Source organism: Antennarius striatus, chromosome 11 (genome assembly GCF_040054535.1).
Source record: "Antennarius striatus isolate MH-2024 chromosome 11, ASM4005453v1, whole genome shotgun sequence".
Classification (NCBI taxonomy): domain Eukaryota; kingdom Metazoa; phylum Chordata; class Actinopteri; order Lophiiformes; family Antennariidae; genus Antennarius; species Antennarius striatus.
In genome coordinates this window covers 5,116,228-5,257,287 of record NC_090786.1, presented here as the reverse complement: position 1 = coordinate 5,257,287, position 141,060 = coordinate 5,116,228, and the positions used below count along the sequence as shown (strand labels likewise).

The window sequence follows — 141,060 nt, the reverse complement described above, 5'->3', positions numbered from 1 at the left end:
CTCAGTCATTCTCCTGAAGAAAAAGATCCAAAACAGTGGTTGTTAGGTAACACACTGATGTCTGAGGTGGAAGCATCAGAGACGAGGAATCGTGCTCCAACTGCTGATGGAGAGTAAGATGGATAACATACCAGAGGAGCTGCAGAGCACGGACGCGCGTGAACTTGTGCATCAAACTTTACTTTGTTTGCAGAAAGACTGAAGATGGAGACAAACACGCAGACGGATTTGAACAGAAATTCAAAAGCATGAATCATTTTAATCCCTTATGTAGAGTTCTTCTTATCAGCGTAATAAAACCAGCAGATGCTGAGTGACACTACAGGACATCACATCTGTAAAGAGACAATCACTCACTGCAGGACACACACGTCCGCCAAAGACAAACAGCCCTCTGCAGGGGGGTCGATGTGCCGTTCAGCTCCTGTGGTTTTATTGAAGCGCCGCCATCAACACGTCTGTTGTCTTTGCGATGCCGTCTCTTTAGTGACGTTTTCTCGCGCAGGAAGAATGAAGCCGGTCGTCTCCGTCTGCATTTCACGGGAAGCGGAACGAAAACATCTGGGAGCAGAGTTTCTGTTTAAACGCGGCCGGGGGTGCAGGGGCAGGATGGAGATCCAAGATCTCGTTGTTCTCCTTCATTTTGCCGTCATTATCTTTTCTCTGGGGATTGAATTTGACCCATTTTCCTGCAAGTGGCGCAACACGTTTTAAAACTTTCAACTGTGAGGAATGTCACCACCGCGACCCACCCCCCCAATGAAGGATGGATTGTTCGCGGCAGCTGTTTTGAGTTTGTGTTTGTAACCCCTGGCCTCCCCCACCCTGTCAGGTATTGGGGGTGAGGAATCACCCTAATGGGGGGAAGGGCTGCCCTGTTGCCCTCTACCAGCAGGAAAGGTCAAAGGAGGACCCGCGGCCTCTTCATGTCCTACGACACGCTCATTACACACATGATCACCGAGGATTTTTCTTTTTTTTTTCGTAAATGCAGGCTAACAGCAAAAAGCTGTCCAACATCTGGTGGGGATTTGCTGCCTTGATTGTTGTAAAGTCGGCAAAACATTCCTGGAGTCGTTCAAGCAGAAAGAAAGTCAGGAGGAGGAACAGCAGCAGGATAGCAGCGTGTTTTCGTCGAGAACTGTTACTACCGTGAATAAAAATAAAATGCAAATAATTAAATAAAATAGAAAAACATTTTAAAATGATGTGGGAGGAGAAACCTGGCAAAATTAGAACAGGGTCCGGATTGGACGTTTAAATTGTCTTGAGTTCAAATCAGGTGAGAGAGACGGGTCCATCAGCAGCCGGTGAGCAACGGTAAACGTTTTAGTCTTCAATGCAAATGTTGTGGAGAGGACGGCTGAAACCGACCGCTGAAAGAGGCTCCACCCGTGTTGACCTCGTCTTCCTCACCATTTCCTCTGCACTTCTCCCTGAGAAGCAGGCCGACCGCTCCGCCAACATCATCAGATATTTAGTTCCCTTTTATCGGAAGATCGCGGATCCATCGCAACATCCGACGCCAGGATCTTTTAATGAAATCCTGTCGCGTGTGTGTGACGCCACGTTACTTTCGAATCTTGTACTGTTCGCGATCAGAGACGAGATTCTGGTTATGTGTGATAAAACCAGATTTCATAATCGTCATAATTTCATAATAATCATAATAAACTTCTTTTTTTTTAATCTCCTCCGTCTCCTCCTCTCCTCCAGATCCAGCCCTACGACAGGATCGCCGCTCGGGGTCTCCCAGACAACGTGGCCGACAGCCTGAACAAGCTGGTGGTGGTGAAGCTGAACGGGGGTCTGGGCACCAGCATGGGGTGCAAGGGCCCCAAGAGTCTGATCAGCGTCCGGAACGAGAACACCTTCCTGGACCTGACCGTGCAGCAGATCGAGGTGGAGACAGGAAGTCACAAAGAACCGTTACTGAGTCGCGAATTCTGCTCCGGAGTTTGACCTCAGCGGTTCCTTTAGCTGCAGGATTTATACAGGACCAACAGGTTCAGATGCTGCCTGACTCAGAGGTGCAGTGTACACAGAGGAGTGGGACTGACGTCCACCCGACCCCACCCACCCTAACGTAGGTGACGTTAAGATGGGTGGGGTGATCGATGCGGTGCAAACACCTGCTTGGTGCAGCGTGACGTCTAAAGTCTGACGAGATGTTTGCTTTTAATACAGATTCTTGAGTTAGTTGAAGTGTTGCTGGTGGTGGTGGTGTATGGGTGGGGGGGTGACAAGCTAACTCCCCATAGAAAAGTCATGAGGATCATTTTAAGGCCCGTAGCTTTCAGAGGTTAACTTTTTCATTTAACGGTCTTTTGAAAGGAATTCAGTGTGATACCTGAAGGGGAGGGAGGGGGGGTGGATAGGGGGTTGTGGGGGAGGGGGGGCAGTGAAAGAGGATTTGTGTGCAGGAGGGTGGGTCTGAAGGGTGGGAAAGGGAACTGAGGAGCTGTGTGTTTTAGGAGTTTATGAATGTTGTGTTTTGTATGGAAAAGAAAAAAATCATTTGAGTTATTTATGTTTGGGTTAAACTTGATTTACGTTCCACCAGCGACACAAGCAGCGCTGTGTGAGTGTGTGTGTGTGTGTGTGTGTGTGTGTGTGTTTGCAACGTCTTCTAAATGAGTTTACGTGTGTTTGTCTAATATTTGCATTTCAAGCTTCTTTCCCTCCAGCAGACCGCTCTCCATTTCCTCCTAAGGTGTAATCAGATTACCCTAACCCTAAACACACACACACACAATTACACACATTCACACACACACACTAAAGAAGGAGCTGCTTCTATTTTACTCATGCATTGTCTTTAAATATCCCGCAGCATTTAAACAAGACCTACAACACGGACGTGCCACTCGTCCTCATGAACTCCTTCAACACGGACGAAGACACCAAGAAGATCCTGCAGAAGTACACACACCATCGCGTCAAGATACACACCTTCAACCAGAGCAGGTGAGACGAGCACACACACACAAACTGTCAGCCATTGTTGCATACGTGTGTGTGTGTGTGTGTGTGTGTGTGTGTGTGTGTGTGTGTGTGTGCTACAATCCACAGTGGCCAACTGAACTCCGCTCCGTCTCGTAATGAATGGGTCGTTATTTGGTGCCCCAGCAGCCGGCTGACGGTCCCACGCTACCGTATTTAAACGCATCAAACAGGAAATGTCCCATAATGTCTGGAAGGAAGTTCATTAATATTTAAGACTCTGGCGTCTCTCACTTGTCCGTGGAAGTGGAACCTGGTTTTTACCATCATCCTTGAATTATTTAGAGCACTTGTGTTTTCTGTGTGCTAAAAACAGCGGCAGCGGCGGTGATGATGGGAGTCCTGTGTTTGTGTGTGTGTGTGTGTGTGTGTGTATGAGGGATTAATAGAGTAGATTTACTCTTTAATACTCAAGGATTTTATTTACTTTTTATCTCTGTAGAGAAAGTTGTTGCAATGTCAGGCAGCAGCAGCACAAAGACGAATCTGCGGTCGAGGACGAAACAACTTCATTAGGATATTGAATTCACCACTCGTCACACTACCTGTTCATCCAACCGCTTCAGACAAACAAAACTGACTTCCTGCCAAAGTAATGACCAGATTAAATTAAATTTTCAGCCCAGTTAAAAGGAAAAATTGCCCCGTTTATTTCAAATTTATCTTACAAATCCTAACAGGCTAAAAAAAAAAAAAAGTTAATCCATCTGAATAAGGTAATAAAATGAGCCGTTTCAACACAGAAACTGATTTTTCAAAGGTATTTTTGTCAGGAGGATTTACAGTCACAGTAAAAGGCGGTTAATAAATTAGAATATGAGGAAAAATGTGTCTGTGAACATAACAAAATGTCCTCAGGAAGCTGAAACGACATGAAACATTTGAATCTGGGAGCTCTTACCACTCATCCTTGAAGCGTCAGCTGGACCCCCCCCCCGTAAATGACCTCCAGCTCCTCCGCTTTGAAGCTCCTCTCACCTGACCTCCTCAGCGGCGTTAAACACATCCTAAACCCGAGGAACGGTGCTGCTGGCTTCCCATCAGCGCTGTTCCCGCTTACATTGGGGGGGGGGGGGGTTATTAACTCAACCTGACGCAGATCCTTCCCAGAAGCCCTTTGATGGGTCGATGTGGTTCCGACCTTTTCTACTTTGGAAAAATCCAACGACGTTTGTTTGAAGTCCTGCAGTGATGTGAACGTAGCAAACCTTCAAAACCTTCAGCATTCAGCAGCTACCAACCCCACGCGCACACACACACACACACACACACACACACACACACACACACACACACACACACACACACACCGTCTTGAGATAAGAAAGCCGAACAGGAACTGGAGTGAATGAGGACAGAACACTTTCAAAAAGAAACTCGTGGTTTGTTCCGTGCTTTCAGTGCTTCACAAAGCTGCAGGTAAAACCGGGTTGGGGGGGGGAGCCAACATGTCAAATGACAAACAACGACATGGAGTTCTCTTCAGTCTGGAAATATCGGTAACTTAGAACGAACATGAAGCCTGATGGAGGGTTTTGCTTCCCTGTGCAGGTACCCTCGCATCAACAAAGAATCCCTCCTTCCTGTTTCCACAAACTTGACCATGAACGGTCAGAACACGGAGGGCTGGTACCCCCCGGGCCACGGAGACATTTACGCCAGCTTCTACAACTCGGGCCTCTTGGATCAGCTCATCGCTCAAGGCAAGGAGTACATCTTCGTGTCCAACATTGACAACCTGGGGGCCACAGTGGACCTCCACATCCTGCAGCACCTGGTCCAGCAGCCCAATGGGAAGCGCTGCGAGTTCATCATGGAGGTGACGGACAAGACGCGCGCCGACGTCAAGGTACGAGGAAGGGGAGGAGTCTTCTCCATGTGTTTCACCGTGAAAATGTGTTTTATTTTGGTACATCTAAACCGAATGTGTCAAACTCAAGGCCCGGGGGCCAAACGTGACCCACCACATCATTTTATGAGGTCAGAGTGTCTAAAAATAAATAGTTCAAAAGGGTTCTTTGACCAAAACTACATTTCCCACAATGCATAAAGCCCATTTTAACTGATAAAAACTTTAATGTCCGGACTTTAATGTCCGGACTTTGGTCCTTGATTGATGGAGTCATTTGGGTTTCATAACCCGATAAATTAAAAAAGGTTTATGTTATAACAGAATCAAACATATTTTTCTGTGTAACTAATGTTTGTAACTTGAATAAGTCATAAATTTAGAGTTATTTAACATTAAGGAGTAGTTACATTTTATTTTACTTCACATTTAGTTACACTGATTTAGACCATCGGTCATCAAATTATTTGACTCCTGTCTTCTCAGGGCGGGACGCTCATCCAGTACGACGGGAAACTCCGTCTCCTGGAGATCGCCCAGGTCCCCAAAGCCCACGTGGACGAGTTCAAATCGGTTTCCAAGTTCAAGATCTTCAACACCAACAACCTGTGGATCTCTCTGGCCGCCATCAAGAGGCTGCAGGAGCAGAAAGCCATGGACATGGAGATCATCGTCAATCCTAAGGTGAGCGAAGAGACTGGAAGAGTCAGGGGAGGGGTGTTAACTATAAAACGACCTGTCGATGTTAAAACGGATTACACGTAGGCAGGTATTTGAGCTCTTTATTTTTTGTGCGTCAGTCGTGAAAAATGAGAATCTCACGTTACGACGCTGAAGCTTTGTGCAGCTCTATTCGGGTCACGCATTTATGAGCCTGAAGCACAAAGGAGAGCGATTCCAGGAAGAACCAGGACCAGGATGTGAGCAGAGAGGCGCTCAGGTGATCCGGTTTACCCCCCCCCTAGAACGGTATCGTCTGTCAGTTCAGTTCCCATTAGAACACACACTGGATCTGCAGCACCACCATCCACACAGACCACTGAATTAATCATAGCTGGCCCAGAATCCTTCACTCGTGCAGAGCAGACCCGCATTTTAAACCTCTGCAGGACGTGAGGGTGGAGAAAGCTTCTTTCTCTTCTGTCACGGGAGGTTTTTACGTACAAAGGATGAGAAGGGGATGCAGATGCAGCGTTTTTTGTCCCGCGCTCACCCCCTGAAAGAAGCAGAGTCATCGTCGAGATTAAAAAGAGTAGCGAGAAGGCTGCATCTGAGCATTCTTCATTCCACAGTCAGTCGTGTTTTGTTCTTTTGGGTTGATTTGTTGAAGCGTGAATTCCAGCCTCCACATGTGTTCTTTTGTGGCTCTCCGGAGCTCCTATTAAAAGCGCGGTGGCAAACAAATGTAACTTAATGTTTGTAGTCGTGCTCATTCGCACGCTGCGCCCGTGAAGAAGCGTCGCCTCGGGGTATTCAAATCAGCAACCAGTACGACCGACCGGCTGCCAGAACCCAGCCTCATTCCTGAGTTCTGTGTCGGCAGGTGTGTATTTATTTCTTACAGTTACACTACGTGTCATAAGATGTGTTATAACGTGTGTTAAAAAAGACCCTGCCGCCTTAATAGAACAGCTAGAACATCCTCCACCCCCAAAAGCGGCTGGGCTGACCCCCACAAGTCGGAGCTATTTCAGAGCTCTGATGTCATCATCATTCAGGTGCATCGTGTGTCAGATGACATACGGGGCTATTATGGGCTTTAGGTCCCCCTCACCCCCCCAACCCCAGCATGCCAACTGCACAATCCAGGTCAGGTTGCCCGGGTCGTGCCACTCCTGCAGAGTTCTGCACAATGCGGACTCCATTTCCCGAGCAGTGGGTGGGTGGGGGTAACAGAGTGTTCGTTTGGCATCTCGAAAAACCAGCCAACCCCCCCCCCCCCACACACACACACACACACACGCGATCAGCTTCCAGTCGACTGTGATGGACGCTTCAATGATTTATCTTTTTTTTTTTTGCAATATTAAATTTGTAAAATGAAGCTTAGTTGGCACAGTTGCCATGGAAACCCCACCCCCTGTAGCTCCTATAAATGCATCAAGGCTGAGTCCTCGCCTCAGACGCTCAGGTTGGATTCCAGCAGGAGGCCAAAAAACATCGTTAAAAATAAATTTGTTGTGTTTTGTTGTGGATTATTTTGGTTCCTTGCGTTTGATTCAAGCCGACAGACGAACAGAAAAAACGAATCCTCTGACATCAGAGCTTTAATCGTGGAAACTTCTTGCGTATGCGGTGCCAAGAAAGGAATCAAAGTTAATTTTCTCGCCTGCTCTCGTCTTCTGATCGATGTCAGACGCTCGACGGCGGGCAGAACGTCATCCAGCTGGAGACGGCGGTCGGCGCCGCCATCAAATGCTTCGAGAACGCCCTGGGCATCAACGTGCCCCGCAGCCGCTTCCTGCCCGTCAAAACTACGTCCGACCTGCTGCTGGTGATGTCCAACCTGTACAGCCTGGAGGCCGGCTGCCTCACCATGAGTCCAAAGAGGGAGTTCCCCACCACGCCACACGTCAAACTGGGCAGCTCCTTCACCAAGGTGATGAGCACACGCGTCTTCATGTTCGTTTGAAGTTCTTTGGGATCGCCAAAATAACAGATCTTACATTTTGTCCAGGTTCAGGAGTACCTGACCCGCTTCGAGAGCATTCCAGACATCCTGGAGCTCGACCACCTGACGGTGTCCGGAGACGTCACCTTTGGGAAAAACGTTTCACTCAAGGTAAATGCGAAAAAAAGGTTTGAAATGGTCACAAAGTTGATGGCACAAATGAAGACAGAGAGACGTCCGACACGCAGCTCGTCTTTGTTTCCTCATTCATTCATGTGTTTTGAGACGTTTGAGCTTCATATTTTCTTGACCTTCCTGCTTTAACCATTGTTGGAAAGAATGCCAGTAATTTGCACTCGGCGCTGATAAGCGGGGCGTGAACGTTGTTCCGTTACCATCCGTCCTCCCGATCGACTTCACATTCAGCCTCTGAGCTTAAAATAACCGCTCTGCTCAGCATCTCTGTTCCAACAAGGACCTAATAGAATATTACAGCGGCTCTCAGCCTCCCAGTCTGGTCCCCGCTGACAGGTGGCGCGGGCTGATTTATGGCTTCCTGTTATTTCGATGACAGTCTGAACCCTGCGTCTCCTGCTTCCAGGGCACAGTCATCATCATCGCCAACCACGGAGATCGGATCGATATTCCCGCCGGTTCCATGTTGGAAAACAAAATCGTATCCGGCAACCTGCGTATCATGGACCACTAACGTCTCTGCCGCATCCCATCGCGGGTCCTGGTGCGCTTCATCCCAGTCATGTGACCAGTTTGTCATCTTTATCTATTTTGTGAAAATGAAGTGTCTTTTCCTTGAAGGGTGTGTGTGTGTTTGACGACACGTGCACTGATGCGCTGCGGTTGATGTTTGGGAGTGCCTGTAGCTGGCGTCATACTGCCCCCTACAGGCCATTTATAGTAGGAAAAAATAGGCATTATTGGTATTGACCAAACAGTAATCTATATCCACGATAGACGGCAAATCAGATTTTATTTTTTATTCTTTTTTTTCAACTCATGTGATTTTTGACTGCTTCTTGGCGGCACAATAAAACCTGCCAAAATAGATAAGGGTACTGTGATAATAATAATAATAATAAATATATCGCTACTAATGAGGCGACACATCAAAGAACTTGTGGGATGATTTCATCATCATCGTCTTCATCCTAATCCGCTAATGCAATCACACAATGCGTAGAGAGGTAGACTCACGGATCCTTTTCTTTTAAGCACAAACGCTACGCTTCACATGGTTCCACCGTTCAGCCGTGATGGGATGTGTTCAACCGATATGAGAAAAGTAGTTTCCGAATCATCCAACCATCTTTTTGAGTGAATAAGATAAAAACAAATTTACCAAGCTGCTAATGCTACGTCAATCTCTATATGTCTATCCTTTGTTGTTTTTTTATTAACAATAGATGTGTCCACATGCTGGAAAGAACCGCTGTACTGTATGGATGCACACACACACGCATTTCATTGTTATGAAGCCTTCGCATAGTTAAAGGAATTAAATTTTTAAAATTACTTCTCAAACCTACCAGTGTTAGAACCAAAAGCTGAGGCCTTCTTCTAAAAGTTGAGACTGTAAGTCAAATAAAAATGTTTAAATGACTTTTTGGACCTCAAACATCGCAGATTAATTGTGGATGAGGAATTGTTGACTGTCTTGTACGCTAACTGGCTAGTTGCTAACTTAAGTTCCAGCGTCATGCATCCGTTCATGTATACTGTATTCATTAATGTAAAAGAAAACATTTCAAGAAGATTTTGCACTCCACGTTTGTTGAAGTCGATGAAAGTAAAATGCAATTAAACGAGATTTAGTGGATAAACGATTTTGACCATTCAAATGTCCAGCAAATAGACAGAGCCATCAGTGATCCTGGCTCCTCTGGAGTCATGTATTAACATCTCCTACATGTGGGTTGGAAAGCGATTGGTGATGGAACTGCAAACATGCTGTTAGGTTTTAGCCTTGAAAACCAAAACAAATCGCTGAAAGACGCTAAAAAGGTTTTTGTACAGGCAAGGGGAACAAGCGACTTCCACAGTCCTGGTCTTGAGGTATGAATGTGTGGAATCATGCAGAAATGAAGCTTTAAGTTATCTTTGTGCTACGAAATCACCTGGTAGCTTTTTAAAAGAGATGCTAACATGCTAACGTCATCTTGTCCGTGCCATAGACCTAACATGTCATCTACTTACACCCGAACCACCTGATCCAACCGCATTGCCATGCAATTATGTGTAACAGTCGATACACGTCGTTTATGAAGTAGCCTGCAGGTCGTGCATTATCTGTATTTTTAGTCTTTGTTCTCACGTTTGACCTTAACGTGGATCGAAACTTCACGCCTCCGTGACGGGTTGGGTCAGTCTTTCTTGTCGTTGCTGCCCATCCCATCACACGAGCTTCGGACGGGAGGTGCAGCACACGTTTTAAAACATGTACGCAAAAGTTTTGAGCGTGAAGAAAACTTGACGTGTGTCAGAAAGTGCGTGTGTGTGTGCGTGTGTGTGTGGAGCGGAAACCTGAAAGCAATAAGAATTGATCTGTGACGAGGTCTGAGCCCAGCCCGGCTCTGCTTCCTCAGAGCTGAATAAAGTGCAATATGGAATAAACAGCAGGTGTGTGTGTGTTCATTATTATGCTATACAATAATAAAAGTGAATGATGAAGCTAAGAATCGACAGGAAGATGAAGGTTCCAAGGAGGAGGATGAAGAGCAAGAGTCAAGGTTTAAAAATCGCTTTTAAAAAATGTTTATTTGGTTTTGTCAGAATTTGTTGCAGGAGGATTTACTTTAAATCAAAGCTTGACTTTTTGTTGCATCGTGTTCAACAAATCAAACGCGGCACACAGCGAAACGTCACTTTTACACTTTATTGTTTAAAGTTGTTATAAAATAAGTGTTTGCTGGAAACATTCTTTTGCTTTCGCCTCTGGAAGCACAAGAAGACTCCAGAGGATGGATGAAGATGAGGATGGGTGGAGGAAGGAGCGCAAGAAAGCGTGGGTTGAGGTGATGACACAGAGGGAAGCCCTTACTCACATACTTAATACACACACACACACACATACACACAGAGAAAGAGAAAGGTAGAGCCTGAGAAAGAAAAGAAACCAAGGAGAAGGATATAAAATGTGACATAGAATTAAACCGGTTTTCTTTTGAGGTAACCTCAGAAGACCTTGGAAGTGTGTGTGTCTGTGTGTGTGTGCCATTGGTTTTCTCCCTGAGGTGAGGTGTGTGGTGAAATACGACTGCATGGACAGGTGAGAACACACAACCTCTCACGCAGCCACCTAACACTGAGGGGTAGCGCTGACTGGAGAGTTTCTACAGTTCAGTTTGTGAGTCTCGGGGTTCCACAGTGATGCGTTCGAATGCGCAGCAGGATTGTGGGACAACTTACACTATCGCTATTTCTCACAAAATATCAGGACCTCAGGTGAACCTTGCGCTCGTTGTTTAATCTGTTATTTCAGAGGTAGTGAGAAGGATCGCAGCTACTGTAATAAAACATAACAGTCTAACCCGTCGGGTTTATTTACTGTTGATCTGTTCGCTCTGCGGCTACTGAAAAGTTCCTATTTGAGGAATTAGAAGCATTTAAATTATGGAAGAATTCATAAATAATCAACCGAGAGAGGAAATGAAGCTGTTCAGAGTTTCTTTTTGAGGTTTTAACATTATTAATGTTATTAATGTTATAGAAAAATGTGGATACCGGTCGGTCCCGGTAGCTTCAGAGGAGTTTTTATTTAAAAAAAACATCTGATTGGTTTAAACAGTCTGGAGCCCGTGTGACGGATAGAAGAGAAAGAGTTGTCCTCATTGTTTGTCATCAAGACAGAATGAGGTGCACTAATATTTTGCATGCACACAGACACGCACACACACACACACACACGCACGCACGCACACACACACCGGCTGGGTTTAAAGCTTCCGTTAGTCAGGATGTGAGCTGAAGATGAAGGTTTCTAATACTGACAGGAACCGTTTACCTGGTGAAAGAACGAAGGGCATCTAGACTAGTGTGTGTGTCTGCGTGGTGTGTGTGTGTCAGCTACATCTCTGCATGTCATGGCTGAAACTCTTGAAGGTTTCTTTAAAGGGAGGGAGTGGGTTTTTTCCCCACAATGCTTCTGTTCCAAATCTATTGCTTTGCATATGAGAAGGCCGTGGTGAGAGGAAAACCGAGGGGTTAACGCACAAACGGATCAGACGGCGGCGTATAAATAGGACAAACAGATCGGAGGTGAACATGAGGATAAGACAGAATGGAATTAGAAGTTTATATCTGATGGACAATACACGGTGGTTTCAAATTAATACGCTACATATTCTTGTCGTTATCTGACAGATAAAGGATGAAGCGATGTTCCTGGGCCATAAATAAACATCTTTGTTTAAATTAGCTCTAAGAGATGTACACAGATCCGTATCGCAACAAGAAACGTGGATCAGAACCGTTATGTTTGCGTTGCTTAATGTTATTCGTTCTGAAAAAAATACTGCTGTCGACAGTTCATCTGGGGAGAAATAAACAAAAGGTTTACCCAGCAGTGTTCTTTTGTTTTTGTGTCTCTGGTTTCACTTGAAAATATAGAAATCTTTGTTGTCATTCATGAAAAAAGCAATACAAAGGTCACTTAAATACGAGAAAGAGACAAAAAAGTTCTGAAAAAGGTTCGATGCTTTAACCACAGAGGAGAGAAAACAAACCTGGGAAGTTCCCCCCCCGTTTTCAATCCGGGGACAAAAGGATTTCCCGCTTCTTGTCCAGAGGATTCTGGGAAATCGCCCCCCGGCTAATCGAGGGGTCCCTGGAAGATGAGTCTGACGAAGCCCTGCTCACCAGTCAGCTGTTGGGCACAGAAGGGGCAGGCAGCGTGGAAGGTGTGTGTGCCGTGAGGCAGCGGGATCTGACTCCAGAAGGCCGCTGTCTTCTCCGAACAAACGTGGCCGCAGGGGTTGAAGGCGTGAGTGGGCGGGGCGGCGTCCACGTAAAACCCCGCTTCGCTGCCCAGCCACAGCGGCACGTAGGGCCCTTTAGCCCGGCACATGGGACACTCCCTGTGGCGGCCCTCGTGGCCCTCCCGCTCCTCGCGGTGGTTGCCCCAGTCGTGGTAGCCGTGGACGTGGCCACACTGGAGGTAGACCCAGGGCTGCTTCTCGTCCGGCGTGTCCTTACGACGCATCGAGGGGAAGGCCAGCGTGTTGAAGCCCACGGGACACTGGGGGCGCGCTGCGTTGATCTCCTGCCGCAGCGCCTCCAGGTGTTTGAGGGTGGGAGTGCGCGACAGGCCCTCGGCGGTGCGCCACAGCAGCGTCGCGCCACACAGGTCGATGAGGGAGCCGTCGACCAGCTCCTGGTTCTCGGTCTCCACCTGTGACGGAGGTCAGAGGTCGACTGGTCAAAGGAAGATCTAATCTCATCAAACACACATAAAAAGTTTTTTTAAAAATCGGACTCTTCTGTACCGATTCCGACCTGATAGGATAAAGAGTGGACGCTAAATAAATAAATAAAATGTGGCGTTCAGGTGTTTGTGGTGCTCCTCTGAAGACAGGAGGTGGCGCTGTTACACTTGAATGTCTCCTTCAGAAAGACAAGAGTTTCTGGGAGGCAGTGGAGGAGGAGGAGGAGGAGGAAGATGGGAGGAGGCCAGAGTTCAGCGTCTGACTCTCAGGGAAAAAACTGTTTAGCCCCTCCCTGCCAATTCCAAACCATTTTGGTGTTCTTCTTCCTCCTCAAATCATTAACCTACTGCCGCATCAATAACAATCAAGCTCCGTATTAATGATCTGGGTCTGGGTCAATCGGATCTGTGTAAACATCCACCACCACCACCCCACACACACACACCCCACACATTTCTGATTTAATTACACTGAAGTGAGTCATTCATCACGCATTGCTCCACTCATTAATTACACTTCACAAGAGCCCTCACAGCAGCCACTCTGTGTGTGTGTGTGTGTGTGTGTGTGTGTGTGTGTGTGTGTGTGTGTGTGTGTGTATGTGTGCGTGTGTGTGTGTGTGACCGTAAAATATTCTTTCTTAATGCAGCTTCAACCTTACAACCACCTTACAACCCCTTCCGTCACCATGACAACTAAATACTGTCTGCATTTCCTGCTGCAGTTAAAACAGAAATATTATTTGTCCTTAACTTTTTTTCCCTGGTCTATTCCATCAGAAGGTCGTCAGTCTGGTAACCTCCACAGGGGGGCAGCCTTACACCAGCGAATCAGAACTCACCCAAACGTTACATTGGTTTGGTCCAGAGCTCACTATGTACTGTACTGTAATTCTTAAAGGTGTGTTTGACACCCAGGAGGTGGTCTCTGCTCCCGTGTGCTTCACCATGACAACTAACCCCATCACCCCCCCCGCCCCCATCACCACCATGCATAATGAAAATAGGTGCTTTCCCATAGCTGACTAACGGAGCAGTCAATTCGCTGTGAAGTGACGGCTGCTTCCTGGAGCGGTGGATAATTCACACGTGCTTAACCCTCTGGACGGTGAAGTGCAGCCCAGATAAGGAGGCTGTTAATCGGTGCCGCGCTGGGGAGTCTGGGAACAGGTGGGACGCCAGATAATCACACGCGCTAACGGTGGAACCACGGACGGGCCGGCTGCGAGCGTTTGAAGGAAAGATGTGGGAGGAAAGATGCAGAGCGAGAGGAAGGAAGAGAAAAATTAAAGTGAGGCCTACTCAAGCACTCCGCTAACGATCGAAATCCAATCGCACGAATGTGTAAGGAGCGTCATGATTGGCCAAAAGCCTCCGTCGTCACTGGACGAGCCCCGAACTATATTCTGTTGCCATGGGGACGGCATCCGGATAGACTCCTAGTAACGCCGAGGTCTGGATGACCTCCTGCTGCCTGAGCTACAGAGTCGGTGTGTTTGTGTGAGACAGCGAGGGAATGGATTTTAAAGGAAAAGGGAAGCAAATTAAATCTTCCTGTTGTTTGGTTCTGATTTCGCAAGTGATCCAGCAAAAAGTAGACGTTAGCATCACTGTTAGCTACCAGCGAAGAAATTAAAGCTGAATGAGCGAGAGCACTTTGCATGCTAATAAGGTTAAAACGACAGCTGAACGCCCTCTGCTGCCCCATGTGGACAAAATCATTATTGCAGATAGAAGCCCGTAGGTCAAAATCGCGCCTTTTCTTTTTCATACGAAACAAGGTCATTGTCATCATGTCATCCGTCTGTTTGGAAAGTTTAGAGCGCATCAAGTGTGTGATGAAACGGGAATATGTTGCTACGGTAACTGCCGAGACTTCATTTGTGGCAAAAGTCCCCGATCGGCAGTCCATCCTCACCATTTTTCCTCGTTGCTGCGCCGATCGGGTCTCCCGCAGGGTGAAGACATTGCCGCAAACGGAGATCTCCCTCCAGACGCCCGGTTTGGAGTCCTGGGTGAAACCGTTTCGGGGGTGCATCACCAACACGCCGTTGGTGGTCAGCCCGTCCATTTGACCATCAGCCGTCTTCCACTTAGCAGCCTTCTCCTGACACAGAAAAAAGGCAGGAAGGTGCGCTCAAGGTGGAGTCCTCCTAAGCCCGCCGCCACATGCGCCCAGGAAAACCCCTCCCCCCAGGCTCACCCCTAGGAAGATGTTCTTGGAGGAGTCGAAGCCGGCGGCGTAGATGCGTGCGGTGTAAGGCGGCGTGCGCTGGCACTTGATGCGACAGGCGAAGCGGGAGATGGTGCTCTGGACCGACTGGGTGTCCGAGTTACTCTGGCTGCCCACCACTGTGTCCGTCACCACAAAGTCGATGGGGCTCTCTGTGGATCGGCCGATCTGGAGACCAGAAACACAAAGTTATGTGCATTTATTTTTCTTCATCAAGGCCTTCACGCTTTCTTTCTTTTCGTTCTACGCGTAGATAAACTGAGATAAACCCCCCCCCCCCTTTGAGGACATTCTGTCCTGTGATGGTGAGTATCATCATTACTCTGCAGGATGGCCTCCCAGAGAGTTAATGACAGAACGGAGTGGAGAACAGGATGACCTCGGATCTGAACAGACGCTTCTGAAATAACCGTCCTCAACGTTTTGTAGAATAATGTCACGAAGAAGAGAATCAGAAATCAGGAACACGACAGAGTGGAGCGTCCCATCCCCGCTGATACTGGAGCCAGTAAAAGTTTGCTAAATTATTCATCAACAGCAGCTCTTTGTGCTTCATCTGTGGATGTCTTGATGAAGAACTGGCTGTAAAACTTCCCTGCTGGAGGTAAGAGCGTGAGCGTTACCTGGAACATGTCTGTATTGCTTTCGTGGGTGTACTCCACCACCACCGTCTGGACTCGAGACAGAGTGTAAGAGATGCTGTGCTGGTCTTTGTTGCTTATGGCCTGGAGGAACACAGAGTAGAATGAGTGGAGTCAGCGACAACAAAGTGGCATCAATTCTCATACGTCAAGAAATTCTCCAATAAAACCTTCCACCAATGATTGACCGGAGAGTGATTTACAGAAATAAAATCGCTGCTGACATGTGCACACAGCCTCAGAGAGAACAATAGACAAACAAAGAAAGGGTGGAGTGGGTGAAAAGTTCCCTTATGTAATCTCTGGCAGCACAAAATGCCCAACATCTTTCCAGTCAGAGGACAATCAATCACAATCAGACTCTCAGATCTTGACAGACACAAACCTGGTATTTATCCTGCCAAGAGATAAAAAGAAGGTGAGTCCAATTTTTTTGTGCACATGTGCAATCAGAATAAAGGCCATCGCCCCCAAAACTCACATCTGACAACCCTACTGTCCTAGAAGCAATGACGAAAAAGTGGCGGTGTGTGTTTCGCAGGGTTTTTAAAAGAAAATGTTTGATCCCTCTCCGCTGAACCAAATATTTGGTTCTCATGAAGCACCACTGTTAAAAATAAAAAACCTTTGTACCTGCTTGTTTTTCCCTTTTCTGCTAACTCAGGAAAGCTTTGCTGAACTCTGTCCTTTTCCTGTGTGTGTTGGTGTGTGTGTGTGTCGTTCTAATACCACAGAACAAAAAGCAAACAGAACATCACAAAAGGCTCTTGGTGGAGCAGCTCAGGTCAAATCCACTGAACTGGGTGTGTTTTGTTTGATGCTGACAGACAAAATAAAATCCCACAAATACAAGGAGAAAAGTTCTTTTTCCTGCCGATGCATTTGAATTTCTTTAAATATGCACCCGTGTACCGCTGTGTAAAGAAGTCAGGGCTGCTTGTGTATGGAGTTTGTGTGCTGTCTGTGTTGACCACATGATTGCTGTATTGTGTGTTTTTGCGCGTCTCACCTTGGCTGCCTGTGGAGAGCAGGCGACGTGAACTGTGCTGGGTTTCACCCCGTTCGCCTTTGGCCTCTTGAAAAGCGCAAAACGGCTTTTGCGCCGGCCTCGGTCTCCGTTGGGCAGAGAGCCATTGTACCTGCATACGCACCCACACACAAGAAATACACACACACACAAACACAGATGCACACAGATGCAAATGTGAAAAACACACACAAACACACACAAGAAGAAACAAAGGGGCATTATAGTCTGAGCAGCCGTATAATACACTGGAAAAAGGCAGTCATTGTGGAAAATGCTTGAGGCATTTTAGTGGACTTTCTCCATGCCCCTAGAACTACCACACACACACACACACACACACACACACACACACACACACACACACACACACACACACACACACACAAACAACAAAGCCCTCCAAACATATCCCCACAAAGGCAGAGAAAACAAACTGGTTTATCCTGATGTATGGCTGAGGAGAGGAGAATAAACAGAGGCGTCGGCGGCACCAGGACCAGCATCTCTCACCCAACATTCCAGAAGGGAGAAAACATTCTAGATTCTCATATGTCAACAGGAAATATATGTACATTTGTTTCTGGGAAATGACCATAAATGGCCCATCTGAGAAGTGCTGGGATGCCAGGATAACCTGAAAGATAAGGGCTCCGTTCCTCCCAAGGGAAGTAATATTTCTAAGCGCCGACCTGCCCCATTCAGCAAATTAGAGGGGAGTACGACAATAACATGAGACGACTCACAAAAGCTGATATTTGCTATAGCAGCCGGTTATTTTAAGAGCGTAGCTGTCAAGCAGTGAGCAAACACAGGTCAACGTCCTGCAGTTTTAGTCTTTATGCGCTCGTGATTTATAAGTTAAAACGAGTGAGAAGTGATTCCTCTGCAAGCAGAACATGGCTCTCTGAACACTAAGACATGCACAAACACCGCGCACTGCTTTAACATTGTTATGACATTCAGAAGCCGCATAAATCACAGGACTCCTCTGGCTTCCTCGGTATTTTGCAACTGCCATTGCAACAAATGCTACATGACAACTGAGGAAAACAGTGTGCACACACAAGATTAAAGGTTAAAATCATTGTTTAGATGTGAATCGTGCCATTTTTGGCTCATTTAGCACAAATAATTTTCTATTTTTTAAACAAGAAGTCATTAAATGTGCTAAGCATCTGAGTTTTTAGTCTGTCTTATAAATGTGTTGAGATATGAACTAATATTAACTTCTTTGGCAAAGAACAAATCAACAAACAAAATTCCAAAATAAGGTCTTCGAATTTACAGAAGCACAGAAGTCCAATAAACAATAATAACATCTAAATAGAGATCACCAAGAATTTGATGTTTCAATCGGGGACCGCAGAAGCTTGTGTAATGATTGAGAAATAAGAGAACACGCTGTGACCGTAACGGCACAGCCGAGCGAGTCGTGATGAACGGGACCCTCGGCTCAGTGGGATCATGTCTTGGACCAGTCGCGCTATCGAAAAGAAACCACCCGTTGTAAGAAGTCCAGCAAAAAGCCGGCACAGGCAGGTTGTAAGAACGCCCAGCCTGCAGCAAAACGTTTTTTCAGAGACAGCCGATCTGCCGGGATCAAACAACGCTGGGAGGGTTTGTGAGTAACCATGGTGAGGGAACAGATCCACAGCAACGTTTGGGAAGAGTAACCATGGCAAGAGCATAACTATGGTGAAGTTAGGGCCGTATCCACACAGGGAGCGGGGCGGTCTGCAGGCAGATCAAACCCAGGTTCCCACGAGCAGCAACGTGCGATGTGTGTCCAAATATCCTCACAACAATTGCGGGACGGCCAAGTTAGCGTGTACTCATGTTTGTGGGCATAAACAGGTGGTTCATAAGAAGAAGAAAAGGGTGTGCAGGTTTGTGTGTGTTCTCTCAAAAGAGGCGTAAAGTAGAACTCAGTGTGCAGCAACAGGCAATCATTTATACAGTAAACCTATAAAAACATAAAGACAGGCTGTGTGGATAATTACTACCTTTGGCTGAGCCACTGTGTCTCTGTTTACACGCATTAACGTCACAAAGTTATTAGGCTAAAGACTCAGAAACATACGATACCAGAGGACAAAACTAATGTTTGAACACGGCTAACTAAATATATATACGACTGGCAGGGGGAGAACCTTCATTTCAGGACGCTCCCTCCTGAATGTGAATATTATACCGACTTTGAATGAATAACATTTGTGCGGCGCATCGCGGCTTCGCTGCAGTGAAGCGCGGGGCGCTGGGGTTTACTGAGGTTCATGGAATAAGTGAAGATTAAACCCACACATCTGCCTGACCGCACATGTGGATGCAATTATTATGCCAACGCCGATTACACACATATACGTGTAATCTATATAGACAGAGGCAGAGGTGGTTTAGGATGGGATGTGATTCATCCAGTGACATCATAGCTGAGGGGTAAGAAAGCCACATGAAAGTCCAGTATGTCTGTAAACACATCGTCCCCGGAGACGCCACACCATTCCTCCCGGATTAGGCCATTAGCATCGGCGGGCATCGAACATGATGTTGGACCGGGGTCAGCAGAGGAGGTCAGACACAACACAAACCATGTGTTGATGGGCTTCTTCATTAGCGTTTGCTGTTCTTAGCCACACAGGATTCTCAGTTGAATCGTATGAGTCTGCTGGGAGGGGTGGCGTTCACGTCAGCTGACTCACTCATTCAGTAATAACACAATTAGGATAACAGTTGTTTTGTCCTCTGCTGCGCTGAATAACAAAGAAGCCGGTCCTGTTCTCCGGGGGTTAACCTCTTTTGAGACGTCTGAATCGGTTTACGTATCTATGTATCAGCTGAGGTCATTGTTTAGAAATGAAATGATTGCATCAGGTTGTTAGAGGCCCCGCAAAAGCCACCACATTTTTTTCCTTTTTATGTTTAAGCATTTCATTTTTTTTGTAAGGATGTTAGCATATTTTCCAAATGCATTAAAAAATGATTCTGAGACGATTAATCAAGCCGACTATTAACTTTAAGGGCCAACCTCATTCACAACAGGCTCATGAAGCATTAAAGGGAACAAACAGGAACATTTTCACCCTTTTTTATCAGCTTTCAACATCAGTAGCTTTACTAAAGCTGTGATTTACTGGTGAAGAAGCACCCTGTGTTCATCCTATGGATTAACTCCAGTGAACTATAGGTAAGAGGATAGAGGATGACATACATGAAAGGTACTGCAATGCCAAAAAAAGGCAGTTCGAGCAGCCTTACTTGTGGTAGAATTAGTGTGTACTTATGTCATCCGACAAACCGTGCCCCTGTTGACCTTCCCAATTTGCTGGTTTGACCTAGAAACCAAAACTAAGCGTGGAAAAAAAGCAGCAAACGGAAAACTCGGGTTCTCCCTCGTAGAGGCGTGGAGCTACGTTTATCCCGTTAGGGAACATTTCCATCCCCGTTTCCCACCAGCACAACACAGACCAACAAACTTTCAAGTCAGCTGTGAAGCCTAATGAATATGTCTGAGAGAGACATGAGAAATATGTGTGTGTGTACGTGTATGTGTGTTTCTGTGTTTGTGCATGTAAGGACTCTTTCCGACATCTGCATTCCTCTGAGGGCTGGGAAGTGGAGTGGAATGGAGTAGCTCTTTGGGGAATAAACAGGAGACGGTTAGATAAAGGAAGTCCTTCACTGTCAGTTGTTATGAGTGTGTGTGTGTGTGTGTGTGTGTGTGTGTGTGTGTGTGTGTGTGTGTGTGTGTGTGTGTGTGTGTGTGTGTGCGTGCATGCATGCGTGTGTCACATGTCTTGTATGCTGAAGATGCGGGGTGGGGTGGAGGGTTTTTCCTACAGCTGAGCATGTGGACATGACCCACAACGAATCCCCGAGGAGTGGGAGACTGCTGAGGTGTTTCTGAGGAGTATCAGGTGCTCCTCCTTCACCGAAACTGATCTCATCTCAAAAAATATCAAGTAACATTGTTCCAAAATAAAAGACTAATCCCATCTTTGGCTGAACAATCCAGTTTGTGATGTCTGACCCCGTGCAGCCAGACAAAAATATCACCTTTGTGGAATGATGTACCTGTAGGTTAATATCGACGTTCAGCGACTTTAACGGAGCCCTGCGGTGTTTTCCTGTGAACAGTTTATGAATTCATTTAACGTTTCCTAAAAAATGCATCATGTGCATCCTTGAAGGTAAAAATAAAAATTTCACGCCTCATAAATACTCCAAATCATAAATTGCTTACATCCCTGTTTGCTCGCTGGCAATTTCTTCTCCTGCCCTTGAGACATTGCTGCATCTCTTTGAGCTCCTAATCCCTTAAAGCAGAATGTGTTTTTGGGTTTTGAGGTGATTTATCCAAGTAGATTAAGACATCCGTCATTGTCAGATTGTTCAAGGTCCAAATTAAGGTGAGCTTCAGCAGCGGTTTTGAGTTAATACGCCGTAAGAACTCACTTAATTCAGTTTTTATGTAAAGGAGGCTTCTGGATGGATCGCTGTGTATTTATTCAACCTAGAAGTGGAGTAACTGGGTCATAGCAATAGCTGTTATGGATGACCACAATGTACCCGTGATGTAATGTCTGCTCCACGCTCAATCATGCAGATAAATTGGAGAACTGTTATGGACTGATTCAAGACGTCCTGTTGGTAAACTTCCATCAGATTTGGACGTGGAGCAGAAGAAGTACCAGCATGTGGAAAGGTGAACATCTCACACCTTGTGTTCAGATGTTCATGTCTTCAATTTGAAAGAGTTAACATCTTGGATTTTATAATAACAATAATCAGGATACTCTCTCAGAGGCGTATTGTGGATGTAATGTCAAGCACCTGCAACGGGTTCCTTACCCCAACACAATGAGCTCTCCGTACTTCACTGGCACTTTGGTGGAGGCGGTGGTGGAGATATTTTCCTGCTCTGGGGAGAACATTGGGCTCGGTTGATTTGAGGCTCAGGCGAGAAGGAGGGGAGGTGAGATAGGAAGGGGGAACGGAAGAGGGGAGGGAGGAGGTGCTGATCAAACGGAGCACTGAGGGGGAAAGGTGGTGAAGCAAAGGGTCAGCTGAGCCTCAGCTCCGCCTTCGCATGCTTCATGTCTCCGTCGTTTGTCGTGACGCTTGTCCTGCCCTGCGGGTCAACAAGGAGAGCGCAAAGAAGGTTCAGTCAAGCAAAAATCAGATCAAACTTTACATCTCATAATTACAAAGGTCGATTACAAAATATTTTCAGTGATGCAAAGGAGCATCGTCTACGATGGTGGATTAAATACGCCTGAGAACATAGTCCTCGTAGATTACTCTGTGGCGTGGGTGTTGTATCTATTATATGCCTCACAACTGTTGTCTACATGAGGAGCAACATCACACAATTGTTACCAAAGAAATTCAGAAAGACATCCATGAGATGTTGATCAGAAATGTCAGTGACTGTATGTGACTTAATCTTCTCGCTGGGTGAGGTGGACGTCTGCAAATGCTGATTTCAGAGAAGAACAAACACACACGACTTTTTACTACAGATGAAATTAAAGTGAGGGGAGGCGATCAAAACCATGTGTGAGAAAAGAGGGCACGAGAAAAAAGCAGGAGGACGAGATAAGGAGATTTTTGGTCCGTTTCACAAAGCAGGTTTAGTGGAAACCCTGGGTATGTTAACCTTGAAATGAGGGAAAACCAGGGTTCAACTCAGAGTCAGAGCAGTCACCCTGACCTGTTTCACAAAGCGATGTAACTGAACCCCTGCTTTCGTTACCATAGTAACAGACTCTCTGTCACTAACCTGGTCAGGAAAACGTTTTATTCCAGAAACCAAGGATTTCCTCTGACTCCCTCTTTCACAGCCGCTCACAATTCATTTCCCGGTTCTGTCGAACGGACGGTTTTGCATTAGTTTGGTTTTTAAATAAAATCCGTATTATAGATGCAAACATGGTATGTCCGTTTGACAAGGATCCCATTGCTGAAGAACTAGCATTAATTCACAGGGAATTTAATGTTATTGCACCAGGTTATCTTTATGATTGGTACCGGTTCATGCCCCAATCCATCACACACATCCACAACCTAATTCATCCTCACATCTGCAGCAGAACATATCCGTCATGCTCTCACATCTTATCAGGTATTGTGTGTAGTGCTGTGTTTAATTTTTTCTTTGCAAACGGTGGTTTTCTATAAAATGTTGGAGATGCTCATTGCGCCTTGCTTTGAAATGGTTTTTACCCGTCTTTCAATTTCCCTGGAAATAAATCTGTCAGAATCATCAAGGAGGAGTTTAACAGGATTGCAGGTGAATGACATAGAAATCTGGAAAATTAATTTGAAATTATATTCTCTTAATGACATTGTGCTGCAACCTCAGAATTTGGTTAGTAACTTTAATTTCTTATAGGATTTCTCATTGTTAATGGCATAGATGGTACCTACATTCCCATCAACGCTTCCTCACATAATGAGACTGATGATCTGAATAAGAAGTTCATTCACAGCATAAAAGTGCAAGTACATGGAGATTGACTACTGTTTCAACATGTTAAAGACTGCATCATAGATAAACTAACATCTGTCCAGATCACATGTGATGCTGCAGACTACATTTCTGATGTGGAGGCAAAGTGTTCTGGGTCATTTTCTGTATTACCTGAGCAGCAGACTGTAATGTGGTAGGCAGCGTAAAGGTTGGCAATAACTCACTTGTCTCCATTCTTTGATCCACTTTAATATACACTAAACATCACAGTAGACTTTGTTGGCTTTCTGTCAAAGGTTACCCACGGCAACCGAGGCTGCTGCCCCCTGACACTGACTCAGGCCCCACATAGAACTGCAACTGGGCTCACTGCAGGACAAGAGCCCAGGTGGAGATGACCACAGGCCTGCTGTAAGCCCGTTTCCTGAGCCTACATCACCTCAGGATTATTCCTGAGAGTGCCTGTAATGTGTGTTGTTCTTCATACTATTACCTTTATTAGAGGACAACACATGTGTCGTGACTAAAACAGACAGAAAACTAACACCAAGGCAGTCACAGACTGCAACATCCTGCAACACCCCTGAGTTCAAAATTTTACCCTGACCTACTTGCACAGGTCAAAGATCAAAGCTGGTGCTCTGACTTACTTTCATAGATCAGAGTACTAGCTTTGAATTTACCCTGGGTTGATAAAACTAACCCAGAGAAGCCTTTGTGAAACTGGAAACCCTGGGTTTACAGGCTCAGGGTAAGTCAACCCAGAGCCACAGGTTTTACTGTTTTACTTGAGGGTTTGTTAACCCTGATTCATGAAACGAACCCTACGTGAGGAGTAACATCACAAAACAGTTACCTAAAAAAAATTAAGAAAGACATCCATTACTAATTCTCCAAATATTTCCTCAGAACATTAAAATTAAAAGACGATCAGAAATGTCGGTGACTGTATATGACTTAATCTTCTTGCTGGGTGAGGTGGATGTCTGCAAATGCTGATTTCAGAGAAGAACAAACACACACTCGGCTTTTTAATACACAGGAAATTAAAGCGAGGGGCAGCGAACAAAAGCGTGTGTGAGAATAGAGGGCATGAGAAAAAAGTAGGAGGACGAGCTTAAGGAGATCTTGTGTACTCTTGACATTATAAAATTACATTCAACTTATGACCTTTCTTTGCTGAGCGTTCTCTCCCTCCTATATAAACATGCACACCCATTTTTCGAAAGAAGAGCTGAATATAAACTTTGGCATCGGCGCTTCGCTTCCAGGCAGTCCAGAATATTTCTCCTACAATTCCCAGAGTGCTTTTCTGCTAAGAGAATGCAAAACCGCACATGAATAAAGCATAGGAAGTAAAGTGTTTTGATGAGTGCTGAAGAGCAGGAAGGCTCATTGGTCCCATCAGACAGAGCGGGAGAAGTTCATACGAAGGCCTTCCAACTAAATATTTCAGACATCATGTGGGAGTAAAGGTGTTGCTCTACATGGATAATGGGATTTTCTGAGTATGGAAAAGTATGCCCTATAATTCAAGACATGCTGACTGATCTCAGTCAGGAACATATGGAAAGAGACAAATGTTCTTTGTTGTGTTGTGTTTTTGTGTTCATCGATGCCAGATCTCCCACTGGAACACTACCTAACCTCTATTGTGAAGCATTTTGTCCATTCAGCGGTTTTAAAACCTCACCAGATGTAGTCTGAGTTGTCAATCAGCAACTCCACCCAATGGACACCAAAGATTTAGCGTGAACATCCCAGTCGAACGCTTACGTAATCTGAGGGGTCACTCTTTCATGGGCAAAGCAAAGCAAAACAAAATTTTTCTTTTATGTATTAACTCTTCGCCTATAGTAAAGTACATATAGTCAAATCTCGGTTTTCGAACGCTTCTTTTCTCGACCAAATCGGTTTTCAACCAGAAAATCCAAAAATTTTACGTCTCTGAACTCGACCAAAATTCGGCTCTTGACCAAACCGAAAGCAGCCGGGGGGGCCTGAAGGCGACTCACTCGGGAGCCGAGCGAACTCAAATGCCCAGGATGCTTCCTCCGTAGCGTATTCGTGTTCAAAGTTCGATAGGATATCGATATCGATAAATCGATATCGATAAAATAAAACACAGTGTCTATTTCTACCCTTTTTTATTTATGGTAAACAGTATACAGTGAAGTTTATGGTGTAAATTGAAAGAAGCCGAGCGTACCTGAGCGCGACTCACTTGGGAGCCGAGCGAACTGCCCAGGATGCTTCCTCCGTAGCGCATTCGTGTTCAAAGTTCGATAGGATATCTTTTATTAAAATAAAACACAGTGTCTATTTCTACCCCTTTTTATTTATGGTAAACAGTATACAGTGCAGTTTATTGTGTAAAATAGTTTAAAAAAAAAAAACTTGGAAAAAGTTGTTTTTTAGACTTGGAACGGATTAAAATTATTTACATTAATTATAATGGGAAAAATAGTTTCGGATTTGGAACAACTCGCTTTTCGAACAGCCTTCTGGAACAGATTATGTTGACTGTACTGACTTCATACAATCACTTGAATCGTTGGGATAATGGGTAGAATACCCGATTGCTAAAACAATAGAGGGCGGTGGCCTTGAAGCTAAGCTAACAAGCCGTTACCTTATAACAGTGAGCCAGAGACTTGATGCAATTTTTAAAAAAAAACTTTTTCAACTGTAATCGTTGCTGTCTACAAAGTTTTCCCATAATTATAGACGTGTCTGAGCTAGCTTCTTTTTTCAGACGTGACGTTTATCCCATGAAAGTCCAAGGTTTATGGGAAACAGACCTTATTAAAGGCTGGCAATAGACAGAAAAATTTAAGTAACAACCATATTAGATTGTTGTTTTTTAAAGCTACTTCCATTACGTTAACATAGCATAATGCTCAGAAAGATTAAGTTCCAAGGCTGGCTTTCCTATTATTTACATGATTAGAAAAGGCAGAGGGGATTTTAGATGAGGTCTTTGTGGCGCTCTGGTTTCACGAGGGGCACTCACCATTGCTTTAGAACAATAAATATAACACAACATCTCCTCTGAAACTAAGGGTCTGAGGTCTCAAGAGATACAGAAAACAATCCTGTCAGATTTTGACTACTGTCTTTCACACTTCCAGCTCAGAGGAGTCCTCTTTAAAACACCCTGTCAGTGAAAATACACAAAGGTCCCACTCAGAAACAGGAAGTTGCAGGGCGCTTACCTCAGTTTAACTCATAGGTTGGCCAGTTTTCAACGTCTGCAGTTGTTGACCTTCATCTTCTACAGCAAGAAACTACCTTATGAGACCAAAATGTACAAAAGCACAGAATTCAACCGTTCATTTAGGTTTGCCTAGCTTCTTCTGAAGTACCCAACCATATAAAAGAACACCCACGCACTGTTCTAACAATCATACAAGCCGTTTCACAGCATCACACTTCAAAGAAGCAAGAAGTGGTGTTAACACTGTACTAACAACGAAGCTAAATTCAGTATATCGCGCCACGCCATCACTACAGCTGTGACCTACAAACAGCTTCATCTCGCACTCAGTGGGGGGGAGGAAAGAAGGTGGAGGTGGCACAGACAAAATTAACATCAGGGTTCAATTTGTTTGAGTTGAAAGGTTGTGAATCTCTGCAGGTTGTTCTGAAAGCAGAGGAGTTAGTAACTTTGGCTCATAGAAACGATTTCTATTCTGCACCGAAGAAAAAATGGCAAAATGGAAATTCTTTGACGAGTGAGCGAGAAGACGGGGCAGGTGAAACAGGGCATGGTTCAATCTCAAAAGTGGATCCGAGCCTGAGCTGCTAGCTTCTTTATTCCCGCACGCGTGAATTCTCCTGGAAGGGGGCCAGCATTTAAAGCAAGTGTTTAACTGTGACCGTATGAGCTCCTGATTGAGCTCTGACAAAACTAAAGCTATCCTGCTTCACCCTTCCATGACCCAAAATATGACCTGGAAAAGGCTGCATGAGACTGACCTGTGTGCTGCTAACCTGAGGAGGTCTTTGCACCTCGTCTCTGGGATGGAGGGAATGGAGGGTGGATCTAAATCCCTTAATGCACTCCAGTTTCGCTTGTATTTTGAATTACCCATCACTCAAAAATGGCTGGAGACCCTATAACCTTACATCTCTTCAACATGTGCTGCATGCATGGGTGTGTCTCATTGAGTTCTCTACCTCTGCAGCGCTGCGTGACACACAGCTCACTGTGGCTGTATGCCAACTGCTGCTAAGCTACTGGGATACACAACCTTACAACAATTCAACCCAGAGCTCAGTGAGGCCGACTCTGCCGATCAGGTCGGAGACGGTAACAGCATGTTGCTGACTCCGGGGACAGCAAATCTCACACTTTACAAAAGCCCTCCTAAAACCTGAGCGTGAGGAGGGAGAGGACGACACCTGCTATTCCAACCAGCTGCCAACACAGCACAACACACATGAATAAACGCACAAACAGAAGCAAACGCACACATGTGCATGTTAACGGGGAAAGGAAGGGTAACAGCTGCACTCCACTTTTTGCATCCCTTGCTAAGCCGCGGTGCTTTGTGTCACTCTGTCCTAGTTAGCGCACATGTGTGCCAAAAGGCTAACACCTAGTCATGCACCAGGATACGGAACAGACATCCACCAACGATGTCACACCCAGGATTCCAGTCCTGTGCATCGCAGGCAGAAAGCCTGTAATGTTTGAAAAGGCAGACACGTGGTGATGTGGAAAGTTCAAACAGTGACACACTTTCAAGATCAAAAAGTGAAGCTCTATGGAAACAAAAAACTTGTTTCTTGGCTGGTAGGTCAGGAACCAAAAATGGGTCAGAAAAACACTCCAACAGGGTTGATAGAAGAGCTCAAACGGAATGCCGCTAAGCCGTCATGACAGCAGAGATAAAGCGCAGCTTCTTCATAATCAGCAGAGAACCATAGACATTAAAATCCAACCGTTCCCATGCTTTACACCTGCATAGCCAAGACACCTAATGTTCCCAGACACAACGTATGATGTTCCAGAGACAGCTTCAATAGCAAACAGTTAAAGTGTTAATGTCACAGAACATTCAACTGCCATTTAAGCAAAGCACAAAAAGAGCTTTGTCTTATTATAACAAGGCTGCAAAGCAATTTATACAACTTTTAAAGGTACAAACAAGTGAAATAATTGCCTGATCTGCTTGCACTTCTATTACTCATTTTGTTAAACAAAAAAGTTCCAAAGACAAGCTAACTCTAGCCCTAACCCAGTTTTAAATATTTAAAAATCTTAAAACGTACACCAGAAACAAGATATATTTGCAAAAAAACTTCCATATAAACTGGATTGACACTAATTTAACCAAACTTACTTGGATGTAAGGAAATAAATAGAGCTTAAAACAACAGCAACAACAACAGCAGGAGATTGAAGAACGTCGCCTCAAAAACTGGAGCAAACAAGGAAAAGCTGTGCTTAACATGAGGCATTTGTTTCGGGTTTGATTAGACAGAAAAGAACAGCGGGACCTCCTACACAGTGTTCTTCCATTACCGGATAGTGGTGATGATATCATCCTTATAATGCAAGTCATCAGATAAAAAAATAATAACAGATGTCTGCACGGGCTCACGGAGAATGACATGTTGCTGGTTTTCTGGACATGTGGAGCCATTTATTACCAAGTGCACCTGTAGCTGCGATGCGTAAACACAATGAACTGGATTTGATTTTCAAAGCAAACTGGTATAAATAATTCTTAAATAGTTTAAGTTACAATCAAGCTTGTGTTTTATCGTATTTCTTTTCCTGGAAGGGATTTGTTTTTTCTTAGCTCTTGTTTCTGCAGATGCAACAGCTTCCTCTAGGATGTGTTCAGAAATGTGCCGACTCTGTCCTGTTCTCGTTTGGGACACCCAAAACAGCGACTGACATTCCGCTTACCTGAGTGAAACTAGTCAGACAGTTGATGTGACGGATGTGCGGGTGTCAAGAGAAGTCAAAAATTAGATCATCACGCTTTGCGGCCACTGTGATCTTCATCAAAATGCTTCATCAAGAAGGTCATCAGTTACTTAATCTTCCAAGTTTCACTGACTCACACCACATCCTCCAACACTCAGGCTTTTACACCTTTTATGTTCCCTATGAGTGAACTGCGAGGGAGAGGCTTTGAGCTCTCCAGATGTTCCATGATGAGGAACAGAAACACAATTTTCTTCAAAAGATTACAGCAACAATTTTCCAAAAACTGTCTTTCCCTCCCATTCCCTCCTCACCGGTCTTTTTATCTTTGCATCCCTTGTGACGAATGATGGACGGTAGATGGGATGAGGTGACTTGCAAGGGTTAGAACTTCGTGTGTGTGTGTGTGTGTGTGTGTGTGTGTGTGTGTGTGTGTGTGTGTGTGTGTGAGTGTGTGTGTGTGTGAGTTTGAATGTGTGTGCGCACAACACCAACACATTCATATAGTGTTTGCATACCTTTCTTCCACCTCACACTCCGTTTATAGATGCAGAAATCCAGTCACAATCTTTGCATAGATTTTTCCCCCCATGAATTACATTTAATTGGCTGTTTGCTCATGCAGCCCCGGACTCAGGCGTATTATAAAGTTTAGCTACGGCTGACCTTTTGTCTGATCAGGGCCTGTTTGTTGAGAGCTGGGGATGACGTGCTAGAAAGATTAATTTGTGATGAGAAAGGAACAAGTGCACACCAGGAAGTTAGTTATTGGCTAAGTCAAGGACATGGTTTACAGTTGTGGAAACTCACAGAGGCAATAAAGGTACAGAGCGTTCGAGGAATCACACGCGATTAACGAATTCCGCGACAGAGCGACAAATACTTATCTTATTATTTAGTGTCTCTTGAAATAATCACTTTAAATAAATAGAAATATTGTCCACATTTTCAATAATAGATATTGATTCTTCAGTTGTTTATGAAGTGAATATGGGAAAGCAAACTGATTCCAGCTTCTTAAATGCGGACAGTTTTTGATTGCTGATAGTGAAAAAGACGTATTTTCTGATACTTCACAGATTAATTGACCAGTCAAATCATAACAAACAGTATTAGTCATTGACACCCTCTGACTTCCATGAAAGTGCATCTCTAGAGAGACCGGGGGTGTGAAGATGCTTTAATGGTAAAAGTAGTGGTTTATGGTAATATCAACTCCTACACCTTGACTTCCTATGATCGGATTGGGTTTCTAATTCTATCTTAGTTTAAAACATTAATAAAAACAATGGTCATTTAAAAAAAAAAAGATTTTCTTGTCGATGAAACGATGTTCCCAAAAAAAGCAAGTTAAACGAGGACCTTGTATCCTCCATCTTATTCTTGTCACAAACAATCTCTGTTTTTTTTTTGACAGTCTCCAGTGCAGATGTCTTATCTTTTCTTGCCTGCAGATGTGTATTTTTGTAAATTCGGTTTTAAATAACCAGCACCAGAAATGTTCTTCCACAGAAATACATAAACAGAACACTTATTAGAACCATGCCTCTGCAAAATGACGATAAATAAATGAATTGAATGGTTGCTTCCATTAGGGGTGATATCGCTCTTCTCCACGGGTCCCCCTCCAGAGACCGGGCCCCTAAAAGCTTTCTTCTTTTATATGTGCTCAGCTATTCTGCCTCCAAAACTGTCTTTGTCAAATTCCCACCTTGAGAGGAACTCTAACCCACTTAACCCACGTCTTGTTTGGAAAGCAGCCGGATTCTTTCAGTTCAGTGGAAGAGAAAAGGCAAATCCACGTGCTTAAACTCCCGACCTGGAGGAAGGAGTCCTCAAGGAAATGGGATGATTACTGCAACAGTCCGACCCCCGATGTAACTGCTGTAAAAAGGTCTCCCGGGAGGCATAATTGAAAGTTAAGTGTCATTTTTGTCCAGGAAAAGTACAGCTGTGCTTTTCCATTATAACAATATACAATCCCAGAAACACAAATGTTTATATTCAATTTTAATTACAATAATGTGTTATACCCAAGCAACGCTCTTTAAACACATTTTTTATTAAGCTAATCTCATTAACAGATGGGCGTAATGAGAAAATATCAAATCATTTGTAAATAACAAGAATCTTTACATTCGTTGTAATTTAAAGGTCATGAACTGTTTTTACGACATTTAATCATGAGGTGTAAAGCTGCAGGCCTAAACAAATTTATGACATACATCTAGAAAACTCCTAAAAAGCAGCTGGATGTCAGAAGAATTTATTTCTGAGAGGACTTCCGTGTGTGTGTGTGTGTGTGTGTGTGTGTGTGTGTGTGTGTGTGTGTGTGTGAGGGGGGCGGGGGTGTTTCTGAAAGTCCTGAAAAGGTTTTGCAGATCATCAGACTGAACCGTGGCGACCGAGAGAGCAGGCGGCTGGATGGGGATGCAGCCTTTTGTTCAGTTTTTGACCGTCTGACGTAGACTGAAGACTTACAGATTAAATACTTAAAAAGTCAACGTTAGTTACGGGCTTTCAAAAGGAACGAATGAAAGACTGCAGACAACTCCTTGCATTGCTTGTTTTTTGCAAAGAGCGACTAAACAGAAGGATGAAGCATCACATCACACACATTTCTAGTAAAAAAACAAAAACAAACGACGTATTCTTTACAATTCCACAGTAAATTTGTAATGTGCATCAGTAGATGCATTTGTCAGGCAGCTGGATCTGGCCTACGCTGTGTGGAGTCGCATGGCCAGCGGTGAGGGATTAGTTTGCACACCGTGAAGATTAGGAGCTCGATGTCTCAGAAACTGATCTGTCCAGTGGATATTGGAGGAACACCACATTCCCTTCTGTCTTCTGAGTCTTATCCTTCTTTGAACTTGTTTGTTCAATTAAAGTGAAAGGACTTCATTGACATGGCAGAACTTGTGATGAAAGGCAAAAAGAAGGGAAGCACAGCATCCGAGTCATCTCTGATGCACACACATGAACAAATGCGTTCATGTGTGTGCAGGTATAAATGCATTTATTGTGAACAGAGGGGTTCCACTTGAGGTCCTTGCTGGAGGTAATAATAAGAACCCCCGCCCCTTACTTATGCACAGATTACAACCAAACAGATTTGAACATAACAAATGTGCATGTTGCTATCAATTCAATGAGTGTTTGATGGTTTGATGTTTGCGGCCATGTGACTAACGATTCTGCAATGGGATGCGATCACGCTTTTCTTCCATTAGCACACCACATCACACTAAAACCCCAATCTACTGCCTCAAAATAAACCCAGCACATAAACCGTTTCCTTCCAGAGGAACTATAAAACCGACAGAGGACTTCATGACAGGAAAAATCACTGCTGTAAAAAAAATTAATGTAGCATGAATTACATCTCCCTTAGCTGGGTTGTGTGTGTGCGGACTGATAAGACGGTCTTATCAATACAAAGCAGAGATTGGATTCCTATCCCTGACACAAGTTTCTGGGTAGCAGTTTAGACAACAGGGACCAATTAATATAGTATCATGTGATCATAGGGTGCATGGTTTATATACCTGTTGTTATTTACATATTAATAATTTTTTTTTTCCTGTTAAGTGTCAGGAAATGGTGAAAGGTAACATCAACGTCTTGTTTCCTGTCTGTGAACCCAGAGATTAACCCAGAGTTTACAAAACACAAAAACGGACCGCTTCTAGTGAAATAATTCAAAGAAAAAGTTTGAGTTTGTTACCAAATCTTTATCCGTCTAATTCTGTTACGTCTGCCTGCTTCACGAAAGCTGAGCAGCTTTGCTGTTTTGTCTTAGATGAAAGAGTTTGTATGATGCCATAATTGTAAGTGTGAATAAACAGCAGACTTACTCTGTGATGGCCAAGTTGCTGGTGCGCAGCACACATGCTCCCTAACATGACGAATGAAAGATCAAATTGTTTCGGCCCGTTTTACGGAAACATATCATCCACACTCTGTGGGCTCCACACCAGAGAGCTTTATATATCAGTGCAAGTTGTGTTGTGTTACCAACACAACACAACTCAGACTACACATGGCCACCAAAGTTGGCAATATTAACCCATGGCAGGCTATTTTCATAGCTGTGACTATGACAGAAAAAGGAGTAGTTGGTAACAAGGCAGAGGAGAGTAATCCACTTGGGCCCTATGCCAAACACTTGACCTGAGGAAGCGTTGCCACAACAATGCTCACACTCATCAGCTATAAACAGCAAGGCATGAAATATGTGGAGCGGGTCAGGAAAAGGACTTGAACATTAGAAACAAGGTGAGGAATGTAAACCCGAGCTGTGTTGTTGAAAGCAGACGCGAACATAGTGAAGATGGCGTCAAACGCTATCGAGCACCCGTGCTTGACGAACGCGACACATGCTGAAATGTCCTGCAAACGTCTCCTGGGTCACTGAAATACAGACTCACACCGGCTTCAATCAAATAACACAACAGAGACAAATAAAGACTTATGGCTTCAAAAGGATGCCGGGCGCTCACAAGCGCAGGCGAAACTGCGCCATTCACAACTCCTAAAATAAAAAAGAATCAGGTGGGAGACGGATCCTTCGGCACCAAACTCGTGCTGAGAATTAAATGAGCCCAATCAAAACAAACTACTGGTTGCTCCGCAGCTCTCCAAGAAACTGGCATCTTCCAAGGAATGCAGGATGTAGGACCACTCCCGGCGAAGCGGGGCCCTCGGTTTGAGGCCCTGGACGGCTGGATGGTGTGCATGGAGACAGACTGTCTGGAGCTGAACGGACTGAAACACCCGTCAGGTAGATATTCCAGCGTGAAGAGGTGAGTGTGACTCACAACAAATGTGTCACACCGTTTCCAAGTTTCCTTCTCCCCGCTGTTCAATAAATGTAAGGAAGGGAATCAACACGATTATGCTTCCCGTTTTGTGTGGTTTGTGTCAGTTGTTTTCCTGTGGATAATCTTCAAAATTAGCTCATGTCTGATTCAGAACATCTTCAGTACAAGACAATTTGAAAAATAAGGGTGTGCAGAGTTTGTCTTGATCAATTAATTGTTCACCTTTGAGCCCTTTTGTGAGTTTTATGATTTAAATTAATGCCATCCTGACCTCCACAAGAGAAAAACTAATGGGATGGCGCCGCCAAAATAACTGAACACCATCATGACACTGTTCTTCCACACAAGGTGAGTCACCTTTTCTCTCATTTTGGTTCAATCGTTCTAACATCAAGAATTGTAAAACTTTTTCTTAGTTCATTTGGTGAGTGGCAGGCCGTCTGTTGTCCCACGAGCGGCACTGGGAGGAGGCAAACTGATGACAGAAAGTGGTGGAAGAAATAAGAGGGCCAGTGTTCGAATTACAGTCCCATCAATTATTCAGCTGGTAGAACACAGACCAGCATATGCACATACAACAAACACACTGCTGGTGACGAGACACAGACTCACGCAAAGTCTTGCACATACATACAACCATCATGCAGACGTGCAAGTGTGTGCATGTGAGATACACACACGTGCATGTGGCACTGCATGTGGCAGTGGACATGCAAATGGTGACATGTGAGCAGCATCCTGATAATGCAGGACGACCTTCCTGGAAGCATGGCGCACCATGCAGAACAGCGTGTGTGGGGATGTGTGTGTGAATGTGTGTGTGTGTGAATATGGAAATATGGAGCTTGTTGAACTGTTGTTAATCATTTGAACGTACTGTATATTGATGATATTTATAAACTTTAGCTTTAGAATGCTGTAGAATTTAAAATTAATTGCTGAAAGGCATCATTGAGCTCAACTTGTCATTGTAAGGCACATGTGTCAAACTCAAGGCTCGGGGGCCAAATATGGCCCGCCACGTCATTTTATGTGGCCTGCGAGAGGATAAAAGGTCAGTGTGTCTAAAATAGGTCAAAAGTGTGCTTTGAGCAAAAGTACATTTCCCACAATGCAGTAACTAAGCTCATTTTAACATTGATAAAAACATTTCAAAGTTAATGTCCTACCTTGTGTTTGATGTTATTTTTCTTTATTCATTGGATAGTTTGATCCTTGATTGATGGAGTCATTTGTGTTTCACAACCTGACAAATTAAAAGGATTTATGTTGTAACAGATTTTTTTTTGTGCAACTGTAATGTAACTTGAATAACTAATAAATTCAGTTATTTAACACTAAGGAGGAGTAACATTTATTTTACATTACATTGAGTTACATTTTGGCCCCGTCCACACGATGACGGATTTTTTTTAAAAACGGAACTTTTTAAAAACGCATTGAAAACGATTCGCGTCCACACGACAGCGTTTTAAAAATAATGTCCGTCCACACATAAACGCACCAGTGCGTTTTCGAAGACAGCTATAAGTGTGCCAAACCATGTGGTGGCAGTATTGAGTCAAATTTAATCCAATAAGAATCCTCCGTGTTTTGTTGTCACAACACACGGGCCCATAAATATAACTTCACAGCGGTTTTTCTTCGCAGGCAAGACGTCAGCGTTTTTAAAAAGTCGCGGATACACCGTCCACACGACAACGCAGACCCAGCGTTTTTAAATAAATCCACCTCGGCCAGCGTTTTTAAAAAGTTGCATTTTCGTTCCAGATATCTGCGTTGTCGTGTGGACGGGAGGCGTAAACGCAACAAAAAAGTTGTGTTTTTAAAATATCCGTTATCGTGTGGACGGGGCCTTAGTTACATGTGGCTCTTTGAAGACAGCCATTATACTGATGTGGCCCTCGGTGAAAAGTAGTTTGACACCCCTGTTCTAAAGGCTAACAGCTGGGTTGCACTAGGAGCTAGTGTGACTAAGCCACTGTGGCTCATTGTAAAAGAATTGAGCAAGCCACCAAAAGCCACACTCTGTGTCCAAGACAGTGGCGCAGTGCGCGGACAACCAACGCTCGTTGGGGCGGGGGCATTGGGGGAATACCAAACACAGGGGTGATCCGGGGCCCTACCCCAGAAAATGTTTTAGAAAATGGGGGGTTTTTTTGCTGCATTCTGGTGCATTCTGAGGGCAAAATCTTCTGTTCAGTTTACCTACAAAATTACACTAAGTCAACAGTTCAAGCTTAACTATCTTTATTTCTATCCTACTTTATGCAGGTATAAATGTGAGATTCCACATTTGAAAACTTGCATTCACTATGAAGATACAGACATATAAAATATTACTCAATGTTTACTTGTAAGTTTCACTTAGACCACAAGACATTTTAAGTTTGACTTAGACACTTTGATTTTAATAACTTTGATTCTTGGTATTAATCAGTGTTTACTTGTAAGTTTTACTTGGACCAGAAGAGATTTTAACTTTGACCACCACCACCAACGCCATTCGTATGCCATAGTTTAGTTGTTTTTTTTTTAAATTTAATAACATGATTTTTCATTTAAATTTAAAAAGGCATGAAAAATAGCAAGCGAGGTGAATATACATTTACATGCATCACTGGTTATTCCTGACGGTCATAGGGATCAAAAGTCTAAGACTACAAAATATGATAATATCTTTCATTTACCTTCTCATCGGTCTGTCAACACTCCTACCCTCTCTCAGCATTTACCATTTGTTGTTCAATTAGAATTTTAACACAAACTCTACTATATAACACTGGATTCTTAATTTTTTCGATCGATCGTCCTCGCCTTGTTGTACACCAATTCACGGGTTTAGCTTGTAAAAATACAATCTTTGTTTTTCATTGGACGAGAGGAGATCATGACCCGAGTGAATATTTAATGATCGGGGGCATTCGGGTCACTTCGGCTATTTCCGTCGGCCACTATTTCCGTCGGCATGCTTCGGCTATTTCCGTCGGCCACTATTTCCATCAGTATGCTTCTGCTATTTCCATCGGCATGCTTCGGCTACGAAAATAGTGGCGAGAGAAAAAGTTTGTTATCGCTCAGGGATTTTCACGAGTCCAAAAAAGTTTTGGTTTTTTTCCCCTTTTTTTCCTAAAAATAAGAATGCCACCATGGCTACACAGGCTAAAAACCTTGTAGCCAATCTGGAATTTACTTCGCCTATGGCGACGTGGCAAATGGCTAGCGCAAGCCCAGAACAGTGCACAGGACAGGGGAACGGGATATACACACAGAGTCATAGCACTTACAGCGCCAAGAAAACATCACAACTTCAATGTCAGAGACGTTTGCATGCTTGGGAATAAATGGTGCTTTCATTCACCATCTGCTCCCCTTTGGGTCTTTGTGGAGTTCATCTGAATTGATTCAAACATGAACAGTCTCTGTGGCTTTAATTGTGCTGCACAGGGTCATAGTTTATCGTTTGCGTCCTGTACAGCTGAATAAGACAAGGTGGTTGTTAGCGCTGCTAGCATTCATGCTTCTGTGACGTTAGCTTGGATTTAGCATTTTGTCTTTTAAAATTTAAAGCCTTACAAAATTATTTCTGGGTTTGAACTCAACGTACAATCAATCACTTTATCGTATGACCAATTCTACAAGGAGAAGATAAAGATGGTATCTTGAAAGTTATACAAGCATGACCCCCCCACCCTGCCCTCATCTTTAAAGTTTTATGGGTGGATCGAGTTGCCTCTCGGCTTTTTCTTGCAGAAGTGTAGGAATCTGAGGGAAAACGGCAGTCGCAGATGTGTTTTAGAGAACGATGAAAAAGTAAGAATCAGCTGGAATAGCTCAGGTGGCCATAATTCATACTGATGTTGAATTAAACATTAATCTATGGATCATTTTCTAAATTGCATTATTTAGTCCATCAAGTTGGAACTTTAGATTTTCCAGTGGTAGCAACTTAATCTGTCAAATAACTATTGTATAAAACTGAAAGAATCATCGCACTGGAAATGAGAGAAAGAAAAAAAAGTTGAAAAGGATATGGAGAAAAAAGAGGTGTCTCTTTCATTCTCTTGTTGGAGCAACAGAGGTTAAAAGATGTGATGTGTGTGATACGTAGTGAAAATTTCCTCTGTTCAATCCTTTAATTGCAATGAATAAATCAGGTATGTAAAGTTACTGGTTCTTCGCGCTGACATGTTTCAGTTTCACTTGTGTCAGTTCATCCCTGAAATTAAAATATTTTCCCTGAACTCTGCCAACATTTACCAAAACAAATGGATTCTATTCATGAGGTCAGTTGGCTCATATTAAAAGTCCAGTGGCCAAATAGGACAGCAAACTTTCCTTCAGCTGAAAATAAAACAGAATCCCCCTTCCTGGGTGTTAAGTGAGAGAGAAGCAAAGAGAGGGAGGAGGCAAGTACAAACAACTTGAGAAATATGTGGAAACATTCAGATAACATTTTCGTAATCGCCAAAGGATAATGCAAAGGCTAAAGGGTTCATAACTTGAACTCTATGAATCTATTTGTATTTTTAATTTAACAGAAAATCTATTTCTCAGCAAAGTAAAATTATGTTACAGTTTCTTTTGAGACCTTTCACCCTTGATTCCTGCCACTTTTCCTTCTTTTTAGCCACAGGTAACATGACGAAAAATATTTTCTCTGTCTCATTTTCTCTAATCTCACAGGCTATAATCAAACTTCCAAAGATTGCCAGAGGGACTTCATGGACCAAATGTGTGTATTTTGCTGAAAGAAAGTCACCAATGGAACTGAAGGGCAAAAAACAGCAAACCAAACATATGGAAAAAATAATTGATAATAATCCAGACAAGAAGAGAGTTGTAAAGACCACGCACTGCCTCAAGCGATACAACGGAAAAATGATGGTGGTTTAATGCCACCTCACTTTTCCTTCCCCACCTTGCAGGAACAAGGCTATAAAACGTGCCCACTGCCTGACCCACTTTCCATGACAGACGTTATTTCCCTTCACAGACTTTAGCCTGTTAACTAGCCCAGCAGAGACTAAGCCCGACCTGGGGGGAGAATGCCAAGCACTTCACACACAGTGGGGGGGAAAGCTTCCGCTCAGATTATACCTGTGGATCCCTGCTGAGCCCGGTGGGCCTCCCTGATGGACAGCTCCATCGCTCCATTGGCCAAAAACATAAACGCTTTGCCTGACAAGAGGCTCCTCTCAGGACAAAAGTACTTTACACAGGTTTGAATCAAAATGCTGACCTGCATGTTGTCAGTAGGTTGGTTTGACTCATTGAAAACTAAAATGTTAATATTCCAACAGCTGGTGAGTAAACATGCAATAAAGATTTCCACACCTATCTCAGTCTGCAGAGCACAGCATGCACCATAACACAGTTAAAATGTTTGCTTCCCTTTAATTGTCATTTGTTGCCTGAGCTGAACTTCTACCCCTTGAATCGAACACTGCAGATGCATGATTGCTCCTGCACATATACGTCTTGATTCATGCACGGAAGGGAAATTTAAATGGGTTTTATGGTCTTATTAGGAGTTTGCAATAAGTAGAGAGGCAGTATGTCACTCACTCTGCACAACCCAATGAAAAGCACAGACTGTGACGCATTCAGAAGCCTGATTTACATGGTTGCTACATCCCAAAAGTGAAGCCAGCGTGACTGAAAAATGAATGACGCATCAGAAAACAAAATAGCCCACCATGCTAGCAGTCCACTTCATCAGATTTAGCTGCAAGACGTGGATCATCCTTACGTGGCTGCCTAGACCGGCCAAGATACCATCACCAAAACAGCAACAAACTTCAATGAAAAAAAGTCTCACGACGAGAAAAGCATCAGATGTCAAGAGAACATCTTGAAGAACTGGTTCTTGTCTCCTTCACTGGTAAATAAACAATGCCTATTTATTTACCCCAAACATATTGTTTCTACTGTTGCCATTAGTGTGAAAAGTTGAACGTCCCATTAACAAGAGCAAGACTGTGCAAAATAAGAATTTTATAAACACACTGTGCACACCACATATCATAGGTTTATTGTTATAAACATGCCTACTGGATCAGTGCAAAATCAGAACCAGTTGCACTTGAATAAGATCATGTAAAAATCATGTGAAAACTGTCAAAGGAATTGATCAAATTCAAGTCATGGAGTTGTTTCCTCCTGGATAACATTGAAGCTGGAGCTGGGAGGCCCTTCTGTGTCCCTGCAGACCAGGTTACTAAGGATACGGGCAGCACTGAGCCTCCATTAAGACATCGGAGCTCCTGTCTGGTCTGACACCATCGTGTCTGGTTTCCTCCCTGAAATTGAGACTCCTCTAAACTGCGATGGAGAACAAACACACACACACACACACACACACACACACACACACACACACAGGAAGGCAACACACCCAAACATAAACCTGTGTGTGTAACAATTACATTCTCCACTGTGAGGCCAGACCACTGTCACGCTGGAGCATAAGACCAGTACAGGACTGTAGAAATGCTCAATGATGTTGCACAAAAATTGCAATGATAAAGATTCTTCAGTCAGCGCTGTTTTAACAGGTATTGCAACCTGACTCTCATAGGGCTCTCTACACCAGGTCTGACCCAGTGATATGAATCTAATATGACACAAAAAAGTCTAGATTTCCAGTAATATTTGGAATATGTTGATGAATGCAAGTTAGAGATGAAGTTGCAACACAAACATACCTCCAACATTCCAGTTTCTGCACGACTTAGCTCCACTTTTTATGTTTTCAACTGTCAGTAATGATTTCCTTTTTAAAGAATGAACACCAAATAGAGAAGAAGAGAAAACACAGATCAAAAGTGTTGTCATTGTCTTTGTTTCAGTCTAAACTGGCTGATTCAAAAGTTTCAGCCCATTCAAAACTAATCGTAAAGGCTGCCACCATTAGCCAGCATTTCAAAAACTTCAGTTTCCTGATTAATCATCACACCGACAAGATAACAATGGAAACAATGCCTTCGGCATACAGCTGGAGCACATGGAGTAAATGCATGTCTGCCTTTTAACGTAACATTTACATCATGGGGAAGGGAAATCAGCGAGATCACTATCAGCAAAACCAAACTTATCGCATCACCGCTTGCCAGCAAAGAGTTAGACAGAGAAAGACATGAGTGTGGGAGAGGGAAAGAATAAGCGAGTGGGGATGCATAGAGGCAGGATGAGATGTAAGATAGAGAGAGAAAGGAAGGGAGGGAAGTCATTAACTGGCAATCAAGCTTTAGTAACGGCGAGAGTCCGTGCATTTGCTTAATGCCTTATCAGGCAATGTTCCCTTTCTCACTCATCCCACCCCGTGACAGGTCAGTATGCGGACTGGAAGTGATGTAAACTAATACCTCCACGCCCCCCCCCCCTCAAAAAAAAAAAAACACAAAAAAAAAAACCACACACACACAGATACACACACACACACACACACACACACACACACACAGATACACACATACAAAGATACAGTCAGTGGCCACCAGGAGCTTAACCTTTACAGAGCTTCAGATTTCCACCGAGATACGGTCAGGGTCAAAACAGGTGCATGTGTGTGTGTGTGTGTGTGTGTGTGTGTGTGTGTGTGTGTGTGTGTGTGTGTGTGTGTGTGTGAGTGTGTGTGTGTGTGCGTGCGTGTGCGTGTGTGCAGCAGTCACAATAAAAACGCGTGTTGATTTCAATGCAACGTTTATGGAGTTTGACTTGCATGAGACACAATATCAATAAATCCTTTGGTGAAAATGAACGCAGAAGAAACTGACCAGGCTGCTAACGCTGAACTATTATCTATCGTATGATTTTAAAAAAATAAAAAAAATAAAAAAAAATTCAGCATTATCAATGTCGAGCAAAAATATGTACTCACTGTAATACAAAGGAAGGAGTCCTTGTGTTGTCTTTGGTGGGGGGCTGACGGAGCTGCTAGCTTTTCCTCACAACTGACGCCTGGCTTTCCCAACTTGCCGAGGCTAGCGAGCTAGCTTAACGTCCCACCGGTATAAATAAAGGAGATCCCGTTCTAATTTCTCTCCTCCAGCGAGAGGCTGGTTCACCACAGAGATGTAAAAACACGCCGCCTAATAAAGGACAGCGTGGCTTCGCCTTATTTCTCCTCCTCGTCTTCGTATCTGCGAGTTCGGACGCTTAAAGAAAGACAAAAATATCCACGGTGTTTAATTGTAGGTAACAGCCTCTCAGCGGTAATCTGTCCTTTGTTGAGAGCATCTGAACGTAAACACTGAGCGTATCTGTTCAACCCGTTCTCGTGAGCGTGCGCTGCGAGAGGAGGAGACTCGCGCTTCCGCGAGGGATTGTGGGACTTGTAGTTTTAAGACGCTCAACTTACTGTCACTGAAAACACAGACAATTGGTTGTGTTCAATCAGAATAGTCTCATCAATGTTTAATGCAGAAGTTTTGCAAATAAAATATGAAATTCATACTTGTATATTTTCCCACTGTGGGACGGATGAAAGATTATCTTATCTTACTAAAAGTCTAATTAAGTTGATGTTTTATCATTGTATTAAATGAGTTATTTATTCCTTTTCAGAATGCTATGTTGTGATCATTGTCTCCCAGGACTGAACTAGCATGCTTATTGTGTTAATTTTCTGACAATGCTGATTGATTGGAAATTTAAGATACACACATAATTCTCAATTTGACTTACGAATATTCAAAGATACGAACATTCAAAGAAACGAACAAATGCGTGCCGACATATGATACTATTGTCCTGCAGTTCCTCTTTCTGCCACGACCCCCACCGAGCAACAGCGCTGCGTTCCCACAGCTCCGACACTCATCTCCCCATCTCTTTGTTGTTTGTTGTTTCCGTATGACACTGTGTTTCAGTATGACACAGCAGGTAAACATGTCCTCACCTTGAACACCTGTCAGACCTTCAGCTGCTCCTCTTCTTCAGGGCCTCCACATTAAACTTTGATGCGAATGTGCAAGAATCAGGTGCCGCAGACACAAATCATGCTTCCTCTTCCTCACATGCCTCTTCATGCTTGTCATCACTCAAAACAACTGACATAACATTGGTACTTAAATGTTCAAATCAGGTGGACCCAACCAAGAAGATTTAGAGAGGTTTTCTGTCTGCATTTGTCAAATTCATATTTCCAGAAATATTTAGAACAGAGAGTGTCTTTTTCTTTCTTTTTTTGGCAACTTCCTCTTTCAAGCTCATGGACATATGTTGGAAAATCCCCCATTTTTCCATTTTATAAGCATATCCAAATCTAATGTTGAACACAAAGCAGCTTTAATAAATCATTTAAACCCATAGTTTTAGCTCAGAAGTCCATCCACCCACTTAAGTATTTATTAAATTAACATGTTAACAAAAACAAAGCCTTAATAACAGAGTTGGCATAAAATGTATAGGATAAAAGCTTAAACTCATCAGCAATCATAGGAACAATAGCTATAAAATATAACCTTAAAAATGGTTTTTTTAAAAAGTCTCTTTAAATTATTAAATAAACTTTAAATTATTCCTAACAGAAGACGTTTGTCTCAAGAGGCTAATCAATTCCAATCCACCTGCATGTGTTTCCTGAACAACCAGTTTCACCAGAAGTCCTGCAGCTTGTGAGTGTGTGTGTGTGTGTGTGTGTGTGTGTGTGTGTGTGTGTGTGTGTGTGTGTGTGTGTGTGTGTGTGTGTGTGTGTGTGTGTGTGTGTGTGTGTGTGTGTGTGTGAGAGAGAGAGAGAGAGAGAGAGAGAGAGAGAGAGAGAGAGAGAGAGAGAGAGAGAGAGAGAGATGGTGTGATTGTGTGCATATGTGTGTATATATTTAAAAAGGTGGGAAACAAATCCTTCAATCTGTGAAAGAGTGCAGAATCAGGTGAGGCCAAGAGAGTAAGTTCCTTGAAGGCAACACATTCTCACACAGACGTACTGTAGGTGAGCTGCTGAGATGCTGTAAAACTCTTCCGTTTGCTAATAAAATCCTCACCTGCTGCTCGACTGAAGGCCAGAAGTGAGTAGTGAGTGTTTTTCAATGAGCTGCAGAAACTGGAAGAAGACGTGTGTTTTAGAGTTTGACTTAAGAAACATAAGAAGCCATGTGTGCTTGCACACACACACACACACACACACACACACACACACACGCACGCACACACACACACACAGACAGACACACCTTACATAATCTTTGCACACATTTTAATCTGTTTGAGTGCCTCTGTTTACTTTGCTATGGTTACAGCACCAACACCTCGCCTGGACATTTCCAGGACTGGAGGCGGCAGACACACCTTCCTTTGACTGAATGGGTGAGGGCGCTGCAGCCAGCACACCTCAACCCTGATGGATGTTTTGACAAGTGCTTTTCTTTCAAAGAGCCAATGTGCTGCACTTCTGCACAAAACATAGGGTCAAAACATCTTGAGAGACTCACAGAGTTTGGTGTGATTACATCCACTGTAGTCATCACACTGTAGAAAGAGAAAGCCTTTCTTGAGTTTAGAGCATCGTATCTGTTGCAGGTTTTTAAATATCTATCATGATGATGCGATACTTGCAACTTAAAAAGGGGCACGAAATGCATGACAGCTATATGAGGAGATATAAAAAAGTAGGATGCATTAAAAAACATTGACAAAGCAATGAGATGATGGCTGCAAAGTAGGAATAGGCCAAAAGTACCTGTAAAACCTAGAACGTAGAACAATATGTTAAATGCATTTTAAATGTAATTTCCTTTTCTGTTTGTTTTTACTGGTGATTTGTGTTTTCAAGCACCCAATACAATAAAATTACAATAAAAGCAATAAAGAACTTTATTTTTCAAACAACAGCAACAACAAAAAAAACCCGTTTGTATTAAATGTTCTAATATTAAGTTAATTTCAGGATTCATTACAAAATGTTTTCTGAGGTGAGTAATAGAAAATAAGAAATTGAGAGATGCACATAAACATGCATTGTCACCAAATTAAACAATGGCAGTTAACACAATAATACAAGTGGGAACAAGTTTAGAAGGTTCATCATAAACTGTTTACCATTTAGTGTCATCATGTTTAATTCCCGCATCCAGACTTCTTGACAATCTCAAGAACCTGAGGAGGAGTGTGAGCTGAAAAAATCTGCACCGAAGCTAAAAATGACCATTAAAACGTTGAAATCGATTAACATGTGATTTTCAAAACATAACAAACATAACATCCCGACTTGTATTCCAATTTTGGCATCATACTCCTCCCTTACAGCAACATAAACAGTTTGGGTTTTTTTGCCCTGACTTACTTCACTTGATGGACTCGATGCTGACAGCGGACAAAATGTGTGTGTGGGATTGCACCAAGGACATACTGTTCTCAGCGAGCATTTTATCCTTTGTTGTTGTTGTGAGATAAGACCAAAACATAGCAACAGCTGGGCTGCGTTCAGTCGCACAAGGGAGTCAGTCGAGTTGCATGGACGGGACTTCGCTTCATGTGACAGGATTATGTGATAGAAACATGCTGTGCTCATGCGTAGCCAAATATTAAATAACACTACTGTCCCGTGTTTGAGTTGTCATGCTGCCATGGTGACAGTAACCATGCGCTGGATAATGTTTACAGAATGTTTAGCATATCACAAAGTAGGAACATAGTGTAACTGAACCAGACAAATCAAATGTCTCTTTCTCTCTCTCTCTCTCTCTACTCCTCATTCATTATGTGATTAACAAATGAAATTACTTGTAGTTTGAATGGAAGCTCTGTCGGACTGCCACTGTCCAGCGTCGCTCCATTTTCACACGGAAAGTATTATAATGCAGCAACACTTCCCTGCATGAGAATGTTTAAAGTTCAATTTGATGTGTATGTTCCAGTTTGTACTATACTATAATGCACTCCAGATGTTCCTTTGCAATAATCTAAACAGAAGGAAAAACAGTGACAGCGTTTCTTAATCTTTTATAATACCGTTTCAAGATACCAACACATCCCAAGACATACGGCTGACTTTTGGCACCCCTGAAAGCATCTCTTTTATGAACCGCTTATGAGGGGTTTGTAGACATGAACATGCCAAGACAAGAGGCGGAAGAACTGGCAGGGTGTTTTTCCATCTCAGCTGTTGGTAGCCCAGCTGGCTGTGCAGCAAAGAGGAGACCGAAGGCATCCAAAACTGTCCCAAAACTGCTGAATGAAGTCATTTCACTCAGGAAAAGAATGTTTATTTCAGTAGAATATATGTTTATGTACATTATATTACTTAAAAATATGTCTAATCACAACTGTGGAGCTAACACTCTTCATTACCCTCTGCAGAGAAAGATGCCTATGGGGTCCAGACACTGCAGCTACTGGTGGTGGTGGTGGTGGCTGATGATGCCTCAGAGATCTATTAAGATGATCAAACGATGAATGTGGTGAAAATGTAAAGATGTAGGTGTAATAAAGGTGGATGTGAGTGTCTAATAGAGGTAAGAATTAACACAGTGCTGAAACTTCCCAGTAAACTGTTGTTGCTTGCAAAATGTGGTCCACATTTCCCAAATTGAATTACACTGTTTACTCTAAATCCCTCAGTTAATTCAAACAGATAAAAACATGAACTCTGGTCACCAGGAGATCAAGAACCATCAGTTGGGGTGACAAATTTAAGAAGCACGGTAATTTATAACAGACTTTAGTCGTGGAGCACCAGAGAGAGAATGCAGCCACGCTGGCTGTAGCTAAGACTTAGCAGGAAACTAAGAAAGCTCTGGAACTGAATTGATTAAAATCATTAGTCTCAATAAGCACTAAGTTCTTCAAGAAAAAAATGCCGTATTTTTCTGTATTTTTTAATCTTTTTTTCTCTTGATTATTAACGCCCTTTTTAAAAAAAAATCTCATTCTTATTTCTCAATGATATTTGCTCTGTGAGCAAAACACCCCATTATTTGTAAGCAATCCATCACAGGAAATGTTCTTGTTCTTGTGTCCCAGTTGAAGGAATGAAATCATCACCCAGATATGAAACATCATAACTTTTCTTGCAGATGCATGTTCTACACTTTTCATTGAGTGCTCTTTGGTTATTCCCTCATTTTGAAGTCGGGTTATATTATATTTTATTAATGCAATGATGACATGATGCAAAGTGATAAGAAGAAATGCAGACCAGATGTAGATGATTGTAAAATGTTTCTGAACTCTCCTTTAAGTGTGAAAAGAGTCGCAACATTTGGATGAGTTTCATTACCTCTGCCATATCTGATCAGTCATTTTGCATTAAGACTCCCGTCGCTACATAGCACTGGAGCTTTTGTACATTCTGTCCATATTATGTCACAGCACATACTGTTGCATGTGCCGGGATCACATAGCATCATCCTACAAGACTCTGGTGTCATTGCATGTAATTACAGAGTGGATGACTGTAATTAAGGAGGGTGTTGTCTCCGAGCTGACCAAACGCTGTAATTGGCCGTGGATGGAGAAGCCGCCTCCAATTTCACATAAAACTAAATGAGCATTCTAAAAGCAGCTGGTCAGTAAAGTCATTATCTCTCACTATGAGGCGCATTGTGGCCTTTTCCATGACAACACACAGAGATGATCAAAGGTCGAATAGACAAAAATGGATGTAAGATTTTCACAACCGTAACCTCACATCTGAGGACACACACTTACAAATACCTGCAGACCTGTTCCTCTTGACATTCGTGTTTCAGATCAGTTGGGTTTAATGGACGGCACACATGGAATTGAAGTCAGTTACCAGTTTGAAACGTGTGTGTGTGTGTGTGTGTGTGTGTGTGTGTGTGTGTGTGTGTGTGTGTGTGTGTGTGTGTGTGTGTGTGTGATGCATGATACACGTCGACTCATATGCACACACCATAGCTACGCATCAATGGGATCCTTATTTGCAGCACTACGTTGTTGAAAAAACATGCAAATGAGTCATACAACCACACTGTAGATGGCACTGTAGGTTGTTTCTTTGCTGTAAATTCTGTCAAATCCATATTAATCCCCAAAGTAGTCATGGCAAATATGTTTTTTACTCCTGTGGGAGCAAGATTTGGTAAATGCTAAATGCTACGAGTTTGATCTGTTTCAGTCTATCCAGAAAACGGTTGACTTGTCATTCGCTTTAAAATATTGTCTTCAGTAGGTACCTTTGGGCTTGGGGCTTATATCATCAAATGTGTTAGATGTAAAGCGTAATCAAACACAAGCAGCTCGATCAGAAGCATTAAATATTTTATCAACCAAATGAGGAGGTTACAAGAAACAGACACGCAATGTTTGTTTTACTGAGGATATTAAGATCTTATCAATTCAATTTTAAACTGATGCTCAACTTGGCCTGGAAATGTTGCTTAATGTTTTTGTTTATACTGCAAATCATCATCAATTGCAATTGAAATAGTTCAACTTTCTTCTCCAGATGTATCTTTGTTTGCATTTGTTCAAATGTGGTTTTGATTGCTGAGCCAAAGGTTTTTTCTTTTCTGTATGACTCGAATTTAATTCTCAACAGACAATAAAGAGCAGTCACACACGCGCAAACTCATAAATGTAAATTATTTCTCTCATATAGAATGTGACCACAGACCACAGGGAAGCAATCCGACCCAGAAAACATTCAATTCACCTACAAGACAAACACACAGTGAGAGTTATATAAAAGGGTACACATGCACACGGAGACAGGCATGCACAAACACACGGAGTTCAAACAGTCAGACGAAGCTACAGAATCTGCTGAAGGCAGCGGGGTCATCCTCATCACTGTGGTAGAACGCAGCGGTGATGCAAGCCAGCATGATGTCATTGAATAAATCTGTCGTCCATTGCCTACAGGTGTTTATGTAACCAGAGGGATCGTGGGGTTTTTTAGTACTTTTGCTATTGAGCAAAATCTGGCACGGCTCTGAAATGCAGAACACACGCACAAGGAGAATGTCTCCAAAAGCTTTATTGTTTCAAAATACACAAACAGGACTTCATTTAAGCATGTCTGAAAATCACAGTGCATATGTTACACAACACGGGGGTGTAGATGCCTAACTTGCCCTTCGCGGTGAGACAGTGGAGGTAGTAGATTGAAGTGTGGAGCAGACCGGAAATTATAACCAGTTTTAAATAAACAGACATGGCTGCGTACATTTGTGATGATCACATCTAGAATACAATAAATAAAAAAGCACATGTTAAATCATTGAGTTTTGTTAAGTTTAAAGATTTCAAAAATTTCATTTACAGTATATTATTCATTAAGGTATTAATATCCTGCTAGGGTGTGGTTTAATTAGATTTAACTGAAAATCACATTCACAATCAGGACCAGATTTTTATTGTCCTTTCTGCCCCGCCCACTATAAACTGTTAAGCCACACAAAAGACAAAAATGTCTCGCCGAGATCATCATCGGCCAACCATGAGATTCATGACGTGAACAAAGTAGTTAAACTTTCACATTTAATTGAAATCAGTACTACAATAAAATTTAAAATACAAAGATCTACTCTGAGATTTGCTCAAAAATGCCTGATTTGAACGTGAGATTATGTGTTGAAAGTGGGTAAAAACGTCTTTATAGTATGGCCATCATACACATTTTATGATGATATCAAAACTGTTTTGTTTTTTTTAATTTTAAATTTAATTTTAATATACTGTTTTGATCCCCGAAGGGAAATTAAGAAATGAATATCCAAATTGTCCAAAAACATAAAAGTCTACTCGCAAGATTAGTATATAATGCACACAATTTTATGGAAGCAGATGTTTTACCACAGCCAACAGCTTTCAAAAGGATCCATTACTGTGTTGATGGGAGGAAAACGCGGAACATAGGTAATGTGGGATTGATCTTCAGCTCTCTGTCGAGAGAGGATGAACAGAGCTACAGTATCCGTCCTATTTTGAACAAACTTGAGCACAACTTCCTATTAAAATGTGTGACAGGAACACTGATGGATGCGCTGCAGAGCGACAGCAGATTTACAATGCACTCTCCTCCAGCCAGTCAACATCTAACAACACACACAGATTATTCTACATAGACTGTATGTACACAGTGATGTCACCCAAACAAACCAGAGGGATTTAGACTCGTTTACATTCATTATTTATCCTGCTAATGGCCGCATAAATTCTTCATTACATGAATATGACCGGAATAACCAGCACTGGCCCACATAGCATTGTTTCTAATGAGATAGGGGTGTCTTTTTGCGCCGCATCCAAACGCAACACATGCTGGCACGGGCGTGCAATCCTACAGCCGGGAGAGACACAACATTTACCATTACAGACATAATCTGATTTATCAGGAACGTATCCAGATGAATGTAAACATTTGTAAATCTTGATGTTATTGTCACAATGAGAGATGATGGATAAGAGAAGGGCTCTTAGTTATAAAGAAAGAGCTGAGCATTCTGGGAAAAGTGTTGTTTTTTTTAACTTAGAAACTGCAAAGCTTCGGATGTGTTGGCACATGGCTTGCTAGCCTTTTCCCTTCTTTCCAGTAATTGGACCTTGGTTGCGGCTTCGTACTCAGTGAACAGACAATAGACTGATATTGATCTGCTCATCTATCTATTAGTAAGACAGTGAATACGTGTTTAATGTAAAATGTGGAACTGCTCCTTTAAAGGCAGAGAGCTCTAAGCCTCAGAAACCAGAACACCGTTGGACTTTTTTTAAACTAAAAACGATTCCAGTCCAGATGTTCTTGTGTTTTTTCCTTCAAATTAGCCACTAAAACAAAGTCAGAGTTAAAAACGTTCAAATGTTATTACCGATTATTAACAAAATCAAGCGTTTTGATTTAAACTCCGTCCTTTGTTTGTCCATCGCTTCTATGGTGCTTCCAATCATTCACAACAATCCAACTACACGGCGGTCTGGATTGCAGATATTCCTCATTTTCCTACCCATTTCCCTTTTCCTACACACCACAACATCCCAAAGGCACGTCTCCATGACAATCCAAAACAGCATTACCCCATGTGCTTTTTTCTCTATTATTGCTGCTGGTTGGTACACAAACAAAAATATGACGCGTATTTATGCAGATGGTTTAAACATATTTAACCAGAAAACGTCCACTCTGTCCGGCAAAGTGGAGCACAATCAAAAAGAAACAAGCACACGGCACCAAAACTTCCCCCAAAAAACTTCACCAGAACAACAACACACTTCTTCCCTCCGAACACAAGCCAGGGAGGACACCATGAACCTGAACTGAGAAAAATATTGACGATGAGCACCTAGTAACGCTTCCTGTCACAGGCCTGACAGGACGTAAATTAGAACAGACCAAAAAATATCAAGTTCTAGAGACGATGGTGATGTTGATGCTGTGGGAAGCCAGACTGTGTGAAAAAATGAAACCATCAGCACTATCAGATTCAACCACCCACAATCTTCTCCTCAATCTGTCTGTGAGTGAAGCAAACAAAATATAAAACAAGCTCACACTTTCCTGCTGTGCTGACTTTGCAGTTTTATATTACATGCTTCTATATTTCTTCATATACTCTCTTTCTTTATATTGTGAAAATCAAAAATATCCATACAAACTCTGCAGGCAATAACTATTACTCTACAATTACACCCATAAATCTCTGGATTAGCGTTAAGACCAGTGGCAAAAATAAAAATTAAAAAAAAGTAATAATAATAAGAAACAACCCTGAGTTGGTGCCTGGCTCATTCTGAAGGGGGAACATTTTAACAGGTTGTACGTAAATGTAAAACAAACAACAAGATTACACTCTGTTTCCATTTAACGCATGTTCTAATGACGTATGCAGATTCTGTCTCACTCTGTGTACGTCTACACACAGCACTTTGAAATTTCACGAGTACTTGAACAGGCCGGACAACTGTTGTGGGATGCAGGTGTGATGCTAAGAATTCGGAGGAGGGAAACTGATGGAGAATAGCAAACCCCACCCTCCTCCTCTTCCTCCTCGATGCCCCCAGTCCATCCAGACGGGAGGCCTAGATGGCTGGAGGGCTCTTGGGCTTCACCTGTCGGCCCTGCTCCCTCCATAACGGACCTCCTCCTCTCTGCTCAGGTCCTGAGCTTCAAGATGACCGTGGCCAGGATGAGGAAGAAGGTGTTCCAGCCCAGGGTGACCGCAAAGCCCCGCCACACCATGAACCGAGTCAGCCCCCAACCTGGTGGAAAGATATTTACATTGATCAAAGCGTGTAAATGAATCAATGAAGACGGAGGATAACGTTGCAAAGAAATGTTTCCCCCAAATTGAATTCCGACACCCTTGACTTTTGCCTGTGTCTCCCATTCACAGCACCTCCACCATGAAGCTTTGCAAACAGGAAATATCTCCTCTTACTTCCTGCACTCGGGCCGTATCGAGTGACATTGAGGTAGCCCGGGATTGTCATCGGTACTTATTGTTCAGAGACGATGAGGTCAACAGGAGAAAGATTGGGGGAACAGTGAAACCGGTACGCGTCACATTCCAGGAAGCTGGGTTACACAGGATCCAGTGCTGATTAATGATTCAGACTGGCTAGAATGGTCTGATCCAACACACTTTTTCTGCACACGAGAAGCCAAATCATTATGAAACCGAGGACGGGTTGCATAACGTGCATTACCTCTGTACATGATGCAGCGAAGGGCTTCAGAGGCGTAAGTCTGAGGAAGAGCCAGGCTGAGGTAGCGGAGAGGATACGGGATACACTCCACAGGCCAGATGATACCTGCAGCACAGAGTCCACGTGAGAGATCATGTGACACCTACTGTTAAAAGTAAAGTATGCATCTGGATGTTCTATCCTATAATCAGTCCCATGTAGCATGTTAACAACCAGGAAGCTGCAAATAAAGTCTAACTCATCCATTCAGTGATCAGATCTTCCTCAGCAGATGGAGTTTGGCATTTTTCCTAGACCTGAGATTGAAAGGCTGAGGGTCAAAGTCAAAGATCTTGCAGTTACAATCAAAAGTCCACTCACAAATAGAATCTGCGGTCACATTTTAAGGTTGAGAATAAACTTTGAACTTAAATGGGAGCCTTTAATACAAATATGATCTGGTTCTGTTGGGTTTCACCACAACAAACCTATTTGGGATAGGATAGGATGGCGGCGCGTGCACACACAGCGGCTCCTCTCTCTCCCGCTAGAGCGGTACTTTTGTGTTTTTTTTTACTGCCTGTGTTCTTTTTTAACTGCCTGTGGGTCTGAGAGGACTGTAATTTTATCTGCACTGTATGTCGTGCATATATGGTACATTTGACAATAAAGATGACTATGACTATGGCTGTCTATTGATGAAAATAAGTTAACTGAAGAAATTTGGAGACTGTTGTTGGAACCACAAGATTATAGGATTATATTACCTCATTTCCTGTGAGGTAAACTATTTTGAGGTTCTCCTCAAAAAAGTCACTAAAACAAAAATTAATCATGGTTATGAAAAAAATGGTATCCACAAGTCAACTAAATGCAAAATGATAGAAAAATGGATGAAAAAGAGCAAAAAGGAAAAGCGGGTTTGTTATAATGTGTTTTGAGAAGTGATTTTGAAGAGTAGCTGCTTCTCGGAGTCGGCCCTGGAGTCTGGAGAGGCTTACCGCTGAGGATCAGGTTGGGGTAGAAGATGCCGAGGGCGGCCTGGTTCGCGCTCTGTTCATCATCGATGGCGGCTGAGATGACGAGGCCGAACGAGATACCGGTGACGCCCTGGAGCACAATCAGAATGATGACCAGCACCAAAGAACCTTCGTTAGTCATCTGCAAAGGGAGAGAGAGAGGGGAAGACATGGGGATTGAAGAGAGCAAACACAACTGCTATAAAAGTCGGACAAGTTCAGGCTGCTATCGCCCACAAATCTGGAGTGAATGAGCGTATAAATTACTTTGTAATGACAGGAAAAAATATTAAAAGTCCACAAACAGAAATCATATATGACCAAAACTGTACAGCACATGTGTCAAACTCAAGGCCCGGGGACCAAATGTGGCCCACCACATCATTTCATGTGGCCCGAAGAAACTGAATATCCTCATTTGTGTTTGACGTTATTTTTATTGAGTCACTTGGATAGTTTGATCCTTGATTGATGGAGTTCTGTGGGTTTTTTTTTATTACCTGACAAATCAAAAGGATTTATGTTTTAACAGAGAAACAAACAAACAAACAAACAAACAAACAAACATATTTTTTTCTGTGTAACTGTAATGTTTGTAACGTGATGAAGTAATAAATTCAGAGTTATTTACAATTAAGGAGTAGTTACATTTATTTTACATTACATTGAGTTACATTGAGTTACATTTATAACTTACACCATTATACTTGTGTGGCCCTCGGGTGAAAATGAGTTTGACACCCCTGCTGTAGAGCATAAAATTGTGTTGAAAAGACAGTTGTACATCTTTTGTGACTCCAGAGGGAGCTGTGATAAACTTGACTGACTGCCTTCAGCGTGATCCAGTCAGCCGGTGCTGAAGAGGAGTATGAAGATTAGAAAAAGTATGTGCGCCTCCCGTCTGACCAAACTGCTGGCAGTTGAACTGAATTGTGGGTAATTTAAACACTGGAAAAAATGTAAGCAAACTAAAAGACGGTATATCTGGTTCATGTTTGTTTAATTGTCCAGGAGTCTGACAGCGTTGCAGGAAATGTTCTGTTTAGTAACCAGGGAAGAGATGAGAGTAAGAGATAGAGCTAAAGAGGGAGAAATATTTAAATACGACGGGAATTGAAAATAAACATCGCTGCTGATGAAGTTCAGTCGTGAATGAGAAAGATGTCTGCTCTACATTTAAGGGAATAACTAATATGAGAAGAATCTGCAGGCATTTGTGAGACGGGAGTGTGCGTCGCATGCTTGTGCTCGGTGTGTTAAGACACTATCCGTCTCCCCTGACAACATGCAAAAATAGACCTGCATCGTGAGGCCACATGACTACTCGGTTGCCACAGCAATCCTTGGTTATGTCCCTGGATACCGTCGACGCAGGAAGTGATTTATGCAGTGGCAGTCTCCTCGGACTCCAGCACCTTTAATTAACACTCACAACTTGCACAAACACACACAGATGATATATATCCTCTCCTGTCTGAGTGTCGTCTTCCTGTATTGATTTCATACACATGAAACAGGCCCCAGTACTCCCAGTATTCCCAGTGGTCCATTGCTCTCACAGCAAACCTGACCTGCTGACCTCCAGTCTCCGCTGGACTCACACACTCGTATCTCTTGTGGATTGATGTAGCACAGCCACAGAAAATAAAGTCTGTCTTATGGTTGAGATGAATTATTGTTTAAAAAAAAATTGTGATTCTGGTACTTTAGATAAATCATGATTTTCATATATATTAAAAATATAAATATGGAGGGTAACAGAAGTAGAAATACTGCAGTGTGTGTCCACCTGTGTGTTCTCTCGCTGTCACGACTTGTAAGCACTGTTGTGTCAATAAGGATAAAGTACAATTGATTGTGTTGTGATCAATTATTGGCATCACGATCAAGAGCAGAGGATGGGAGAAACAAACAGCAACGTGAGGACAAAAAATTAAAGGCTCAATTAGGTCTTGATTTATCAGCCTCTCTTTTACCTTGACCGCCTTCTAAGGGCAGTAGGGTGGCTAGAACACACACCGGTGGGGTACATTCTACACTGAAATGTTTTACTTATTTAGAATTTTAGTTTTAAGTTTATATTCGCCCAACCTTAAAGACGAGCAGAACGAAGAGGAGCATCAGAATGATCTGAACGCTGATGACAAACAGCTGATAGAAGAGGTGAGCCAGCATCGTCTCCAGTGAGCTCACGCCTGGTAGAGGGACAATGACACAGAGAGAGAGAGAGATAGTAGGCCAATCAGACATTAATCATCAGGATTAAAGCTCTTTATGTCTCATTTCACTGGATCAACGGGTTACAGTTTAATAAAATGTATAATAATACAATAATTTAACATTTCTAATTTATAAAATCAGTCTTTATTATAGGTCATGACAAAACAACTCCCTCACAGTTGTGCTGAACATCATCACATCTTCATCTGTTCATCTTACTCTCCCTGCTGGTCACATCTCAGATTACACTTCAATGATGCATCGCTTGGATTCATGACAGTATATCAAATATCTACAACAAACACAAACTGCAGACGACATTTCATCTCCAAAAAAGATTCATCAACCAATTATTATTCTTTATTAGTTTTATAAAATCATGTCAAGTCTTCACAGAGCGAAAGCACTCCAGTCTCATTAGATACTAGACTATAGAGTGCGAGAGTTGCGTGAACTTTGACCTCTCACCTGCGACCCAGCATCTGTCTAGAAGCCCCTCCTTCCTCTCCAGGACAAACGAGAGAGCTGTCAGACCCACAGCCAGGTAGAAAGCGATACTGGAGGATCAGAGAGGAAGGAAAAGTTGCCGATCATCAGCGACAAGTCAATCTTGGACCCTCCCCTTGTTCCGTAACGACTGATCAACTTCAACCTGCATCAACGCGGCCACAGCATGCTGACCTGAGCACAGCTCCGGGCATCACAAACGTAGTGAAGTCTGTGTTGTGGCTGCCGTAGACTGGCTCTTCAATCTACAAGAACGCAACAGCAAAGGGTAAACGTCATTAGAAATGCAGCATCGACAGAAGCTGCACATGTGGCCTTTAACTTCACACTGCTATCAGCTGATTGGTGAACAGGTCTGAAGCATTTTATGATGCTGTTGCACTCTTTTCTTTAAATTCTTAATCTGTTTTATTCACCTTTATTGGCATGTCCAGCAGGTAGGACATACGACCTGTCTTTTCATCCACAAAAGCCTGAAAATAGACAGAAGATGAATGTTAAAGATTCAGTTCTGGCATATTTACAGTGAGGCTGCGCTGAGCCAACACAGTTCAGTCGTGTTCACTTCCACCTAGGAAGCCGCTTTTCACTTGTTTGACAGTTCATCAGCAGGAGTAATGCAAAAACGATTCAAACAATTTCCATAAAATTTGGCGAGAGGATGGGTCTTGGGCAAGACGAGCTTATTTAATTTTTCGGATATAATAAAGGGTAGAAGAAAGGACCATAAAAATGTTGTCGTGAAGCTGAAGCAGGTGCATCAGTTTATACAGTCTGCTGTCAGCTGCTTCCTGTTGTCGCCATGTGCAGAGTGATTTCTGATACCGTCAGTGTCAGACAACACATAGCAGTCATACCTGAAATGCCTCGTGGAGTTTTTTCTGCAGCATGACGGCAATCTGTCGGTCTGAACGAGAATTAAAACGCCAAATCAGAAAGACAGAAAAAACAACAATTAGTAACTTCTGCTCCGTGCACAAATTGAATTATTCATTATTTAGCTCGACTGCAATAAAATTTTAACAGACACAAAACAATCCATGACAACGGTTTGGGTCTCACTTGTCAGGTCCAGCCAGACGTGAACTGATCCTCCATCAATCACATCTTTAGAAACCTGCCGTTGGATCATCCTGTAAAATCAGGACGTGATGTTTCAGTGTGGAAAAAAACATAACCTCCTCTAACTTTCAAATATATCTAGCTTTCAAAATTTGAGAATTGACAAACACTTGAATATCTTTTCAATGATCACTCTTTCCTGTTGCAGCGATGGTTGTAGCACTGTCCATCGGGGACAGGAAGTGTCGTCCTTTCTTACCGAGGCACCACACACGGGTACACAATCACGTAGAACTCATTCACAAGCCAAACCACAACGCAGGCCCTTTGCCCTTCAAGCCTGATATCCTGGCGTAATGTGACTCACGGGTTCGAAAAGGTGTGGCGTGGAGGACAGATGACAGTCAGTTAGAGCCATTGAAAGTGAAAAAATGTTTTCTGTGCAAAGTTCCTCGTTCTTCTTTTGGCTTCGGTGTCGAGTTGTGTCATGAAGTTGTTTTAGAAATATCCAACGTTTACAAGCTTTAAAACACTTAAGTGTCTTTTACCACAATATAAAGTCATAGTGAAACAAAAAGTAGAGTTTTTATCAGTGCTCTGGTCAACAACGACTGTAAAAAAGACAATAAGGAAGCTGTCGTAACATATTATTCATTAACTACATCATAGAGTTTTATAGCATATGAATTACTTGCGTGTTACTGATGAATTTTCCTGTTTTAGGTTTGGAAGTGACTTCCTCTCACCTTTTCGTCAGGTAGCTGGAGAAGTTGCACCCAAAGCCAATGACACCCCAATACTCCCCGTTATGGATCCCATCGAAGGCTTCATTATGGGACAAGACCACCTGTGGATACAGATTAAGAACAGACATAACTCATCTAGTACATGTACATCAGTACACATCATCGTCTCCCCACCCCCAAATAAACACCTGCTCCACGCTGGAGTTATCTAGGAAGGAGAGCAGCGCTCTGCTGTAAGCGGTGCGAGACGTCTCGTTGTTCACCACGGCGACCTGGATCCCCTTCGGATCTCCTCCGATGCACAAACAGATCAGAGATATCTGGATGACGGGCAGCAAGAACTGGAAACACAAGGAGCTGCAAAAGCAGGGGAAAGGCCAGGAGTCAGGATGTACAATTACATTACAATAAAGATGACTTTTAAATATCATTAATCAATAATTACCCCGGCGTTCTCTTCATCCGCACCATTGTTTTTATCATCAGAGCGGCGATGTTTTTCCACTTTGGTAGCACATCTAAGGCTCTGACCTTCCAGTCCACTGAATATAAGCATGTATAATATAAATATACATCCACAACAAACAGTATTGGACAACATAAGGTCCAATAACATTAATCTGTTGCTCATAACGGCTTCAGTAATGACATATGACGGTTATTGAATGATTAGTACCTGAATATTTGGGAACCTCCTCATCAGCTCCGGGTCCGACACCGAGAATCGGCTGATTCTCGTCGCGCCGGCCCTCGAACAGCCGGCTGCTGTCCGGCTTCCCGTCCTGCGGACTCGACAGATTTGAGACGGCCTGATCGGACGTCTCGCACAGCTGCAGGAAGGCGTGCTCCAGCGTCTGCAGCAGGAGGCAACGCGTTACTTCAGTCATAACGGAATTGTTTTGCTATCAAGAAGGACTCACTAATGCGTTGTGCTGCTTCATGACTACATCAGGAGGACTTTCAGCCAAGAGATGTCCGTTCCTCATGAGGCCGACCTGACGGGACAACAAGAGAACATTTGTCTCTTATCAAATCAACCATATTTTTTATCAACATTCTAATTATTTTAACCTCTGTGTGTGAAGACAACAAATCATACATTTAGAATTTTTATTTTAGGACTAATGCTAGACATTACTAAACTACCAAGAGGAGACTTCTGGGTTCTGCGTGGAGCAGCAGGACAAAGATTGTTATTGTCTTCACTTGAAGTCATTAGAAGAACGCACTTAACAACGAGAAAGTCATGTATTTAGTCTAAGAACTCGTAGCAGGCCACAAAAGCTTCTTAGACTAGTTCATCTGGGTTTAGGCCGTCATGGGAAGTTCTCCATTTTACTCTACGGTAGGAGGACACATTACTCCTGATGCACCAAGCTGTAAAAACATCCATTTTTTCAGTCAGAGAAGACAAAGGAAGGGACGCCTGGTGAAGGCTGGATGTAAATAAAGTGATTATAGTTATTTTATAGGGGGAAAATGTGTTTGAGTTACAAATTTAACTCGTATCTCAAGGTACTGCTGTATATGGATAAAATAAAGTGGAGAAAAACATCACAAGATTTATCATGCCTCTGATCACAGAATCAAAACCAGGAATTCTGAACTGAAACGTAAGAGAAATGTTTGTTGGTGAACAGACGAAACAGGGGCTTCGGGCTCAAAGGGATCCATTCAGTTTTGTTCCTGCTGTCAAATCTGATGAAGATGAGCTCCATCCAACATGTTGACACTGTGTAGATTCAATGGCCTCATTGTTTCTCTACAAACGGCTAATGTGGATGATTTTCTCTATTGGTTTTGCGACAGCGGTCCTTCATCTTGTTTGTGAGTCTGTCTTTGTGCTTAATTTGCCTTTGTGTGTCTCTGTACCTTCCTGTTGTCTGTGTGTGTCCATGCATGTGTGAATCATCTCACCACATTAGCTTGCCGGGCCTCCTCTATGTAGTGTGTGGTGATGATGACGGACACCTTCCCCGTCTTCACGATCTCGACCAGATGTTGCCAAATCCTGGAGGAGGAGGCATAACAGCAAATAAGCTAGCATAATAAATAATAATTAATAATTAATAACACATCTCGGGAGGGCGGCACGCCTTCAGAACAATTCAGTTCACATATGTTCGATGCTCACACACATGAAGTTGGAGACTTATTTGAGCTGTTGAGTCATAAGCAACAGGAAATGCTAATTTGGAAATGCTGTTGATTGGATACAGTTTATCGAAGAGATATAGATACAGTAGAAACATTAGACAGGTTAGGCAATTTTTTAAATATTTAATTTTAATTTAGTAAGTTTATTTCTTCACTGAAGAACAAATTAAAACAAGTTAAAAAGTGGAAATAACTGCAGGGAGGCCGAGATCGTCACATTAACACCTGAGGATACTGATTTCCAGGATTATGAAAATCTTCTATTTCCATAGTATGTGAATATATTTTGGATATAATTCCAGCGTTTTCTTCTACTTTGTCGTATTTTAATTCAGGTTGTGCGTGTTATTGTGTGACATACTTGGCCCTGAGGACAGGGTCGACTCCGACCGTCGGTTCATCCAGGATGAGCAGCTCCGGGTTCTGAAGCAGGGCTGCTCCCAGAGACACCCGGCGCCTCTGACCCCCACTGTAACACAAAAAGACCTGATTTTAAATGTAAATACATCTTTAAAACAATCACAAACATCTCACTAACCCAACATGTGAGGACAGAATAAGGAATTGTGAATGACAACAAGAGGCAGGAAATGAGTATCCGAGCCATGTGGGAAGTCATACCAGGAATATCTTTCATCGTAAGCATTGAAGAGTTTCAACAGCGTAAAAGCTGCAGTGGAGCATGTGAGGACAGTGACGCAAACACACGAACACAACAGACTGTAACGCCAACATTCAAAGATATGAAACGAAACAAAAAAAGAGATTTAAAGGGAGTATTGTGCTGACATGCTGTTGATGCAGCCCTTCTTAAGCAAATGGGTCTTATAAAAAAAAATAGGGAAGCAAAACAAGAGATGCTGCTCGTTCTTCACACACACACACAAAAAAATTGATGATGCCATTAATAGGCAATACACCGTGCCGGTTTCCTCTGTAAGTTTTCTGTTTTGGAAGTAGAAATGAAAACCGATGGATAAACATGTGAGCAGTCGATTCAACTTTTGTCTTCTAGCTCATAGCAGGTAAAGCAAACACGCCTCTGCAAACAGCATTATTTGTGTAAACGGGACAATAAAAACCCTGCTGCCGAGGGGGTCGCTGGTTTATGTTCAATGGGGGTTAATTTGAATGAGGAGTGACACACCCAGCGACCTACATCCATCTTTGCTTGTTTGTGGTGCTCACATTGGTACCGGGTGAATGTTTTGCATTGGATTGAGTTGCGATACAAACAGATGTTTGGCAACGTTTGTCTCAATGGTAAAAACATGTAAACCTGTGTTGCCAGATTTTGTACTGGGGCAGAAATAGGATGTGAGTTGAGGTAACTTTACACCCAAGCACTAGGTTCAGCCACACCTGAATCTCACATCCACAATCACAATGAAACCAGTGACATTCAAAGCTTTTCATTGCACTTTTTTTTTGAGGGGGAGGCTGTTCCCTATATTGTATTTAGATGATCACTTCCTGTTTTATTTTGAAAGCAGAATATCTCATATAAACTCATGTATTTTTCACTTCCTGGTTTCTTTTCTGGTCCGTTTGTTCCCTTTTGGTTCAGCTCCGTTCCTGATTCCATTGTTGATCTCTTGCCATTTAAAGCACTTCAACCTCAATGCTTACTTGGTTTTACCTGAGGTTTCGGACAAGACTCTGCTTCTGAGGTAGATCCAGGAAGTCAATGAGGAAATCCATGCGTGCCTGAGTGTCCTTCGACGTCAAGCCGTGGATTCGGCCAAAGAAGGCGAGGGTGTCACTGATGGTGAACTCGTTGTACAGCGCCAGGTCCTGAAAAACAGTGTTTTCGGAAACTCAAGATTAGCATTTTTTAAACTAAATTTTAAAGAAACAGCTTAAGAAGTGATCACAGACAAGCCAAACTAAATTCTGGAGGATTTTGAGATGAACTAATAGCTCTTACAGATGTTTTTCTGTTATAAAAGTGTTCTCACGTTCTGAGAGGAGGTAAATCAGCGTCACATTTCCTCCCCTCTGGGTCACAGAGACTGAAATGTGATTGCACAGGTCACATATGGGAAGTCATGTCTGTTTCCAGCCTCATCAGCCTGACAGTAATGTTTCCCATTATAACAGAGGCTTGATTAAACAGGCTCCTCAGGGAGGTGTCAGTTTGCTGCTCCACTCTAATCAGCGGCTCATTGGCTCATTGAATGTCTGGTTAGCAAGTTTCATAAACGCCGAAGCGATGGGCTAAAAGGTTTTAATGCTGACAGTCAGACTTAACAGAAAGAATCTGTAGAATTTTTTTTTTTTCCAGAATGAAAGGCAATGAAAAATACACAGATTATCTTTCAAGATGTGGCGCTCACCTGCGGCATGTATCCCACCATATTCCCAGGAACGCCGTGACCGGGGAAACCGGGAGGCTTCCCCAACACAGTGATGTGACCCCGTGAGATTTTCAGAGTTCCCACGATGCATTTCAACAGCGTGGTCTTCCCGCATCCACTGGGACCTAAAAGGCCATAACTGCAACAGGGGAAAGCTTACGCTAGCTTATGATCTGGTTATAGGTCAGTGGTTGTTTTATGGGTTGTTTATGATAAGTGTCTAATAAAATCTGTTATTACAGGATTAGCTGTGGAGCCAAGAGACAATCAGGTCTATAATACATCATAGTGAAGGCTGCCTGGAGGGTAATGTCTTCCTGGGTGTCTGCTTGTTTGTTCATTTCAAAGTCTGCCCCTAAACGCCACGTATTTTACTTTTCATTCTAGGAACACCAACGATTGGCTTCAGGAAACGTTACAGAGCCAGTAAAGAGATAATAAAGTTAATCTCCTCTGATGTGAGGGTTGTTTTCAACATTTTTATCAATCCTGCATAAACTACTGGATGGATTTCCCTGAAACCAGATGAACAAGCAGGACGCGTTCCAAAGAGGAAACCACTGACCGTTGAAGTAAATCTGAATAATTGGATAATTGGTGGATACATTCTGATGTCTCATGTTTTGACTCCTGCCTTCAGGGTTCATGTCTTGGAATTTGAAATGGAGGAGGATTTAACAGATTTCAGAGACAGCCGTTCTAGTTAAAGCATCTTACGCGATGCAAAACCACAAAAACCTTCTCATTAAACTGAAGAAGAAATAAATTTTTTATCTGCACACAGGATTTTCACGCTGTTTTAATGTCCATTCTGAGAAATCCTTGCTAGGCTTCTACGTTTCTAAACACATCTGCAAATAAAGGAAGGAATGCTAACCTGCCTACACCGATTCGATAACAATTATTGTTCATACTCAGCATTCCTTATCTAAGAAACATCACACCTGAAGGAATGAGAGATAAAAACCATCCTAAATGGATTGTTTCAACCGACATAAATCCTCTCTGATGAAGAGGATAATAAAGATGACATTTAAAAAAAAGCGATAGCTCAATCTTTATGAGGTTCCCAGAATTTATTGAACCTGACTGTCTGACAGGAAATTGAGATTCTCATCTGTCTGCAAATACATGACAAAGAGGGAGGCAGGTGAACTGGTTCCAGAGAGGTGCTGGACACCACCCTGGATTAGCGACCTCATTGGCATGTCGAGATAACAGAAGACTATTCTGCAGAGCAGGGCATGTCCGTTTTGTTGCCACAGGGTGTTTTTCTGTGGTTGTTGTTGGTTAGAACTGGAGTTGTTCACCCCTTTAGAGCAGGGGTGACAAACCCATTTTCACCAAGGGCCACGTCTGCATAACGGCTGTCCTCAAAGGGCCGGATGTAACTAATAAATGTAACTAAATGTAACTCAATGTAATTTAAAATAAATGCAACCACTCCTTAATGTTAAATAACTAAAAATCTATTACTTATTCAAGTTACAAACATTATAGTTTATTGCTTATTGCTCTGTTACAACATAAATCCATTTATAAATCTTTTTATAACTTTTTCGTCAAAAGTTACTGGGCTTGGTTACTGCATTGTGGGAAATGTAGTTTTTGGTCAAAGCACACTTTTGACCTATTTATTTTTAGACACTCTGACCATTTATGCTCTCGCAGGCCACGTAAAATGATGTGGCGGACCACATTTGGCCCCCGGGCCTTGGGTTTGATACACGTGCCTTTGACAATGTAGGATGTATGGAAACAGGAACGACACAGACACAGTATAGCTGCTATACTGTGTTTTTCAAAGCCTTAAACTTCAAATACACATTGATAGTCATGTTTAATGTCTGGACTATCCTTTATCTTGTCTTATTTCCCTTAATTTTCTCAACATATCCATAAATCTGCCAGACCAGGTCCAAAACGAATCATCAATCACACGAGGTGAAGCCGTAACTTCCTCTGAACATTACAGACACAAACAGATGAATTGAATCAGGTGTGGTGGTGACAGAGTCCATCTGGTGCTCCACTCACATTTGTCCCTGCGGTACAGTCAGGTTGAGGTTGCTGAGGACCTTCAGTTTGCCGTAGGACCGGCACACGTCTCGGCACCGGATCGCAAACTCCTTCTGGTCAGCGGGCGGAGGAGCCTCCAGATCAGCCGTCATGTTCTTCACCTTCAACTGCAAGACAGGAGAATCTCAATCGAATCACTCCACAGGAACGAATAACACGATGATGCACTAGTACTCTTTTATCTACTGCATGCACACATATCACAGCATCACTGTATGATGTATGTGCATGTATCAGTTAGCTGAGGGACTGAGAAATAATGCTGTCAATGCATTTCTCATCCTCCACCTTCTAGTGAGGCTTGTAAACTGAGCCTACAATCTTTTAATAGCCGTGTGTGGCTTCACGCTAATAAATCCAGGGCTGATATAATGATAGCAAAGGTCAAAGTCTTTTGTTTCGCTTTTAGTTTGCTGATTTTATAACACCTGTCACTACCTTTGTCATCCAACACAGGAAGAATTCATCAGTCTAACCAAGAAAACCTAAATGAGAGGTTTAAAATGCACTTTTTTTGTGCCAAAACCTCCTTCAATCTTAATTCGAGCGTTCATAAAAATGGATGTTGGGTCATCTGACATCCTCAGACGGTCGGTTTTTGCTGTAAAGTTAATCAGAGACGCAACTGATCATATTAAAAATAAAAACCGCTTCTTGGCACTGCTAATGATGATGATGGAAGTTTTAGTGAATATGTTTCTGATTAACTCACAACTGAAAAGGAATGTTCCATCTGACTGAGGTGTAATCCTAAAGAAGTTTGAGGTGCTGTCAGTGCAAGCGGTTTTAAGAAAGCTTTACTGAAAGCAGCTGAAAGACAATGAAAATCAACAAGGCGACCGGATTAATGTTCAAGAGTGACACAGAAGTAACAGTCGTCTTTAATCCAAGGCTCCGAGGTGGATGTCACTTCTGTGGCAACTACAGATAAAACCAACTCTCAGGATCTGTTTGGAGACTTCATTGCACGTTGCCAGGTTTCAGTAGGTTTCAATATTTGGGTTTTAAAACAATCCCTTGCCCAGTAATCTCCAATAACAGCCTTCTTGCCCTCGATCTCCAACCGCCTCCTGCTTTATAATCCAACATTTCTCATTTTACAGTGAGGAGATTAAGGAGCTTGTGCTGCAAAATCTGCCACATTCGGTTTGCCTCACCTTTGGCACCGTAGCCTACATCTGCAAAACACACATAGAGGTAGATTCGCCGATCCTCAGCCTATGATCACAGGAGATGTCGATTGTTTTAGCTGGTTTTAAACCCAGGTAGCGTCTATCGGAAGGATAGAGGCAAACAGGACGCAGGATGAAGAACAGCAGGTGAGTACTATGGTTTATAAAGTGGAGACAAACTCCGAAGGCATGCACCCATCAGATGACACAATAATGCAGAGTGGAAGAACTGGTTGAGTGCATTTGGCAGGAGGAGGAAAAAAGAATCAGGAGAATCCACACCTAACGCTTTAACGCAAACACACGCTTGCCCACGAACAGGTGATAAACAAACAACCCCTGAGATTTATTTACGTGGAGTCAAATGTTTTTGCCTCTTTCAAAACTGAAGGATTTATGTGGAGTAACACAAAGCTAAAAAAACAGACCTTTAATTGCAGCCCCAGTATTGAACTAGGAGGTTATACTTCAGCTCTTACTCACACTCCTCTGGTTATGATAACTGTCTGGATAACAAATCTGGTGTTTTAATTCCTACCTTGCCTGTGAAGTTGCAATCAACCTACATCTCCGCCAAATGGAAGAAAAACGGGTTCAAATATTTCAATCCAGGACAAACCGGGGGAACTGCTAAAGAATGGCCATGTCGCGGTATTTATAAGCTGCGGCTCGGTAGCCTACATCCACCGACCGACCAGCTGCTGCACTTTTACTTCTCTCTTCCCCATCAGTGCGTCACGCTGAGGAGACGCGCTCTGCAGCAGCACCAGTGCGCGGCGCGGCGCGCCGGCGCATCCGTCTCCACCCTTCTGCCTCGGTGTCAAGCAGCGCGTCAAACATAACTGTCCGTATTCATGTTATGAGAAAATATAACTGACAACATCTCTGAAGTAATCGAGGCGGTGTGTCATCTGCGGGACTCCCCGTGGTGCTGCAAGCAGCGTCTCCCGGCCTGCCCGTCAGGAGCCGGTGTCGATCTACAACATTTTCGCATTGAATATTTTTTTTTAATGGTCCTAAAGCATCTCACCCGGTCTTCCATCTCGGTGTAGTCTGCAGGTCCGGCCGGTGCATCATGATGACCGGCAGCCTCCGCGGCCATAGCTGCAGGGAGAAGAGCTGTCCGAGCTGCCGGATGGCTCTCTCTCTGGAGACAGCTCCAACAGGGGGGGGCGCTATGGTGCTATTTATACTGAAGTCGCAATCAAGCGCAAAGACTGACCCAGAAATACTGACATCGGGCGATTTTCTGTTCATAGTTTGACCCGCTATGAATTCTGGGCCACGGTGATGTTACTGTTAAGCATGTCACAACCCCAAGTCAGAGCTGGACAGCGTCATGTGACCACCGAGGTTTGTTATTAGTGAATTATTTAGATCTTTGTTTGCTTATTTGTATCATATTCCAAATAAGTAATTTTAATGTCAAATCTCTATATTAAAAAATTACATAAAATCTTGTGGTCAAGTCTAAATCATTTTTATTTTACCAATATTAGGAAAAAATAACATTTTCGGCCTCTGATCGTTATCGTGCAATTTCCCTTATGTTACGCCTTCATTTTCTAAACAAACACATAATGGAGCTCAGCTCGGCATCAGCACGGCGCCATCCCCTGTTGGAGAACTGCACCTGCAGCTCCCCATTCATTTTCCCGATGAACACCTAGCGCAAACAGCGAGACATAAAAGGCGATTTTGGACCTGTAATGACCCAGATCACTGTCAAATTCTACTACAGTGGTACCTCTACTTACGAAATGAATTGGTTCCAGAAGAGATTACATAAGTAGAAAATTTCGTAAGTAGAGACGCGTTTTCCATGCAAATGCCCTAATCCGTTCCAAGCCCCCCAAAATTCTGACATAAATGTTTTATAAAGCATAAAAATGCATCAAAACATGTAAAAATACATGTTACAATTAGATTATTACACAATAAATGAGAGTTGTGCATAACGTAAAAAACAAAGAATAGAGTAAAGAATAAAAATAGTCGTTTACCTTTTAACTGCTGTCCTCATTGTTTTTTCCCCTCTTTGGTTCATGCGTTCTTGCCTCACGATGCCGAACAACAGAGTGAATTCCAGTCCTCCTTTTGAACTTCTCCATCCACCCACATGATGCCTTAAACTCCTTAAACTCCCTTTTGTTTTAATAACGTGGTGATTGTAGATGCATTACGGCCATATTCTTTGGCGAGATCAACCAAACGCATCCCTTTCTCATGTTTTTCTATTATCTCTTGCTTTGTTTGTACGGACAAAAAAACCTCTTTTCTTTTCCTCTTTCCTCCATCGCTTTCTTGAAGTCCATTGCGAATACTCAAAAAGTTAATACAGTATATTTGCGCAAAACTATCAAAACACCTCAGGGAGGGCCGAATGAGGAGGATCCTGCATAAACACCGATCTAGCTCCACACAGAGGTCCCTCTTAGCCAATGGGATGCCAGGAAGGTACAAGGTAATAGCCAATGGCAGAGCAGCTATGAGAATGGTGCGTTCATGAACCTGTGGGAGCTGCGAGTATCAGCCGATACTGTATTTTTACCTTACATAAGTCGAAATTTCTTTCGTAACTGGAGGCAATATTTTCCTGCTGAGAAATTTCGTAAGTACAAAATTTCGTTAGTAGAGACATTCGTAAGTAGAGCTACCACTGTACATTGTTTCCTGGACCTTAGTCTACAAGTCCAAAGAAACACATTGGAATAAAAAAAAAAAATTTAAGTCTCTTTTGAATATATGGAGGTAAAGTAATGTAAAGACAAAAGAAACTATTCATTTTAATGTGTTTATAAAACAGAAACTCCGCCTGATTGACATTTATTGCAAAATAATCAGTGCGCTTGGAAGAACAGCCAGCAGTGACTGCCTTCGGTGAAGGTGCTTCACCTGCGGTATTACGCATCTGTTGGCGGAGTTCTGGTTTGGTTGCATTTCTCTTACACCTCCTCCAGGCACGAATATGTATGAGTCTAATCCAGTTTAAAAGAGGTAAATTTGATGGCTTCCTTCCAGTCCGGACATATCTGGCATTCCTTCTGTCTCACACACACCTGTTTGAAGAAGATTTCCGAACACATTCTGGTGCAAATTATTTGCCAAAAGTTTATCGTGGTCTTGGTGTTGTTGCCAGAGAAACCACAGGATGGAAGCAGACAGGGAGTCCACCAACAAGCGGAAAAAAAATTATTGTTATTTTTTAAAGCATTTTTGAGTTGCTGAAGCTGCTATGATTCGTAACGCGTTGCTTCAGCTTGTGATAACCTTATCTCTCCACAGAGGGGCAGAATCGATCCGTTCATCAACGCGTAAAGGGGGGGTGGGTTGATGTAACGGACAGATAAGTGAGCGAAAGACTGAGAAGGACGGAGGGGAGGGGGTGATTTATTGTAAAAGTCCAAACACTGACGCAACATGATTTTCCAATTGATCTATTTGAATTCGCTCTGGAATCCTCCATTATCATTTAATCATTAGAGACAATCGAACGTCCTCGGTTCAGTCAATCTGAGGAGTTATTCCATATTTATTATTTAAACTATTATATAAAATCTGTAAACGAACGCCCAGGAGAACACGTTTCCTAATTAAACGCAGTCCTGAGGAGCGTCTATCTGATTAGTCTCCTCCAACAGACGGGGATTAAGCATTCACTCCGTAATTATTATGAAGCATACGTCAGCAGATATCCACCCATTTCAGTGAAGACGAGGGGGGTGGGAGAGAGATGGTCTGCTAAGCGGCAGCCGTCCCTGTCAAACGTGGAGCCTCAGGAATAGGAGCAGGAACAGGAATATCGCCCTGAAGTCAGTGCCACGACGCGTCCGCACGGCGCGCACCGACAGCGCTGCGTCCGCTCCGGTAATAAGCATCCTATGCTATTCTGCTCAAGATGGCGGTGCAGGCAGCGGAAAACGACGGAATAGTGAGTATTTCTGAGCTATAAACGAACCGCTTCGGTAGTTGGATGTGTTGCTGTTGTTTTTTCTGTACACGTGAATCGGATTTAGACGCACGGTCGTCGATTATCCGGCGCTTGAAAGCGCCGAATGCGTTGCGCGCCGAGAGGGTTTGCGCGTCGCTTTCAAGGCGACTCCTCTTTCATCTGGAGCCCGGAGAGGAAATCCGATTTGTTTGGTGTTGAAATGTATTTTGGTTCACGTCTAGGAGGGTAATTTATTGCCTGATCTCACACGGTTCATGTCAGGGTAAGACTGCTGGGTCAGCTGCCACCACGGAGACACGGGGGGCATCCGCACGCCAAGGCCACGCTGTGTGTTCGGTTAATGATCAGGCCTGCAGTTACATGCTGACTGTTTATCCAGTTCAAGTCCCACCTGATGGGTTAAATGACTGTTTCCATCCTGTGTGTTTTGTCACTGGTGTTGAAGAACGTGGAAGATGACCATCTGAACGACTCTCTGGGGAACCCCGGCCTCATATCACCCGACAAGGAGGATTTATCACGTCTCCTGGTATGAAAGATGCATTCAGGATCTTTCGAGCATCACAATTCTCTCCATCTCTTAATAACTTCCACACACTTTTTTTTGTTTTTGTTTTTGCGCAGACTGTACCATTCAATGGGCGCATCCGTGGCGGAATGCGACCGGGGAAGAAGATCATAGTGATGGGCATTGTTGACCTGGAGCCAGAAAGGTAAGATGACTCTTAACAATGCATACACCAACACCTTATCTGCAGTTTAGCCTTATCTCACTGGGAAAATGAATGTCAGACTGATGCATGCTGGGTGATTTCTAGATGTGAGCTTTTTTGTGTGTGTGTGTGTGTGTGTGTGTGTGTGTGTGCGTCTGGAGCCAGTCAGCCTTGCACAGCAGCTCCAGGACATTCTGAGTAATGCATGAGCAGCCAGAGAGAATAGTGCCTTCTTATGTATGCAGACAGGGCGTTCCCTAAAAAGCATGGGGGGGGGGAGGAAGGGGAAGAGGAGAAAAGACCCAGTGAAGCAGGCTTGTTTGGGTGTGTCCTTACATGGAAACTTGTGTCAAACTTGGTTGAGAATGACCTCACTGCGTCCGGCGGCTGCTGCTGGCCAGAAGTCATGTGAACGTCCCCGTTGGACGGATCAGCTCCAGGGCTCAGAAAACACTTGTGATCATCCCACAGATAAGATGTGTGTATGGAAATAATACAGATGCAGGAATGGGGGCGAACTGAAACTAGCAGATGGGATCGTACATAATTAACACACAATTAGTTTGTTCTGATGTAGCATCAACCGGATTACACACGATGACTTATCCGGGATTAGTTTTTGGACATGTATGCCGCCCGTCTGACTCATCATTCCTGTGTTTCCTCCCCCAACTCTTAGCTTTGACGTGAGTCTGACCTGCGGCCGCGACTCTGAGAAAGAGGAGCCCCCGTACGACGTGGCCCTGAAACTCACCGTCCGCTTCGCCGACCGGCAGTTCCTACGCAGCGCCCGAGTCTCTGGGAAGTGGGTCGGAGAGGAGGCGTCCACCGCCTACTTTCCCTTCATCCCCGATCAGCCGTTTAGGGTAACAATTTTTTTTTTTTAACGACCCAAAGAAGACAAGTGTCAGTCATTAACGCTGAATGATCAAACATATTCTGGCCTGGAAAACTAAAAAACCTTTTTTACCAACGCTTTAAAAATCCCCTAGAAATACCGACATGTAACTCATAATGAAAATATGAAGGCTTTTGGCACTTTTTTCTCTTTTTTTTATTTTTAACCATCTTCTGTGTGTCAGCTGCATCAGATGCTCAGTATGAAGCGAGGGTTGAGCAGCTGCACAAATGCATCATGAGTAATTGTCCAAAGACCCGGGGACTTGTTAGCATTGTAATCACGTTCCGCTCTAATAAATCTGAGCATGCACACTTCAGGTTTGACTAAAAATATGTGTTTTAATCCAACCGACCTTAACGGGGTCAAGTTTATCTTAATGTCTCCTAGAATAAAGCTTCAGAACTACTTTTGTGTAAAATACTCATAGTCTGAAATCTACTGCAGACACAATGACAGTTTAATCTGTCCTTACCCAAGCTTTGTGCTTTGAAACATGATGTCCTGTGGTTTCACAGTGGAGCCCCAGCAACATTTAATAAATATTTTGTCATTGATGATGACATAATGAAACGGTTTGTGCTGCTGTGCTGTAGCTCCACAGAGAGGCTGAACTTTTGTTGCTACATGAAGCGATATTTTATGAAAAAATATCCAAACCCTGGACATCATTAACTACTAGAGAAAGTGGTACAACTTAAACAGTCAGTATTTTCCTGAGTTTGACAGAGTTATTGTCAAATTTCCATTATGAGACACAATGAAAGCAGATATTGACCTCATTATCAGTTTTATTAGTGAGTATTTCTCACTAACATACACATTTTAATCTAAAGTCATCATGCAATATTTTTTATCTGCTGTACAAATGATATAAACTCATGTAAAAAAAGTTGAATGGAACTCACTGAGGATTAACGCTGGTTATAAATGTATAAAATGTATATAACATTTTATAAATGTTATAATATGTGAATTTTCCGGTCTTGGGAGGGGATGTGTTTGTTTTTCTTGCCTGGAGACTCATCAGAGGACTGATATCGAGTTCATATCTGTCTGAGTATGAAACGGCATTAGCGAAGGAAATGACTCAACACTAGTGTTTGTGTGCAGATTACACAAACCAGATGTCACGTCACATGAATTGTCATCTTTAAAAGTGTTGATGTCTTTGTTATTGTTGGACAGAGCTAAGCTAGCCTTTAGGCTCTGTTTTCACTCATTTGCTAAGTTTATTGTTGCTTTATATTTAATGTTCTGGCGTTCTGTTTCCCTAAAGTGCTGAACTATTTCTTTCAACTCTTATATTGTGTGTCTTTGCACTTTATTGCAGTTAAAAAACGCCAGTACACCTCAGAGCCATGTCTTTTCCAGGCCATAAATCGAGAACTGTTCTGTATTTCTTTTATGAAACTTGCAATACACATTAATGATATACAATAATGTAGCCTTTTGGAATTTTGAATTTTTAATATTTTTACTTTCTCTTTTGGTGAAAAATGTAGAACTTAGACTATTTAGAGCATCTTTGTCCAGAGGCTAATTTTGAACTAAATTTATTTTCAGCAATCTGTTTTGGTATACTGTATTTAGAAAATTCTTTGCTTTTCACACTTATTCTTTAAAAAGTCAGTTTTTAAAGCACGTCTTACACACTGTATTCCTACACTGGCAGAAAAATTGTACATATTCATCAGGTACGATGCAAAATTGATCTTTTTAAATATTACAGTATCAGAATTTTGATCTTTTGCTACACTGAAAGACTTTTTGTTCAGGTAGAAGACAAATTCCATCTCCTGATAGCTTTCTGTCGAATGATAATAAAACATGAATGTGTTTTTCTTGCTCTTAATCATTTATTTTCTCCTTTCCCCTCAGGTTGAGATCCACTGCGAGCACCAGAGGTTTCGGATATTCGTGGACGGACACCAGCTCTTTGACTTTTATCACAAAGTAAAATCATTGGCCTCTATCGACACAGTACGGATACAGGGAGACCTACAGATCACCAAGCTTGGTTAACCTCCCGTTTTTCCTGCGCCGCGAATCACGGACTTGCTCACAGACGACCACACATATGTGCTTCTTACATCATCATCATCCACCAACCTGTCACGGAACACTGCTGCAGAATCAGAACCGGAACACGAGCGTTCTTCTGCTACATCACATTCACTTCTTTCCATTCCTTTCTCTTTAAGTAGAATCTCGTGATGACATTTTGAGGGCGAATGTGTTGGGTAGGTCAGGTTTTTCTCTTTGTAGCCCTGGTTTTGTCAAATCTGGGATCTCACAGCCGATTAAGAGCTCTTTTTTTTTTTTTTTTAACATTTCATCCATCAGGTAAGCTGAGATAGATGCAGGTGTGGATGCCTTCAAGGATGGGAAAATGACTTGGATGTTATAGATGATAGTTTCTCAGGAAGAAAATATGTCAGTTAGCAGCTAATATAAATCAAGGAGATTGATTATGGTGCTTATGTGTAACAAAAGGTTCAAATTTAATGACTTGTTTAACATTTTAATTTAGAAAACAATCAAAACCCTTCAGGATAAACTGGAATAAGCATGGTGACCAAGCTGGGATACTGATTTTAGTTTAGGAGAACTATTTTCTCATCAGGTAAAAATATCACAGTATTGGTCCTGAACAGTGTTTTGAGTTCCTTTCTGAGCCACGAGGGGGATACATGATTTTACATTCCATGTTGAAAGTTTGGTACAAAATGTCGACGGCTGTCAGACGCTTGATTTGACTCCACTCATTTGGATGTGTATATATTCTGATAGATGTTATCTAAAACACACTAAAGATTGCAGTGTTACACCCTGTTTTCTCTGCGCTGGTGCATCTTCAATTCCGTAGGGCACTTCCCAGCCCTCTCTTGGGTTTATCCTAGTTGTTATGGCAACATGCTGTCATCTCTCTGACCTAAATACCCAAAAAATTAAGGTTGTATGTTACAACAAGCGTTATATCGCTGCGGGCTGTCGAAGAAGTAAAAGTATGATTCTCTAGTTCTGCAGATTGGAGATCCTGATTTTTAAATCGACTGCCAAACATCTTTTGTTTGTCTGAATTGTACTTAACCAAATGCAACTTATTCTCGTTAAAAAATACAATATTTAAAGGTAATTATGGAGTCAAAGTTTGCGGATTTAGCAGACTTTTGGGATGTTTCGATGGTATTATGAATGTATTCATGTTTTCCGTGGCAACAGGCGGTTGAGCATTGCACAACATTGATCATACTCTCCCAGTTGTTTGGATATATGGCTGGTGCTCCTTTCGCCCATCTTCACTGTAGTGTGTATCGTCTGGTGTTCAGTTTTCCGTCAGTCATTACGCATGATCTTCTCCGAACCGCAGCTATGTTGTTTTGTTAATGCAGTTTGTAGGTTTTTACCGATAAAGATTGCGCGCTACATGGGTTTTTTCTTTTACAGGACAGAAAGTTACAATAAAAACACAGCAATAGTATCTAAAAAGCTAAATCTGTGATGTTAAGATTAAGATCATCACATTGTAGCTCCTATAGTATCAGTCGCACATCCAGCAGAACTTGAAAGTCAGTTTCTTTTATAATATAGGGTTTCTAAGAATAATTGTCCTCAAGGATCAGTTATAAACCATTACTCATATATTTTTGTGCAAATTTAGAAGCTGGACCAGGTTGGAGAAATTGTGTCTTTGGAGAGAGGTTGTCATTCATATTAAACAGAAAATTAAAAGCATCACTTTAATATTGTGGTTAGAATCCACTTTTTGAGCAGCACCAGAAAGCAGAGAATTAGCAGTCGATGGTCTCACAAAGGAAACATCACAGTTTTGACATTGTCGGTCTTGACAGACAAATTGTGCTCCCCCAACACCCGTTGCTGATGTGATTTTGAAGCAACATCTGTTCAGAACAGCTCCACCGACTCACCACAGGCCACCCTGTCATTGATGCTCGCACTAATGAAGGATAGACTAAATGGAAGCCTCCGTCTTTGTGACCTCATTACTGTCTGATCAGAGGGGGATGATGGCAGCATTTTTAAAATACAAGGAGGCGTCTTTTCTGCACATGCACAAACAGAGCATTTATTTACTCCTTTCATGTAGCATTAAAGTCGCTTCACAGAGACCCGTTTGGTCTGGAAGAAACGGGTCTTCCTCTCTTCCCCGTTTCCTTTTTGCGAGTGCTCAGTTATTTTGAACACAAACAGGAAATGAGTGTAGTTTGATACGAGAGGGCAACGAGTCACGACTTGTAAGGAAGCAGACCAGTGAGATGCATGATTACTTCAGTATTACAACAAATATGTACAAATGTGTACATTTTTTTTTGGCCATTTTGTGTTTTTTTTCTATGAATCCATTTGTGACATTTGCTGTATTAACATGAACATAGTGGCTCATCTGTGTGTGTCACGGATGTGGGCGTTAGATGTGTGTTAAAAAAGTAGTACAGTTTTTGAGGCCAAGTGTCGTTAGTAATTATGGGAGATCAACAGTTCAAAGAAAAGGGCTCAAACCAGGGAGAGATGTTTTTTGTATATAATGGTGTTTGCTGAATTGTCGTTTTTGCACAGCTAAAATCTGCATCAGCATTTTTGGGGGGATATTTTTTCAGCAGCATATTATTATTAGTAGTAGTAGTTTTCTGCACAGTTTGTTATGCTGGTACACACCCAGTTGAAGATATTTGGTACTTGTGCACTTTTAAAAAGTATTGGAGTCCACTTAAAGGACAGAAACTGCTCATTGTTACAGTAAAAGAGCTGCTTTGGTACATGTACTCAAAAAGCTTCTATCGTTTACTCATGAGATGTTGGATCTCTGACTGGGACCAGTATGTGTCTTGAAGAACAGTCCCGAGAAATAATAAATCTTCCATTTTATTTGTTCTTTGCCCCTTTTTAAAAAATGCAGCTGAAAAACTGAATGTTATTCTCTGTGATTGTAATCTGGTGATAAATACCCCAGTAGGAAAACGTCATAGTTGCCTCGGTACTCAGGATCCACTCATCTTCTTAACAAAGGAAAAATAACCCACCCATCCTATGTTTACTTATAAAATTTGATTTAAGAGAGACATTCTATCTTGTCTATTTGTACCCTGTTTTTGTACATATTTATGAGGGTGGCCTCACGAACGTCTTTACAAAAGGAATACCGAGCTGTGTTACAAAGCATTTTGTTTGCATGTAATTTAGTTCTTTGCATTTATATACATGAAAGATTGATTGTGGTATTATATCACTTGTTCTGTTGTTTCCATCTGTTATATCAAATGTGTTAACAGAGGTCGTTTTTATTTTCCGTATCGCCAACAATGCAGTATAACCTTGATTATTAGGATGCACAAACCAAGAATGTGGACCAAAATCCTGTTTGATTTCACCTTAGACCTCCAAAAAGCAAGAAACACAACGACTTTCTAAATGCCAAGATTTACACGACTTCTGTGAGAATGGCTGTTATGTTCATTTACAATATGAAAGTTAAGTAGAAGTAGCTGACATTGTTACAATGCTCATGTATCGTGTGGTTGTACAATCATTAACCTTTGTATTTATTACGATGTAGCCAGCAGGGTTGTGTGTGGTAACGTCATACCTACTGTATTGGTAATATTCGATTTTTATGCTGTTTATATGAAGGAATATTGAAACGTTGAGATGTTTAAAATGATGTAAGTGTATCTTTGTTTCTGGGCTCTGCATTACATGTTGTACTTTCCGGATCAATTATTTCATCTTGACCTGAAAAAAAAAAAAAAAAGGTTAATCATCATTTTGATATGAGTGTTTTCCAAGATGTACCAGGTCTGAAAAGCACCAGAGTGTTGGTTGTTGTGACTGTGAGCTGCTGAAATAGGAAACAGAATTAGGAGCTTTTATAAAATGTTGACATCTCTTAAAATATCTTGATGACCCTGATTTGGCGTCCGGTGGACCAATGTTTAGATTCAATCCATTCTAAAATTGTGTGTAAGAGCTCTGCAAATATTTTCTCCTTAGGCTTTTTTTTTTTTTTACTTTTTACTTTGCAATCCAATAAATTTATCATCTTGGAAATGATTTTGTGCTCAGATGATCAAAACTAAATATTAACACATAAGACAAAATAAACAGGTGTCTACATCTCTTTCAAATTACTTGTGTGAGGTCCTATATATGGTACATAAGTCATGTCATCTTTACAATGATTTAAATTATCCCAACAGTTTTTACTCAATTGAATATTTATAATTAGTTAAAGATAACCATTACTTTTACTATACTGTAATATCACCCCTGCATCACCAACGCACACACCAAGTTATTTTCGATACTCCTCGACTAAAATCACCCCGTTAGGGATGGTAATTACTCCCCTTATGAGTTTTAATTAATTTCTTTGTTATGCAAAGAGGGCTCAACTTTCTCTGTCTTCTGTCTACATGACATCTAGATTTCAGATGTTACTTCCTCTTTTAGTTCCCATACATCTAGCACATCTGTCACATCCAGGCTTCATTTGAGACAAATGTCTTATTTTACTGAATAAATCTGCAAAAATCGTGATCTCCTCAATACATCTGCTGGGACCAAAGGTCAAGTTCCTTTATTTTATTGTTAATTTGTTATTATTTTGTTTTATCCCTTCAATTACAATCAATTATACTAAAGGCAAAGGTTTAACCCTAACATAGTTAAAATAAGACAAACATTTAAAATACAGTTTACTGCAGAGCTTTATTCATCACATTCTTAACAGCCTACTGATTATTAATTGCATTGTTTAATCATTTCCCATATTGGTCCCATAGACCATATTGATTATTAATTTAATGCTTGATCATTCTTAATATGGTTCATATACAGTTGTGCAGTAATGTCATCTGTTCTTGATCTTCCCTCTTTCTCTACTCTCAGGTGAAAAGAGTTCAATATTTGCTGATATAATATAGATGAATATTTTAGGTTTTATTTCACTGTTCTAACATATTTAAGTGGTGCTTCAGTAGTAACAATATGGAATATTCATATTCACGTCCATATATTCACATATGTGGTATTATAACCTATTGACATTGAGTATTTAAGTTCATCTTCGTATTCCTCTGTTATTCTTATCATAATCTAGTAGTAATAATAGCAGTACTAAGAGCTGTGACGTAACGTACACGTCACTGCGGTCACGTGACCCGCGCGTCAAAAACAGCGGAAACAAACGCAAACTTTGGGGGAGACAGAAGGAGGATCATGTCCTGCTGTGTGGTGGGATGTCTGAACAGACACGGGACAACGAAAACACTTCATTTTTACAGAATCCCATCGTTGAGGTCGCCTTTAGACGCCGAACGGAGACGTTTGTGGCTGGAAGCCATTAAACGAACCGACTGGACGGCAGAGAAAATCAGGAACTCTCGTCTCTGCAGCGCTCATTTCATCTCAGGCAAGGCTTTACTCACCGTTTGACATCCTGGGGGGGTCTCCTACTTTAATTCAGTGATAAAAGTCAGCCACAGCGTCCACAAAGTTATCTCATAATGCACATCCTGTTAAAAAAATGTTAGCAATATTAGCTTATCAACAGTAAAGCTACAGACTAACATCTGATATTAACCTGATTTTTTTTGTTTCCATGCATTTCTGCCTTTCCCCTCCCACTTTATTACATTTGCATGAATTTTTATATTCCTTTTTCATGTTCATGTGAAGCAACCGGATGCATTTAATGTATGCAGACTGGTGTATAAATAAAGATTATGACTTTGATTGCAATTATTATTATTATCAGCAGTAGTTAATCTGGCTGTACCCTGTGGTTTCTCTGCCGTTACAATGCAGTGATGTCTTACAGGAGAGGCATCCTTGGATCCAGAAAATGCAGATTTTGCTCCCTCGCTGTTCACTGTTGCACAGCTGCAGGCTGCACAAAAAATCAGGTCAGCTCCCCCCTTTGATTTACTGTCATTTTCATCACCGGATGGTGGTTGTATATCATCGCTAACATTTCTGGGGCTGTAATTTGTTCAGCAGGAGGAGAAAGAGAGCTGAAACCGTCATCAAGTGTTCTCTGCCTGGAGTTTCAACAGCCGGCATTCGGCAGTCTCTTCCCAGTAAGATGGTTACATGTTTGTCAGATCAGAGAATCTTTCTTTGATAATTAATGGCATTTGAATGCTGAAATGATCTTCCCTGCCTTTGTCCTCTCCGTCCGTCAGAGATCCAGCCAACCTTTGAGGATTCCCTCCCTTTATTGCAGAAACGTGACGTTAAGGTGGAGCGGATTCCCGTTCCGGAGCAAGCTGATAACCAAGAACAACCTCAGGTGAAAGAGGAGCAGGTGGACCACTGTATCAGTCGAGGCGTGGAGGACGACACTCCCACTGATGCTGAAGTCAGACCTCCAAAACCTTCTGCTGATAGAACTGTGACTGGAAAAGAAACCATTAAGGATAAATGGAAAGAAAGTAATAGTTCGCCGTTTCCCCAGCAGTACTATAGCGTTGAAGTTTATGTAGAACTGGAACAGCCTCCGAGAGAAGAAAAATCCTGCAGAATTTGTGGTAAAAGTTTTAAAAGAGACTCTCATCTTATAAGGCATGTAGACAAGAGTCACAAAGGGCAGAAAGCGTTTCAATGCCTTAAGTGCAACAAGGAGTTTGAACAAAGGCACCAGCTAATTTTGCACGTGAGGATTCACACAGGTGAAAAGCCCTTCAGCTGCGATTTCTGTGGCAAAACTTTCAGTCAGAACTCCAGTCGGATCGTTCACATGAGGCTGCATACTGGGGAGAAGCCATATTTCTGTAAGAAATGTGGGAAAAGTTTTCCTTCGGGGAAACATTTCAAATTTTGCAAAGTGCAGAACAAGAGCAAAGTCGCTCCAGAAGTACAGGAAGTAGACGAGAATCACAAAGAGGAGAGGCGCTTTAAATGCTTTGAATGCACAAAGCAGTTTCATCAGAAGTACCAGCTTTTTATCCACACCAGAGTTCACACTGGAGTGAAACCATACAGCTGTGATGTCTGCGGCAAAGCATTCACTCAGAACTCCAGTCGGACGTTTCATATGAGAAAGCACACCGAGGAGAAACCGTACTTCTGTCATAAATGTGGGAAGAGATTTGCCGCAAGTCAACACCTGAAATACTGCGCAGGGCAACAAAACAGAAGAGAGGAGAAGTTGTTTCGCTGCACAGCGTGTGGCAAAAGATTTAAGTCAGATTCAGACCTGATAGTACATATGGAGGTCCACGAGTCATGGAAACGACACATCAGGGGAAAACTACAAGAACAAGAAGAGGAAAAAATGAAATGATTTAAGAAATAAAATTTAAGAGTTGTCAAACTTTATTTTATTCAAAAATGAACATGCTACCTTTTTATTAATGAATGTTTAATATCTCACAACAGCTGCTTAAGTATAAGTTTGGAAAATGTTGAATAAGATGATCCATTTATCATTGTATAGTGACATGACTGAAATATGAAGCGGCATCAGTTAATGTGTTATTTGACTCTTTCACCTTGCATAAATGAAATTGTGAATAAGCAACCAGATTAATTTCTGTTAATGTATTTGGAATGGGATTGTTTTGCTTCATATTATGTGGAGGAGAAGTGTGCTGGTGCCCATTTTTAAGAACAAGGGAGATGTGCAGAGTTGTGGCAACTACAGAGGAATAAAGCTGATGAGCCATACAATGAAGTTATGGGAAAGAGTAGTTGAAGCTAGACTAAGGGCAGAAGTGAACATTTGTGAGCAGCAGTATGGTTTCATGCCAAAAAAGAGTACTACGGATGCAGTATTTGCTTTGAGGATGTTGATAGAGAAGTACAGAGAAGGCCAAACGTAGCTGCATTGTGTTTTTGTAGATCTGCAGAAAGCTGATGACAGGGTGCCCAGAGAAGAACTGTGGTATTGTATGAGGAAGTCTGGAGTGGCAGAGAAGTATGTTAGAGCAGTGCAGGACATGTATGAGGACTGTAAGACAGTGGTGAGGTGTGCTGTAGGTGTGACAGAGGAGTTCAAGGTGGAGGTGGGACTGCATCAGGGATCAGCTCTGAGCCCCTTCTTGTTCGCTATGGTGATGGACAGGCTGACAGACGAGGTTAGACAGGAATCTCCATGGACTATGATGTTTGCAGATGACATTGTGATCTGTAGTGAGAGCAGGGAACAGGTGGAGGAAAAGCTAGAGAGGTGGAGGTTTGTCCTGGAAAGGAGAGGAATGAAGGTTAGCCGCAGTAAGACAGAGTACATGTGTGTGAATGAGAGGGACCCAAGTGGAAGAGTGAGGTTACAGGGAGAAGAGATCAAGAAGGTGGAGGATTTTAAGTACTTAGCGTCAACAATCCAGAGCAATGGAGAGTGTGGAAAAGAGGTGAAGAAGCGTGTACAGGCAGGATGGAACGGGTGGAGAAAAGTGTCAGGTGTGATGTGTGATAGAAGAGTTTCAGCTAAAATGAAAGGAAAGGTGTACAAAACTGTGGTGAGACCAGCGATGTTGTTTGGTCTAGGGACAGTGTCACTGAGAAAAAGACAGGAGACAGAGCTGGAGGTAGCAGAGATGAAGATGCTGAGGTTCTCTCTGGGAGTGACCAGGATGAATAGGATCAGGAATGAGTACATCAGAGGGACAGCACATGTTAGAGGTTTTGGAGATCAAGTCAGAGAGACCAGACTGAGATGGTTTGGACATGTCCAGAGGAGAGATAGTGAATATATTGGTAGAAGGATGCTGAGTTTTGAACTGCCAGGCAGGAGGCCTAGAGGAAGACCAAAGAGGAGGTTTATGGATGTAGTGAAAGAGGACATGAAGGTAGTTGGTGTGAGAGAAGAGGATTCAAAGGACAGGGATAGATGGAGGAAATTGATTTGCTGTGGCGACCCCTGAAGGGAAAAGCCGAAAGGAAAAGAAGAAGAAGATTGTTTTGCTTAATATTAATTTTTGATTCTTGATTAACTTTCTAAAAAAAAAAATCACAACACAGAAACCAAGACCAAGAATGATCATTTTGTTCAAACTTGTCCAAAAAAGTTACAACAGACAAGAAAATTTGGTGTTGGAACTACTTTCTCTGTGGGCGGATGAAGATGCAATTTGCGTTACCTGGAAACAATCGACGGTGATTGTATTGTTTTGTCATAAGAAGACAGTCATCCTAAATTAAGGCCAGATTTACCAGGCAAAAAGTGTGCTAAAATCGAAACGTTTTTCCTTTGCATTAAAAAAAAAGTGAAAGGTCGAGTACAGCGGACATGTAATACCATGCCGGGCCAGGAGATGGCGCCGTAAACGCCAAAGTCGATTAAAGATGTCTACACGCGCATGCGTAGAATAGTAGCAAGAGTAACGAAACAATTTGGTGAAGGAAAAGCCAAACTACAATAAAAGGTCGTAGTTTCCTACCGAGAAACATCCTCATGCCTCACTTCTGCGCGGTGAAGACGTGCACAAACACAGCGAAACCTGGGACTACTTTGTCGTTTCACCGCCTTCCGACGAGGGAACCCGAGCGGCTGAAGCTATGGCTTCTTGCCCTGAACGTCCCTGCGGACGCTCCGGTGAGCCAGCTGAGAAAATACATTGTGTGCTCGGAGCATTTTGTTCCAGATGATTACACGGTTAACGGGCAACCGGGGAACGATAAAATACACCGTTTTCTGACGTCTACGGCCGTGCCGAGCGTGTCGTTACAGCCGGGTGTGAAGGTAAGTGATGATCGTCCCAGATAAGAGTCATCCAGGATGTCTTCATTCTAATTGTTGTCTTGCAGCGCTCAGGTGATAACCAGGGTGAGGATGCATCACGTGGTTCCTCTGAAGGTCAGACGTCAGTATAACATGCGATGAATTTCCATCACCTTTGTGCAAGTTGACAGCAGATGTCCTCTGTGTCCTTCAGATATCCAGACATCCTCTGAGGAGCCCGTCCCTTCATTGCAGCAATGTGACATTAAGATGGAGCAGATTCTCCTTCCGGGGGAAAGAGATGTTCACATGCACCTTCAGGTGAAAGAGGAGCAGGTGGATCGGTGTGACGACCAAAGCGTGGCGGCTGATATTCCCGATGATGCTGAAATCACACCTCCAAGATCTGAACCGATCTCACCTTCCACGGATCAGTCTGTTAGTCTGAACAAAAACACGGAGCACAATTGGCAACTGGACGATGGCTCATCATCATCATCATCATCATCATCATCATCATCATCATCATCATCATCACAACAGAGCTATAGCGTGGAAGTTTATGTGGAGCTGGAACAGCCTGCGAGGGAAGAAAAATCTTGCCGAATTTGTGGGAAAAGTTTTAAAAGAGACTCTCACCTCATAAGGCATGTAGACACGAGTCACAAAGGGCAGAAAGCGTTTAAATGCATGGAATGCAACAAGGAATTTGAACAGAGGTATCAGCTAGTTATGCATATAAGAATCCACACCGGCGAGAGACCCTTCAGTTGTGAATTCTGCGGTAAAACATTCGCTCAAAACTCGAGTCGTCTTGCACACTTGAGGATGCATACTGGAGAAAAACCATATTTCTGTGCTAAATGTGGGAAAGGTTTTGCCACAAGTAATCATTTCAAAGTGTGCCAAGTGCAGAACGAGAGAAAACTCACAGAAATAGAGAAAGCGAATCACGAGGAGGAGAAGGCCTTTAAATGCTTTGAGTGCAACAAGGAGTTCAATCAAAAGCGACAGCTCGTCCGCCATGCAAAGATTCACTCTGGCGAGAAACCATTCAGTTGTGATTTCTGTGACAAAACGTTCACTCAGAACTGCAATCGTTTGGTGCATATGAGACAGCATACTAAAGAGAAGCCGTATTTTTGCGACAAATGTGGTAAGAGCTTTGCCAGGAGTCATCACCTCAAATACTGCACAGCCATGAAAAATAACAGAGTAAACAAGTCATTCCGCTGCACGACGTGTGGCAAAACCTTTCACACGGGTTCAGAGCTGAAGGTGCACATGGAGGTGCACGAGTCATGGAAACGACACGTTAGTGAGAAACTGCAAGGACAAGAGTCAGAAGAGAAAAGCCTTCAAGTGGTGTGAGGTGCGGTCAATCCTCGGCAGGACAAATTATGTTTCTCCAGTAGTGGTGTCGTTGGTGTCTTTAGAACCATGAAAAATGCATTTGTAACCATTAGAAACATGAATAAATTGCTATAAATGCTTAAGTGTTTAGACTGAATGTATGTTGAATGTCAGCGTTTGACTAGTCGTGGCTGTTCATGAACTCTGGGAAATATCCAAAAATCCATCAGTGTCCAAAAGGCAATTCTAATTTCATTCTCAATTTTGAATTCTATTGGAACCCTGTCTGTGTTCTTTGAAATGAAGTGAGAATTCCACAAAAATCTGCTTTATATTAGTGTGACTTAAAATCAGCTAAAGGATGAACATGCCAAAGGAACAACATGGAGAAGAGTGTACATTATAGTAATGCCAACATTTGAAGTGTAATTAAGTGAGAAAGACATTGCTGGAGGAGTGAGATGGAGGAAATAAACACATATTTTATGGAGTGTAGGAGAAATAGGAGGTGTGGAGAGGAGGAGGATGTTAGATCACGACAGTCTAAGCAGCACTTTAACAATAATGAATAAGTATGGCACAGGTAGATATGAATTTTACTGTAAAAAGGGAAAAAAAGGGTTTAAGTGAAACATTTTCCCATCAGTGTATGAAATTTGCAACGTTGTTTCTCCCAGCAGTTTTTGTCAAGATCCTCCATATTTAAATTTGTACAACATTGCAGACAGTTGAATAATGATGTAGCAGTGATATAAGAGAAAAATCACAATGCTGATATGACTATTCAGACAGGTTGCATAAAAACTTCATACTAAGCTACAAAATAAGAGTGACCCTAATCAGAACAAAAAAATGGATTCAGTGTCATTTATTTGGTTCACAAAAAGTAGGTCAGAGTCACATGTCCCTCAAAAAATTAGATTTGGGTCACTTTTGCACACTGAACACAACTACAGATCTCCATCTCTGGGCTTGGTGACAAGACAACATTTGTTCATGACAGAGTTTTACATTATATTACTTATTTGATTAAATGAGGTGTACTGCTGCTAGGACTTAAGCAGTATAGATAGATAGATAGATAGATAGATAGATAGATACTTTATTAATCCCGGAGGAAATTGCATATATCCACTGCTCAGGCATTACTTAACAAATAATACTGGATAAACACCAGGAGAAAAAGGAAACACTGACATCACAGGACATACCACAAGACATACATTACACTAACACAGGCACATGCAGCACTAACAGGACTTATATACTAAACTATAACTAAAAATATAAACAGTATAAAATTTAAAAATATTACAGTATTAAAATATAAACAGTATAAAATAAAATCTAAACAGTATAAAATTGAATTAAAATATAAAAACAGTATAAAAAATAAATAAATAAATTTTATATATATATATATACAACAGTATAAAATTAAATTTAAATTAAATTAAATCCATTTTCAACCCCGTGCTGACCTCGCCACCTCCCCCCCGCTCCTCCTGAGAGAGTCATTGTACCCCCTGATGGCACGGGGCACAAAGGAGGACCTCAGCCTCTCTGTGGAGGCGCTGTGTGACAGCAGTCTGCTGCTGAAGGTGCTTCTCTGCTGGGAGAAGGTGGTGTGTAGGGGGTGCCTGGTGTTGTTCATGATGGCCTTAATTTTAGACATGGTCCTGCTCTCCAGAAGCATATCCACAGAGTCCAGGCTCAGCCCGACAACTGAGCCCGCTCTGCGGATGAGTCTGTTCAGACGGTCCATATCTCTTTTCCTGGCCCCCCCACCCCAACACACAATGGCGTATGACAGCACACTGGAGACTACGGACTGATAGAACATGAAAAGGAGCTTAGGACAGATGTTGAAGGAGGCCAGCCTCCTTAGGAAGTACATCCTGCTCTGCCCCTTCTTGTACACACAGTTGGAGTTGAGTGACCAGTCCAGTCTGCTGTCTAGCTGCAGTCCCAGGTACTTATAGTTTTCTACCACCTCCACCTCACTGCCATTGATGATCACCGGCTGTGGAGAGGGAGGTGCCCGCCGGAAATCCAGAACCATCTCCTTTGTCTTGGAGACGTTGAGCTGGAGCTGGTTCTGTTGGCACCACTCCACGAAGTCAGCCACCAATGCCCTGTACCCCCCCTCATCACCCTCCCGGATACATGCCACTATCGCGGTGTCATCGGAGTACTTCTGTATGTGGCATGTATCCGAGTTGTGCTTGAAGTCTGATGTGTAGAGGGTGAAGAGAATGGGGGATAGAACGGTCCCCTGTGGCGCCCCCGTGCTGCTGGTCACCATAGAAGACAAGCAGTCCCCCATACGGACGTACTGGGGTCTGTCCGTTAGGTAGTCCGTAATCCAGCTCACGAGGTAGGGGTCCACAGCCATGGAGGTCAGTTTATCCTGCAGGAGCTGGGGCTGGATGGTGTTGAAGGCACTCGAAAAGTCGAAGAAGAGCACTCTGACGGCACAGCCCCCGGCGTCCAGGTAGGAGAGTGTGCGGTGGAGGAGGTACATGACAGCATCGTCAACCCCAACCTTGGCCTGATAGGCAAACTGGAGAGGGTCCATAGCACCCTGCACCTGTGGACGCATGAGCTCCAGGACCAGTCGCTCTAGGGTCTTCATTACGTGGGAGGTAAGAGCGACCGGTCGGTGGTCGTTGAGCTCAGTAGGGCGTCCTTTCTTGGGTACAGGGACAATGCAGGAGGTCTTCCACAGTGACGGGACCCTCCCCAGCCGCAGACTGAGGTTGAACAATTGTTGCAGGGGGTCCCCTAGTTCCGAAGCACAGGCTCGGAGGAGTCTTGGGGAGACCTTATCTGGTCCAGCCGCCTTGTAGGGACGGAGCCTCCTCAGCGTTGTCGTCACCAGGTCTGCAGTGATGATGGTCTCGGTCGTGGTGGGAGCAGGAGGTTGTGGCGAGGTTGGAAGTCCAGTGGTTGAGGTGGGGCCGTTGAGCTTCGCAGTTCTTGGAGTGGGCTCGGGAGAAGTGGCAGGGGTGGAAGGAGAGGAAGCACAGGAGGAGGGAGCATCAGTGGAGCGGTCTGTAGGGCCAGGAGAGGCCTGTAGGCCAGGAGAGGCCTGGGACGAGGAGCCGGGAGTGGTGGGGGAGCTGAACCGATTGAAAAAGCTGTTAAGTTCATTCGCTCGTTCAATATTCCCCTCCACAGTGCTGCGCCCTTTCCCGTGTCCGGTGATGGTTCTCATCCCATTCCAGACCTCCCGCACTTGGTTGCGCCCCAGCTGCTTCTCCAGCTTCCTCCTGTACGCCTCCTTGGCCTCCCTCAGGCAGAGTCTCACTTCCTTCTGGGCCTTCCTCATCTCCTCCTCGTTCTTGCTCCTGAACGCCCGCTTCTTCCTGTTCAGGACAGCCTTGACTTCCTTGGTTACCCATGGTTTGTTGTTGGGGTAACACCTGATTGTCCTGACAGGGGCCACGGTGTCCACACAGAAGTTTATGTAGTCTGTAAAACACTGAGCTGCCCCCTCAATGTCTTCCCCATGTGAGCCCACAATAACATCCCAATCGGTGATCTGGAAGCAGTTCCTCAGCATCTCCTCTGCTTCCGGGGACCACCTCCTGACCTGTCGTGTTGTTGCTGGCAGCCGTTTCACCAGCGGGATGTAGGTGGGCTGTAGGTACACTAGGTTGTGGTCTGATTTACCTAGTGGAGGGAGGGGGGTGGCGGTGTATGCCTCCTTAGCATTAGCGTAGAACAGATCGATGGTTCTGTTCTTCCGTGTGGGGCAGTCTACACACTGGACCATTGTGGGGAGAGATGAGTCCAGGGTGACGTGATTAAAGTCACCGGTGATGATGACGAGCGCCTCCGGGTGCCGGGTCCGAAGAGCAGAGGTGGTCCCACAGATGGTCTCTCGTGCCGCCTCAGGGTCCACCAGTGGAGGGATGTAGACGGCGAGGACGATGACGTGTGAGAATTCACGCGCCAGGTAGTAGGGTCTGATGCTAACAGCTGTTAGCTCCAGGTCGCGGTTACACAGTGTTGATTTCACCGTCACATGTCCCGGATGGCACCATCTATCGTTGGTGTAGATGATTAATCCACCTCCTTTCTTCTTACCGGCGGTGTTCGTGTCCCGGTCCGCTCGGACGGAGGAGAAGCCGGTTAGTCGGACGTTAGCGTCCGGCACGTCGCCAGTTAGCCACGTCTCAGAGAACACCAACAAGCTGGTCTCCCGGTAGCGATGATCGGTCCTGCACAGCGCCGTCAGTTCGTCCAACTTGTTGGGTAGAGAGTTCACGTTCCCCATGATGACGGAGGGGACGGAGGGCTTGACTCTCCTCCGGTTAGCGGCTCTAGCCGTTAGTCTAGTCCTTTCAACTCGACCCGCTCGGCATCCGCGATACCTCCGTCGGAGCTCAGCGGGGATGAGATCGCGTGTTGCTGGGTCTCCTTTGACCCTCATGGACATCAACTCCTCCCTGGAGTACACTAGCATATTACTATACATTATATAATTTTACGTTAGAAAAATACACGCAGAAACATAGAAAAAAAACGCAAAATTATGCAAACAAACTCGCTCTGAGCAGAGGAAACTGCTGCCTGCTCGCGCATGCGCAGAAGATCATTACTTCATTTCTCTATTTGTATTACTAATTATAAGAAAGAAAAAATATAACCTTAAATTATATTTATGTATTAGGCCGGGTTACAAAACAAAGATGTAGTACCGCCGATATCCACTAGGAGGTCCAAGAATTCATCACCAAAGCTACATCTGCAAGATCGTCTATAGTAAAGATGTTTCACTTGGCCTTGAAAAACCGTAAACGTGGATTTTCCTTGACTACGAGTTAAAAAGCAAAGACATCAGGGCTCTGAAATACGAGTCAGCGAGAGCTCTTAACTTTTTTTTCCATCCGACTTAACATTGGGGCTGATAACAGGATGGAGAGCAAGGCTGCGGCGGTCAGGATAGACAAGAAGTGACGGGAAGGCAAAGTGACTGAATATTGGTAAATAAATTGAAAAAGAAAAGACACTCCGTGTTGGTATCGAGCTATTGGGTTTGGCGTTTAAATATCACCTGAATGTTTGTTTGCTTTTAACTCGTAGTCGGTCATAAACTAAGAACTATTATGACAAGCTAGCTTGGATTAATGTAAGCTAATCAGCCGTAACAAGATAACGGATTGGGATGCTGGTTTTTTTGCACCGATTTTAAAACCCGACGAATTAAACATTTATAATTCGTTGTTTATAAGATATCTTTACGTGTAGCATCATTCTTTTTGGGAGTCATTATTAGTTGATTATTATCCATATACACCTGTTCAGGAGTAAGGGCATTTTTTACTCTGTGTTTGTTCACTTCCGGAAACAAGAGGCAGCTGTTGTGTGTTTATATTGAATCAACCATGCAAACACTAATTTCCGATCCTGAAGTGGTCGCTGTAGAAACAGACATGTTCGTTTACTAGCTCAGTGCTACGAATAATGTCTGTATCTGGTAACGGACTCTTGTCCGGGGACGCTTTTCCCACTCTACGACCGGCACCGAATGGGGATCATGGCGTTGGTATGGCAGCAAAATACTGACAACAGAATTCGAAACCAAATCGAAAAATTGCAGCACATGTGAACGGATCATATTGTGCAGAATGCGGAACCATAATGTACTCAAATTGTCGTTTTTCAGCAACCCTCAGCTGAAGGTCTGAACTGAACCAAAGCGCCTGTGCATCAGCTATAAAATGAGCACAAATGATTTTCATCAGCCCAGCAATTGCTTTTAGTAAGCACATTTTTCACACGGTAAACTGATAAGTTAAGAATTCATAGTGGCATTACTTGGTATGAAAAGGGCGTCGGGATTATCTATCTATCTATCTATCTATCTATCTATCTATCTATCTATCTATCTATCTATCTATCTATCTATCTATCTATCTATCTATCTATCTATCTATCTATCTATCTATCTATCTATCTATCTATCTATCTATCTATCTATCGTCGCAGTCATTCACACAAGCCTGAGGCTAAGTTTCTCTATTTGTGAAACAATTAATTTAATGGGTATGTGCTTTTCCCAGGTTAATGAGGCCTTCAGGTACCACTAGGAGTAACTATGGAGCCAGATGTCATTCCTTTGCACTCCTCCCCTCCTCCACCGATGGAAAATGGTGATGCTGAGCCGGGATTGAAGCAGGAAGCGTTGAGGGACTTTGGGGGATTCGCTTATGGCTCTTCCTGCTCTTCTCCTGACCTCCCAGGCTTCACTGATTCATCATCCAACCTCAGGGAGTCTTCTCCCACCTTACAGCCAGCCACCCATCAACCTAACTGTGACTTACACCACCCAGTTAAAAAATCACAACCTGCATCCACTGTGAATTCGGGATCTGGAAACAGCCAGTTGGTCGTAGAAGGAAAGGATTCTAATAACTCATGTGTGCACCTCACAAATGGATACCCTGACAATCAAAACATCTCTGGGACCCACTTGGTCTCTATGGTGGGTGTAAACACTCAAAAGGAAGAAACAGGGTTTGCTGATTTCACTGTTTTTTCAGCGCAGCCAGAACATCCCTGGTGCTGTGGCTTCACCCCCTTAGGTGACAGGGATAGATGGGATGGCAGAGACGGAGCGCCAGACTCATCCACCAGACCAAGCGAACTGAAGTGTGATCCAGAGCAGGAAGGTAATAATAAGCAGTCTGAGCCCAGATATCACTCCACATATCAGACGAAAGAAAGAGCTTGCACTGTGGTCAATCACTGTGAAAAAAGAGATACAGCATCTGTTATACCTGCTCAGGACGACCGCCAGCCTCAGGAAACTTCAGTAGATTTGGATTTTCTTCCCGAAGGGCCAAATTTATGGAAACACGAATCACGAAAATTTGAACAAAGTTATAGCTCTTCATATAAAGAGGTGCAGGAAGAAGCCGGGTCCATCAGAGAGGATCAAGAGGGGAGTGCCTGGACAGTCCACCAACCATTCAGTGTGAATGACTCTGCCTCAGATGACCTGGCATCATTTTGTGATGACTTGTCCATTGAGGGTCCTTCTGCAGACTGGGAGCCAAATGTGTCATCGCTAGCATCAGGGTATCAGACCGACTCGGACCCGACTGATGATGAGGAAGACGAGCTGGGAAACTACTGTAATTATAACTCTATTACCCACAGAGACAAGGCAGATCTCAGACGGACAAAGGCAGAGAATGTTTTACATTATTGTCACCAACCTGCAACTCAGGAAACTCCAGCTACCTCCAGCCAATTGCAACCTGGGATGCATACAGAAGACAGTCTTTCAGACTGTAAAGATGATAGTTTAGAGCCTCATGTGGAGAAAGTAGCGGTCCAAATAGCTGAAGCAGGGATGCAGAGTCTTCAGACCCTCCCGCCAAGTGACAGTTTTGCAGATTTTTGCTCGGCGCCAATGCAGGAGGACGAAGAGAGGTTATGGACGGAGTTCAACGACCAGAAGGCTCAGCAGGGGGGACGAACTGGAGATCAAGTCAGCAGTCTGCAGACTGATGGGGGCACTGAGGAAGACTCCTGGCTGGTGCAAAGTAATGCTTCCAGGAGGAATAGCTGTCAGGTGGGAAAACTTTGGATTAAGTAACCCTTACTGTGGTTTCACTTTATAATGGTGATTACTAAATGATGCTTAATTCTTGTTTTTTTTTTGTCAATAACTTGTTATTATAGAACATGAAAATTAGTCTGTTTTGTTATTTTTTTCCTAGGCATCCCTCTCCTGCTGTGTTCAGCAGCTTCTCCTGGCCAGTTTTCCAGCAGTGGAGATCCCAGTTACAGAGGATGAACAGGAGGTACCCAGCCTTGGTGCTCTGGAGGAGGTGCTGCAAAGTTCTGCATCTCAGTGGTGAGCATGACTTCCTGGGGTGTTGATGATAGATCAGTGGACAAACCTTGTATCACAGTCATCAGTGGTAGCACTAACTAAGAAATCTAAATGCACTGTTATGTGGAAATAGTGTATTCGTTTCACCTTTGTTATTTTCTTCTCGTTTTGTCAGGGCTCATCGGGGGGTGTGGCGGCCGCAGCAGGACCTCCACACAGCAGTTGGCCTCCAGTTTCAATGGGGAGGTTCCCATACAAACACAACACTGCTCAGGTGCCTTGGTGTGGATCCAAAGAACATTGTGAGTTTGACGTGCAAAAACTGCTTATTGGTAATGCAACCTAATAAACATACAGTAATATGACCTCCTTAAATATTCAAGGACGATGCCTGTCACAGTGAGTCTTGCAGAATATTCTGAGTAGAAACAGTTCAAATAAAATATACTTCCATCGATCGTGTGAATGAAGTTGCTTTAGACGGAGGTCGGTGTTTTCTTCCGACAGGTCTTCACAGGAGCAACGAAGCACTCAATGTCCATTCCTGCTTTATCATCCAGCCTGGTGAGTCTCCTGAAGAAAGAGATAACATAATGTAATTGGCCTTATAGGAGATACAAGTAGTTCTCAGAATACGAACATAGGTTGCTCGTAAGTTGAATTGTTCGTAAGTCGTTATTTATTCAATTCAATCTATAATTACCATTTGAGGTCATTTAAATGCCATTTCTATTCTAAATACAAAAGTATTATTCCCTGAGACTTACCAGAAACAATAACAGGACGTAAAAACAACACATAATAAAATAAAATACAGGTACAGGTTGTTCAAGTTAAGCTTTTGTTTTATTCATCCATGATAAATAGTAAAGCGTCCAAGGTATAAAGCCTGACGCTCTGAGATGCTCACAGCGACAACCATAAACAACAAGAGCTTCTCCTCTTGTTAAGGGCTACGTGTATTTAAATGTTTACATTCCCTTCTTCTTCACTCAGGGAAAACTAGAGGTCACCCAGAAGCCTGTGTGTTCATCAGGACGCACACCGACCGCCTTAACAGATTTAATGCAGGTTATTTATTATTATTGTTATTATTATATTGTTATATATGAGAACAAACTAGAGGATAACACTTACAGTCCTGTTTTACCTTTGCATGAAGTGAGAGTTTTTTTAACTTGTATTTCTGTATGTAGGAGGCGCTCCCCTCCAGCCCGGACTGGAGCAGCCGTGGCCTTGGCAGCTCTCAGGACGGAACGTCCCCCCGCCGAGGCCCTCACTTCTGAGGGGACTTAGCAGTAAACTACAATCAGTATCAGCCATCTCCCGCCCAGCTCCTTCTAATGATCCAAAGCTTTGACAGTTTCCTCTGGCCTGCTCCTCTGGACTCTGCCTCAACTCCTCTGGGATGTGTTCTGCTTTTATTTATTTTTTTGATTCACACCATGTTTCCCCTCCTTTCATTCAGCAGTGTTTTGTGATTTAAATGAATCCAGTCCAAGAATAGAGTGCAGAAATCACATATGTTGTCATCTTAATTGTTCCCAACAACAAAACTGTCAGAGCTATGTCATCCGACAGCCCTGAAGCTGAATGTTGGTCACAGTTGTTACAGAGCAGTAAAAGACGAAAAGCTGGACTGACTTCCCTTTTCTTTCTCTTATCTACTTCACAAACAGTTTATCCCAGTATTACAAACACTGCAGCGTTCATTTGAAGTGGTAGCCTTGGATAAGAGTCTGTATTTAATTTATTTATTGGCTTGTTTCATAGTCCCTCTGTCATATTAGATACCTTTTGGTGAAGAGAAATTTAAAAAACTAAAATTTAGACAAAGGACAACTGATAATCATTCTTGGCTCAAGAAAAAAATAGCTATCTGATATGACTCAGATTTAGATCAGTGTTGGTGTTTGGAACACAATAAGCAGAAATTTGGAATTCATTGGAAAATTTGAATTAAAAAAAATGACAAAAAGAATTACCGTCACTACGAGTCCCAGGAACTAGTTTTCATTTAGCATATTCAGGAAATTCAAGAAAATTAATTGCTAGACAATAAATGTTATGTGTTTGCTTGTAACACAAAGGAATAAAGAAAAACCCTGTTGATTTGAAATCGGAAAAAAATGTCAAATTCAACTTTAATGAAGGCATTGCTGACAATTTGCCGAACTCACACTGGAAGTTTATTTGTCAGTAAGCGTTGATGTAATCATGAGGAATGGACTTCAGAGGCCAAAATATTTCCTGCAGCAAAAAAACCAAAACTTTTTATTTATAGTCAAAAATAGCAATCATCTAAAACTAATGAACATGTACTGTACAGTATATTTAAAAATACTGCTACATTTACTTCCTATTTTAATATCTTTTTTATGAAAATATTTTTTATTACTTTTGCCGAAACACCAGACTAGAGTAGTGAGCCTGTTGTAACTTCATGCTACTTCAGTGTCTGCCTCAGTTTCACCACTCTTCCTTCAGCTGTCCTCTTTTAGAAGCTACATCAATCCTTTTTTGTACCATCTGGAGCAACTATTTTTGTGTTTTGGAACTTAAATAAAAGTGTTACAAAATATTGCATTTTGTTTCAACCTTTATACTATAATTAAGACATTTTCCAACAATTAAGTCAAACTGAGGTGGATTATTTTGGGGGGTAGAAGCCATAACTAATGAAAGCTGTCTAAATTTGACTTATTAAAAGTAGTTGGATGAAAACAGCTTTGCATTCCTTTGCTGTCCTTTATTTTCTGTGTATGATACGATCACAGTTTTCCTAAAAAGCATCCATTTAAACCTGCTGGACTGCTTGGTCGTTCATTCATGCAGGTCAAGATCCTTGTGTCCTCATTCCTGAAGTAGGGAGAGTCCATGAGTAAAGACCACGTGGAATGATCACGGCGTACATGCTCCATCTGCTGGCCATTGTCAGTATTTAAAAAATTCAAAATTATTAATTTCATTAAAAAAATTAAACTTCATGAAGTCATGGTACCCTCAGTTTGATGAACTAATTGCATTAATTCCAATATATAATAAAGTTTTTAAATTAGTAACCAGATAATCTTACATTAAACTCACCAATTTTCTCCATGCTTTATCGGGTATTTATTTCTATTGTAAAACGTGTTAGATCAATAGCACTAATTTAACACTAACATAACTTTGTTTGTGCAGTTAAAGAACTTGGTGCGTTTTTTGTAATTTCAAAATTATTACATCAGACATTCTCAGCTTTAATTTCTTGTTTACAACGTCACACTCTCTTTTTAATGTATGATAACAGAAACAGAATCACAACTCCTATAGTTAATTAACGTCAACCTTTTTTCTTTTTTTAAAAGACGCTAAATGATTGATTTTAAGACTTGTAGGATGGACGGATTGATAACATGTAGCGGTGGGCATGTGTTGTAGGCGGGGTTTGGGGTGGGCGGGGCTTGGGGGAAGGAGGGGAGGGAGGGCTGTCAGCCGTACGGAACACCGGATGAGCACCCTTCCCTTCCTCCTCTCGGACCGGTTGGCGTGTCTTCCTTCCGGCTTGCCGAAGAAAGTTGAGGGAGGTTCTGCGGCATCTGGGCTTTTATATAATGGACAGCCAGGGAAGGAAAGTGGTGGTCTGTGACAATGGGACGGGGGTAAGTCGCGCTCGTCCGTTCGAGGCGCTCTCAATCCGTCACCTCCTTCCCGCAGCGACGGCGTTCCGAACGGTTTGCAGAAACAGGAAGTGAGGCTGTCAGCGACGAAGCTAACTAGTGCTAACGGGGCGGGGAGCTAGCTACCCTGATAGCCAGCAAATTTTCATTCATCCAGACTTGACGCGGAAATAGGACACCGAGTGAGCGTTAGCGTCTGGACATGAGCCAAGCAAACAGTTATCACATCGAAATGAACCCTCACGTTAAAGCAAACAAATAATTGCTAATTTCCACTATTTCTAAGCTAAGGTAGCAAGCTAACCTGGTAGTCTATGGCTAGCATTTTACAGCTGACTTGAACTGTCTGGCAGCTGTGGTCATTTCGGTGATTTTTTTTTCTTTTTTTCGGCAAGAATTGTGCAAATTTCCTGGTCTTTGGCGCAGTGCATTCCGTTTAATTATTAAGCACAGTGGCTAGATTGTTCCACCACAACCCGTCGTATGCTAGGTATAACATTAACCAGGCCGTCAGGTTGACTTGAGAAACCTCCTTTACTTCCCGTCACATAATGAGCGGTTGATAAGGTCTTCGCGTCTTGAAAACGAGGCCCTGCTCAGAAGTGTTTTTGACATGTTTTGCCCGTTATACACGAGGATTTTGACAGTTGTTTCAAAAAAAAATGTGGGTGTGTTAACGTTGCGAAATACCTGTCACAGTCGTATGACATAATCACCTTCAAATCAACAACCTACACACCTACCACAAAACACTTTCCTCCAACCTGGTTGGTTTAATGTAGGTAATACAGTACTGTATATACTATTATCTCATGTCGTTACAACTCAACACTAGGCTTACACATTTTGATGATTTTGAAGAGATAATAATATGAAAAGTGTCATGAAATAAGTTCATTTTACTGTGTTGACATTGGAAGTCACACGTTGTTCCCGTTGCATATGTATGAATGTATTTGTCTATGCTGATGCAGCTGTATTCACATTCACCTGGTAACACACTGGTTCATTTGGGTAGCAGGGACTTCCTGTTTTACCGCTGTCAGAGGTCAAAGAGGATGTTGACTCAGGAATTGCGTTGTTGAGTTAATAGGAAGTGAGACGAGTGTGAACCTCAAACACATTTGTCACCACATGTTCACAACTTGATTCCTGTAATTTCAACTCCATGAACTTCATGTAGCTGCAAACAGTGGAATCGAACATAAACTATTTGAAATGTTCTCGGGATTTAGTGATAAATTGACCAAAAATGTAACAGCTGTATGCAAGATTATTTAAGATAATTTAGATCTGTAGTTTTGTGTATTGTTCATAAATAACACAATCACATCACAAAGAGTTCTTGTCTGATAATAATCCTATTATCAGACAACAGCAATGTTGTTTGGCTTCAGTGCATGAATTACCTCAACGGTACTAATGTGTTTCCTCATCGCTTCCTTTGTACGCTGCTTTTCTTTCTTGTCATTCTCAGTTTGTCAAGTGTGGCTATGCAGGCTCCAACTTCCCAGAGCACATCTTCCCTGCGCTTGTTGGGAGGCCCATCATACGATCCACAGCCAAAGTTGGAAACATTGAGATCAAGGTAACAACTTTTCCACCTGATGTTCCTGGAATAATCGTTTTTGTTTGAGCAAGATTTCTCCTCTATGGTCAGGAAACCAGAAATAAGAAAATGCGATATGGGACGAGGATCTGAAACCGTGCAAAGTCTTTCAGTAACATAAAGGCAGCACAGACTGAGTCCTAAATGTCAGCTATATTTTTTTTAGTGAGTTCCAATTAGAGAACCACAAGTTTTAACATTTAGAAACTCCTTTTGCACAAACAGTATCTCCAGTTCATTCCTGCAGATTTGAAATAACTGAATAGATCAAAATATTTCAGGTAAAGATCACAATAAGCTGACAGATTCCCATTATTTTAGCATGAAGTCTATCCCCATCCCACTTTTATGTTTATTTTTTTGTCATTTAATCTTATTTTAATATCTACCATCCTCTTCCTCCATGTGTTGTTCCCCTTGATGAAGTAGAATGCCCAGAAGATGGTAAGTTCAGGTTGGTGTGTGACCCCCATTTGCTCTGGAAAGTTATCATGGTTTGATCTCACTCAAAACACCCTGTCTTTATTTAGGTGGGGTTTTTTTGGTCTGGTTTGTTTGGTTCATTTGTCCCTTAACATTTTTTTACTCACACAATGATGACATTTTCTAAATCCCAACTAAAATGTGAATTTTTGGATTTGAGTGTGTTGTCGATTGAACGGGTGGCAGAGATTCTCACAGACATCTTACTTTGATGCAATCCTCTGCCCAGGCAGGCAGGCAGGCAGGCGGTGTTGCAGCTCCGGTGAATCATAGGCCAGCTGTTATCGGCGGAGTGCTAAAAGAGATTTTGGACCAATTCCATTTTCACAGTCTCTGATCTGCTGGGGCATCCTGACAGATAACAGCCCTCCGCCTCCAACCCTTCTGCTATTTAAGGACTGGGAGAAGTGCACTGTTTTTCAGCTGAAAAGTTAGAAAGCTTGTTGCCAAATGATGAATTTTATGCATCGCCACAAGCATGTTTTACTAAAGAAAAGGCCAGTTGACTGCATTCATCTTATTGTCTGCTATGTTTCACCTTAACTGGTTCAAAAGTCGTGCCAAAAACTCAAGGAGACATAGCTGTTAGTTGAAAGTTGGAGACAGTAGCGCTAGCATCTGTTTTTATTTTGACTTCTTTTATGGAGACCACATGGAGTCGATGCCTGAGAATGGTCCTTTGCTAATGCCAAAGCACACAGAATGAACCCATATAATGGCTGCCTTCAGTCAGCTTTTGATGTCTCCAAATGAAATGTGAGATGCTGGACTGTGTGGCTAACACTGGGCTCTAACCCACCGGTTGTTTACATTACAAGGCTGCTTTGCATGCAGCTAACTGAACAGCACTTTTACAAAAACTCCCAAACAAATGGTTGACCGTTGAGGGGAAACTGAAGTGTTCCCAGGTGTGGATGCATGGGGGGGGGGGTTGTTGTGCATGCTGGGTAATGGAGTTTTGAAAACATAAAGATCCGAGCAAGGACTTAACGTGTCTGTGGTCGATAAAAAATAACTGGTCTCAGGTGGAGCATGTGAAAATCTTTATTTATCTGAGACCAGCAGTTGGAGCTGGAGATTTCTGTACTGTCTGACGTGCTTATCCCTATTTCATGGTGAATCTGAATAATACAGGGAGGGATACAGCGCTTTTTATCTTAATTTGCGTTGACCCCTCACCTCTCTCGCTCCAGGACTTGATGGTGGGCGATGAGGCCAGCGAGCTGCGTTCCATGCTGGAGGTTAACTATCCAATGGAGAATGGCATCGTGAGGAACTGGGAAGACATGAAGCACCTGTGGGACTACACCTTCGGCCCGGAAAAGCTGAACATCGAGTCTCGCGACTGCAAGATCCTGCTGACCGAGCCGCCCATGAACCCCACCAAGAACCGGGAGAAAATCATCGAGGTAGGTCAACGTTAGGTTACGTGTACGTGTGAGAGGAAGGTCGGTCGGGATGAAGATTTTGTTTCTAACTCATGAACAGTTGACTATAAACACCAGGTGGTGGTTTCGCTTCAACTGTCAGATCCAAACTAAGCATTGTCATGGCGACATCCCCATCATGGTGTTTTGTTGCCCTGGGTGCCATGATGCAATAATTGATCAACTGCCACTACGTTTTGCATTACTGTGAGAATTTGTCACAGGGTTTTATTTTTACTCATCTGGAAACTATGTTCAGCAGAGGCATGAGCTAAACGGACTGCTTTCTATTCTGTGTGTGTAGCTTGAAGGCATTTGTGCCAGTTGTGCAAATTCTTTAAAAAAAAGAAGTGGAATTTAGGCTAATTTCAACTTTTCTTTCTGAGCTTCTGACAATATTTTCTACTCTCCTTCACTGAGATGCACTTGTTTTTTATTTCATTAGCCATTGGTTGTACTTCTTCTGTGCTTCTACGTCTGATGTTTTTCGGTCTCCCCTTCAGGTGATGTTCGAGAATTATCAGTTTGCAGGAGTCTACGTTGCCATTCAAGCGGTGCTGACACTGTACGCCCAAGGTAAGAAAACACGCTTGCACTGACGGCTTTAAAAAACACGTAACGGCATTTTACTTTTGATTTCCTGTCCGAAATCATGTGTCCTATAAATTACCTTTGCCCCGACACCAGAATGATTTCTGTTTGGCTTAGTTCAGTAGCTCAGACTCAGACGTTTTGTCACATTAATTTGTGTGGCAGCATTTATCTACCCCACCTTTGACAAATAGCTTGTGCAAAGATTTGAGACTGCTTTCCAGATATGACATTCTTTGTGTAGTGTAGACGGTCACATGAGCGTTACCTCACCCTGTTTCAATGGGGTGGTGCGGCAAACACGGAGCAAAGCAAACTCTGAATTCATTTGCTTCTGCATTTGGCTTGTTTTCGACACGTGTGTGTGTGTGTGTGTGTGTGTGTGTGTGTGTGTGTGTGTTTTAAGGCCTCCTGACTGGTGTGGTGGTGGACTCTGGCGACGGTGTGACACACATCTGTCCCGTCTATGAGGGTTTCAGCTTGCCTCACCTGACCAGACGTCTGGACATCGCAGGCAGAGACATCACCCGCTACCTGATCAAGGTGCTGAGGCAGTAAACAGCAACACAGCATTTTAATAATCCTGTACAAATGCATCCTTTTGATGGATTTAATATCAGCGACTTGCTGACCGTCATGAACCTCCTCCAGTTGCTGTTGCTGAGGGGCTATGCCTTCAATCACTCTGCGGACTTCGAGACGGTGCGCATGATGAAGGAGAAGCTGTGCTACGTGGGCTACAACATCGAGCAGGAGCAGAAGCTGGCGCTGGAGACCACTGTGCTGGTGGAATCATATACGGTACATCCTGATTTACAATATTCAAATCGGTTTCTTTGGTCGGAAAGCACCGAGGCTGACTGAACAAAATTTTGGGATATAAATGTCCTGATCAACATTGAATGTGCTCATCCCTTTTTGATTTCGTTGACTTCCTTGCAAGTAAAGGAGTTTTATTCCTGAACACCACTGGTGTTTTTTTCTGGAAAATAATGTATCCCAAAGGATTCATAATTCAAAGTGTCACTACTTTTGAAGCAGTCCAAACTAATCAGGTTACTAAATTTGTTCCTGTACCAAGAGCTAAGTGTGCTACCACATGGCAGCTGTTGGTTCAGTTGGCAGTTCCAGGCGGGGGCAGCGTTGCTGACTGACTATTTTCTGTGGGACTTAAACATATGGCGGCTGCAGCGCTACCGCTCAGTCAGGCTTGCTTTTCTTTCCAGGATCCTTTTCCCTGCAGAGGGAACCACAGAATCTAAACGCAGGTTCCTGAAACCTGTGTTCCTGCACGCCTTAGCGAGCACATGTTGTGTCTCAGAGCTCACTGACCATGAGTGTTTGGGTTAGTGCCGGCGACTGTGTGTCTTTAGACGTCTGCATACGTTTAAGTATCGTTTTGTGCGCCGAAAACAAGGAGGGCAATGTAACTGTGGCCGAAGGGCCCTGAACCGAGCATTACATCATTTCCTCTGTAGCCGCCTTGCGGAGGTGGCTAGGCTCCACTTCCTCCCACTACCCTCGGCTGAATGAAGCCTTTTTATATACGCACACGCATTCATTCTACTCAGTGTTGAACCTACACACTCTGTGCTTTAACTTACTGTAGTGTTAGCATTGCAGGGCCGCAGGAAAAACACACAAATCTTTTGTTTTTTAAGGCTTAACTGAGAATTCAAACATCGTTTTATCCAGCAGAAACCAAATCGCACTTGATATTTCATGGTTGTAGTGGAATCATACTCTCATATTCTCATTTCTCTCCTTCTCTTTTTCTTCTCATCCCTCCTACACGTCTCCAGCTGCCAGATGGTCGTGTGATCAAGGTGGGAGGAGAGCGCTTCGAGGCCCCGGAGGCTCTGTTCCAGCCTCACCTCATCAACGTGGAGGGTGTCGGCGTGGCTGAGCTCCTCTTCAACACCATCCAGGCGGCCGATATAGACACCAGGTGCAGCTAATGAAAGAGCACAGACGCACTTCACCGCCGGGACATATCAGCACACTTTACAGGAAATGTTTCCACTCTAGCAACACGCTAATAGCCAGCATTAACAACACTAACACACACACACACACACACACACACACACACACACACACACACACACACACACACACACACACACACACACACACACACACACACACACACACACACACAGACATAATGGTATTGGCCCAGCAGAACTCCCAATGAGGTAATAGAACGATTTGGACACAAAGTTAGTTCAAGGTCTTTATTTAAATTAGTTATAATGTCACATAAACCAGTCACAATTATTATACAATCGCTTGGGTCACAATTATTTTGCCTAATTTTTAAAATAATTTCTTATCTTTCGTATAAAAACACATGTTTTGCGCAGAAATGTCACTGTTCTGTCACTTTGTCCAGTTATTTCTCGACTGTTTGATGACTGGTGCTTCCTGATGATGTCATCTGGTCAGGCTACTTTAGATGACTTCATCTTTTAAGACACGTCCATTTTTGATGTGCGTCTATTGACATGAACACATTGAATGGTTTAGCGGATGCTTTGGGCTCATGTTGGATGAAAGGAGAATCAAACAGGAGAGTCTAAATTTCTGAAGGAGGCGATTTGTCGCATTTCCAGCAAAAAGCTAGTGGTCAAACCACTAACCCCCCCCCCCCCCAAGTCTGAAAAGTTCCGCCCATCTGGCAATGGGCTATTTTTGGAGCTTTAGAGATCTATTTGTATTAGACTGTTTTATAATGGCAGTGTTCTCGTTTGAGCACGTCCTCGCGTCTTTGACGCACATTTTTTGATGGGGAAGCATGATTGTCAGGCAGCGCGTGTCCCTGGGACGCCAGCTTTAAACGCACTTCCATTCAACAAAAATATTCACAATTTTTCCATTTCTCCACTTAAATTTCGAACCGGAAATTGCCATTTTGTTTTGATCTCGCGCAGGTTTCTTGTCACCTGCGTGATTCTGCCTTATTTAAAATCGACCGAACGGCAACACGACATCTGCTCATCTTACACGCTGCGGCGAGAGCGAGGAGTTATAGATCCTCCAGAGCAATCATAAGCTGTCACTTATACTTGGAGAGTTCTGTTGGGTTTCTCTGTCTGTTAATGCGTTTTGAAATGTTGGCCAATGTGATTAAGAGCTATACAAATACAGGTTGATTGATTATCACCATGCCTCCGAAACAATGAGGGCCTTCTTGTTTAGTTCTCATATTGTACTATTGGCAAAATTCAACTCTTGCATACAGCTTCTACCGTATTTTCTGTTATTACTTTTGGGATGCATAAATGTCATGTCGGGATGCACAAATTTTTCTTGAAGTGCATCTACTTTATTGAAGGATGCACTACTTTATAGTGGTAAAATGTTTCCTGACTGAGAGGTTAAGATATTTAATCTTCCCATCTTCCTGTTACCTTCTTCTCTCCCCATCTTCAGGCCTGAGTTCTACAAACACATCGTACTATCGGGAGGATCCACCATGTACCCGGGCCTGCCGTCCCGGCTGGAGAGGGAACTGAAGCAGCTGTACCTAGAGCGCGTGCTGAAGGGCGATGTGGACAAACTTTCGGTGAGACGTCAACCCTTAACTCGTCCTTTTTAGAATTACTCCGGGATCGGCATAAAACGGAGCGAAAAATCCAAATTCAGTTTATCCGTTGAACTTTCAGATGAGCAGAAGTGTCTCTTTACTGCAGCAGGGTTTTTTTTTTGGGTGCATGTGAAACAGCTTTTCCACTCGATGGTCTTCGTTTATTTAAGTTGACCTGGGTGGGGTTCACACGTGTGAGAGAGGCGTAAAGCTCCAACCACGGGAGACGTATTCAAGCCAGTCATGTGTGTAAATCAGCGTCTCCTTTGTCCTGATGGCCTTAAAGCCCAGTAAATACCAGAATAATTTTGATTTCTTTATAAACCAGCTTTCTGAAATTCATCTTAAAGGATTCGGAGTGAAATAAACGACGGTACAATGCCAGCAGATCTCCACCTGGTGGTGCCAGAGGTTAACAGACCGCCGGTTCACCAAACAGAAAACCTTAATGAATGTGGCGTTCGCTTACCGAGGGTAAATATTTGTTTTGGACAAAAACATTACATGTCCGGATAATTTGAGTAAGATCTCTTTCGTAAATCAACGTCTGCACAACTCACAAACAGTCGATTATACTCTTTTCTGCACACGACGAACTGCTTATTGCTTCAGAGAAGAAACGTCTGCATGCAGTGATGTTCATCACGTAGCCCAGGAGCAGCTACTCAGAGGCATACCTATCTTCTTCTGCTGAACACTTCAGCTTGAAAGAACTCGTGATGGTAAAAGTGGATTCAGATGTTCGCATGGGAAAAAGACATTTCATGAAAAACGTTCTAAACCAGTTTTGTTTGCAAATTTAATCGATTTATTGTTCTAAAGGCTAAAATAGTCAAATACAGCTTGCCTGCGCCGTTAGCAACTTTCGCCTTTTTTTTAATCTAGTTAAGCCAACTAGCCATCGATGATATCAGACGTTAGCATCCACCCTACACATATAGTTGAAATGGAAATGAGAAACTGACTATGGTGGGAAACGGCGCTCTGGTGTCGGTCCACTACAGACCAATGAAAAGCGTCTCCTTAGCTTGTCCCTCTGTTCCAGCTGACGGGTTGGTGCTGAGTCATTTTTAACAGTCGGACTTCGGTCCGTTATAACTTTTCACAGCCTTCAGCTGTTTCAAGTTGAATTCAGGTCAGCTCATCTCTGTGATAATAAGACAAAGTGCTTCTTTCAGCCTTTTCAGGAAATTCATTTGAACTTCCAGCTCCGGTGCTAATAAACTTTTTGCTTCTAGCTTTCCGTGCTGTGGATAAAATTGACTGCAGCTATCGTCTCGATCAGAACTCATCTTCCAGGTCGATGTTCTCGCGTTTGCCCCGGCAGCCGTTATAAAATTTGAATGTGCAAACACCAGCCCCGCTATCTGCTCATCTTGAAAAAGTCTTGGAAAGCGTTTCATTCAATGTTCCCAAAAAAAGAAATTTAAATGAGAGCCCTTGTTCTCTTTCCGTACCAAGGAAATCATTTTAATTATAAAAGGTTTTTGCATCTGCTCTCAGGCGGTGAGGAAATGTTGTTCACTTGAAAATTAAACGTGTTCTATAGTGGTGGCGGAGCGATCGGGGCTTCGTCTGCGTCAGTGACATGTATGCAATAACCTTTAAGGGCAATACTTCATTCATTACACCGTCCCTTCTGAAATATTTGGAGAAACAGGTTTATTTGTAGAAACGTCAGGCCGTCCCAAAGCGTGACCTTTAAAGTTGCCCTTTCGACATGAATGTAATCCCAGACTGACATCCGCCATCAGGGGAGTGGGTGATCTGTAGATGGTTTTGGAACTGGGCCTCTGTGGAGATTTCCAGGCGCTGCCTGGAATAAAACTTTCAAATCTTCCATCTCACGCGAGTTTAGAAGAAGTAGACGCGAGGATGTTTACGTTGCGTATGCCACACAGAAGGTGTGTGTGTTCTTACTAATGTGTGTGTGTGTCTCTGTGTCCCCGGGTAGAAATTTAAGATCAGGATTGAGGATCCTCCCAGGCGGAAGCACATGGTGTTCCTGGGCGGGGCCGTGTTGGCAGACATCATGAAGGACAAGGACAACTTCTGGCTGACCCGGGAGGAGTACCAGGAGAAAGGAGTCCGCGTGCTGGAAAAACTTGGCGTCACCGTCAGATAAAGCATTGGACGGACAGACACACACATAGACGTGCACACACACACATGCACACACGGCATACACACGTTTCCCCCTCACCCACATTGCAGAGTGTATATCTATTGTCCCTCTTCTTTCCCTTAATGTCCCTCAAACATCAGAGGGGTGGGATCGAGCTGTCACCTCCCTGCTACTCTGTTTCCTCCTCTCTTTCCTCTGTCTCCTCTCTCTCCTAGCTTCTGATTGGCTCACACTTGTCCTTGAAAAAGCCCAGAGAACCAGTCCCATCTTTGCAGATACACATCGAAACTTCTCTTTAAACTTAAAGCACCGAGCGGAAGGTGGATATCGTCCTGCAGAGGACGCTGCATGTGTATCTGCAAATGTGCGTGCATTGTGGGTAAAAAAATCGACAAGACGCCAAAACAAGGGTTTGGGAATTAACCCACCTCGATTGAGCCTCTGGAGGGGGTGAATTAAGTGTCTCACAATCATGGTCCATCACAAACACCCCCCCCCCCCAGGCCCTTTTTCAACATTGCTTTCACGTGAGGGAGAATTGATCACATTTTGTTTTTTTATAAGGATCGTTTTTATTTTCTGGGAGCGGGTCGCCTTTTTTTGTCTTTGCTTTTTTTTTCTTTTTTCTTCCCATTGACTTTTTCATTCGTTGCTGTGCACTACTACCACTGTAAATGGAGTGTATAATGGTAACAGAAGTTCCTCCATGTTTTTTATGAAGAAATTGATGGTTGATTGATCAAAGGACAAATACACAGAAGACCCCGGATCGTGACATCAGAGGCGAGACAGTGATGGGGTGTGTGTGCGTGTGTTGCCTCTGCCTCCTGTCTGGGTGTGTATCTCCAGCCGAATTTGGGCGAAAACGGTTGTTAAACGATATTGTAGACGGGCGACGATGCCCTCGCTCGTCGTATTCCTTCAGTATTCCTCCACCGAGACACAAAGGCGTTCGCAGGCTGACGGTGAGATGGATCTGAATCTGGACAAAAAAGGAAAACGTTATTTTGAGGATGTTGAAATGCCGTTGAGACCATATTATTTTCTCCGGTCTTTCATGCCTGACGGTTGATGAAAAGATTACTGGCGGCACTTCTATTTGAGTATGATAAATATGTTTTTTCCCTCTTTCCATGAACGTCTATCCAGTGCCAATTGCAGTTATTAACTGGATCTCTTCCTTTATTGTCTTTGTTTTTTTGTCACTTTTAGTTTTTATTTTCTTGTGTTCATAGCATAACTGCCTAACGCTGATTTAAATAAAGAAAAATGATTTATAAGGAAATTTGTGTGGCAGTTAAGTTTCTTTTGACAGAACTGGGACGTCTTTTAAAAACAAGAAAAAGGGATCTGAATATTCCTGAGTAAGTACAAGGTTTTCTCTGAACTGTTAAATACAGTATCTTTAAAGGCAATCTGACATTAAAATTCTTTTTTCGTGGGTTGAACCAACAGTTAAAACTTAGAAGGTTGAGTTTACAGCAGTATAAAACAGAAAAGCGGTAAATTGTCACATGAAAAACTGGAACCACTGGAACTTCTCGTTAAAATTTTAGCAAACATTTAATAAACTAGCTCCCACCAAAATTCTCCTAGCATCTCTAGTGTTGTGGAGCACTGGAAGCGAGATTACACTGATGGATAGATGACTACCAGAGGAGGACAGGATGGAGATGTGATGCAACTAAACCTCTGAACGGACCAGGAAGAGGAAATGGAACGGTGGCCAAGGACTGGCGCCACCAGAGGAAGAGGCTCTCTTTCCGTGCCTGAAATAAAAATCCCATCCAGACTCTTCCTACATTGTTCCATTTTAATCCCTCGACTCTTCCCTCTTAACCTTGAACTGCTTCCTGTGAATGGATGTTTAGACCCCTCACAACACCCCAACCCCATTGGAAGTTACTGAGAACAGTATTATCCTATAGGTTGGTGCAGTTTTAATGGTTTGGAGCTTTTTCTTTCGGAATTAATCTGGACTTTAGGGAAGTAAAACCCAATTTATGAGATTGAGATCATCTCAGTTATTAGATACATCTCTACTTAGACCCAAGTATCAAAAGTGACTGTTAAAAAAGACTTCAACACTAGGTCTTATCAGAGGACATGTTTTCCACAGGGTGGTGGTAGAGGGAGCTTTTCTTCAGTCGTCTTCAGAGGTTTATCCCAGGTGCAAGGCCTGAACTCACTCAGGCAACGCTTAAAGTAATTATCTGGCGCCTTGGAATCTTCACCCCTGTAACATCTCTGCACGACGCACCGGATTGACAAAAAAACAAGCGTTTCAAAAAGTAACGCTGCCAGGTTGCAAATACAGAAATAAAACCCCTCCACCCCCCAGAAGAAACCACAGCACCAGTGCTGCACAAGACATCCATTCCTGCAAACTTTTCCTGGTGAGGCAGCGTCGGTGCTTTGTGCTCCCAGAGAGGGGCCACACTGACCCCATTACACGAGCAGATATCTTAAATGTTTGCACATGTGGACTGTGATGCTGTTTGCAGCCGTTGTGCTGTTTAGCAGACCCCCATAAGCCCTCAGGGACCTTCTTTTTCTTCTCTCTTCCCTCCCGCCTCCTCCCCTCTCTCTCTCTCTCGCGCTCCATCATTATCGCCCACATGCTTTTCCAGAGACATCCTGAGTGAAACAGCTTGACGACCTCGATGGCTATCACATGTTCCTGCTGAGGAGGGGAGGCAGGAGGGGAAAGACATCTTGAGGAGAGTGAAACGGTGTATAGGCAGGGGTTATTTTCTTTGCACTTCCTTTCATTAAATACTAAGAGTGTTGTGCAGCAAACTGTTTTTAAAACAAGTAAAACTCATTAGTTTTACTGACTACCATTCTTAATTCTTCACAGAGCATGTATTTGTTAGAAAAGAAACTTCCCACGGGGTTTGAAACAATTTCTTTCATGTTTTTCCTGAATCCCTCCTTCTTTAAAACATTTTCGTCATGTGTTCTTACACATTGCAATAGATTCTGATGCTAGTATTTAGACCTGCATGCGAAGTCTTTGAACATGTTAAAAACACAACATTTGGAATCATCTAAAACGTGTTTTTTTTTACCACTACCTACAACACTAAAACACCGAGTAGCATGTAGCTAAAAAAGGAACTCCATTTAAAAAAAAATTCTACTTTTTTCTGTAAAATATCTCAAATAACTTTCACTGAAAGTTTTTTTTTTGTGTGAAAATTTATGTTGAGGTAAATCTTAAGGTGGATAAATTGTGACACAGGCCTTTTTTTTTTTTACATGCCAAAGAAAATCAAAAGAAGTAACTTATTTTCCATGTCTGCATCAATCCTAGGTTGAGTGATTTAGGTAGATTTAAGCTACATTTTAAAGGTAAGTAACTTCTAAATAATAACTAAATATGGATTCTCCATTGTGGAAAATATTTTTTGTCAGTAATCCATAAACTACTGATATAAAACATGATTCTAAATATTATATGAATCCATTTGGTACATTTTGTTACTTCGAGCAGCATAAATTTTATTTGACTCACCAATAAACTGAATGAGGAAACTTGGAGGAACGTTAATGTAAAAATAAATAAATTGTTTTACAGCAAATGCTAATGAGAGAGTAAAATTAAGCAGACTTTTCACTGTTTTCGCTCATTTTATTGGAGGCGGAAGGTAAGACACACATTTCACTTTATTTTTCTCATAGACCTGGCCACCCTTCAGTATCTACAAAGTACTTCCTTTTCCTTCTTGAAAGCAGGAGCTACATCCATCGTACATGTTAGAAACGGTTGTTTAAAAAAAACAAAATAGAAATAAAAATGTACAACATACACTTGATATATATAATATAATTTTTGCTCTTTTTTTACAGAGGTAAAAATACTAAGCGTTAAAAAAATGGGTCTGATTCATTACAGGGAGTCGTCCTTACTTTTTCGATTTAAATACACGAGGAGATAAAGATGATGCGTTCAGGCACTTGTAAATGGCTCTGACAGGTGAGAACACAAACACAGAGGGGGGGGGGAGGTTTAAATCGAACACCAAGGATGTACATCATGGTACACAGGACAGGATGTGTGGGACTGACACAACCAGGGAAGGAAAAAGGACATCCTCAGGCGTTCTGCATTTTTAACTACAGTAAGTGACATTTCCTTGGCAAAACAATCAGGGGTGGATTTTCAGCCGCTTGTCAGACTCCCGTACTTTTCTAAATTTGACCCCACTGATGCCCTGCTTCTTTTTTTATGCTTCTGTAAATAAAGAAAAAAAGAGCTTATTGTTTTCCTGGTCACATCTCCACTGCTGCCATCGACCAGGTTTAGATGAAACATAAAGCACCCGAGCAGACGTTGGATTAGTTTAGTGTTGTGCTGAGTGTGAGGGTGTTAACTGGCAGGCTAAAGCGTCACACACAGTTGGAAACACAGGTATGTAAGGACGGTGATGTACACAGACATCCACGACGACCGACCAGACGTTTTATTTTTTTAAATTTCTCTTATTTCAGTCAAACTGATGTTGGACCAAATCTAACATGAGGAAACTCTTATTTTTACAGCACAGATCAGGCGTTAACAGTAGCTTTTAAAAAAAAAGTTACATCCGATTTTTATAAAAAATAATCATATTTTTAAAAATAATTATTTTAAAAGGAATCATTTTTGGAAGTAATGTTTGCTAGCTTGTCCGGAAAACATCTATTCTGGTGAAAGTCAAATAAAAACAGAGGAAAGTCATGAAAAACATTTCCTTAACCAGCCGAGATTCCCGGATGTTTTTATGCTTGAACAAGAAAAAGCCTGGAGTACAAAACCTTACAGCTTTTGTCCATATTAAATAAACTACATACAACATGTTTGAACTTTGGAGATGGTGGTAGGTGCCAGATTAAACTCTGTTTTCAGTGTTTATGCTAAGCTCATGGCTCCATGTTAATGTGTGACTGCTCGTTCTCCACTGGGTGTGGGGGTCAGGAGAGGGTTGATTGTACATCGCACGCACACTGCGGTCCTTAATTTACACCCTTGATAAGAACCTTTTTTTTTTTTCCTTCTTTTTTTTTTTAAAAGTTACTCTTAATTATAAAAATAGTTTAAACTATGTGTTGAGGCTGATTGAGTGGAGCAAGATCCACGCTCACACTTTTACATTATAGCAGACATCTTCAGAGGGACGGGTGAGATGTTTTAAGGCATAACGGCCGACGGCTTTTGACGACGTCCGATTGAGTTTTCAGTTTGAGGCGACGCAGACGACTGGCTGACCATCTGCGGTGAATAAGGAAACGACAGCCTTAGAGTCTCACACCGATTTGAGAGGATGTCAAAGTAAAGAAAAAAAAAAAAAAAGCTGCAAAATTCAAACATAACAAATAAACCAACAAAATGATTCTATAATTAGAAGGACTCCTGGTTTTAGGTGACAGTTTAGGCACTCTTTGAAATAACATGAAAGGTGCAGGATAGACGGACGCTAATGCACCGTCTCACCAAGTGAGCAAATCACAACCCGGCACCCTGTTCTGCTTTGCTGGTAGATCAATTCAGTGAGAAAAAATAAATAGGTTAAAAACACAAAATCTTTGGGATACTATTAGATTAAGATGAGTACCATGTTTGTTTCAGTCAACAGAGAAAGACGTTGATGGCGGAAAGCTATGTAGACTATACACATGAGCTTTACTCCAAGTTGCGGCAGAGACGACAAAAGGCCTCTGCGCGCCTTTAAAGCACGCACACGAAACATCCAGACAAACACGCACGCACACACACACGCACACACACGCACGCAAAGAGGTGTAGTGTCTGATTTCTCTTGTTGCTGGAGAGATAAGCTGAGCGGGCCTGATACTGGAATAGAATATTAACAAAAAAAAATGGCCACACGTGCATCAACGGTGGGAAAAAAAAAATAGAACAAAGAAATAATTCAAGTTCTTTGATGCCAAGTCAGTGTACAAAGTATAAAGTACCTGCATATGTGATACATGACATATAGGTCAGCTATAAAAAAAAAAAGGCCCCCTTAAAAAGAATGCTCCCACTTGAAACGGAGCATGAAATGGCCACATGGAGAGCAGAGAGAGAACTGTCTGCCATAAGGGGGGAGCTTATCTTCCCAGGTCAGAAGATGCACCAAAAGTTTTTTTTTTTTTGGCTTAATTCAGTGTCTGGAATTTGTAGAGAAACCCAGAGATCCAAGGCAAGAGAGCAAGCAGACATGGCCACTTGTGTCCCCTCTGTATTTCCCCCATCCTTCCCTTTCCCTGTGCTTGCATTAGGGTTTTTAAAAAAAATTTTTTTTAATTTTTGTCGTTTCCTGTGAGAGGATTCCGGCACGGCAGCTCAGCTCAGGGCCTTGTGTCGGCCGCCGCAGCAGCCGCACCTGAGCCCCGCCCGGTGGCAAGCGTGGAGAGGCGGGTAGAGGCAAAGGCAGGGCGCCACCAGAGACAGGCCGAGCAGAGCTAACCAGCGGGAGCCAAGTCGGCCTCCCCCGCTGCTCTCACCCCCGTCACAGGAGCAGGGGTCTGAGTAGTCCCCCTCTGGGTCTGACATGCAGTGGTACAACATGGTGTCGGCCAGCCACATGCAGCTGACCCTCCGGACGCAAGCCCGCACGGGGTCCGGGGCATCCTGGCACCGGCCTCTCCGGTTGTCAGAGAGGTAAAAGGCCTCGCCGCAATGCTCGCACTGGGCGCGCTCCACCCCGTCTTCCTTCCTTCCTTTACCCCCATTGGTCGATGGGGAGGAGCTTGGGAGGAAGGAGCGGGGCTGAGATGACACCACAGAGGAGAACCCTTGGCGATACAAGCCGACGTGGCCCTTATTAACCAAGGCTACGAGGGCGGGGTCCGAGTCTGAGGGCGACAGGGCCGGTGCCAGCGGATAGGTGTAGTCATGTTTCTGTGCCTCCGTCTTGGCAAAGTGGACGTAGGACTCAGAGTCTTCCATTTGGATGAACTTGTCACGCACCGTGGCGTGGCGGTAGTCCTCGTAGCCGGTCAGCCAGGGACGATCCAACTGGCGCCCGAGGTGGCGTTCGGTGGTTCTTTCCCAGCTGCGCTCCCGAGGGTTGATTCGGACGATTTCCTCATCCTCCTGGAAGGTGACGTGTCGAGGAATCCGAGACAACGGCTGGAGATGGTGGGGGGAAAAAAATCACTGAATCTACAGCATCTTATTATTTTTGCGGTATAACCAGATATTCAAATGCCTCACCTGGTCGGAGAAATAGTGGTCTGAGAGCCGGTAAGGGTCAAGGAGGTCATGGCGATGGCCCAGCATGCACTTGTGTCTCTGCGGAAGAGGTGAGGACTCAAGCGGCTGCAGAGAGCTCTCCAGTTTTTGGGAGGAGTTGGACGAGCTGTCTGTGGTGTTCTGAGGAGACAAACAAACACAGGATGCAGGTTGAGAGCTGGATTCCGATTGGGTAAATCGAACAAATAGTACAAGAAGACCCTGTGATTGGACAAACAAAAACAGGAAAGCCTCGGCGCGGCTATGACTGGAAAACAGGAAGGGTGAGCTCTGGGTTTTTTTTGGGGGGCATTGTGGATCAACATTATCTGCACTAAAACATCCGCAACAGACTAAAACCTTGTAGCTATGATCAAAGCTAATAGCTTTAAAATTCAATTAGACCCCGAGGCAATGGTGTTCTCATTATTTACAGAGTTTCTGGTCAATAAGGTATCCACAGTCCGCAGCATGTGGGGAGGATACATTTGGAGAGGCCTGCTGGTTCAATACGTTCAGTTAACTGTGTTTGCACACTCAAGAGCTGCGATGGACAACATCTGATCCTGCAAAAATATTTATTTATCCAAACCTACAGAAAAAAACAAAATGGTGAACAAAATATTTAATCGTCTTAGTATATCAGAACGGAAGGGGACAACAAAACAAACCGCAGCCTTTAAAGGGCACCAGTTGAACCACCAAACCATCAAACTTTTATTTTTCATCTGCTAACCCTTTGCCTTCAATCTCTTCCTACTTTCCACCACTCTGAATGTGTGTGTGTGTGTGTGTGTGTGTGTGTGTGTGTGTGTGTGTGTGTGTGTGTGTGTTAACGGTATCCTGTCCCCTTTCCGTTAAAGGCTGTCAGGGCTCCACTCCAACTCAAACCTTGGCCAGGCACTAGACAGTCGAACCACAAGCGGCAAAGCACTCACAGATCGCAGACAGGCACACTGGGGACCAGTCTTTATGGGGTGTTGCGATGTACCAGCTGATGGGGAGGTCATGACAACTCCTGTCTCGTGTGTGTGTGTGTGTGGACAGATATTGAATCTCCATAAGACAATCGTCTTGTTGCCGTCCAATTTTAAAACTCCTCCTGCCTATGCTGCTGTCCACAGGCAGGAGTTTAGAATGATCCAATCTTGTTCTCAAACCTCTTCTTTATCACATTTAGCACCCACGGGTCCTTCCACTGCACTCACCCAGTCCTCCAGACCTTTAGCACTTGTTCCTCACCTCTACTGGAAAGTTCTACCAAAGTTATCCCTTCTCCCTCCAGACATCACAATGAATTCTCCAAAGATTTCAAAATTGGGTGGTAGCTGAGCTGGGATTGGACGCAGGCTATGAATGGAGGTCCAATCTCCTGTCCATGTGTGTACTTGTTGAAGTGTCCTTGAGCAAGACACCGAAACCCAGACTGCTTGCAATGTACGGTATGCCTATAATGAAACAAGACCCCACACTCATGCTAGCGGCTGTGAGTCTGTTCTTAGGCACATTGCTTTGCGCTACATGCTAAACGTAGCATGGCAACAGATCTTTTATGCAAGTTAATATTTATTCAGTGGCATGAAAAATGGGAAAATTGGCAAGAGTTTGACCAAAAGTGTTCGAAATTTGGATATCTAGATGAAAAGTTAAAAATTCAAATTATAATTTATATTGAAAGGCATATTAATATTTGATGAACTGCCATGATATTGGATACAAGCAGTTTTTGTTTTTTTGGAAAAATTTAACCAAAAAACCACAAATGTGAATCACGTGGTGGTTCTGCAGGAAATTTTGGGGAATCATTCAGTCAGTACGACTAATACAATTAATCATCTGGGGACCATAACAGTCTGCACCCAATTCCAAGGAATTACATGCAGTTGTTAAGAACTTTCCGTTTGGACAGCAGTATTGGATGGACCGACTAACTAACCCACACACAAAGACTATAAACAATGCTTCAACACGTTGGACAAAAAAAGCCTCAAAGAAAATAAATATAACCTACGAGGAAAGTCTGTGAACCTGCAATAAATCAAAGTAAAACATTTTTATATATGTAAAAAAAAAAATTGGGCCATCTTCTGATAATAAATCAAGAAATCCTGACCAACTTTTCTAAAACTTGTGGAAGGGGTAACGTTTCCCGCACTTGTGGTAAAATCTGGCACTTCATTGAGTTTAAAAACCATTGCAATGATATATTTACAAGAGTTGTATGACCCAGATCTGGTGTGTGTGTGTGTGTGTGTGTGTGTGTGTGTGTGTGTGTGTTTCTGTCTGCTGAAGCTATCCCTATTATATCCTGTTCCCCACATGGATACCGCCATGCTGAGAATTTCCCCCAGCTTTCTTGCAAAGCCCTCAGAGCAGCTGGCCAAAAATAACATGACATGCTGCCTCCGCTCCGGGCCCCGCCCCCCTGGAGAAGACATTACCGGGAGGGAGGGTGGGTGACGCGGGGGGGGGGGCTGATTTGGTTTAAAACCAGTGCGACTCTGGCCTCCATGGCTGCAACTAATTCAAAACACAGACCAGAATTTCTCCTGCAAGCTCAAACTGCACAAGGGCACACAGAGACTAAACAGTTGAGGGGAAGAATTTATATTTCTGGACATCCTCCCTCTATATATTCCAGCTCAAGGCTGGGCAGAGGGCATTTCAAGTTATTTTCTGACACAAAACATGGCCCAACTCGAAGCATGGGAGAATTTATCCTTCAACAGGCTGATCTCGCTCTCCTGGGATGAGCCCAGAACTGCCTCAATGGCTCCCCCCCCACCCCCACCCCTGTTGTGAAAGAGCTTAAATAGAGACAGGAGGGTCGGGTTAAGTTTAGGTTTGGTGAATGAGGAATAATTCAGAGAAGTTTATCCATCCCAGACCCCCCCCCCCCCTTCTGCCACCACTAACTTTAGAGGTCATTAGCACAGACCAAGCAATCAGTACTGAGCATATCATTGTATCCAATAGTCATTACCATGTGATTTTTGTGCCACTGGCAATGTTAAATTTGACAGCCTGATGGTTATTTACAAGGCAAAACAGACCATGTTGAATTTCATTAAGAAAAGGAGTGAAATAAAAGAGTCTTTGTCGACTTTGTCTTGTCTCAATGGGTTTTGTTATGTCACTTCTCCATGTGCTCTGTAAGTGTTACTGTGCTTGCATAAAACAGACATGAAACTTTAAAAAAAAAAAAGCTCCTCAATGCAGAGGACTGACCATTCTGACCATGACGTAGAGGAAAACTGAAAAGGTCAAAAAAGACAAGTGGGCATTTGTGGGAAAAGCTGCCAGAGACACACGTCTAACAGTCTTTCTAGTAGAACCTTTTACTCAGCCTGTTCAAGCTGCAACTGTTAGTGTGATGCTTTGATGATTTGTGTGTCATGATTGAGTAAGTTCAATTGTACTAGTTGTTGCGGTTAATAGCGAAATCAAAGAAGATGATCTGCCAAAAACAGCTTCAAAGTCTCGGAGCACCTAAGCCTCTGAGCAGAGAAAGACTGCTGCCAAAAGACAAATAGTTGATTTGGTGTTACACTATATGCAGATGACATCATGCTGTGTATCACATCTCATTTGTTTGTAGAGCATTATTTAGAGATCACACATTGGATTGTGTTGTGCTGTCCAATGTAAATAAACAAATGCTTTACAGAGATGATATCTTTGTTGTGGAAGATGTCTGCGGGAAAAGGGATTTTGAGTCTTGTTTCATAAGCTAGGCTGTCAGGTAAGAGGAAGTATCATATCCAAATATATATATATATATATATATATATATAAATACATTTCTTGGATATTTTATGTATTATCAACAACTGGTATTTTTGAAACTAAGTTTTTTTGGAATCAAACTATGAAGGCTACCTCTAAATAGGTTTCCCCAAGAGCTTCTTCTGAATTTCTGATAAAATGAAAGTGAGTGGCTGCGTCATTTTTTAATGCAACAATATCAGGGAATTGTCTTGAATTTGTAGCATTTCACAGCGTTTACGTTTTAGGCATTACCCCACCCTCTGACAGAGCTCTTGCATCCTCCCACCATTCCTTGTGTGTTTGTATGCATCTCTGCGGTGGCCATATGCTCCCAGAGGAACACCTATTAGTCTTGGCCCGTACAGACAGCTCGAGTCAAAGATGAACCACGAGACACTTCCTCTCGTAAATCACCGGCTCTGCACTAAGCTGGGAAACAGCTGCTAGCTGCTAGTTTGGTGTCGACTCTCTTTTTCAACTGTGGGAGTGGAGAGGGTGGGCGTCATCAGGAAGGAGCAAGGTGGTGGGATATAGGAAATGACCCTGTAACCCTGCCGGCTGCTCCTGGTGTCAGGTTAAAGAGTAAGGGGGGAGGGGGTACTTCAAGTGTCAAGAGGCCTGACAGACAACCAACATTCAATTACTTTAAGTACTCTGGTTGGTATATCTGAATGCAAAGGGATATTCATTCCTGGATTCAAAAAGATTCCACTAGATAGAAAGAAACCAATCCTTGACATATTTGGAATTCAAAAGACTCCGGAACCACTTGGTACCAACTCATGGTTCTCCCTTTCCAATGAGGTTGTGTCTTTCTAATCAGATTGGAGGAGATGAACAAGCTTACTTGAAACCAATAGACCTTTGCTATAAACATGTGCTGGCTTGGCTTGAGCCTTGCACGGCATTTACAGCAAACAGGACAACCTGCTTGAAGGTGCTTCCTCAACCGATGACACAGACTCTCCAAAATCTAACTCGTCTTGCTTTTGTTATTTCTCCTTGTACTGTTCCTTCTTGCTGTGTTGTTGAAGGGGAACCTCTAACAAAGCTTTACAAATTGGGTTGTATAATGTTTAATTTACTTCCAATTCCCGTTAAAGTTAGTTACTTTATTACTGAAAGACTATTGTTCTAAAGTAGTTGAGCTTTCACATTCTGTAACTTGAACTCCTACAGTTGTAAAAATGAAGAAACAATCCAAGGAAGGAGTTCAACCAGGGAATGCAGGAGAGAAACTTGAAAAGGGCAGGAATTTAGAGGGCATAAAAACGTCTCTTCACTGTCCTTCAAATCTCAAAACATAGGCTGGTTTCGAGGGGAGAAGCATGTTTTGGCCAGTATGCCACTATGGTGGCCCCCAAGATGGCCCAGACATTGCTGGGTACCTCTGTCTACATCTTGTGAAAACACAATCGGCAAGAAGAGGAAAGTGCCAATGAAAAAGCCCCACAAGAGGATTGCAACAGTTGGGCTAACATTCACTGGAGTCTTATATCCGGCATTAAAAAGTGCTTCTATGGTTTGGCATTAAAAACAAAACGTGACCTGACATGACTACACCTTACGGCAATGACTTTCACCTAGAACTTCAAACCAGCAAGTCTATCTTTCTCTCTGCATGTGTTTTCCAAACAGCTATGATTTATGCTACCTTTACCGAGGACAGCCGATATTGACCAAGATGAATGCTTGATCCAGAGTACCTCCACCAGACAGCAAAGTGACACAGGGAGGTTCACGTAAATTCTCGGCAGCTATTGCTAAAAGGTAGCCGTGTGATCCTGTTAGAAGCCTGAGCATTATTCCTCTGGTCTAGAAGAATTGGGTTCGGGTTGCTCTGCTGATATGTAAATCACATTCGGTGACAGACTTGCGCTGTAAATGAAAACCATCCTTCAAAAACATTCAAAGAAAATTAAATTATTTTTGAAATGTTTTATTTTGCAGTGGAACTTTTCATTGCGAAATCTTTGCTTCAGTGCCAGTACAGCTATTTCCAAAACAAGTGTTTCAACGCCGATGTTTCCCTTTTCAGTAGAAGATTATTCTTTTTTGCCCCATATTATCACTGAACCCATAAAAAAAGTAATTGTCTTTGATCCATAACTGAGCCAAAGCAGCCCTGTGTTAAAACAAGGAATTAGTTGGAGTATAACTAAACATGGACACCCAAAAACCTCTTAAATACAACCAGATGCAGGCAGAATTTAGCGTGGCAGGTGACTTCTAATGAGTCATAAGTGATGATTTGGAAAGATTGCTTTGGTATGAGTATATGTTTTCTTAAGGAAAATTATTTATATCATGCCTTTAAGACATTGGGTAGACATGAAATTGGATGGAGGAGGTTTGTCAATTTAGTTTATACTCGATGACACCAGCTAACACCACCAATGAAACTCCTTGTGTATTTGTAATGAAGGGTTGCTGGAGGCATGACGGTATGCCCTTCCTCACGCACCGACCCTTGGAACAATGAAGAGCCCACTGTGACTAAAAACTCAAACTTCGTCTTGGAGGACTGAGCACTTCCTGTAAGTGTTTTCAAATGATTTTGGGATCAGTCACACTAATTTGAATTCCTTCTGGGTTGTTTTCTACTTACAATCAACTACATATGGAAAAGTCCATTGCCTTCATCAACGGCTTCTCAAACCTCCGTTAGTAGTATGCAAACACATCCATCTGCAGATGAATTACTTTTTCAAGCGGCACTTGGATTACTGTGGCACCTCATCTTCTTAAATGGCTGCATTAAGATGTTGTGCACATAGGTGTGCCTCCACAACGCATTTCTCTGAATGAGACAGTACATGAATGCAGGAAATGTCCTTACAGTGAAGACGTCGTCGTCGCCCAGCTCGCCCTCGTTCTGGAGTGCTGTAGACGAGGTGGTGGAGCCTGCAGAGAGGAAAACAGGAATCACCAGGTGGCGCGTTTGTAAAGGCCATTCTGGAATAAACAGCTGGAAGGAGCAGCATACCTTCGGCGAGGTCCTCGATGGCTTTCCGTACCCCCCTGTCAAACGCTCTGGCATCCGCCGGACTTTGGAAGGACAAGCCACATTTCCTGTCGTCCACCTTCCAGTGATGAAAAGTGGGCGTTGCTATGGTATACACGAGGTCCTTCCTCAGTGGACAATCAAGGATGACCTGTTTGCAGGAACCACATTTTCCATATTTTTAACATTTTTAAGACACGCTTTTGACGTGCTTCTGTCGATGTTAGCGTTTTACCTGTTTGTCCCGCACTCGCTCCCCACGAATTAGGAACTGCGAAAAGCTGGGGGCTGGCAGCGGAGCCAGCTCCGATGGAAGGACACGGCAAACCCCGACCCTGCTCAGAGCTCCCCCGTCCTGGGCTAGCCAGCCACCGCTCGAGTCGTCCCGTGTCATCACCACCGCTTTCACACGTACGATGTAGCTGTCACTGGACAGAGAAGGGTGATGAATTATTCCAAAGAAACTACTCACATACTGTATGAAAAGTCATCTGCATTCACATTCGGGATAGACGTCAATTTGGGGGTGTCCCGAGTCACGATTTAGCCTGGTCCTCGATGTGTTTGGGTGGGAGGCGATTCGCCGGGACGAGTCAGCGTGAAAAAACGTGCACACATGAAATGTAAGCTGCTTCCTTTTGTTGAATGTCAACTCGTGTCCTGTCCTGGGTTTGCTGTTTATTTCATCGCAACAGGAAGGATTTAACAACAGCAGCAACTTATCTATCAAATTAACTATAACTTAATAAGAATAAACACTTATGTCTTAAACTGTTACCTGGTTGCATCTCAGGAATTTTAATGCCGCTGTTTTATATTATTTTAGTGGGCTTTGGACACAAAAGCTTTTTATCCATTAAATAGGGTAGACCATATTAACTGATCGCTAATAATTAATCAACTACAATTACATTTTAACTGTTAAGAAGAACTACATTTGTTTGAGTTTCATTTCTTACTCCACTTCATCCAATAATCCCAGAGTAATCTAATTCCAACTACAGTCAGGTTAGCTTCTGCAGGCCTGCATGCAGCAGACAAACGAATAACACAACTACAATTTATGCTGTACACAAAAACGACTGCTCAGGGGAAAAAAACTATGTATAGTCAGCAGTCATCGGTGTTTCCGACGTGAGACAACATAATGGAGGTTGGATGGTAAAACACAAGACATTCTCAGGCATTAGTGTGTCAGCCACCACCCTCACAGGGCCACAATGAACAAATGAACGCGGTCACAATCCCCATGAATGATCTGACAATAACAGGATGTACCTCTGTGTATTTCATCAATGCTGCAGTGTGTGTGTGTGTGTGTGTGTGTGTGTGTGTGTGTGTGTGTGTGTGTGTGTGTGTGTGTGTGTGTGTGTGTGTATGTGTGTGGGCGGGAGATGGATGAAGAGAAAAAGAAAAACAGAAAGAGGGAGGGAGACAGCGAAGCATAAGGGGAGTGAATGAGATGTGTTGTTATATAATTAGCTTAAAGACAGTCTCAGGGATTGGATGAGAGCACACACATGAGGACGCGCTTGCTCAAACACACACACACACACACACACAGGTGGCAAAACTGGTTCACCAGCTCCCACCCACACACATTCATAAAACTAAATGAATGACAGACTGACTGCAGACAAACAGCTCGTACAGAAAAGCAACTTGCAGCTCCGACCACACGGTTACTGCCCGTCGTGTAAGCACACACAGTGTGAAATACCACTTTTCCATTCACACGTTAAAAAGTGTCTACTTTTGGAGCACAAAAAGGCACACAAAAATTGCCTTTAAAAAACCCCCCCAAAGAAACAGTTCACATTTTTACTGAGAAATTGGAGCCCGAGCATCGGGCCTAAACAAAAACAAGCTCCTATAGTTAAACGCCTGTTGGCAGGCGGGGGCTTAAGTGACACAGTGTGCAAGCATGAATCATGCCACAATGGGCGGAGGAAAATAGTCATTCAGGTTCTACTTAGCCACGTGGGAACTTGAACAGCAACAATTATTTCACGATGGTGAAGGGTTAGGACGAGCAAACAAGCTTAGCTGGCTAGAGGCTACGACATTGTATAACAACGGACAACATGACAGCTCCACACAAGTGACAAGTCAATCGCCTCCAGGCGGCTGGGCTGCTGCATACGTTAGCAATCCCATTCCTGCATATTAACAGATGCTGCCTTGTGTAGGTGTGTGTGTATATATATATATATATATATATATATATATATATATATATATATATATATATATATATATATATATATAGTGTTAGCTATGTGAGCTTATAACCTTATCTAATAGGCTGTTCATTAGACTTTGTTCACCCGATTTGCCAATTTCTTCCAAGCGAAAAGAGCTAAATTATTTTTTTTTTTGCAATTTGTGAAACCTAAACTTCACATTTCTGTCTCTCTTAGTATTGCATCAATCTTCAGATAAAATTGATTATGACAGCCTTGTTGAATAAACAATATTTTTTAACAAATTATAAAACAACAGTATAATTTCGGCCTCGGGAGGAGTTCTGACCTTGGAAAAAGTTTCGTGTTAAATCCAAAGTGCTGTTTTTATATCGGTGTACCTCATCAGCTCGACATGACTCAAACACGTGTCCGACCCGTTCAGGAACCAAACCACACATCCTGTCCACCCACATACAGAAATAACACCAGATTCTCTGCTTATATATACGCCCGTGTTTGTTAACACACACGACACCTGCTATCAACCTCCCTGTGATGAACTTGTCAAGATTTTGGGGGCCTTCTTCTGAGTTGTGTTCTGCACCCCGTCAGCTGACAGGCCCTGTAATTGGTGGTTTGAACCCACAGACAGCCACAACCAGCAGCAACGCGTTGCTTCAACGTCTGCACACTTTGGGAGTGAGCGTACACACAGATAGACACACACACACACACACATTAGGGAATCTAATTCCATCCTGACGAATGCAACACGAGGTTCCGATGCCAAAAAAAGATGGTGATGACCGTTTCGAGAAAAAGACGCGCTATTTTTAAATCGCCTTTTCGTGTCGCATTCGCAGACGACTGCGACTTCACGCAGTTTTTGGACACATCCATGCTTAATATTGGACAAAATAGGCCGAGCGAGGATGTCAAGTTATAAGTAGAGTTGGGGGAGGGGGTGTGATGACAGGATGAAGTCACCGCCTCGCTGATAAGAGCAGGAAATTCGTACATCACATCTTGTAATATTAGCCATTTTTGTCGGGCCAAAGATGCAGGGTGTGTCCTACTTCTATTTCTACAGAACTTTATTTGACAGCCACCTCTTTCATGAGATGACAAATTACAGTTTTGAATTGGTGGTTTGTGAGGGGAGGGGTATATTGCTAACTTATATGCAAGTTAAGGGTTTTTTTTTTGGTTTTTTTGCTACATAGGTGGCAAAAATTGATTTATTCTGTATTTACAGCACCGACTTTGTGTCAGCATTCATTTGGAGCAATGGGATCACTTGGTGAACGCACGACCGATAGTCTCCTTATTTTAGCTATATTATCTTGGATCGGATTATGCAAATACCTGAAGTGGTCTGGTGTGGAACAATACAGCAATAAAAGAGTCAAGGAGCTGGGAAGCAGACGGGTTATCAAGTTTGGAATCCAGCTCATGTGTGACAAGATAAAAGGGCCAGTGAGGGCACCACAGCCATGTGTGATAAGGGCGGCTATACTTCCTCTGATAAGGAATGCCTGGCCGGGCCTCTGTCTGATCAACAGAACCACACACACACACCACACACACACATACACACCCACAGTGTCCACTTATCTCTCTTGAACTCCATACACATCAGGAAGCGACTGGAAATATTGAATTTAGTGGAAACCCTAAAGACTCTAGCATGATGGTGCTGATTTTCTTCATTTCCAATCATTATTTAAAGTTATTTTAACTGTTTACAGAAGTCATGAAATTAATTTTAAAAAATTACATTCGACTCATCATTGTTTTCGTCCACATGGAAGGTTTTAGTTAAACACACTGCAAACAAAACACACCCATAGGTTTGACGTTGAGATTGCACAATTGCTTCCTATGGAGCGCCACAACGTGGAATCATTACGGATGATTTTGCCTCCAATATCCTCACTTCCTCACGTGCCTGGGCAGCAAAACACTCACGACCGGTGTAAATGGCTGTAAACTTGTCCGTTGACGTGACATCGGTCACTAATATGCAGAGGAATGTTAATGGGTAACATCCCATTCCCAATCGAACTACGTATAAGAGTTTCTGACGTATTCCTGATTAATTAGATTAATCACTATGGGAGCAAAATAGTCTGACTGCGACACACGATGTGCAAAATGAAATTCAGCCACAGTCGGATTGTTCTCCAACTTCTTCAAAATTGTCAAAAATACATCAAAATACTAGGAAAAAAGATCAGAATAACACAGAATTATCCAATAGTTCTTCAGGGGAACAGTTGGGATTTTTGTGACATGTGCAGTCCAAAAAAACCCCAAGAAAATCTGTCTGAATGTGATCGAATTGACATTATAGCTGCAGTGTACCTAAAGCAAACTGAAGAAACCAATTATCAGATAATGTGCACCTCATAAGTTGTTCTTTCAATTTGCTTAATTATATGGATAAACATTATCCTCTGAATGGAAGACATTAAAATATACCGGTAGACATTTCTTGTTCGAATGTGCCTAAAAATGCAAAAAGCATAAAGCTAAAGCAGTCAGTTATGGGATGCAAACCTTTGGGGTACCATCACAGCATGCGGGAAACTTGATTAAAAATTTGTCTGACGATTTTTCACGATGCATTTGGACCACAACCCCTTTCATTTCAGGGACGGATGAGGTTAACCTGAAAGCCCTTTAGGCGAGGGCAAACAACAGGGCCCGGTTGAGCTGTATGCGTAGTCCAAGAGGAAAGCGTCGTCTCTCCGTGGTGACTCTGCACCTCCTCCATCTTGATCACAGTGGAAACCCAACTAGAAATAAGCCGATTAGCTCCAAAAATCTTTAAAAGTGGCTGAAAGGCCAACCAAGACCCACATATCCTCTTAGACAGTGTTTAGCTTACCGCATTAAGGTACAAACACAGCGATTTCTAATGCTCTTTCCATCTGTGATTGACACGCACCAAAATACAGTATTTTTTATTTAACGTAACCTGACATCAAAGGTTTATTTTTCTCATTCCACCCCTTCCGGCATCAGGGCACCGAACCAATTGGAAATGACTTGTAAAATGAATACTAGGAAGTCTGTTCTCTGAGGGCTTCCCTAGCCTAAAAACATGCTGGTATATTTGCCACTACACATGACTGGCCGCATCATTTCCTGGTCCTATTTGTGGTTAGTTTTAAATAGCCCGTAGTTTCTCTTTTATGACTTGTAGGAATAGTTTAATGTGATGTTAACATAAAAAAAACCTCAAAGAGCAATTGTCTTAAATTACAGCTATTAATATCGACATCTAAACTATTAAAAAAAAAAAAAAAGCATTGTTTGAAAGCGTGACCGCTTAAAAACCCTCTGAGCCCAACTTCACTCGAGATCTGCAGCGTGAGGGTGAAAATAATCCAACAGAAATACAGCTTTTATCCTGTTGAGGAAAAACCTGGTTTTGGATACTTTTGGGTACAAATGCAAAGTATATGTAATCTCCATTATTACGAAATAATCCGAATATGCATCTGCATTGGTGAAAGATAAGAGCGACCATCCAAACTATTGGTGTGTCATCCGTTTCCCGACGGATCAGAAGGAGTTCGTTCCCAGAAGATCAGCATGGCTGATTGTTGTAATCGGTGTGATGAAGGGGGAAAAAAACACCCTGAAATCGTCATCTAGTCAGCTGATGAACAGAGATGAGTTAAAAAAAATATTTTAAAAAGTAAGCAAACAATCCAGGTCCATTGTGTTTGGTCTCCAGATATAAACAGCTCCGGTTATTATATAAGGGCTCCAGATAGCGATGATGAACTGCTCTATAAAACACAGGAAATACTGTGAACAAGGATCTGTTCCACATGATGTGCCTGTTTTGTGTGTGTTTGTCTGTGTTTGTGTGTGTGGGAAATACAAAGGACCCCACAATCCAAGTTGATTTGTGGACATAGAGAATCTCTGTTTGTGCTACACGTGATAAATATGCTATATGTTAAGCTAATTCTCTTGAGGATCCATACGCAGCATCAAAGCGACTTCTTATATATTTTTATCCGTCCTCGCCAACTGGAACTGAGACTATTTTTGTAGTTTTTCAACACTTCATGTTATTTAATTGTCGTATAAAAATCAAGCATGATCTTCGACGTAAGCCCTTCCATATCTTTCCAAGACTTAAAAATAGTCACATTTTTGCACACTTTAAAACTTTCGCACACAAATATCGCACGCATAAAAACCATGTAATCTCTGCACAAATCATTTGACAAAAAAGTTCGCTCGACAGTCTCTAAAACATCAACAGGAAGTGTCGGATTTCATGGTCGGTCCCTCAGAATGATCCGACGGGTAGGGAAATATCACTTTTCGACACTACTGGCAGCTTCACCAGGTCAGAATGCAAAGCAGCTCAGACACATGTTTCATTTAAAGCCTCCTTCTCATGGTGCAAAATAAAAAATGTCCTCCTTTTGGCCCTCGTTGTGATTGGTCTTCCCGCGTGCACACACACACACACACACACACACACACGCACGCACGCAGATGAGTTTAACAGTCATGTTTTTTTTTGACAGGCTGTTGTGGGAATTTGCTGCAGAGAGATAAGACACTGGTTGAACCGGAGTGAATTACTTTCAGCACAGACTTGTATAACAGCGTCAAGCGTTTATTATTCCTCTAACAAAATGTGATGTTTTCCTGTCAGTTGTGCTTTAGGTGATGAACTTTTCCAACAGAGCAGACATTCCACATCTGTCATGTTTATAACAGTCTGAATCTCACATGCTGCTAACTTAGAAAAAAGAAAAAAGATCTCGCCAAAGGAGCTCCTCGCCGCCACCGTGTTCGTCGGTTGATTGGTGCCTTTTTTTTCTTTTTTTTTTCGAGTTCGGATTACGTTTCGTTGCTGCGTTTGACCTTAGCTGAATGTCACCTGTCCAGTCCTGATCATGCTGATGCTGACCCCGCAGCATCGACGAATCCTCAGCTGGCGTGAGATCTCGTGACGACCAATCCGATCGGTCTACCCGAGCAGGTGAGCCAATCGTACATTGCTCCTGTGAGGACGCGTCAGCGGAAGCGAGCGGCAGTGGAAAATCTGACCTTTGACACGGGCGCCGCTGCGCATTTCAACGTGACTAAGAGAATAAAGGCGTGGGTTGGATATCCTCGCCCAGCCTTCATCACACGCCCATCTTTCATTTCTGATAAGATAACCACATCACGCTCTCTGGCTGATCGGTTTGCCTTGATTCCACCGCTTCCAGTCATTTGAAAGCAAACAGTTCGGTGTGACGCAGCGTGGAGCTCTATCTCTCCAATATGATCACTTCTGGCTTCGGTAAACCACGATGGCGTTTGACCGTCATGCCACACCGAAGGCTTCAACATGGTCAGCCACAAACCAACGGGTGATGTCACGGTGGATCTGTCCACTATTTAAGCTGCAGTCTTTGGAGAAAAGGCAGCGTGACATCACCCGCTGGTTAGTGGACGGCTATTTCAAAGAATCAGGTTTGCCCAGAACCCACAACGAAGCTAAAGAAGGGTCATGATGTCATAATATCAATGTTCTAAAGCTTTGCTTTGGTGTCAGGCTTTGGTGCCAGCTCTATTTAAAGCTCCTTTTACACGGACCTTTATTTACAGCAGTCTGAATGAAAGTTAAAAAAAAAAAGGTGGATATGGGGTCATTTTGGTTTCACCCGTGGAGACAGTATAAGCGAGTCCACGCCTGTGCAATTGAAGCGACAATATGTTCAATAATATTACATCCCACAATGTTAGCCAATAGGTTCAGAGTCCATTTAGCTCGGCACTTATCAATGCCAGTATCTAAATTTCAAATATGGCTTCATAAAAACTTCACAGCGGTTTCAGTTGGTTATAAAAAAACAAACAAGACTTTTTTTTGGAAACATAAAACACAGCTAATATCACTGGATGACCGTTCCATTCAGAAAGTGTGTCAGGCTCTGGGGCCTGCTCTGATCTAGTGACTAAGCAATGTAATCGCAAATTCCACAAGATGCACACAAACCGACTTTTCCTGGTGGACTTTTATTTTGAAATAACTATTTTAAAGCCAAAATTTGTAGAGCTGAACAGTTAAATCACTTTATCTATCGTTAAGTAGAGGAATAATCTGGAAACTGACTGGTTTGTCTGGTAATCTGACAGAACCTGCAGGGTAAACTTATCTGGGTGATTTCCTTACAGCAGGAAGTGACTTTTTGGCTTCATGCACAAAAACTTGACATGAATTATTCCTTACAGTGACACCATTTCCACCACAACTATTGTGGATCCACTTATAACGTCTGAACTTCACGCATAAGTAAAATAAGTGGTTATACAGTGCTCACCTAGCCAGAGGGGGTGGCGCCTGACATAACCCCCCCAATAAGAACTAATCTCTAAAGCCCGGCTCACACCCCATCTACACGAACTAAATATATCCACTTCGAAATCTCAATCCATCAATCACACTTTCTTTACGTCTGTATCGAAAACATCCACAAGGTGGCAGTGAAGAGTCAAATGATTTGACGAGAAAAAAAAACAGCTGTTAGCTGAAATGTAAGTTTGCTGATAAACAAAAAATAGGCAGAAGCTGACATGAATACAGCGGTGGTTCAAATTCATCGCAACGTCGATGGATTCCTTCTTTTTTCGTTTCCAGTTAAATCCGCGTCTTAAAACGACGACCACGTCGCTGCATTTCAGTCGTTTACCCACAAGCTTTTGGGAAAATGTGTGCAAACACATGGAGAGTATGAGCAGAACGCTCTGAGCGTACATTTTTAACACGGAGCGTGAATAACTCTTGAGGATACATCAACTTAATGAGTCACTTTGTGAAATGAAGCGTAAATGTTGCACACCAGTACGAAGCATTCAAAAGTACCAGATTTTCTGCACTATAAGGTGCATCTGATTATAAGGCGCACCTTCAATGAATGGCCGATTTCAAAACATTTTTCACACACCACTGGATTCGGTTTTGAAAAAAAATTAAAAGGCCTTTAGGTGCGTCTTATAGTACGGAAAATCCTAAGGGGGAAGGGGGGGGGGGTGTGATTCTGTTTGGTGCCCCAGAACGGATCGGTGCGGCCTTGAACTCGGTTAGGATCGTGCTTCTTCGCTTTAAAGCGTTGCGGTTCTGCTCACGCACAACGAGGCCGAGGCTCTCCTGCGCGCCGCGGCGCAAGCGGAGCGCAGGCCGGCAGACATGAATGGGGACGCGCTGAAGGTTAGAAGGCTTTTATGAATGAGCCAGCGTCACGACACGACACGGCAGCGCAAACATCCCCTACGGTGCCCTTCGCCCTTCCACCCGAGCACACGGGAGATCTGCGAGGCAGGCATTCCTGCCGCGCACAGCCCCGCGTCGTCTTGACACGCACACAGGTTGGGAGATAGATCCTAAATAGCCGTAATTCACATGGCTCCGGTTTTGGGCTTTTTCCCCCCCCCCACGTGTCTCCGCGTTTCCTTTTTTTCCCCCCACGTTATATTAAAAAGGTGATGAAATGAAATTCAGATTATAATTCCCAAGCTTCGATCGCTTCCACGCAGGCCTCCGCGACGCGCGGCTCCACATTAACCGGATTTCACCGAGGGGGGAGACGGCAGACGCGCCGATCCGTCCAGCCGGGGACGCAAACGGACAGACGGGACTGGGGTGGAGGGGTGGGGAGAGAAAACAGGCGTGTGATTCGGGGCAAGTCGTCGCGTACAATCGCTGTATTTATGAATGGAGCTCGGCAGGCTATGCAAATGAGGGTGATTGAGAAAGAGATGGCGGATGAGGCAGATCGGATATCTCATATCCTGTGAGACTTCCCCCTTTCGCTTGGAAGCAAACATACAGATGTGGCCAAAATAACGAGGCCGATTCGCGTCTTGGAACGGGTTTAACGCGTAATAACGCACGCGTAAAAGACGCGCGTCGTTTATAAAACCATTAATAAAAAAAAAATTTAAAAAAAAAGGGAGGAAGTTCTGGACGTGTCTGAGTTTCTAAGTTACGCTGCAACATGGCCTGCTCTCTCGCTTCAGATCCTTTCAGAAAATGTTTCCGATCCACCCACGCGTATTCCCCCTCCTCCTCCTCCCACTCTTCTTTCTCTCTTGCCTTCTCAAGACTAGTCTACACTGAGGTGGGGGCCCTAAAAAAAAAAAAACACACACACAAAAAAAACCCTCTTCTAACAGCACTGTCAGTGCATTGCTTTACAGCAGCATCACGCATCGAATGTGTTTAAAATAAATAAATAAATAAATAAATAAATAGGACCACCATACACCCAAAAGCCAGCTCCGTGGGGGCATGTTCCAGGCTGCACATTCCACCAAGTTGCCCCCAAATCATCACCAACTTGTAGGGAGAGGAAGAAAGAAAGAAAAAAAAAAGAAAGACATACGGATAGAGAGATTCTTTGCGTACTCACTCGTTTGGGTGTGTTTCTTCTATCATTTTTTCTCGTTTCACCTCAGGTAGTGTACCACGAAGGTTGCATACTTTTCGCTCTTCATTCTTTCACCGCGGCTCCTCTGATTCTGTCTCCAATTCCGCATAAATCCCCCCCTGCGCCTTTGTGCGAAGAGTCGGCTCCTTTGGCTTGCCTTCGACTGGCTGCTCCCCCTCGTCTCCTTCTCCTTACGTTCTCCTCTTCCAAACCCGGAGACACCCAGTTTTTCTTCTGGATCGGAAGTGCTCTCCCGTTCCTACAACTTTATTCCACCATCGCCTTCAGGAGAGCGCATATAGCCTAGATACGGACAGTTTGATAGCAGAATCCAGCTCCTCTCTTCGTCCCGTCCGACCCCCCCCCAACACTCTTCCTCCCTCCCTTCACACACACGCACACACACGGAAACGCAAGGCACACACTCGTGTTTTTTTTTTTTTTTCAAGTCCTAGGGCGCATGTTTTCACCGAAGACTCTGGTTCCAGTTGTGCGTAAAAAGCGCCTCGTCGCTGTTGGTTCCGAGGGGTGGCCCCGCTAGAGCCCCATCTCGCTCTACTCCATGTTGGATTGCAGGCAGCCGAGCTGCTCCAGCGACGACGGGGGAGGGAGAGGGGGGAGGAGGAGGAGGAGAGGGAGGGAGGGGGGGGGTATTACAGGGCGGAAGCGGTGACGTCGGTCTACATTTCGGTGGAGGGCCCACAATGGCTGCAAGGCGTAGGGGGGCCTTTGATGAATGACCCCCCCACCCCCCTCCTCATTTACTTTAATAATCCTTCTGTAGTGTATTAAAAAAAATACAGGGGTACAATAAAAGAGCAGAGTTGCTCATTTTATCCAGTTTTGATGTAAATATTTTGAATTATACTAGAATTTTTTGAAAAAAATAAAAAAAAAGCACGTTAGATTAAAAAAACAGATTAAGGAGATTTTTTTGTGGTTAATCTTTAACTCTGAACACAATACCTGTAACTGTAATCTGCAGCAACCGTGTGCAGCCTTCGATCATTTTGTGAAACACGCACACTCCCGCGCAGGATTTATCTTTTTAATTCTCATCGATCATTCTGAGAAGGAGGAAGTTAGATGATTAGTCGCTTTTGTTTTTGCTGCTGGCTGCCAGATTTGTGTTTCTGCCCTGAACAGTTGTCAGCGCTGTTTTCAAATTCATGCCTGGGCTTAGAACCAACAAGTCCGAGCGCAGAACAGCGGTCGCGTAGCGCCCCCAGCTGGTGGTTCATGCATACTGCATATTCTGAGTTGAACTTAAACAGAAGGGTTGAATAATATATCTTGCTGCTGCTGTTTTTGTCTTTTACAATGTAATTTCTTCTTCTGTAAAATCAAACATGTATTCATATATCGTAAGAAGTGACATTGATTTATTTTGTGATGACAATGATCGGCCCACACCTGTCAGAGTAAACCGACTAATTTCCAAAATTCCATCGCTGAATTATAGTTCTGCTCTTTTTTGATGGAAATTGTTCATCATTTGTTTTATGAATGGCTTGTGCAGACTCATTATATTATGATTTATTCTTAACATTTTGTGTCATTTAATGTCCTTTCATGGGGTCAGACGTCTGCATTATAAATGCCAGAAGTTCTTTTTATTGCAATCTGAGGAATGATGACGTCCCTATAATGACATCGTTTGGGTTCTAGACTGACGCTGTGTCTTAAATATGACCATTCAGATTATAATATCTTTTAAATGGGAGCAGTCCCTCAATTTTATAAGCTGATGACTTAACTTGATTTAGAGTGGACTGATGAACATGTGTGCGCTCCATCAGTGTGATCGTTGAAGCGCATTCCAGTAGTAAACCCAGACGCTTGTGTAATGAAATTCAAATTCCCACTTCCTGTCAACACTTGAGTTTTCTGATGTGAACTCTAATTTCATTATCATTTTGACATTTGTTAAAATAAGGAATAAAGTCATCATGACGTCACACCGGTTTACTTGATTTTAAGACACACAGGCATTCATTACTGTGGCTTGAAATTAACTCTGGAATTTGGCATCAAAAACAAAAAAAACATGGGAAAATGTTATTAAATTAACCAAGAATATTACTCTGAGTTAGATTTCTTTTTAGGAGCTGTCTCTGTCACCCTAAAATCTTTTTTTTTTTAATGCTACCATATCTGGTTTCCGTCAGCGAGTGTGTTGTTTTTGCGTCCCCGTGTTGTCCTAATATTTGCTTTATATTCCGTATGTACTCCACCAAGCAGAAATTTCTCCTCGAGGTATTGAAGGGTCATTTATCCCAAGCTCCCTTGTGTATATAAACAGCTAATGAGTCCACATACACAACGTCAGCCTCTCATTCATCATCTGACCTTTCTGCTTCCTACCTCTGGGAGATATTCATAATATCCTAATTTCACAGAAACATCACACAGTGTGGTTTTTCTGGGGTCTCACTCCTCCATAACCTCTACTTTAGTCAGATTAAAAGTGTTAAAGCATGGAAAATAGTGACAAATACTTTGTAAAATCATCACTTGATGCAGGATGCTGTTTCACATTTAGACAATTTTCAAATCCACCTGCTGAATCTGCTGATTTTTTGTGACATCGCTCCTGATATTTTACGGCACGCTTACATTGAGTAAGTCGATTATCTTGACGCATGTGAGTTTACTGTACATAAAGCTGATGCCCGATATTATTATGAATTTCTTCCTGTCTAATAAAATTCTAGGGAAGGAACACATTTCTCAAAATCTTTGCTAAATGGATGTTGATGCCTAACATTTATCTGGACGGTGTCACATTACTTTGATCAGGAACATGAAAAGTCACATATTTAGTTGTTTCTCACAGGGCAGTGAAGCTATAACACCCAACAGCTTCACACCCTGACGCGTGTTCGTTGAAGAATCAGCCGACGTGATTCCCTTCCCTGCAGCCAAATGTATAGAAACAGGCTAAATAAATTGCTAATACATAAGAAGAAATTCACCTCATTGTGTTTTTGAGGTATCCACGTACGCTGATGATGTTGCATTGATAGAAAGCCATTGATTTTGGAAAATGTTCCTTTGATAAGGTTAACTTGGGTCAAAGTGTAGTCTTACTCTGGACGCCCCCATCTCACTGACCCCGGGGTGGGGTTCATTCTGACCTCACCGAACCGACTGTTCCCATTTGACCTGAGGACTCACAAACTGTGCATTCCGCCAAAACACAACATGTGTTTCAAAGAACCAGATGTGTGTAGAGAGGACAGAACACGCGAAGGGACCTTCTGTTCTGCAGCTGCTGGGATCGATGGCGATCGTCCCACCGGGACACGTGGTGAAAACACGGAGACGTCTTCTGACCGCCGCCACCGACCCGGATGCTGCTCCGGAGCCGGATCTGTCAGGTTATTCCGTACTGACACCTGGTGCTGATGTTAAATCCAACAACTGGAGTCCAGGGTTGTCATAGGATGTTTTGACACCCATTACAGGCCTCATTTAGTGCTTATAGAACTCCATGACAATCACAGGTTACATAAACAGTGTGAAATACGCAGCTGAGAAGTCTGCAAGGTATTCTGGGCCGTGAATGCCTTTATTCATCATTCCCAGTGTAAGTGATAATCGACCTCTCCGCTGGCACACAGGAACAGTTTGTCATTGTTTTTTGGACTGAGGCGGTGTGTTCCCCGTTTCAGCTGCAGCAGCAAATGTTCAGAATGCTTGAAGGAAGAGTTCCTGAAACTGGAGCCACAGATAAAGTCAGAAAATATCAGAAGTTTTTTAAATGTTTTAGATCGAGTAAAGATGGTTGCTGGAGAACAAGAGAGACGGAGGATGATGGAAGCCTGATTGAAAGTTCGTTAGCTTTTTTGCAGCACCAGAGTCATGTGTTTCGTATTTATTTCTTTATCATTCAATGTGACAAACAAATGTTCCTGTTTTCTGCCTTCTTCCAGCGCCGGTTTTCTTCACCTCTGTTGCCAAGTGATTGCTCATGGAGGAATGTCGGGTATTGACAATAAGCTCACCGCGAAAGGAATCTTCAGAGGCCGTAAACTCTGCTTCCAGTGACTGGAGAAGAAGTTTTGTCGTTTGTCTTGGCTTCAGGCGGGAAAGCCAGCTCAAAGCTATCGGCTATGACGTCATTTTCATTCACACAGATGGATGCTGCCCCCCCCCCCCACACACACACACATCTTTTTCCTGAAGCTCAATATAGGAGCAGCATCAGCAGCAACATTAAATACATGGATGTTTTCAAGGGGGTCAATTTGTCTTTAATTCAAACCACACTGCTGACCCCCCCCCCCACTCCTTATAGAGTGAGACCCCTCTTGGGTATCTCAAAACATTCATCAGCGCATACTCCTTGACCTCTTTGCATTCTGCCCCCCACTCTTTCCCCTTCCACCCCCCCAGGCCAATCAGAATGGAACCAGACAGCGTCGCTCTGTCTGTAACTTTTGCGCATGTACATAAAAGCCTCTTTTCCCTTTACCCCCCCCCCCCCAATCACAACACTCCCTATCCAGGTGATAAATGAGGTCGCCCCCCCAGTGTGTGGTGTCGGGTCAAAGGTCAACCTAACAGTACTCGTGGTGTTTTGAGGGCAAATAAAAGTTAGTGGGACGTCGGTCACCAGTTTGCTCAAACCACATCCTTGCATGCTGACGTCACCACCACGGTGCAGTACCGAAAGGTCCAGCAGAGGGCGACAGAGACTCACTTTACATTATTTTAATCGCAAACATGACAGTATCTGCTTTTCTTAAGTTCACATTAATTTAGTGTCCCAGTAGACACATACAAATACTTGGGAATTTTCCTATTATTATTTACTCAAGAACAAAGATCGATTGTTTCCTTTTTATGAGTATGAGATGTTGTGATGTTCCAGCACAGCATGCTGGAATGAACATAATGGTCAATAATTATTAAAATTTTAGCAGTCTCAGAAATAATACTTAACTTATGTTTTCCAATGTTTACAGACCTGCAAAGCACACATCCAAAATCTGAATCCTGTAAACATCTTTAGAGTTTGTGAGTTTTTTGATGCTTTTAGTGTAAATTATCTATAATGAAAAGAATGATGGATGACGGTCACGATACGGTCATCTTGAATCATTGTGTCCCAATCTGTGTGTATGTGTGTGTGTGTGTGTGTGTGTGTGTGTGTTAGTGTGTGTGTGTGTGTGTGCAAGGTCAGCAGTGGGGTCATCGTTGTTTAGTCTGTGTTCTTCTGCAGTGGCCATTCCAGCGTTCTCTTGTCTTTGCAGAGATTTATAGCTTTACCTTCTCGACAAGATCCATTGTGGAGTTGCGTGTGTAATAACGGCTTATGCATGTGTGTCACAGCTGTCAATCAAAACTGAGAGACTGCGTGAAAGGGGCGGGCCTTGATCGGCTGACTCCTATAAGTCTTTATTCATAACCTGCTGTCTGTCTGTTCTTTAACAACCCGAATAATTCTTGCTGTTGTGTCTTTGTGACACCAAAGAACATAAATAGAACCATTAGGAGCGTTCACATCCTGATAAGGCACTGACCAATCAGACGATTTATTCCTCTGGGCTTCGTTTGTTTAAAGACAGTGTAAACAGGAACCAAACCAGAACTTAAAAGCACCCAATTATACATATTTTCCTTTTTGGTCCTGATGAAATAAACCAAACAGCAGCTGTGAAAGTGGAATCCTGAATCAGTACTTACACCCATCGCCGACTTATTTCAGCTCCTGGCCCTGAAAGCCAGCACTGCAATCAAAATACGGCCCCCGTCTCCCACGCAGCTTGGCCTCCGTGGCTCCAGCAGGAGCAGTAATGGTTCTGGGAGCCAGACTGCGTCTCTGTCGCCAGGCCCCGGCTCCAGCCTCCGCGTGTGTGCGACAGCAATTTCCTAAAGAATCCACAGCCACCACAACACTCCTCCTTTTATTTATTTATTTTTATAAAAACCCCACTGCCACTCCAGTGACCCCATCACCACACACACTTCTGAGAAACAGAAACAGTCATTTTCAATTACAACCCATCCATGAGGGACGCAAAGGGGTCATTTCTTTTCTTGTTCGACCCCAGTCATCTGTTTGTCTCTCACACATGTTTGCAAATAATTGGATGCAAAATTACGGCATCTTTTAATTTGACTTGAATTTATGATGTTTAATTAGATCCCCTTGCTTCTAAACACACGATTCATTACTCGTGATTCGTTCTCATGATCATGAGTGATAGCCAGGTGGCGGTATGCACCTGTAGAAGAAGAAGGAGAGGAAGAAGGAGAAGAAGAATAAGAGGAAGAAGAAGATTTTCTGTTGTTGTTGCAAAAACACTTTAATCACATTCAAACATTTTACAATAGAAGAAGAAGAAGAAGAAGAAGAAGAAGGTGAGTGAGTATCTTGATGTTAATGATGTTATAAATATAAAGTATTTCAAGTATTTTTCAAGTGCAGCTGATTGTTCTTTATGCTGATGGTCACATGTGGTCACACACCTCAGAAGGTTCAAACATTTGCAATTATTCATGACAGATCTGACATAAACAGCTTATCATCTCCATCTAAAGCCTGCTGTAAACAAATCCACTGGTGATCAACCAACCTGACTTAATCTCCCACTAAGATTTTCTAAACAAACCCACACTGACCTGTATGTCACACACACACAGACACACACACGCACACACACACACACACACACACACACACACACACACACACACACACACACACACACATGCTTCACAGATCTTGAGCCTCGACTCTGTCAGCAGAGAGCAAGCAGAAGTTTATGAGATTAGACGTTTGGCATCAACTATCAAAGCAGGCAACAGCAGAAACACTGTTCTTTAAAGAGGATCTGTGTGTGTCTGAGGATATGTGTGTAGTGTGTGTGTGTGTGTGATGGAGGGTGGGGGGGGGGTGATGCCTTTGGCCCCACCTAAACAAGCCCCAGCAGCCCCTTTGTCGGCGGGTTGCTCTTGGAGACCGTGTTGATGGAGCCGCATCGATGTTCGGATTAGGGCACGCTTCCGTGATCAAGTGCTCAAACACTAGATAAGAGTGACAGAAACACCCTTTAATCCTGGATAACCCCTTTTCTAAACAGGATGGCATCCTACCGGGATCACTGGAGGGGAGGAGGGCTTTTGAAGGGGGGAGTCCGAAAGTTAAGCTTCAATATGGGACGGGATGCTGCAGTTTGTCATTTTAATATAAATGGGAGACAGTGAGGTGTCAAACAGTGAAGTAGATTCAGAGAAATTGGCTCATTCTGTCGATTCCGGCGTCGTACTTTCTGGCAGGACGTGAGAGTGACGTCATAATCTAAGAAAGAATAATCTGTATGATTATGAAAGTACAGTATTTTCCACACTATAAAGCGAACTGGATTATAAGGCGCACCTTCAATGAATGGCCTATTTTTTTTTTTTAATTTCATACATAAAGCACACTGGATTATAAAACGCGTCTGAGAACTCATCTTCAATGAATGGTCTATTTTAAAACTTTTTTCATATATAAAGCACAATGGATTATAAGACATTTAAGAAAATGAAAGGATTTTAGGTGCGCCTTATAGTAAGGAAAATACTGTAAATCTAGTTACTTCCCAAAAATGTCAATACAGTCCTTTATTTTGTCTTTTTTTTGTGTGAACAATCAAAAACCCATCAGGAATCCACCTGAAAAATGTCTCCAGATCACTTGATGTTTTTTGTCATCTGCCATTTTTTTTCCCCACGTGGCGTTTGACATTGATGATGTTTCCCGGCGTCCACACCTCGATGAAATCTGTGGCGTCTACTTCACATCCCCGGCTAAATGCAACACCAAAAACTTTCCTGCTGTCGTCTTTTGCATCTTCAATCCATCCTTTTTTTTAAAATAAAGGTGCCAAACGACGACGGGGAGACCCACACTAGTCCTGCCTCCTTTGCAGGATTGGAACAAAAACGCTGCAGGAAACAAACCTCCATCCATTCCCAAGTTTAGGACCTTCTTCTTCTCTCCTCATTCTCACCCCTTGTTCTGCACCTTTGTGTTGAAATTGGATGTTAAAATACCTTTGCGTTAGCAACCTGTCAGCTGCAGGCTGACGTGTGAAAAGGTAATACAAGCTAGACTTCTCACCGAGGACACACCCAATCGCCACCCCTCAACCCCCACCCCAAGGCTCCAATTGCTTCACCAAATTCACACTTACCCCCCCCCACTCAAGTAATGTCCCATAGCAGAGTGTTTTACCACCTCATTAGAGGAAACCAGTCCCAACCAGGTGATTTTTATTGGTCATTTTCATCGAAGGCGTGATTGTCTGAGAGAATATCTGTAAAGAAATGGTAGAAAATCATGCATGTAATCAATTTATTGCCAATCGTATCAAAATCTTCCATAGAATTCGTAATAATCATTCTGCAGATGGATCAATGATGAAAACCATTTATTAGCTGCAACGGTTTTACGATTGTGAAGCGGTGACCCGTGTTGAGGCGCTAACAGGGATGTGGTGGGACGCGCCTGGGTCATTCTGATGACCCCGGCTCACAGCTAATGCTAACATGCTAACGTCCAATAGATGGAGCGGCAGCACGCACGACTCATTGACTGGAAACAGTCAATCAGGACGACGTGCTCCGCCGACAAGAAAAATGGCGTGGCGTCTCAAACATGACACCCCCGGAGAGCTCTTACAAATGAGGATTGTTAATTCCTGGTTCTAGATTAAAAACACCTGTTGGTAAACAAGACAATTATTCATTGGGTCCAATGGGGAGTGGTGCGTTAATCATACATACAACCCCCCCTCCCTCCCCAACAGTTAAAAAGCAACCTGATATTCCCCCACAGAATTCTCACTGATTAACTCCTGACTGTTTAAAATTCATCCCAACAACGAACAAGAAACTGATCTCATGTGAATGCATTTATGTGTGTTAATGTGTGTGTGTGTATGTGTGTGTGTGTGTGTGTGGAATTGCATTCTTTACCCAACATCCTGGAAAGTGTATGCATAAAATATCCCGGTCCCTGGAGTCGACACAATTAGCTGTTAAATAAAATACCTGCTCCTCGATGCCTTTCCAACATTTTAATTAGACAAAGCAGCTAAAGTGAGAAGCCGTTTTAGTAAAATAAGCATCCCTGTTTGCCAAGAGAACACTCCCTGGGGGGGGGGGGGCACTAAGTGAGGTTGCTTGGGGGCAGGAAATGGAGACAGAACGACGCTTTACCTGAGGAGATAAAGGATTTGTTTCTATGGAAATAAGATTTTGGTTTTACCTCATTTCAGGATTACAATAACCAAAATAGGAAATAGAGTCTGGTGAGCGAGGCTGAAGGACGGAGACAAAAATCACGTTTGTCATCCTGCAACGGAGCGTTTCTTTCGCTCACCTCTTCCTCCCCACAGCAGTGGGAAGAGAAAAGGTAAATAAAATTCATGAAGTTAATCAGTTAATTAGTTCGGAGGCCCCCGATGTTTCAGAGATGATTGCCTTCACGTTTGGGCCCTGCAGGAGCCCCGGGGGCCGCTTTCCAGGCTTGCATCTCCAGTCCTGTAACTGATGCAAAGGCCAAGAAGTGATTATTTGGTCTCTTCTTCTTCAGGTGCAACTCAAACATCTGTGGTTCAGAACGTGTGAAAGCAGAGGAGGAATGTAAAGGAGTGTAACTCAGCTTTGCACAGTTTGTATTTGGAGAGATAACGCATCAAGATTTACCTCCTCGTATCAGACGAAGGCTCCGGTTTATCCCACACCTGACAACATTCCTTTCCAACTCCGGCTGACTCAGAGAGGGGAAAACAGGGAATAAAATCCATCTGGTTTTTGTTTGATTGTTAGAATTTCATCCGGTTGATTATATTCCAGTGATGCTAATGGTTTTGTCCCTCCGTCCATCTCTTTACTCTTCATTTTAAAGCATGTGTCATCTCTTTTCTAGCATCCTCACAGCTTTGATCCATAGGGAGTGTCATTTTCAATCCCGCTCTCACATTCCCATTTCTCTGGCGATGTTGGCGTGACAACCGGGTTTCTGTCATATCCATAATCGCTCTGTCAGGGTCATTTTCAAACAATGTCAATTGTTTTTGTGCTGCAGAGGCGTTAAGGCTTGAAATATGTCCAAGAATCAAACTGGAGGGCTGTCAACACATGTAGAAGAGAATGACTTAAAGCATCATGGGTATTCTTCAGGTGTGTGTGTGTGTGTTTCACAAATATAATAAAGGTATTTAAATCTCTGCAGAAATCTGGAGTTAGAACACCTTAAAGTACACAAAACCACTGGTTTTCGTTCGCACACGCAGAGACGTAGGTTCGCCTGCTGTCCACTGGGAGGCAGTATAACCCCAGCAGTAATCCCCCGGTGGGCGCACAAGAGTCCCCCTGGATGTTGAGTGATATCCTCACAGGGACAGACTGGAGGAGAAACTCACACCAAGTGTTTCGGTTCATTCATTAATTAAATAAAGATTTATGACACGTTTGACTCAGGTCAATATGTGAGTAAATCAGACTGTAAGTTACATTAATCCTGCTAAATAAACAAATACACATATTATTA

The 141,060-nt window shown here is 42.9% G+C and overlaps 9 protein-coding genes across 21 annotated transcripts in view; 6 read left to right on the top strand and 3 right to left on the bottom strand.

Annotated features, from left to right (window-relative positions):
• ugp2b (UDP-glucose pyrophosphorylase 2b) overlaps positions 1-10,093 on the top strand; it is an 18,320-nt gene extending 8,227 nt beyond the window's left edge. For all 4 annotated transcript variants that reach the window (XM_068326680.1, XM_068326681.1, XM_068326682.1 and 1 more), the window contains exons 4-10: positions 1,717-1,902; positions 2,834-2,967; positions 4,555-4,852; positions 5,339-5,536; positions 7,209-7,451; positions 7,530-7,634; positions 8,065-10,093. In XM_068326680.1, coding sequence (XP_068182781.1) covers positions 1,717-1,902; positions 2,834-2,967; positions 4,555-4,852; positions 5,339-5,536; positions 7,209-7,451; positions 7,530-7,634; positions 8,065-8,172 — 1,272 coding nt within the window. In that variant the 3' untranslated portion in view covers positions 8,173-10,093. The remainder of the gene's footprint in view (positions 1-1,716; positions 1,903-2,833; positions 2,968-4,554; positions 4,853-5,338; positions 5,537-7,208; positions 7,452-7,529; positions 7,635-8,064) is intronic.
• A 123-nt stretch (positions 10,094-10,216) lies between these two features.
• Positions 10,217-42,298, bottom strand: peli1b (pellino E3 ubiquitin protein ligase 1b). Of its 3 annotated transcripts, none has more exons than XM_068326684.1 (7): positions 41,920-42,298; positions 21,653-21,932; positions 16,784-16,913; positions 15,757-15,858; positions 15,104-15,301; positions 14,819-15,007; positions 10,217-12,867 (listed from the first exon to the last, which is right to left on the bottom strand). In XM_068326684.1, the coding sequence occupies exons 2-7, from the start codon at positions 21,733-21,735 to the stop codon at positions 12,289-12,291; spliced, it is 1,281 nt and encodes a 426-aa protein (XP_068182785.1). In that variant the 5' UTR covers positions 21,736-21,932; positions 41,920-42,298; the 3' UTR covers positions 10,217-12,288. The 3 variants fall into 3 exon arrangements, with proteins under 3 accessions (XP_068182785.1, XP_068182786.1, XP_068182787.1); XM_068326685.1 differs by lacking the exon at positions 41,920-42,298 and adding an exon at positions 33,072-33,171; XM_068326686.1 differs by lacking the exon at positions 41,920-42,298 and adding an exon at positions 28,622-28,687.
• A 6,676-nt stretch (positions 42,299-48,974) lies between these two features.
• On the bottom strand, positions 48,975-67,077 carry abch1 (ATP-binding cassette, sub-family H, member 1). 2 transcript variants are annotated; one of them, XM_068327324.1, is made up of 20 exons: positions 66,972-67,077; positions 64,728-64,876; positions 62,670-62,829; positions 61,973-62,127; positions 60,695-60,802; positions 60,094-60,187; positions 59,097-59,171; positions 58,853-59,030; positions 58,622-58,718; positions 58,365-58,533; positions 58,177-58,277; positions 57,431-57,501; positions 57,226-57,275; positions 56,785-56,841; positions 56,543-56,613; positions 56,330-56,418; positions 55,733-55,836; positions 53,624-53,783; positions 52,644-52,748; positions 48,975-52,196 (listed from the first exon to the last, which is right to left on the bottom strand). In XM_068327324.1, the coding sequence occupies exons 1-20, from the start codon at positions 67,041-67,043 to the stop codon at positions 52,090-52,092; spliced, it is 2,172 nt and encodes a 723-aa protein (XP_068183425.1). In that variant the 5' UTR covers positions 67,044-67,077; the 3' UTR covers positions 48,975-52,089. The 2 variants fall into 2 exon arrangements, with proteins under 2 accessions (XP_068183425.1, XP_068183426.1); XM_068327325.1 differs by lacking the exon at positions 66,972-67,077 and adding an exon at positions 66,480-66,569.
• Positions 67,078-69,599: 2,522 nt separating this feature from the next.
• On the top strand, positions 69,600-77,650 carry LOC137604062 (galectin-related protein-like). Of its 2 annotated transcripts, XM_068327995.1 has the most exons (5): positions 69,600-69,872; positions 70,339-70,422; positions 70,518-70,606; positions 71,286-71,472; positions 73,386-77,650. In XM_068327995.1, the coding sequence occupies exons 1-5, from the start codon at positions 69,840-69,842 to the stop codon at positions 73,527-73,529; spliced, it is 537 nt and encodes a 178-aa protein (XP_068184096.1). In that variant the 5' UTR covers positions 69,600-69,839; the 3' UTR covers positions 73,530-77,650. The 2 variants fall into 2 exon arrangements, with proteins under 2 accessions (XP_068184096.1, XP_068184095.1); XM_068327994.1 differs by lacking the exon at positions 69,600-69,872 and having other exon boundaries at positions 69,998-70,422.
• A 1,078-nt stretch (positions 77,651-78,728) lies between these two features.
• LOC137603562 (zinc finger protein 182-like) lies at positions 78,729-81,343 on the top strand. 2 transcript variants are annotated; one of them, XM_068327146.1, is made up of 4 exons: positions 78,729-78,936; positions 79,345-79,429; positions 79,524-79,603; positions 79,709-81,343. In XM_068327146.1, exons 1-4 carry the CDS (start codon positions 78,744-78,746, stop codon positions 80,806-80,808), a joined length of 1,458 nt encoding a protein of 485 aa, XP_068183247.1. In that variant the 5' UTR covers positions 78,729-78,743; the 3' UTR covers positions 80,809-81,343. The 2 variants fall into 2 exon arrangements, with proteins under 2 accessions (XP_068183247.1, XP_068183246.1); XM_068327145.1 differs by having other exon boundaries at positions 79,521-79,603.
• A 1,115-nt stretch (positions 81,344-82,458) lies between these two features.
• Positions 82,459-84,670, top strand: LOC137603561 (zinc finger protein 883-like). Of its 2 annotated transcripts, none has more exons than XM_068327143.1 (3): positions 82,459-83,205; positions 83,271-83,319; positions 83,399-84,670. In XM_068327143.1, exons 1-3 carry the CDS (start codon positions 82,918-82,920, stop codon positions 84,553-84,555), a joined length of 1,494 nt encoding a protein of 497 aa, XP_068183244.1. In that variant the 5' UTR covers positions 82,459-82,917; the 3' UTR covers positions 84,556-84,670. The 2 variants fall into 2 exon arrangements, with proteins under 2 accessions (XP_068183244.1, XP_068183245.1); XM_068327144.1 differs by having other exon boundaries at positions 82,462-83,058.
• Positions 84,671-89,443: 4,773 nt separating this feature from the next.
• aftphb (aftiphilin b) lies at positions 89,444-95,006 on the top strand. 4 transcript variants are annotated; one of them, XM_068327530.1, is made up of 7 exons: positions 89,444-89,528; positions 90,609-92,125; positions 92,274-92,410; positions 92,565-92,691; positions 92,897-92,953; positions 93,386-93,456; positions 93,586-95,006. In XM_068327530.1, exons 2-7 carry the CDS (start codon positions 90,644-90,646, stop codon positions 93,683-93,685), a joined length of 1,974 nt encoding a protein of 657 aa, XP_068183631.1. In that variant the 5' UTR covers positions 89,444-89,528; positions 90,609-90,643; the 3' UTR covers positions 93,686-95,006. The 4 variants fall into 4 exon arrangements, 3 of the variants coding, with proteins under 3 accessions (XP_068183631.1, XP_068183633.1, XP_068183634.1); XM_068327532.1 differs by having other exon boundaries at positions 93,386-93,460; positions 93,586-95,004; XR_011037323.1 differs by lacking the exon at positions 93,586-95,006 and having other exon boundaries at positions 92,861-92,953; positions 93,386-93,404.
• An 870-nt stretch (positions 95,007-95,876) lies between these two features.
• LOC137603778 (actin-related protein 2-B) lies at positions 95,877-107,160 on the top strand. The gene is made up of 9 exons (XM_068327534.1): positions 95,877-96,033; positions 97,529-97,639; positions 99,337-99,552; positions 100,074-100,146; positions 100,568-100,704; positions 100,813-100,962; positions 101,964-102,109; positions 103,597-103,729; positions 105,705-107,160. The coding sequence occupies exons 1-9, from the start codon at positions 95,986-95,988 to the stop codon at positions 105,873-105,875; spliced, it is 1,185 nt and encodes a 394-aa protein (XP_068183635.1). The 5' UTR covers positions 95,877-95,985; the 3' UTR covers positions 105,876-107,160.
• A 2,338-nt stretch (positions 107,161-109,498) lies between these two features.
• LOC137604106 (sprouty-related, EVH1 domain-containing protein 2-like) lies at positions 109,499-131,051 on the bottom strand. The gene is made up of 6 exons (XM_068328040.1): positions 130,491-131,051; positions 120,105-120,297; positions 119,852-120,020; positions 119,705-119,769; positions 113,080-113,238; positions 109,499-112,995 (listed from the first exon to the last, which is right to left on the bottom strand). Exons 1-6 carry the CDS (start codon positions 130,514-130,516, stop codon positions 112,207-112,209), a joined length of 1,401 nt encoding a protein of 466 aa, XP_068184141.1. The 5' UTR covers positions 130,517-131,051; the 3' UTR covers positions 109,499-112,206.
• Positions 131,052-141,060: the final 10,009 nt, after the last annotated feature.

What these genes read in the sequence shown, in the direction of transcription:
- peli1b (XM_068326684.1), bottom strand. Translation starts at nt 21,735, where the DNA reads ATGTTCTCCCCAGAGCAGGAAAATATCTCCACCACCGCCTCCACCAAA. An exon ending in CCAAGAACATCTTCCTAGGG is followed by an intron (nt 15,008 to 15,103) that starts GTGAGCCTGGGG and finishes TTTCTGTGTCAG; the next exon opens with GAGAAGGCTGCTAAGTGGAA. An exon ending in CGCAGCAACGAGGAAAAATG is followed by an intron (nt 12,868 to 14,818) that starts GTGAGGATGGAC and finishes CCTCCGTCACAG; the next exon opens with GTGGAGACCGAGAACCAGGA.
- abch1 (XM_068327324.1), bottom strand. Translation starts at nt 67,043, where the DNA reads ATGGCCGCGGAGGCTGCCGGTCATCATGATGCACCGGCCGGACCTGCA. An exon ending in ACTGTACCGCAGGGACAAAT is followed by an intron (nt 62,830 to 64,727) that starts GTGAGTGGAGCA and finishes CCCCTGTTGCAG; the next exon opens with TTATGGCCTTTTAGGTCCCA. An exon ending in CGTCTGGCTGGACCTGACAA is followed by an intron (nt 57,276 to 57,430) that starts GTGAGACCCAAA and finishes ATTCTCGTTCAG; the next exon opens with ACCGACAGATTGCCGTCATG.
- LOC137604062 (XM_068327994.1), top strand. Translation starts at nt 70,297, where the DNA reads ATGACTGTTTCCATCCTGTGTGTTTTGTCACTGGTGTTGAAGAACGTG. An exon ending in AGGATTTATCACGTCTCCTG is followed by an intron (nt 70,423 to 70,517) that starts GTATGAAAGATG and finishes GTTTTTGCGCAG; the next exon opens with ACTGTACCATTCAATGGGCG. An exon ending in GTTGACCTGGAGCCAGAAAG is followed by an intron (nt 70,607 to 71,285) that starts GTAAGATGACTC and finishes CCCAACTCTTAG; the next exon opens with CTTTGACGTGAGTCTGACCT.
- LOC137603562 (XM_068327145.1), top strand. Translation starts at nt 78,744, where the DNA reads ATGTCCTGCTGTGTGGTGGGATGTCTGAACAGACACGGGACAACGAAA. An exon ending in CAGCGCTCATTTCATCTCAG is followed by an intron (nt 78,937 to 79,344) that starts GCAAGGCTTTAC and finishes GATGTCTTACAG; the next exon opens with GAGAGGCATCCTTGGATCCA. An exon ending in CAGGCTGCACAAAAAATCAG is followed by an intron (nt 79,430 to 79,520) that starts GTCAGCTCCCCC and finishes TAATTTGTTCAG; the next exon opens with CAGGAGGAGAAAGAGAGCTG.
- LOC137603561 (XM_068327143.1), top strand. Translation starts at nt 82,918, where the DNA reads ATGCCTCACTTCTGCGCGGTGAAGACGTGCACAAACACAGCGAAACCT. An exon ending in CGTTACAGCCGGGTGTGAAG is followed by an intron (nt 83,206 to 83,270) that starts GTAAGTGATGAT and finishes GTTGTCTTGCAG; the next exon opens with CGCTCAGGTGATAACCAGGG. An exon ending in ATCACGTGGTTCCTCTGAAG is followed by an intron (nt 83,320 to 83,398) that starts GTCAGACGTCAG and finishes TGTGTCCTTCAG; the next exon opens with ATATCCAGACATCCTCTGAG.
- aftphb (XM_068327530.1), top strand. Translation starts at nt 90,644, where the DNA reads ATGGAGCCAGATGTCATTCCTTTGCACTCCTCCCCTCCTCCACCGATG. An exon ending in CCAGGAGGAATAGCTGTCAG is followed by an intron (nt 92,126 to 92,273) that starts GTGGGAAAACTT and finishes TTTTTTTCCTAG; the next exon opens with GCATCCCTCTCCTGCTGTGT. An exon ending in CTGCTTTATCATCCAGCCTG is followed by an intron (nt 92,954 to 93,385) that starts GTGAGTCTCCTG and finishes TTCTTCACTCAG; the next exon opens with GGAAAACTAGAGGTCACCCA.
- LOC137603778 (XM_068327534.1), top strand. Translation starts at nt 95,986, where the DNA reads ATGGACAGCCAGGGAAGGAAAGTGGTGGTCTGTGACAATGGGACGGGG. An exon ending in TGCTGGTGGAATCATATACG is followed by an intron (nt 100,963 to 101,963) that starts GTACATCCTGAT and finishes ACACGTCTCCAG; the next exon opens with CTGCCAGATGGTCGTGTGAT. An exon ending in GCGGCCGATATAGACACCAG is followed by an intron (nt 102,110 to 103,596) that starts GTGCAGCTAATG and finishes CCCCATCTTCAG; the next exon opens with GCCTGAGTTCTACAAACACA.
- LOC137604106 (XM_068328040.1), bottom strand. Translation starts at nt 130,516, where the DNA reads ATGATAGAAGAAACACACCCAAACGA. An exon ending in GAAGAAACACACCCAAACGA is followed by an intron (nt 120,298 to 130,490) that starts GTGAGTACGCAA and finishes TTCTCTGTCCAG; the next exon opens with TGACAGCTACATCGTACGTG. An exon ending in GCGACGACGACGTCTTCACT is followed by an intron (nt 113,239 to 119,704) that starts GTAAGGACATTT and finishes TTGTCTCCTCAG; the next exon opens with AACACCACAGACAGCTCGTC.